The following is a 144179-nucleotide window of genomic DNA, read 5'->3' as shown; positions in this document are numbered from 1 at the left end:
CTTCTTAGAATCATGTCTCTTTTACACTTGTAGGCTTTTTGAGGTTAAGATAATGCCTCTGTGTAGATAAGCTTATTTTTGTTTTACAGTGAATAGCCTGTAATGGGCTCCTTAAGTTACACTGAAAACTGTTATTAATGTTATTAAAACATGCAATTGCATTTAAAGTAAACTTTGCAGTACATAATACAATGGGAAACCATATGTTAAGCCCAAACCAATACAGTTTTGCACTCTTCATATGTGAGTCTGAACATTGTCATTGGCATTGGAACTGGCTTCACTTGAGTTGTTGCATCTTTTCCCTGTGCATCAAATCTTGTATTTGTCATTTCTGAACAGTGCCAGAAATGAAACAATATCAAACTGAATATGCTTTAACATTACCTTAGAGAATAATGCTTCTTTCTTAGCAGTGAAAATGCTGTAAACATGCAAATGATGATGTCAGTCCTATAGACTGTACATAAAAAGTGGACACAGAAATTAAAAACAGGATTTTGTGTGTGTCATATAATACAAACAATGTTGGTCAAGTTACTTGAAAAAAGTAATTAGTAACTAATTACTGATTACTTCTCCAAAAAAGTAATCCCATTACTTTACTGATTACATATTTTCAAAAGTAATTGGTTACTTAGTTACTTTTTAAAAACATGATACACCACCTGAATACAGCGGTCATGTCAGTGGGGGGATCCGGTGGTTTCTCTGTGAATTTCACACTCCCGTGGCAGTGTGCTCGGTGCTCGCTCAGATTTGAAGTTTAATTTTTCACTGTAGAAAGAAGTTTTCTTCCCACGCACGTACAGCGGACGCTAATGTTTTTGTGACTTTTTACAGACTAAAACTTCGCTGCATGGTCGTACTCTCTCCCACGCTCCATATTATCCATTGTTGATCTGCACGTCTGTTGCTGCCACGGGCGTCACACGTGCTTACGTTATTGTCATGAGACACTCTCACAAATAAAATCACGACGGTTTAGTAACGCAGTAACGCAGTGTGCTTACGGGAAAGTAACAGTAATCTAATTATTTTTTTGCAATACTAATCCCTTACATCACCTGTTACTTGAACAAAGTAATCGGATTACAGTAACGCGTTACTGCCCATCTCTGAATACAAATACTGAATAAGCTTAGCAAAGTGTTAAAGACATTTAACCACGTGAAGGGTTCATTTTCATAGTGTTTCACCATCCCAATAAATATAAACTGTGTGAGTTGAAAGAAAGAACACACACTGAGCGTCACGTTTTCTTTGTCAGTAGCTTATAAAGGCAACTTTTATTGTTACAGCACCCACATCACAGTCTGAGCGCAACAAGAACTCATGCAATATGATTTATTTACAGATGTGGACATGGCACACTCACACAGGGGGAACAGCATAAGTAGCTATAATGTGCTAAATCCTTGATCCCTGATCTCTGGTGAAAAATCTTTAAATTGCCCTTTGAACATATCACACGCTCAAGTAAGTCATTTATGCTCTAAGCTGTATATTTTCAGGATTTTTAAGTGCATGTTCTCTAGTTGGGCCTCAGGCTGTGTTGAAGAATAACTACTCCAACTGGGATTACAGGGTGGTCTCCGGGATGCATCTTGGACCAACTGCCACTGTACAGCACCACGAAAAAACACCTTCCCCCAAAGTGAAACTCCACACTTTGCTCACCCATGTGAAACAATACTTTCACAATACCACAGGAGTTTGATTGTTGGCGACAAGTTATATAATGCTAGGAATTACAGACTAGCATGCAAATGCTAAATCCTCCTCTCTTTCTCCTGAGAAGTGGATGAGACGGACTGTATCTGCAGGCTTCACTCTGGCTCCCAAGCTTTGTGCTACAGAGACGCTCTCCTTTCTCCCCCTGACTTGGGTGATAATCCTGACACGCACTGTCTGCATTTTTTACTGTACGCATTTAAGCGCATTTGCAGAGCATTTATCTCTCCAATGTAAACCAATTTGGCTATAAGGGCCTTGGGCCAAGCAAGGCGCTGGAGGGAAGAAAGGAAAACCCAAACCTAGCAGATGTGCAGAGAAAGGAGGATGGGAGAGTTGGCAAAGATGCGGGGGTTGATGAACACGTGAATGCAGCAAAAAAGGAAAAGCGGAACCATGGGAGAAAAAGAGCATTCGTTGTCCGAAGGGTAAGCTTTTGAAACTTGGGATAGGGGCCTTTAAAGCCGATAGAACGTGGATCACTGAATTGTTGAGTCACAGAATCTGAGAAAATCATATGAAGCTCCCAGTTAATCCTGTCATAGTGAAATCAGTGGGCATACTTTAGGGATCCCAGCCCCATCTGAAGAATTTTGAAGCCTGCAGTATTGACAGAGCTGCTGTTTGATACCGCCTATACACCTGTATCAGCTGTCTGTTAATCTGCCTTCCCCTCCTCCCACTAGTCCTCCACAGCATGCCGCCACTGCTGGTAGTAATGGCTGATGAAATGGACCAAGGACCTAAAAGCTGCCAATCTTGCTGCTTCTTGATGTCGCCTGTAAGTGGCTCTGGTTGCAGGATGAACTTGTCACTTTGATCATCTGAAAGGCAGGACTCCTGCTGTGTCAAACATTACTTCCTGCAATTCTGTGGAGCCATAAAGACTATGGGCTCCTTGGTCCCTGAAATGGGACATTAAGACAGAATCATCCTAGTTTAGTTGTGGTGATATCAAGGTGTTTTATTTGCTGGCTCACAGGCAGGGTCTGAATGTGTTTGGATGGCTTTTAAAGTACCTGATCTTATAGCCTAAGGTTCCTGTAAATGAGGTGTTTGCTGCTCTTATCAATGAGACGTTACATGAGAATAACACCTGGCACTGTCTTGACTGTGAAGACCGCTGGATGCTTTCACTAGGTGATTACAACAGGTTCCTTCTCTTTCACTTATTTTCTTTTTCAAGTTTTGGTGCTATATTCAGTAGCTTTTATGAAAACATTATAGTATTAATCCTTAAGACTATGATTAGCAAATGCACAGGGTTTTGTTAATTACTTTAAAAAGTGTAAAAAACTAGTTGCTGTGTTGGCGATGCGGATGTATATACGTTTTTTGGACAGTTGCAATCACACACCTGTTCAAATTTAGAAAGAAGCTGTGCAGAATTCACACAGATTGTAGAACAGTAAGAACTAAGTTACAGTAAATGACAAAATTTACCAGGATTAAAATGTAATTTTACGGCATATGTGTATTACAAGCCTATGTATGCTACAACAAGATACAACAAGATATGAGCTTTATTGGAGTTTCCCCATCTGTGCACTACCCGGTATCAAAAACACTGATGTGATAGCTACACCTGCAGCCACAAACCTGTGAAGTCAGAAACACTATGCTCCATCTCTTTGCCCAACATATTTAATCTTATTTGCTATTAATTTCTTTCTCCTGTTTTATCAGTGCTGGCGGCTGGGGAAGGGGGTTCTTGCTAAAACCCGGCCTGGTTCTCAGCACAGTGAACACTTCAAACCACATGACACATCCAAAATAATAAAAGCATTGTACTGTATTGTATAATAAGCAGTTATTATACAACAACTGAAATAGCCATTGTATTACTTATAAACTCATAAGTCTTTGCATTCTCCAAAGAAAATAAATGTTTTTTATGTTCCCCAAAGGTATTCAACATTTATCCAGGAGAGCTTATATTAATTGGGACAAATTAAAATATTAATTTCATTGCATCAGCTGAAAACAACAAATTTTCATCTGCTGTGATTTCCAGAAAGCTGCCAATAACAGCAAAATTTAAGTTACTGCTAATGACTAAACACATAACACATTACCATTTACAAAAGAAAATTTTATCCATTTTGCAAAATATTAGTGCTAAAATTAAAAAATCAAAGGGAAAAGGTTTCGATAGTATTTAAAAAAAATAAAACAAAGAATATATGGCATAACGACTACACATTTTTGGCAGACTAACAAATATTGTTTTGAACTCTTCAATTGTATGTTTTATTTTTTCAAAATTCTGGACAAAAATAATATTTAAATATATTGTAATGTCTGCAGAATTGTATTTAATAGGCCAATTTGAAATCAGGCACTTGTATATGTGTGTGTGTGTGTGTGTGTGTGTGTGTGTGTGTGTGTGTGTGTGTGTGTGTGTGTGTGTGTGTGTGTGTGTGTGTACCATTACTTCTGTCTCAGATCCTGAGGGATTTATGAACAATGTCAAGTTCCCTCAGAAGACCTGAGACTCTTCACTGCCTCTTAAAGCTTAATGCTCCCTGACTGAGTAGCACAGCAAGAGCCACACACTCTCTCTCTATGTGCCTCAGATAATGCTAAGAACAACCTCTCAATTCCAGCTCTCCTCGCCTAATGTGCCCTCCTTCCTCTATTGCATGCGCATGGCCATTTCCATTCTGTGAAACAGCACTGAAAACGTGGGTGCCTGTAATGGAAAATGCTAACATTGTCCCTAATGGTTTCCCATCCCAGGAGAGTTTTAAAACATATGTAAATTTATGTAAGCCTAAGAGAAACACATATTTACAATAGCACAGGGTAATCACAATATGACGACATGGTGCGCTGGCCTTGGAGATGGAGGCGCCATGTGTCATTAGTCTCCTTTATCTCTTTTCTTTTTCCTGTTATCATCAGTGTAACAATCACTCACAATATGAATGAAAATGATCTGCGCTCATCTGTGGGACAGTGATGGAAAGGCTGAGGTGGAGGGGGGAGAAGGTAAAGGAAGACGTTTTGTGCCTTCACGCGCATCCTCGGGTGCCTCGAGGATGCACGTTTGTGTATATGAAGGTAGTTTATTAAATATTGGCACAGTTCAACAGAACAGTTTACTGAACAGGGGTAATTCAAAGTACACATAAATCTACCACAAGCTAAACATAATATATGTTAACAGTTGATGTTAGATGTACAGGAAAGAGAGAGAAAGAAGAGTCGTAGTTTAACTGTTTTTGCTGTGGTAAATAATAACATTTTTTTCCCATGCAAATCAGTTAAAAGAAAAGCTGTTGTTTTTTGTATCCTGATCTCAGAAGAGCAAGGCATTACTTTCGCTACAGTGTTTAACATTTTTGTCCCTCATGATTACATGATCTAATTTTTCTCTGAAGCATCTGTAGCACCTTTCCATGCTATCATTCATAAAATACGAAGGGCAACTAGAATCTGTCAGGATTGACTCAACTGAACATATCATCTTTTTAAAACCGAGAATGCTCCACTATTTATGACACATTGAACTCTTATTTACAGGATATACTCAAGTTAACATGTTTCCTCCGAAGTCAGCAGCCACTCCTGCGAGACTGAGGAAGAAAATAGGCTTTACTTCTTGCTTTGTTTGTTGTTCCGCTTTCTTGAGTTCATCCTGCCATAGTAGCGCAACACACTGAACCACCACAGACAGACTCACCTCCAGTCTCTGCCTGAACAAAATAACACAGCAGCTGGACTCACTACAGTCTTCTGCCTCCATCTACTGACAAACTATGGAACTACTGTATATATCTGTATGACCTCAAGGAGACTAACAAGTGACAAAAACTGTAACAGAATCAGCGGGAAAAAAGACATAAAACTTCTAAAATTATTGGAGTCACCTCATCTGGTTCAGTTCTCAGTTCTGTGCAGGATGGACCGGCCTTTTACATATTCAAGGGCCTGTTATTTCATTATCATACCCACGCTGGAAATCTGCCTGTGCATGAGTGCATTCATTCTGATGGGAAGTCATGTTAAAAAAAGAAAGTTGATATGATTGTTGAAGACTTATACATCATTTTTACTTATTTTTTTATTTGACAGAAAAACTGTTCATTTCAGCTTCAAGATCCAAGAGCCAAGACTCTTTATTGTCATTACATAAGCAATACTGCCACATGTGGTCCAGCAAACGAGATTTAGATAGCATAGATATACTGACATATTATAAATACAAATAGAATGCTTATACACAATTTACTGACATGATTTAAAAAGTAAAAAGTCTGAGTATACACACACATTAAGTCAAAGTGTGTGTGTGTGTGTGCGATTTATTTCTATAGCACATCTAAAATAACAGCTGTTGACCAAAGTCCTGTATATTGAAAATAATCAAATAACATAAAAACATAGTACAAGATAACAGAATTTAAGAAAGGAAACATAATATGAGAAAAACTAAGTAAGAAATAAGACAAGTAAATGTCACTGTGTGGCAGGCAGGATGTGGACCCAAATGCAGGACTCAAACTCAAAAAGTTAACTCAAAGAGGCAGCTTTATTGCTGTAGCAATAAAGAGCGCAAACTGAAACTCTGGAAACTAGAGACATGGCACTAAACTGGGGAAAACTAGAACCAGGACTAGGACTCTTCAAGGAACACAGAGGAAACACAGCATAGTGAAGGTGGTCGCGAACACAGCTGGTGCAAATTACACAGAATGAGACAGAGGACGCAAGGCTGAACATAACACATGAGACGAGGTACCTTCAAAGTAAGAGAAGAAAAACAAACATGGTGCACACAGACAGGAGACTACCAAAGTAAAACAGGAAGCAACAGGAACATGCGTACAGAGACACAGACAGACACACAGAGTAGGGAAACTGGGGAAACATGGATAAACATGACAGTCAGCGGGGAAAAGAATGAAACACAAAGAGGGAAGCAAGACACAAGAACTCACAAATATAAACACAGACATACAGAAAGAGACACAGAGGGCAAACACAAGAGGGAATCGAATAATCAAAAGCTAAACAGAACAACCATGGTACTATAGAATAAACTCAAGACTAACAAAGTGGACTTAAAGTGGACATAAATCATAATACAAAATGACAAGCATTTTGTAGTTGCTGCTTGTTGGTGTCTAAAAGCCACCTGAAATTATTTCCAGGTGGCTCATTACAGCCATATTGCAGGTCATATGGGAGTCACTGCCCTGTGGTCTATATCAGCAGGAAGCGCGAATCTTGGTATAGCATTGTTGAGTGCCTGGCCATTCGGTGGGCAGTTGTCGCTCTTTGCTATTACCTCCTGGGCTCCCGATTCCCCCTCTGGAACATTTTTTTTTTTTTTAGATTATTTCACTTTAAAATGGTTCAGTCTGATCTGCAATATAACAGGGGGGTTAAACTGCTAAAGATTGACAGGTTGTTCTTGTCTGAGTAAACAAGTTGAACTATTTCTTTTAGATTATTAACTTAAATATGGGTCGGTTTGTCCTGCAATATAACATGAGGGCTGTACAGGTTGTTCTTGTGTGAACAAACAAGTGTGTGAAGTTATCACACAGATTTCATTCATTCCTAAACAGATCTGCACATACTGACTCCTACTCAGACGTGTAGTGCTATGTGATAAAGTGCCTGAGCACACCAGCTTTAACTCATCACACGAGTCATATCTGTACACTTTATAATCTCAATCTCTTCCTATTTTACCATCTTTATTTTCATCAGCACAGTTCTGCTTCCTGTCAAAGTCACTGTATAATTGTTCTCCTCCATCTTCTCTCGTTCATTTGTGGAATTTCTTGCCTTCTTAATGGGGTTTGGACCATCAGGTGTGTTCTGCAGAACAGGTTGGTACACAGCTGACAGCCCTATTTGACAACTCTTAGAATTCATCTTATGGCAAGAACAAATCAGCTAAGTAAAGAGAAACAACAGTTCATCATTACTTTATGAACTGAAAGTCAGTCAGTCTGCAAAATTACTATAACTTTGAATGTGTCCCCAAGTGCACTTGCAAAAACCATCAAGTGCTATGATGAAACTGGTACACATGAGGACCGCCCCAGGAAAGGAAGACCACGAGTCACCTCTGCTGCTGAAGATAAATTCATCCAAGTCACTAGCCTCAGAAATCACAAGTTAACAGCACCTCAGATTAGATAAGATAAATGCCACCCAGAATTCCAGTAGTAGACACGTCGCCACATCAACTGTTCAGAGGAGACTGTGTGAATCAGGTCAAATAGCTGCTAAGAAACAACTACTAAGGAAAAACAACAAGCAGAAGAGATTTATTTGGGCCAAGCCACGACGCCAGGTCAGGGGGGAGATATCATCATGATTGGATGGACCTGCAGCCACCAGACTAACAAGCTGATCTACAATACAGTAGCAGTGATCAGTGAGATGCTTGCCTACAAACTGCCTACAGTACCCTCCATGGCATGGAGGCTAAGATCAAGGTAGCACGGAGGGAGGTTAGCCAACTATCGGAGTTGCAGAAAGGTGCAACCTAAGAAGTACAGCAAGCTGTCCATACTTGAGGCCTTGGAAACTGCTAAGCAATGACTCACAGCCTTGGCCAGCTGCTTGAGGAGGTACACCAGAGAGATCGAAGGCAGGAGAATAAATCAGCTGTTCTCCACAGAACCAGCCAAGGTGTACTTTCAGTGGCAGGGGAACAATATGAGAACAGCAAGGCTGGAGATGGAACAATACTGGAAGAGCATATGGGAGAAGGACGCAACCCATAACGGCAATGCTCAGTGGCTAGTGGATCTAAGGGCAGACCACAGCAACCTCCCTGAACAGTAACCATCACAGTGGCAGACATCCAAGAAAAGGTCTCCAATATGAAGAGTTGGACAGCACCAGACATGTTTCACGCCTACTGCACTCCACGAGCGTCTGGCAGCAGAACTGAACCAGCTGCAAGTTGACGAGAGACACCCAGAATGGCTAACCGAAGGCCGGACAGTCCTGATCCTCAGTGATCCCCAGAAGGGACCGGTCCCCTCCAACTACAGACCAATAACCTGCCTCAGCACCACGTGGAAGCTCCTGTCAGGCATCATATCGGCTAAGATGAACAGGCACATGGGTCAATACATGAGTGGGGCACAGAAAGGGATGGGCAAGAATTCCAGAGGCGCAAAACACCAGCTACTGGTAGACAGAACAGTCAGCCGAGACTGCAAGACCAGACTGACCAACCTGTGCACTGTGTGTGTTGGAGTGAAGAAACATGGGTGTACTGCCCACACCAGTTTCCATACCTGTTATGAATTCTAATTTTCAACATTTTTTATTACATGACTTTACTTGACTTTACATGACTGCATTTTCTCTGAAGTCCGTAATTTAATTTCAAGCTTTATTACATTACATGAAATGGAGAGCACACGACAAAATAAAAAGACTGGTCTTAAAAAAACATAAAACCTTAATTTTTACAGTTAACATTTATTTAATCTTTAGCAAAGAGTCAAAAAATGAAAAGAAGGGAGGGAGCGTGTCATGATTTATGACACATTTAGCATATATCAATGCTAATGATAATCAAGTTAAGATCTTAACTGTATTTAGTATTAATACTAAAAATACTTTTGAATCATACTTGAGTCACACTTTTGTTGTTGCTGTTGTTTTTGGTTTTGCATGTGAATGAGCTGAGTTGAATCAATTAACATTTTAACTTTCTAAAGGGGGCAAATTAGCATGAAGATGCAACCTCAAAAATCAGTGGTAGTGTAAAGTTCTGTTGATTATCTAGCAATAAAGCACTAATATATTGTCACAAACACTTGGCCAGTTCATGTCAATAATGAACCGCATTCTTCACACAACAGCAAAAATTGCTGGGTCAAAAACAAGTACAGTAAGAATCTACTAACAAAATAAAATTTATAACCACAGGTTGAAAGCATGTTTGAAATGAATCTCAATATACTTTGATAAAAGGGTGAACTCTTCTGGTAGAAGTTTATGAGGGGGTGGGGGTCTTCCTGAAACAGCTATTCACAAGAAACGGGTGGACAGTAGCATTCATCCAGAAGGGTTGGTTTGTTAAATGTGCAGGCAGTCATTTTTTTGAGGTTATTTAATACAAACACTTAATATTGAATACATAAATATACATTAATTAGTGTGTAATTACATCTTCCAACAAACTTAAGCTTAATCCTATAAAAATAGGGTCACCACAGGGTGTGCAACATTTGTGGAAGCTGTCTTGTTCCCCTGACATCCTGACAATGGCTCATCGGGTGGTTGTAGTGTAGGAGGTAGAGCAGCTCATCTACTAATTGGAAGGTTGGTGGTTTGATCCCTGGATGCTCCAGTCTCCAGTCTGCCTAAGTATCCTTGGGCAAGAGACTGAATCCCAAGTTGCTGTCCAATGCATTCATCAGAGTATGAATATGTGTAAATGTCAGCTAGAATGCCCTTAGGTGTAGAAAAAAGTGCTTGTGTGACTGGGTTTGAATGGATGAATGAAGCATGTTATATAAAGCACTTTGGGTGCTTACAGTAGAAGAGTGCTATATAAGAACCAGTCCATTTACCATTTACCAGATGGCTCCATGTGCTAATTACACATCTATTTGCAAAATGTTAATTTTAAAGCTTTAAACAAGCATGTTGGTCTACTACTTCCATTCATGAAATTTGCAAGGAAAATTGAACTAGTCATGACTCAACTTAAAGATTTTACCACTCATTTGTTAAGATTAAAAGAAAAACTCCAAAATAGAAATCATCTGGTGAATGGCATGTTAAACAAAATGTATGTCTATTGTAAATCACTGAGCATTAACTGCACACACAGTAACTTTTCATAGGGAAGGAGTTGATAATCAGTAGAGCTCACCTAAGAATAGTAGTTTTTAGTTTCAAAGTAATTCAGTGAGAGCTGCCAGGAGACAGTTACATGTCAGAAGGGAGCTGTCAACAGACAATTAGTGGACTTAAACATCTAAAGAAAACAAAAGAGCATATATTACAGGGTAAATATCAAATTGGGCAGCAGAATCTACTTTGACCTCTCGAGTATGGCGAGGACGAATGGTCCCCTAAACTTTTCTCATAAAAATAGTATTAATATGTTTATCCTGACTGACAGCAGATGCTGATTTTTAACTTACTTCATTGCGTCCTCCAGCTTTCTGTGACCCAGATATTGTATCACGAATATCTCCATCATTGTGACTGAATAAGAAGACACACACACACACACACACACACACACACACACACACACACACACACACACACACACACACACACACACACACACACACACACACACTCCTATACATATAAATTATGTCTGTTTTAATATCTTAGTGATTTCAATTTTTTAAAATGTACTGTTCCATTCATTAATGGATGTATGTATTTATTTGTTCATTCCCTGTGAAGAACCTTTACATGTGATTTTGGCATAAAGAAATAAAACTGCCTTGACTTTAACCTGAATTTTAACTGTTAAAATTTATTTAAACTTTACCAAATAGTCAAGGCACAAAAATTGCCCAGATTAAATTTGTAAAAAAGAGAATGCTCTGCTATTTATGAAACATTTAGCTCTCATTTATAGGATCTACTCAAGTTAACACGTTGCCTCTGAAGTCTGCAGCCTCTCCTGTGAGACAGAAAGAAAGCAGCTTTACTTCTTGCTTTCTTTGACCAGTTGTTCCACTTCCTTCATGAAGCGCAGGCAGAGCTCATCCTGCCACGGCAGAGCAACACACTGAACCGCCACAGGTAGACCCTCGCCACCGGTCACTGCCTGAACACAAAAACACACTCCTGTCACTTAATGCTCAGCAGCTGGACTGCAGTCTTCTGCCTCGAGCTGACTAACAAATTGTGGAACATTTAATAAAGTTTATGTATAACTGAGAGTCAATAAATTACAGAACCACAAGAAAAAAATGTCACAACCGTCTGATCTGGTTTTGCTCTTGGTTCCATGTAAGATAGATGGGCCTACCCACCACCGCACCTGAAATCTTCTTGTGTGTAGTCAGTGTAGTCGAAAGTTGCATTCATTTGTTTAGAAATTTTGGAACTGCATGAAAAACTAGTCTCACAGTAAATGTGTTCAATCTGTCTTCCCTCACTGGTATGTGTTACCTCTTTGAGGGACTTGTCAAAACTGTCCTGATAACAGCCCTTATAGTGCTTGAGTTCCTCCTCATCCTCCGCAGTCACTGTGGAAACAGTGACTACACCCGCAGGAAATTTTAAGAGATTGTAGAGCATCGTGCAACTGACAGCAGCTGAAACAACAGAAAATACAAGTAGATTAGTGATGATGAAATATTTTAAGACAGATTCACTTTTCTTTAGCCCTTCAAAATTCTGTTGCTCTTTAATTAACATGTGATTTATTTAGTGTAACAGTGCCTTTATATTACTATTTGTCCAAATGTTCTAATCTACAGGTGACTTTCCTAATTGACTAACGTCTGGAGATAGTGTTTTTCTTCACTCTCTGCCTTTTTTAATCATGTGTGTTAGCACTAGAGAAAGGCAGCAATCCTAATTTTTCATGAGATAATTTTTATGTGATCCCAAAACCCAGGATATGCTGCCACCTAGGAGCATTTCATACATCCACAAACTTATCCTGAGATTACAATAATGAAAAAAAAGAGATAGATGGACAATAATGCTTTTTTTATACTCAGTATACCATACTTGCAACTTTGTCAGCATGCAATAAACTGCAGGCTGGCCCTATCATGGGGGACAACAGCACATCAATATTGCAGCTCCTCCAATGTGCTATTGTCTCTTGAATGTAGTCCTAAAGAAAACACAGGAAATTTTACTTGATCCTTTATACAACTGCGATTCCAAAACATTTGGGAGACTGTGTAAAATGTAAACAAAAACAAAATGCAGTGATTTACAAATTTTGAAATATTTAAACTGAGAAATTTTAATATCTATCCATTAATTTTCTTCCACTTATTCAGGGCCGGGTCACAGGGGTAGCAGCCTAAGAAGCAAAGCCCAGACCTCTCTCTCCCCAGCCACCTCCTCTAGTTTATCCGAGGGAACAACGAGGCCTTTCAAGGCTAGCCAAGAGAAATAACCTCTCCTGCATGTCCTGGTTCTACTCTGAGGTCTCCTCCTATGTTGATATGTGGAACCAGCACTCCAAAACAGGAACTCTAGATAAATAGTCTAGTCTCTGATCCTATGAGTGTTACTCAGCAGGCGCTGCAAAGCTTGGATGGAACCGATGGCTGAGGGGAACTGCCCAGTTCTAACTGCCTCTTTCCTCTGGATGTCTACTCTGCTTGATAAAACCTGGTGGCCCTGAATAGCTTTGCAGTATTTTACCAGCCACACCCATTGTGGAAGTTCCGCTGTACATCTGTGCTCTTGGAATATGACTGGGTTTGGTTTAGAGATCTATGAACTTTTAAAGGCTGAAGTAACCTGTACGAGCTATTTAAACAGATATGAAAAAGGAAATGTTCACAATTTAGACTTTTTGAATGCAGGATATTTTATTAAAGCAATTTAGCAGCAAAAGCAAAAGCAAAAGCCACATCATATAATATTAATAATAATGATCAAATATTAAATAAGTCCTTCTTGAGGACAGAGGTTGGAGACAATGGGAATGGGATAATGGGATAACCTTTTATAATTCAGACATACAAAACAAACAAACAAATATATATGCATACACATATAGACAGATAGCCGAATATATACATGCACACACACACACACACACACACACACACACATACACACACACACATACACACACATACACACACACACATATATGACATGAAATCACTTGATCATCATGTCCAAAATGGAGTAGGAAGAAGTATGTACATATGTACATAATCCCTAGCTCGTGCTCAGCAATCTATTGATTTACCATAATCATCATTTCTTCCCCCCAGCACATGTATACACTTGCTCTTTTCAAATTTAGTAATAACTAGTTTTTTATCAAACCATGTTTTTAACTGAATCATTTCTTGTGTGACAGTTTCCAAGATCTGCTCTGAATGCACCCTAATGCAGTAAGTAGTTGTATCATCTGCAAATAAAATAAAATGCAGTATATCAGATGCTTTACATATATCTTTGATGTACAGGATAAACAATTTTGATCCCAATACAGACCTCTGGTATCTATCTCCATTTTTGTACAATTGTATCACTTTTGTGATGGTAATGTACCAGTTTGTAGAGAGAATTTGCACATGTATGCTTAAAGCTTTAGAGATACCATCAATAGTTTATTTAACAATTTTTGTATCACTGCCATTAAAGTCTGTAGAAGTTTGATTTTGTGGTTTCCCAACAATGCCCATGATTTCCTTTTCTTCTACAGCTGATACAAACACTGAAGTTTGTCTGCTCTCGCTGCAAAACGACTATCAGCCAAGTCTGGTCCAACACTTACAAAGAATCTATTAAATTCATGAACTACTTCACCAACATCACTAATATTTGTATCCTTATTAATGAATTACAAAGGGTAATTTAAATGCCTAGACCTATTTTATAATGGTATTTAATGTTTTCCAAATCCCTGTTAATGTTTTTCTTCATGTCTAATAAATATGCACAATTTTTTGTTTTTACATAACCTCAAAATGCTATTTAATTTACATTTGTTATATTTATTTTCAGCCTCTCTGCTTCTATACACTTAAATTTCTCTACATATGGTATTTTTCTTTTTACACCCATTTTATAATCCTTTTGTGATCCATGGACAAACTGCATATTTTTCTTTGTTGCTGTATTGCTTTATTAGTCAATGCCTGTCATATAATAATTTAATTCTTCCTAAGAATGTCTCATAAGCTTTATCAATATCCCTTTCCTTATACACTACTTCCAAATTTACCCTCAAGTAGGTCACTTTTTTCATGCATTCATGGATTCCTCTGTTCTCACCTGTTGTATTCTAATTTATTTTCCTGTTTGTCGTTACTATGATTGTTGTCAAATACTGGAAAAACCGGTCAATAATCACTGATGTCACTAAGTAGAAGGCAATTTTGTTTTCTGATTCATTAGTTAAGATACAGTCTATTAATGTTTTTCTGGACTTATCACATCTGTGTTGAAATCCCCACAAATAAAAAGAACTTTTGGTTTGATTTTGTATCCACCCACTCCTTAAATGTTGGTTTTACCTTAAAACCTTAAATGGTTTTCTATATATGTTGTCGACCAACATAGTCATTTTTTCTACCACCTTGTAAATTTTCTGTTCACAAAAGGTATCTCATATCCATACCTACCATATCTTATGATTCTCTGTCTTTACTTTTCACCCACTTTTAACTAGAGCAGCGGTTACTTCATTACATCACTTCATTGCATTCTCTACTTTTCTATATTGCACTTCAACATGATTTATCAAAATTTCCATCACATATGAATATTAAATCACAATATGAATATACTTCCTAACACGTTTATTCAGTTTATGCTATTTTTCTTCACTAGGATTTATTAACAGCTCAATGACATATGACTATTAATTTCAACGCGATTTTCATCAACTTAGTCACATGGGAATGCCTTTCTTACTTTTTATTTATAACTCTGTCAATCACAATATACGCAATATAAGTGTTTGTTTGTTTGTTTGTTTTTTTAAATCACACATGTTAAAATCTGACATTCTCTTGTTTACTTAGTCAGTTTGACCGAGACAAGCTCTGGGCTGTGTGCCATGTTTGCATACCCCCTTGGTAGCAAAGACACACACACACACACACACGCACACACACACACACACACACACACACACACACACACGCACACGCACACGCACACACACGCACACACACACACACACACACACACACACACACACACACACACACACACACGCCCTTGTTCCCAAATATTTACTCTTCTTTGACCTTCAAGCTGCAGAATAATCACTCTTACCTCTGGGTGGTGGGTCTGGTATTCTTGGCCATTGCCTCAATTTCCACATGAACTCCTCTGCTCTTCTGCCTTTTTGTCCATCAGATGAGGGATTTTCTCCAGTGATGTGCAGACACTTCGCAGGGTGACCCATTCCTCCGGAGTCACTATCTCTTGGGTCCTCAGATGGAGGCAACATGCGGGCCATCGTGTTATTCTGCTCCAGCACCAGTTTCTGTGGGTCTATACACCAATTTCTTGGCTGGAGCCTCCCTCGATTTGGCTTCTGTGGACTGCTTCAGCCATCTTCTCCTTCAAAAAATTCCATTCTCACCCTGGATTGGTTCCCTGAAGGCCCTCTTCTATACTAATTTTCCCATTTGCATCCCCCATTCTCTTGTCCCCTCTTCCTCTGTGTACATTCACTCAGTGTTGTTGACCTTGAACCTTTCTCTCTCTGACTTTTCGCCAACTTTTATCTCTGAGGTATCTATGAGGTAGAGGTTACTTCATTAAAATCACTTTATTACATTTTCTTCTTTTCTATATGGATATTAAATCACACATGAAAATATTTCCCTTTATGTTTAACTCAGTTTATGCTATTTTACTTGACCAGGATTTAACATTAGCTCAGTCACATATGAATATTAATTTCAACATGACTTTCATCAACTAAATCAAACAGGGATACTTTTCTCACTGTATCTTCCACATGTTACAATTTGACATTATCTGAATGTTTGCTTCGTCATTCTGACCAAACATTATGACCTCAGACAACAGGGCTGTGTGCCATGTTTGCATTCCCCAAATAATCTCAGCACAGAAGCACATACACACACACCAAAGGGTCAGGAGGTGGGGTATTACAACCACTTCATTACTCAACTACATTTCTCATTCAGCATATTAAGTTTCACTTGCACCTGACTGCTACAATGCCTCCTGCACCTTTTTGAAATGTTTTAATTTTTTCATGAAAAACATTACCTTATTTTGATTTTGATGACAGCAAAAACAGACCTAAAAAAGGTGTAAGGGGGTCAACAAAAGCCAAAAAAGTAAGTGAAAAAAGAAAAATAAAGAGCTGGATGAAACTGATGCAGCTAATTAGGTCAGTATCATGACTCTGATGGAAAAATAAAGTATTTCAGAGAGGCAGAGTTTCTCAGAAGTAAAGAAAACTGCATCTACATATTACAGAACAATTTCAAAATAATATTTGTCAGTGTAAAATTGACAAACAAAAACTGTCTCATTATCTATGGTACATTATCATCAAATGGTTCAGAGACTCTGGTGAAATCTCTGTGTGCAAGGGACAAGGCCAAAAGTTTGTGTTTGATGTTTGTGAACTTTGGGCCCTTGGGCAGCAGTGCATTAAAAACAGGGATGATTTTGTCATGGAAATCATTGCTTTGGCTCAGCAACATTTCCAGATATCAGTCTGTGAACACAGTTCGCCATGCTATCCACAAATGAAGCTTATGTGTTGTCTCAATAAGATCACTCATTTGCCTGCTGTCCTGGATTTTTGGCTGCTAATCTTTGTTATATCACTTTTTCTTTCCACACTGCCAAACTCAGTGTCGACATCGTTCTAGTTCACTCATCTTCTAGCCTGTCCACTCAGAGCTCCATGCAAGCCTCCAGCTTCATCTTCACCACTACCATACTCTACTTCTAATTCCTATCACCTCTGAGATTCCGCTATGATGGGTCAATGACCAAACCAGCAGCTGAACTCTGTATCTCAGTAAATCATGTTCAATTCTTCCAAATGAGCTGTCGTTATTGAAATACAGCTTAAAGCTCTAAAGCTCATGCAAACGGGAATTCATATATGAACATAATCCATAAACACCACCACCACCTTCTTTGGGCCAAACCTCTTTAGAATAGACTGACACAAAGTAAAAGACTGTTTTGTGGCCAGACAAATCAAAATTTGAAATTAGTTTTGGAAAACATGGATGCGGCATCCTTTGGACCAAAGAGAAAATGAACCATCTGGCTTGTTATTAGTGCTCAGTTCAAAAGCCTGCATGTTTCAGCGCCATGGCATTGGCAGCTTGCATATCTGGAGGTTTAGTTTTAGAGGAACATAAAACTTCCATTAGAATGATATTTTCTTGCTGAAGATATTTGAGCAAGACAATGCTAAACTGTATATTGCAGCTATTACAACAGCATGGCTTTGTAGTAGAAGAATCTTTTTTTCTGAACATGGTATACATTATTTTTTTCAGTTTGAATATTAGATTTATTTTCTATGTGCTATTGTGGATAAATATAGGTCGGTAAGATTTGCCAATCATTGCATTCTGTTTTAATTTACATTATGCACAGTGTCCCACCTCTTTTGAAATTGTACTGTGATACTCAACCATGCATCATTAGTTGAAAGTTAAAGTTACCTCAACAGCAGCATGTTGCTTCCACAGATCGGAAACAGATCTAAAAAAATAAAGCAGTATGTTGTGACTTTGCCCATCACATGTATTATATGAAAAAAGAATCAAGTACAGATGATGAATTTCAACAATCCTTTCTCACCGAACTCCACAAACAGCACTCATGTTGGAAGAAAGACGAGGTGACTGTAAAAAAAAAGTGAACGTTATTGACTGGCCTGCACAAAGCCATGGCTTTAATCCCATTGAAAATCTGTGAGTTTAAACATCCTGGCACTTTACAACATAGGCTTTATCAGATAAAAGTTCCAAGATTATGTTCAGTCCTGTGCTTGAATTTACACATGTTTGTCACCAAATGAGAAAACTCACCACAGGTTTTAGTAGGAAGGAAAGGATTTTCTTAAACCACTTAGGGAGCGAGTGCGTAAAAACCTGCCGCTTCAGAGAAGGGTCTAGAAGTCCCCCTTTCCTAAAATGAAAGAAATCATTTACACACACAAAATAACTGTGTTGACACTTAATGACATTTAATGATTTTAGTATTCTATTTTAGTTTATCATGCTAGCACCTGTAACTTAGCACTGAAAAAAAATCATACATTTATTAGATGTTTTAAGTTCATGAGAAGTGATTAGATGAATTATTAAAAGGTACAACTCACAGTTTTTGTAGAAGGGTGGTAGTACCGTCTGCATATACACCCTTTATTAATAGCTCAGGAACAATTTGGCTGATTTTCAGTGGAGAGTAAGGAACCAACTAAAGGCATAAAAGAGAACATTAAAGATGTATGGCTCATATCAAATACTAGGCAGTGATTATTAGTATGTGTCTGTCTGTGTGTGTGTGTGTACATGTTTAGACATCTTTGTGAGGACAGAAAATTGGCATGCGACTATACTTGTGGGGACCATCGGTCACTTATGGGGACAAAATCCCCGTCCCCACGAGTTTGTGGGTGTTTTTGAGGCTCAAAATGCGTTTTTTTTATGTCAATTAGATGTCCTTGCTAAGATATGAAAATGAGTGTGTGTGTGTGTGTGAGTGTGTGTGTGTGTGTGTGTGTGTGTGTGTGTGTGTGTGTGTGTGTGTGTGTGTGTTACTGACGGGTCAAGTTGACCCCAACAGTATCTATGTAACATAAACATGCAGAGAGATTGCAAATATGTGAAATGAACCATTTTCATTTCATTTTTTCATTACACTCTTTAAGCCAAGCAGAAGAAGTTTTATATATAAAAGTACTTTTAACAATTTTTCAGATTTTTTAGATGGCTTAACTTTTAAAAGGGTCAGTTTGTCCTGTAACATAACAGGGGGTTCATAACAATTCAGGACAACAACGATTACATGTGTGTGGTGACATCTTACTGTGTGTCCCGCTTGCTCTAACAGAGCTTTGACCTCTCTGACGCTTCGGGCCATGCTTGGAGACGGTTGCAAGTAGCCATCATTTTCCAAATAACCAATCCTTAGAGGTCTGGAGCTTCTGTATATCTGTAGATGAGGACAGAATTATTAGCCCGCCAAAGAAAATTTCAGCTTTTTAAGTATTTCCCAAGTGCTGTTAAGAAGAGCAAGGGATTGTTAACACGGTTTTTTCCAAGCATCTTAATTTTATTTTGGATGGTTACATTATTTTACTTTGGTCTTTGTTTAAACTCACAGATTTTCAATGGGATTAAAGCCATAGCTTTGTGCAGGAGGGTCAGTAATGTTTACTTTGGTCTTCTGGAGGTAGTTCTTCACCAGGAGCATTGAATGTTTTGGGTCATTGTAGTGTTGGAAGACAAAGTGAAGACCCAGACCCAGTTTTGGGTCTGGGTGACTGTTTGAGGTTTTCTTTCAAAATCTTCACATATCCTTCTTTCTTCATAATTCCTTCCACTTTGAGGAGATTTCCAGTTCCAGGCACACTGAAGCATCCCGAAAGCATGATACTCCCACCCTGGGGTTCTTTGAGTTGTTCTCTTCTTTCTCCAAACATAGATAGCCTCACTGTGGCCAAAAAGCTATAGTCTGACCTTATCTGACCAAAGAACATGTGTCCAGTAAGCATAATCTTTTTCCCAGTTGTCTTTAGCATACTTCAGTCTGGCTTGAAGGTGTCTCTCTGCAGAAGTGGAGTTTTTTGTTGGTCTGCAACTATGCGGTCCATGCACCTACATTCAGGTCCATAAATATTGGGACATCGACACAATTCTAACATTTTTGGCTCTATACACTACCACAATGGATTTCAAATGAAACAAACAAGATGTGCTTTAACTGCAGACTGTCAGCTTTTATTTGAGAGTATTTACATCCAAATCAGGTGAATGGTGTAGGAATTACAGCAGTTTGTATATGTGCCTCCCACTTGTTGAGGGACCAAAAGTAATGGGACAATTGGCTTCTCAGCTGTTCCATGGCCAGGTGTGTGTTATTCCCTCATTATCCCAATTACAATGAACAAATAAAAGATCCAAACTGTTGCTGTCAACTGTCAAGATGAGATCCAAAGAGCTGTCACTATCAGTGAAGCAAGCCATCATTAGGCTGAAAAAACAAAACAAATGTTCCACGGGCAGCATGTATGGCTGCCAGTGGAACTGGTTCTCTGACAAAACCAGCCCGATGAATTCTGAAGGTTTTTGGGCAATATTATCTGCTCGTATTCAGCCAAATGCTTCAGAACTCATTGGACGGCGCTTCACAGTGCAGATGGACAATGACCCAAAGCAAACTGCAAAAGCAACCAAAGAGTTTTTGAAGGGAAAGAAGTGGACTGTTTTGCAATGGCCAAGTCAATCACCTGACCTGAATCTGATTGAGCATGTATTTCACTTGCTGAAGACAAAACTGAAGGGAAAATGCCCCAAGAACAAGCAGGAACTGAAGACGGTTCCAGTAGAGGCCTGCCAGAGCATCACCAGGGATGAAAACCAAGCGTCTGGTGATGTCTATGTGTTCCAGACTTCAGGCTGTAATTGACTGCAAAGGATTTGCAACCAAGTATTAAAAAGTGAAAGTTTGATTTATGGTTCTTATTCTGTCCCATTACTTTTGGTCCCTCAACAAGTGGGAGGCACATATGCAAACTGCTGTAATTCCTACACCGTTCACCTGATTTGGATGTAAATATCCTCAAATAAAAGCTGACACTCTGCAGTTAAAGCACATCTTGTTTGTTTCATTTGAAATCCATTGTGGCGGTGTATAGAGCCAAAAATGTTAGAATTGTGTCGATGTTCCAATATTTATGGACCTAACTGTATGCAGGGTTATAGCGAATGTTTTCTTTGAGATTACAATTCCAGGCTTGGTTAAGACATTCACTAGTGTCTTGGCTAAGGTCTTTAGACATATCTCTCGGTAGTTTTCTTCCCAGAGTCAATGAAATCTTTCAGTTCTTTCAGTACAGACTTGTTCTGTACTCTGTGGCTCTCTTTGAATTTCTTGATACTTCTGACTCCACATTGTGACACTTGGAAATGCTGTGATAACTTTGTATAACCATCTCATCCTTTGCAGGGATTAACAATTCCTTTTCTCAAGTCTAAAACTTTATTTATTTATTTATTTGCTTTTTCACATGATGCTTTCTCAACAGCTCAAACCCTTCCTGAGGTTTTTGTACTGTGTGTAAATTGGAAAATAGCCCTCAGTTTTAACTTGACTTGAAGAGCTTTGAACATTACAAATGCAATGACTTTTAAAAAGGTCAGCTTTTCTGGGGTTATTATATTATTGGCCCTGGTTAATTTTGTTGTATTTCTGCTACAGTTCAAAGATTGTGTGTAAACAGAAATAGTGTATGTGTTCAAAAGAAAACCGGTATATTTAGAAATGGTGAAAATGTTGAAAATCCTTTGCTCTCATAAAAAAAAGCACTTGGAAATGTTATAGGAAGACTATTAACTTTGTCCTTAAGAACTTCGTCTTTTAGCATAGAGAGATGTGTTAAGAAAATTAACTTGATTAATTTCTAGTTTCTAACATCTATGAATGACCTGAAAATATATAGAAAAGATGATCATCAACAGAGGACATGAATCCCACAGTACAGGACACACCTCCATGTTAAAAGGTAATGGTGGAACAGTGGGGTCCAAAGAAAACATGTGGTCACAAAGAAGCGCCTGCATGCACAGAGCCAGGCTGTCCACATCTCTTGCCATGGGTCCAGGAGATGACGCCACTAGTTTAGTAACAAGCATAAAGCAAATGTTTTAAACGAAATGTTCCAGAAAATTTGTGTAATATTATTAGACACTTATGTAACTCTGCATTTACTTTATGTGCTAGTTCCTTACCTGACTTTTGTCCTCGACAAATTGAACGAAAACCCTGTAAACTGTTCATTATTCAAAGGTGTTAACAAATAAAGAAACCTTAATTCATCAATTTACAATAATTTTCTATGACTAAAAAGGATCTACCTCAGTCGGTGAGCAGTTGGCTTGAAACCACAGATTCCACAGAATGAAGACGGAATACGGATACTGCCACCTAGATCAGTGCCTATACCAAGCAGGGAGCCCCCTCCCCCAATGAGAGCCCCCTCCCCACCAGATGAACCACCAGGAGTCTTCTGGGGGTTATGAGGGTTCACAGTCTGCCCGTAGATAGGATTACTGCAGTCATAGCTAAAGGTGGACACAGACAAACACAGACAGGTTATGAGTCTTTACATAAAATACACACATGGAAGATGCAAATGGTACATGTATTGGTTCTTATATAGTGTGTTTCTACTCTATCGGGGGACTTAAAGCACTCTCCTCATTCACCCATGAGTACACAGAGTTTTTAACTGTGTTATCATTTGTTTTAAATTTGAATTATTGATTAAAAAATGTACCTCATAAGGGCTTGGGCCAAGTTGGTTTTCACAAAGGGAATAGCTCCTTGTTTCTTCAGGACTTCAACAAGCACACTGTCCTTTTCAGCAGGCTGGTCCAGGTTAATGACCACACCACAAGAACAGTCATGATCCTTGTGGTGTAAATTAAAGAACATAAGAGTGCATCAAAGACTACACAAATGCCATACATTAATAATTTGAAAACCTGTAAGTGAAATTCAGAGATCATAAATAACATTATTATTAAGACCTTAATTTACACAGTATTCTCACTGAGATTGAGATCTCTTTCTAAAGAGAGACGTGCTTACAAAAAACGCCAAGAAATTGAGAAAGATAAAACAAGATAAAACAACACAGGTTGTTTTATCTTGTTTATCAATGCTCCTGGTGAAGAACTACCTCCATATCTTAGATCACAAATTAACAAAGACATGTGCCTAAAACCTTTTTAAATTATCAAATGAAATCAAAGATCATTGTAACATCATTGTTTTTGTGTAGTTCATTTAATTCATTGGCAGCAAACCATTTAAAACCAGCTTTTCCAAGTTCAGTGGAAATAAGAAGTAGAGTCAGTGTTTATGTGTTGCTCATGATTTATAAAATTAACTGTTTTAATTCTAATACTTAGTCAGTGAGCAAGCAGTTTCACATTTAGACCCATTCCTCCATGTCAGATTTAGCTTTTTGCAACCAACTTGGCAATGGTGGAAATGTTCATCTTGAGGTTGGACTTCAGAAACCAATGGTCGGTGTCCTAGCTGCATTCATCCATTATTATACTGCCTATAGCGTAACTGCCATTTGTTTGCACTAAAAATACATTAATTTATTAAATTATTCTTAATACCTTAAATGCAATATTTTCTTTGATGCTAACTGGAACTCCGTACAAGAGACCATCCTTGTTGGAGCCAACAGTTGTCAGCTGGTCCAAACTCTCCAGCAAAATTTCAGTGCAGCAGTTCAGCTTTTTGTTTACAGCCAGAGTCTGTTGGAAAGGAAACAAGCACAGAGAGATTCAGATGAACTTATTTACTTTAAAGGGATATTGATCTTTGTAAGCGCCCTGTAAAATATTAAACTCTCACTGGAAAATAAAATAGATTACTTAGTGTTTATGCTAGCTAAAATAAACTGGTGTATATGTTGTCTTTCCATCAACCTTTTGAAATATCTGTGTTATCTTAGGCAGTGAACTCTTGTGTCATGCTGGATATTGAACCTTTTCCATGTAAGAGTAAAGAACATCCTCAGGGCTCAGTGAGCCTTCCTTCAGCTGCTTTGTCAGCTCAGACAGGGAGAGCGTCAGGATGAAAGCAGAGTCAGTCGTGGGATGCTAGAAGACACAGACCCACACAGAATCATTATGTTATAAAAATATATAAAGCTGTAAGAAAGAAAGAAAACCATATCAGTATATAGATTCAGGACTCTTGCTTCCTGTACTTCTGCACAATCACCAGATTTCAATCGAACAGAGCAACTTTAGGGTGAGGTAGAACAGGAGATGTGCAGCTGACAAACCGCGTGTGTGAAGTTATGTGTCAACTTGGGCCAACAAAACAAATCTAGAAGAGCAGCATAATATTAATGTGTTTTTAACTTTTTGTAAGCATGTTGACTACAAAAAGTGTCAGTAATTTGGAAATTAATAACTGAACCTCCGCCAGGCTTAAACTAAAAGCACATAATTAGTTTTGATTTCTATCTAAAGAAAAAGTTAAACAGTTCAGTGTTTAAAGCTCTGAACTCTCACCGACTTTCTGTACCGGAGCACCGCCTGCTCTGCCCGCTGCAAGCTCTCATCTCTCCTGTTTCTGGCTCTCTTGATCTTTTCCTCCGCCCGTCGGAGGCTGTTGATCTTTTTCACCCGCACAACCAGGTATCCCACAATGCAGGCAACACCAGTGAGCAGAGCCGCTGTCCAGTTGTCCATCTTCACTCTCTTAATAAACAGTTCAGTGTTCTGCGTGGCTTTCGTCTTTGTCCTGCGGCTGCAAAATGCAAAAATCCAAGTGGACCTTACGCACAGCTGTTTAAACACGACAGGCTATCTTGTTTTAGCTGTGGGTGTGTTGTGCATGTACCGTGCCTTAATTTAGGGGTGGACAGTTAATTTACCCGCTGGCCCGACGCACCTCGGGGCCAATTGAAGCGCCGCTGCGCACTGTACCATACACGCACTGGCAGCCCATTCTAGCCCATTCGTTCATTTTCATTGCCGACACTGTAATACCCAATCAAATCTCTTAATGACACCGGGGCCTCTCCTACCTTCGCTGTGACTTGTTGAAGAGTTTAGTGTTGAAAACTTTCAGCTGAAAGGCTAAGACAGAAAAAGAAAATGAAAGTAAAAATGAATTCAGCACAATGTGTGACATTAAAAGACATATTAGCTGTAGCACCAGCCAATGCCTCACAGGCGTATATATACACGTGTGTGTGTGTGTGTGTGTGTGTTCCTGTCTAGCTATCTTTGTGAGGACCGAAATCTGCATTCTACTATACTTGTGAGAACCAGCAGTCACTTGTGAGGACACACAACCCGGTCCTCACATTTTTGAAGGCATTTAAAGGCATTTTTGAGGCTCAAAATGGGGTTTTAGTGTCAGGGTTACAATTAGGTTATGGTTAGGTTTAGGGTAAGGGTTAGGGTTAGGCATTCATTTTTAATGGTTAGGGTAAGGGGCTAGGGAAAGCATTATGTCAATGAGGGTCCTCACTAAGATAGCTGAACGGGGTTGTGTGTGTGTGTGTTTGTTTACATGTGTACATAACTCAAGCACTTCATACTGAACATTGCCAAAAAATGGAGGCAAATCCCAGACTGCCTTATGTGATGGGTGTTAAACAGTCTTGCATTCTAAACTCATTGCAGTACTTCAATACATGTGAAAATTTCTCTGTTGATATTATGCATGATATCTTGGAGGGAGTCACACAATATGAAATGAAACTGATTATGTTACATGCAATAGATCAGTATACAACATCAAAGGAAGTGGATATGAGAATTAAGAGCTTTAACTATGGCTAAATGGAACAAAACAACAAACCACCTACAGTGAAGTTGGGAGAGGACTCAAATGACTTGGGGTTAAATGCCATCCAGTCCTGGTGTTTACATCGGCATCTACCACTCATCTTTGGAGACTTAGTTTGTCCAAAGGATCAGCACTGGTATTTGCCACTGCTGTTGTTTCAAATAGTGAATATTGTATTTTCAGCAGTGTTATCAAAAGGTATCACTATTCTCTTGAAACACCTGATCGCCAAACACCACAGGTTATTCAAAAGTTTGTTTCCACACAAGAAGCTGCTACCAAAGCATCATTTCATGATGCATTATTGTACATGTATACTTAAAACAGGACCACTTTTGCATAGCTGGTGCATACGCAGTGAAGCAAAACACAGCTTCTTTAAAAAAAACAATTGAAAAGTTTCAAAAATGTAACTGAAACGTTGGCAACAAAACATCAAAGTCCTATTGCTTTCAGTTGGCAGACATTTGACCCCAAGAGACTGACCACTGGATCAGGTAACATACTTTCTTGAAATGCATTGGACTGGGGCTGTGAGATTGCAGAGACTCTTCAGCTACCAATCAACACCAAGGTGTTAAATGTTAGATGGGCAAAACACCATGGAAATATTCATCGTGCAGATGTAGTTGTTTGTATAAAACTCCATTGTGAAATGCCAGTTTTTCACAAGTTCTACCATGTTGTTGTGAAGGATGAGAGGTTATTGTTGATTACTTTTGCACTGCAAACAGTGTGCCTCCATGAGCATTTCAATGCTTTTCAAGTTTTGTGTAAAAGAGACGGACCTCATGTAATTTATGCCAAAGAGCTTTTCTGTTGTAAAGCATTTGATTTACAGGTGTCATACAGTCATGGTGATTCCAGTGTTTATATTGTACCATACTGTTTCCTCTGAACAATAAAGGTGGCTGTTAGAATAAAAATATATTTTTCTGATTTATTTATTGTACCTTTGCAGTGAATGATTGTAATACAGTTACATAGTGAGTGTAATAAAGTAATTTTTTCTTCTATTCATAATTCTATTCAGAGTAAAATTCTGTTCTATTTGGAATGAAATTAGGGTGGAGTTGTTTTTATTTTATACTAAACTGAGTAAATTATCATCATGTAGAGTAAAATATTTGCACTAAATAGAGTATATTTAACTCTGAAAGTATAACTCTGCCATAAGAGTAAATTTTACTCCATTTAGACTGGGACCAAATACTGTCTTTCTTAGAGTAAAATTTTATTCAATTTGAGTAAAATTTACTCAGTGAATTTTACTGTGTAGCACCAGCTACCTTCACCTCAAAAACCTACACTGTAAGAAATGTACGTAAAAATTACAGTAAATAACTGTAAAATGGCAACGGTAGATTACCATTAAATCAAAAAGAGTAAATGATTGTAATATGTATATTAAATTTCTGTAAACTGAGAAACGGTGATTCACTTTTATTTTTACACTGCTAATATGTTGAAAATATATTAATTTACAGTAATATGGCACATTGTCTTTGAAAACGACAGGAAAAATCTGTAACATTATTTACAATTAATCACCCTACAATGTACATAATAATTCTGTATGAATGACAATCTTTCCTGCTTTTTCATTTGAATTTACAATTTACAACTGTATATTAATTACTTAAAACATACCGTACTTTTAATTTTAACAAAATGTCAAAACATTGTTAGAATTATTGTGAAAATTACGGTGAATTGTTTTTAATATTAACAAGTTCAGACTGTTTGATAAAACAGTATATCTTAACATTCTTTGACTGCTCTTGACCTTGCAAACTACACCAATTGTTTTATTAACATTATTTCTTTTTTCTTTTTTTTTTTGCATTTCATTTTGATGAATTAATTTTAATTTCAGCAGGTGGTATCACACTCAAACAGATTGAACAGTGGTAAATCCATGATTTAAATCTCCTGTTCCACCACATCCCAAAGGTGCCCTTGGTCTGGGATCTGGTGAACGTGGAGGCTGATGGATTTCAGTGAAGTCATCATGATGTTTAAGATAAGATAAGATAAGATAAGATAACCTTTATTAGTCCCACACGTGGGAAATTTGTTAAGAACCCAGTTTGACATGATCACAGTTTCGTGATATGGGGCATCATCTTGCTGGAAGTAGTCATCAGAAAATGGGTACACAGTGGTCATAAACAGATGGACATGAATGGTGGAAGTTCAAGGAGAGGAGTAAGCAATTAACTAATAAGAAAAATTATGTTTAATGATCAAACCAAGTTAACTGATGAATCCCTGACATTCTAAATCTGAATGTATTTTTTTTTTTTTTTTGCAATGATAGGGAAGATTAAAACACAATCACTTGTGACTCATGATGTGCATTAAAGGGTTAAAAAACACTGTAAAAGCACACAGACGGTGTTATTTTTAGGGTAGTTGGTTGTACCATAGAAAATGGCTTTTTGCAATTTAATTATGCCACAAAATATTTTTGTTTTCGTTGTAAATAGCTGTGTTATACTTGGTGAGACTGTAGAACTTAAAGAAATATACTTTTTTTTAATTTTTAGTAATTGATCGTATTTACTGTATTATAAAAGCTGTAACAATCAGTTTCTTTAAAAAGTCTCATTTATATGCACGTTTTGGAGACAATGCATCGCGTGTCTAAACCTTTACCTCTCTCTCTCTCTCTCTCTATATATATATATATATATATTTTTTTTTTTTTTTTAAACTTAGACGAGGAGGGTGCTATGTTGTCAGAAATAGCTGTCTGACTGTGAGGTACTGCAACAGCAGAGGGCACCAATATTCCTTGGAAGCGTGTAGTCGTAGTCCGCCAAACCGACGAAGAAGAAGATAGCGCCACTTCTAACGGTCCAGACTGACTCAGCTCAGCAAGGGAGTGTCAGCAGCACCCTGCACTGAACCAACAACCTTCTATTTCAATGTGAGTATATCATTAGACATGAAACGTATATCAACTGTAACCATAGTTACCTTGGTCAGTTTTCCTGTTGTGTTGAAAGCGTTCCTCTGTCACAGGCTTTGCCTTCAGTTCAATTTAGTTTTCTGGAAAGTTCATGCTAATGCAGCTGGTTGAATATTTTAGCTAGCTTTACTGTAAAACAAATGCCAGTTTAATTTACCAGGAGCAGCTAAATGTTCCTTTTTGATTTCTGTGCCAAGTCAGTGAAGTCACTGAGGGGTTATGTATTTCATTGCGACCTGCTTGAAGTTGTTAATCCTTTAGGTTATGGAAATAAATAGATAAAACTGTAGTTAAAGGAACCTTGTTTTGCATGCTGGAGATAATTTGGGCTCACGTTGCACTGGTGGCTTCTGCTTTAGTCGTACACATCATTTCTGTAGATATTGTTTAATGACACAATCTGTTTTTCAGGGTGGTGATCCAAATCAGTGTGGAGCAGAATGCACCATAGAAATGCACAACTCTCCTGTTGAACACCTCAAGACTGAAAGTACGCTAGATATAGTAGGAGTAAAGTTTGGGTCCGCTTTTCAACTGTTTAAAAGATTTTCACATCTGTCAGCCAGGTTTGCCATTTTGATTAAGACACAACATTTTTAGGGCATTTTGTCATATGATGTTGCGCTGTTTCTTAAATTTTTTGTGAAAAAAAAGAATGGTTCGCCTACTCCATTCTGAATCAGAGCATTAAACAGTTTAAATACTCTGACACCTCTTCAAAGCCATGTGAGGTCAGTCCTCAAACAAACTCTCAGGACAGTTAATACAAAACTGGAACTTTTTAAGGCTGTTGCCTCTCATAATTGGTGACGTGGTGGAGTGGAAGATGGAACAGATGATTTTTACCCCACTGCATCCAGACTGCAAATGAATCGCGCATGTGCGACGCCACTGCTGGCATGTGATGCACAGCAGCAGAAGAAAAGGACCTGTGAGCCTCAATAACAGAGATTTTATTAGAAAAGTACAGAAATTTTGCACCGAAAAATATTATTATTTTTTGTATCAATACCTACTGAATGTTTTCAGTCAGTACTAAAAAGGTATCATGTTTTGGTACCCAGCCCTACTCGAATTTCAATTCAATTGCAATTATCGTGTCAACGATACAATTCAGTATCATCCAAGTGACTTCTTCAGTCTGAAGAAGTCACTTGGATGAGTGACGAAACGTTTCTCCCACAAAACGCTACGTCCAGATGAACAGATTCAACTTTTGGAAATATAAACAGAAAGTAAGCACTAAGAATATATATTTATTCCGTAACAACAGGTATAACACGCAGTGTTTCTTGCCTGTGTTTTCTCCCAGAGTCGCCAATTCAGATTGGTTTTGTTAGTCATTCCCAGCTTAGGTTATCGTTAGGTTCTGTTTTTGCTCGCCGTGTTTCTGTTTGTGCCACCAACGTTTAAATAAAGCTCGCTCACATCCAAGCCAGTGCCAGCGTTTGGGTCCTCTCTCACACACCACACATCTGCCACCGCAGCTGTGACAGATTCCAGTTCTTGTTAAACCTTTAAGTGCCTTTTCATGCTTTATTACATGATGGTGATAGAAAGACAATACAAAAGACCTGTCTTAAAAAAATAAGAACAAAACAAAACATAAATGTATAATTTTACCAACATTAATTTAACCTTTAGCAAAGAGCCAAAATGCAAAAAGTGCCTAGATTACGCTTGTAGTGCAGACAATATTTCACTATTTATGACTTGATTAGCTCATTATTACAGGATATATTCAAATTAACATGTCTCCTCTGAAGTCTGCAGCCTCTCCTGTGAGACAGAAAGAAAGCAGCTTTACTTCTTGCTTTCTTTGACCAGTTGTTCCACTTCCTTCATGAAGTGCAGGCAGAGCTCATCCTGCCACGGCAGAGCAACACACTGGACCGCCACAGGTAGACCCTCGCCACCGGTCACTGCCTGAACACAAAAATAATACAACTGCAGTGAAGGTTCAGAGTAATGATCATATTTTAATAACATTCCAGAGGGGAAAAAATGGCATTTTATTTAAAAAAAAAAAAAAAAAGACATGTCCTTGGTTCCTTAATGCAGCTACACCAATATAGATCTGATACTAAGGGAAAATTAGAAACAAGCAGTTGAAAGACACAGGGAATGTGGGGAATGACATGAAGTAAACATTCAGCTGGCTGAAGAACAACCTGGGCACGTCAGAAAAGTTGCAGCCTTTAATGGAAATTCTTTATATTTTTTTAATTTATTGAAACTGCAGTGCAGCAGATGAACAGCTATACTGTAGGTTCCCTGGTATCACATGACTATCATGGTTCACACATTTCTTAAGAAAAAACAGAAATGACTCCACTTTTCAAGGAAACATAAGAAGGCTAACATCCAACAACATGCACAGAGGAGTAATAGGAAACATCAAACGATGAGCTCTACATAGCCCAGGACAGATGTGCTACAGCAGCTGATTGAAACTACATTAAAGTACACTAGCACACATTTACAAGTATTCAAAACATAAATGTATCTATACTTTAGACTTTACATCGGGGTCTCCTGAAATGTTGTGGCTGCACGAAAAGCTACCGTGACAGTGAGTCCGAAATACCAGGATTACTAAACAGGTCAAAAAGGCGCAGTCCACAAATATTGCTGATAGGTGTTTCATGGGGAAGTTATGTAAGTTTGTGCATGTGTACATCTGCGATCTCACACATTGTCAAAGTGCAAAGTTTATCAGCGTAAATACATTTTTTTAGACTGATGTTGTTCAAAGGCCTGATTCTTTTGAGGATGGGGTCCAAAGTCAGTGTTTCTCTGCCTGTCTCTCAATTTTTTGGCCATTTCTCTTTGAACCCCATTGCACAGGCTGCAAAATTGAAGAGTTGGAAAAGGTTTTGTTGCTGCTGGCATTGTGTGACTCCTTTAGATTGGAGGCTGCAGGTCATCTCTGAGTTCATTGAGCAAGTTCAGCATTAAGTGTCTTTGTAATTCAGTTCCTTGGAAATGTTAAAGCTGAGTGATTGCTGAACTCAGCTGCCAGGCTCTTAACATCAGCAGGTACAAACTGATAATCACTGAGACTTCAGCCTCTGTTTCTAGTTGTTCAAGTTTCTAAAGTAGAATCACAGTGGCGATCAGTTAGAAGTCTATTTCTGCTGGTTTTTAACCTTTGCTATGTGCTGTCAGCTTTGTGTTCATAACCAGATTTACCTAAGTAGAATTTTCAGGTATCTGTACTCTACTTGAGTACCTACTTTTTTTTCTGACAACTTTTTACTTTTACTGACTACATCTTAACACAAATATCTGTACTTTCTACTTCTTACATTTGTTCGGCGGTATCATCCTGCTGTTTATGCTCGGGAGTTAAAGTTGGCTGGAAGGAGGTGTCCGTATGCTGGGTTTAAGATACTTCGGAAATCTTGTTAGAGCTACAGAAGAGGAGGAACCATGAGGGGAGTGCCGTTATTTTAAGTGGCCGTTAATTTCAAGTTCAAAGTTTCTCAGCTCAACAAATATAAGCAAACACACAAACTGTTTGTGTGCAGTTTGTCTCACAGTGTGTTGCTAGCTAAAGGTCCAGCAGCTGTATTTCACCAGAAGAGTAAAGAATGAGAGCAAACTTCACTCTGAGATGGAGAAAGATGTATTAAGACAAAACAAATAAACTACTAACTTTGTGTTATTCAAATTTTACATGAAAAAACTGAATAGTTTTGTCCGGGATAAACAGGTTAGCAAGAATTAATGTGGTAAATTCACAGTAAATCAGCCATGATAGCTGGTGAAACTGCTGACATCTTGTTGAATTCAGTTGTGTAAATCCGTAAAGAGCATCAGACCAGCGTATCACAGCATGTACACTAAGAAAAACTTATTGGAGCTCACATTAGAAATGATTCTAAGACTGTTTTCTCTATGCTGAGCCACTACACAGATCTTATTGTTCCTCAGCCTGCTGAAGCTCCCGTTAACCCTTGACTGTACTCTTTTTATAACATAAGAGTGTCCATAAGTGCACGTGGCACCAGAACACTCTAGGCCACAGGTCGATGATCAATTTTGTAATCGTATCACCAGACCTGAGGCCATATGTTTTGGACACTCGGGTAAAGAGAGGGGCAACTGACCACCAGCTGGTGGTGAGTTGGATCAGGTGGCGAGGGAGGACGCTGGACAGACCTGGCGTGCCCAAACGTACAGTGAGGGTGTGCTGGGAACGTCTAGCAGAGGTCCCGGTCTGGGAGATCTTCAACGCACACCTCCAGCAGAGCTTCAACAGCATTCCGAGGGAGACTGGGGACATTGAGTCCAAATGGACCATGTTCAGCACCTCCATTGCCGAAGCTGTTGCACGGAGCTGCGGCCGCAAGGTAGTTGGTGCCTGTCGTGGTGGTAATCCCCGAACCAAATGGTGGACACCAGAGGTGAGGGGAGCCACCAAGCTAAAGAAGGAGTCCTACCGGGCTTGGTTAGCCTGTGGGACTCCGGAGGCAGCTGACAGGTACCGACAGGCCAAACGGAATGCCGTGCGGGCGGTGGCGGAAGCAAAAACTTGGGTGTGGGAGGAGTTCGGAAAGGCCATGGAAAAAGACTTTTGGACTGCCTCGAAGAGATTCTGGCAAACAGTCAGGCGAATCAGGAGGGGAAAGCGGTGCTCTACCTGCACTGTGTATAGTGCGGGTGGAGTGCTGCTGACTTCGACTGAGAAAATTGTCGGGCGGTGGAAGGAATACTTCGAGGACCTCCTCAATCCCACTGGCACGTCTTCCATGGCGGAAGCAGAGTCTGGGGACGAAGGGGATGACCCGCCAATCTCTGGGGGCAAGGTCACTGAGGCAGTTAAACAACTCCTTGGTGGCAGAGCACCTGGTGTGGATGAGGTCCGCCCTGAGTTCCTGAAGGCTCTGGACATTTTAGGGCTGTCTTGGTTGACACGTCTCTGCAATGTTGCGTGGAGATCAGGGGCAGTACCCCTGGATTGGCAGACCGGGGTGGTGGTCCCATCTTTAAGAAAGGGGACCGGAGGGTGTGTTCCAACCACAGGGGAATCACACTCCTCAGCCTCCTTGGGAAAGTCTACACCAGGGTGCTGGAGAGGAGAGTCCGTCCGTTACTCGAACCTCAGATGCAGGAGGAACAATGCGGTTTTCGTCCTGGTCATGGAACACTGGACCAGCTCTTTATCCTCTCGAGGATACTCAAGGGTGCATGGGAGTTTGCCCAACCAGTCTACATGTGTTTTGTGGACATGGAGAAGGCATTCGACCGTGTCCCTCGGGGGGTCCTGTGGGGGATGCTCCGGGAGTATGGGGTGTCTGGCCTATTGTTACGGGCCACTCAGTCTTTATACGACCGTTGCAAGAGCTTGGTCTGCATAGCCGGCAATAAGTCGGACTTGTTCCTGGTGGGTGATGGGCTCTGCCAGGGCTGCCCTTAGTCACCGATTCTGTTCATAATTTTTATGGACAGAATTTCTAGGCGTAGCCAAGTGGTGGAAGGCTTTCAATTCGGTGGTCTCAGGATCTCATCTCTGCTTTTTGCAGACGATGTGGTCCTGTTGGCTTCATCAGGTGATGGCCTCCAGCTCGCCTTGGAACGGTTCGCAGCCGAGTGTAAAGCGGTGGGAATGAGAATCAGCACCTCCAAATCTGAGGCCATGGTCCTCAGCCGGGAAAGGGTGGAGTGCCCACTCCGGGTCAGGGACGAGACCCTGCCCCAAGTGGAGGAGTTTAAGTATCTCGGGGTCTTGTTCACAAGTAATGGGAGAAGGGAGCGGGAGATCGACAGACGGATTGCTGCAGCGGCTACAGTGATGTGGACGCTGTACCGGTCTGTTTTGGTGAAGCTGGTCGATCTACGCCCCTACCCTCACCTATGGTCACAAGCTGTGCGTAGTGGCCGAAAGAACGAGATCATGAATACAAGCGGCGGAAATGGGCTTCCTCCGAAGGGTGGCTGGCCTCTCCCTTAGAAATAGGGTGAGAAGTTCGGCCATTCGGGAGGGGCACAGAGTAGAGCCGTGGTTCCTCCACATTGAAAGAAGCCAGTTGAGGTGGTTCGGGCATCTGACAAGGATGCCCCCTGGGCGCCTCCCAGGCGAGGTTTTCCGGGCATGTCCCACTGGGAGGAGGCCCTGGGGCAGACCCAGGACACGCTGGAGAGATTATATCTCTCGGCTGGCCTGGGAATGCCTTAGTGTTCCCCCGGATAAGCTTGAGGAGGTGGCTGGGGAGAGGGAGGTCTGGGCTTCTCTGCTTGGGCTGCTGCCCCCGCGACCCGGCCTCAGATAAGCGGAAGAAGATGGATGGATGGATGGATGGGTGTACTCTTTTTATTGTTTAGGTGTGGAGGCAAAGTCACCGTCTACAATGTAGACCCCAGAAAATAGTGATTTTTATTTTATTTATTTACTTTTTAAAATTGTCTTTCACTGCATGTGCCCTTGGTTGGATTTTCCGTAGCAGCTGGGTTCAAATAGGAGGCTTGAGGCAGAGATGAGGTGCAGACCAACTGTGTGTTTATTCACCAACGGTAAAATACCAAATCATAACACAAAATAAAACAATGTAGTCCAGTGGTGGGACATGGTTGCAGCAACAGCCTTTGATGTTAACTGGCAGCCCTTTATAAACTGCTGCCAACTGGCCCTGAAGCCATACCATTATCTGGGGTTACATAATAAACGAAACTACACACACATTTTATCTAATAACCTTTATGAACATCAAATGAATACAGTAGACATGGAAAAATGCAAAAGTAATGTAATGAGTTGTGTAATGTATTGGTTTCACCTGGGAGTAATTACGTAATGTACTGCATTACTTTTAAGAAGTGTTCTGTGTAATATGTTTAATTTGTCATGGTCCCTGTGTCTCCCCGGCCAGCTCTGCTCGGCTACATGTGTTTTTGTTTTGTTTTCATTTCCCCTCCCTCCTGCTCCTGCAGCACTCGGCCGGGCGGAGCTCTCTTCGAACTCCTGCCCTTGGCATGCACACCTGTAGCTTATCACCACTCTCAGACCCTACTAAAGGCAGCAGCTCAGAGCCTCTCGTCGCTGGAATATTGTATCACCACGTTAGTGAGAATCCCAGCTTGTAGATTAGTGAATTGTGTCACGCATCGTTAGTGATTGCTTTTCTTCCTGTCTCCAGATCCCCGGTCCCTTCCTGTTTCCCCGCAATCTGAGAATTGAGCGTGAGTGAGCTGAGAGCGAGAGCAGAGTGTGAGGAGCGGCTGAGACCCCGTGTGTTTGGAGCATCCGTCCCTTTCCTCTTCTACCCGTGGACCCGTGGAAGCCCTTCCCCAATCCCTCACTTTTGTAAATAGCACCTGGTGTATAATAAAGCTACAAATCTGAACGCAACCTGCTGCCTGCGCTTGAGTCCAACCCGCTAGCCCTGACATAATTACTAATTCTTTGAGTAACGAATCCAAAATGTACAAACATTTGACCAAACAGCATGCAGTTAATTTGCATGACTGTAATGTCTTCCATATGCTATTCCAGTCCCTTCTTGGTAATATGTATGCTTTTAATCACATCTTAGTTTGGTATTACAAATAAAATGACCCGTGGAGAAAAGTTGCACTTCCAGACATACACATGCAAAATGATCAGTTCAGGCTCAGAGTTTCAACCTCTTAACCACAGTCTTCTTATTGCACTCTCTTTACAAAAATCTATTTTATTATTTTTTAATGCTAAAACCCAGTTTGTCCTGAGATAAAGTGTTAGTAAATCTGGCTCTATGTTTTCACTCAGTCTTATCTCACTGGTACATGTTGCCTACCTCTTTGAAGAGTTTGTCCCACATGTCCTGATAACAGCCCTTATAGTGCTTGAGTTCTTCCTCATCCTTTGCGGTCACTGTGGAAACAGTGACTACACCCGCAGGAAAGGTAAGGAGATTGTAGAGTATTGTGTAGCTGGCAGCAGCTGAGAGTGTAGAAAAGAAAAATAAATTATTGATAAAGAAACATATAAACACTGTTTTTAACCTTTACAAATGCAGTTGATGTTTAATTTAAATATAATTTAGTTAATGCAACAATGCCTTTGCATTGCTCGTTGTCCAGATGTTGTAATCCAAGTTACCTTTTTAAATTAAATCATGTCTTTTGCTTTTTATATTTTACAGCTCTCTCTAAGAAACTATTAAAGTAAAAGTATCTGTGATCTAATTTGTGACTGATGTTTCACACTTAAAGCATCTTTAAAGTCCTTAGATTACAGTGTTTTAAAAACAAAGTGATTTATACAAAAACTAAGTTGTCTGTCATACTGAGTGAATCATACTTATAATTTTGCCACAGTATAAGAAGTTGTAGGCTGGTCCAATCACAGGACACAGCAGCACATCAATTTTGCAGCTCCTCCAATGTGCTATTGTCTCATGAATGTAGTCCTAAAGAAAACACAGGAAATCTCAATTTCTCCTTCAGACTTTCATACGTGACCATGGATCATCAGCTGACAGTACCTCAACAGCAGCATGTTGCTTCCACAGATCTGGAACAGATCTAAAAATGAAGCAGAACGTTTGGATATAATTCCTAGCACATGGAAATGTAACAAAGAAACTGAGATTCAAGCACAAATGAACAATTTCAAGAATACTTTCTCACCCAACTCCACAAAGAGCACCAAAGGTGGCAGAAACACGAGGAAACTGCCCAAAAGAAGAAGACAAACTGAGGTGTAAAATTAATTTTCAAACCAATGTCTAAATTTATATGTTCCTGTCACAGAATTAGAGGACTCACCACGGGTTTGAGCAAGAATGAAATGGTTTTCTTCAACCACTTGGGAAAGCCGTAAGGAAAAACCTGAGGCTCCAGACAAGGGTCCACAGGTCCCCCTTTCCTAAAATGAAAGAGATCACACAAGAAAACAGTCTGTTCAGAGACACTGAACTGAGAATTACTGTAATGGTTTCAAAAAGAACCACAACCCCATGTTGTTCATAAAGACAATGGCAGCATGATGATGTTTAGTGGTTAGCACTAAAAAGAAACAAAATCTCTAAATGTTAGATGATTTAAGTTTAGAAAACAAATGATACTAACTGACTTATTAAATGGAACAACTCACAGTTTTTGTAGCAGGGTGGTAGCTCCATCTGCTAATACACCCTTTACCAGTAGTTCAGGGAAAATTTGATCCATCTTCAGTGGACAGTAAGGGACGAGCTAAAGACACAAATATCAACATTGAGGACCTATGACTCATATCACATACGTGGCTTGACAGTGATCATAGTGTGTGTGGTGACGTCTTACAGTGTGCCCTGCTTGCTCTAACAGAGCTTTAACCTCTCTGACGCCTCGGGCCATGCTTGGAGATGGATGCGTGTAGCCATCGCTCTCCAAATAACCAATCCTTAGAGGTCTGGAGCTTCTGTATATCTAAGGGTCAATCATTTTTACTTCCTGAGTCAATTAAACATAATCAGTTTGCAAAGCTTAAGATTACAGCCTGTAAAGTTAATTCTGTATCTCAGGACATTAATAACAGTTGAGGTAAGAGTAATATAAAGTGCAGCATTAGGACAACTATGTATCGGCTTAATTTGTAGTTTTTAACCAAAAGAATAATCATTAACAGATGATACGAGTCCCACAGTACAGGACACACCTCCATGTTAAAAGGTAATGGTGGAACAGTGGGGTCCAAAGAAAACATGTGGTCACAAAGAAGTGCCTGCATGCACAGAGCCAGGCTGTCCACATCTCTTGCCATGGGTCCAGGAGATGACGCCACTAGTTTCATACAAAATATAAAGCAGTGACTCAAATATTTGAGACAGTTTGTGTTGGTGAAATATTGCTATACAGTGGTTATGTAACTACATTTACTTTATATGTAAAGTAGATATGTTTCTTACCTGACTTTTGCCCTCGATAAATTGGACGAAGCCCCTGTAAACTAATCATTACCCAAAAGTGTTAACAAAGATAAAAGCTTAACTCAGCAATGTGTTATAAATTTCCAAAAACTGACTGAATGAGACCCACCTGAGCCGACCTGCAGTTGGTTTGAAACCACAGATTCCACAGAAGGACGCAGGAATACGGATACTGCCACCTATATCAGTGCCTATACCAAGCAGGGAGCCCCCTCCCCCGATGAGAGCCCCCTCCCCACCAGATGAACCTCCAGAGGTCTTCTGGGGGTTATGAGGGTTCACAGTCTGCCCGTAGATAGGATTACTGCAGTCATAGCTGTCAACAGACAGTTAATGAGTCTTTGCATATTATTTTCATTAATATTTTCATATTATACACATTTGGAATGGACAAAGGCAACTTAATACATGCGCACAGTTTTAAATGTGCTGTAGATTTTTATGTGAGTAAGTGATAAAAGATATACTTTAAAAGGGCTTGAGGCAAGTTGGTTCTCACAAAGGGAATAGCTCCTTGTTTCTTCAGGACTTGAACAAGCACACTGTCCTTTTTAACGGGCTGGTCCAGGTTTATGATCACACCACAAGAACAGTCATGATTCTTGTGTTGGGAAAAACAGAAGATGATAATGTTACATCAAATACCTGAGCTATGATGCTCAAGAATACCATACTTATACATAACATACTTACTAATACTGATGGGAAATACTTTAACTGTAACTGAGATTTGCATTGGATAACCTTTGTAATACCTTAAATGCAAGATTTTCTTTGATGCTAACTGGAACTCCGTACAAGAGACCATCCTTGTTGGAGCCAACAGTTGTCAGCTGGTCCAAACTCTCCAGCAAAATTTCAGTGCAGCAGTTCAGCTTTTTGTTTACAGCCAGAGTCTGTTGGAAAGGAAACATCATCATCATTACATCACCTTTGTAAAATATTAAACTCTTGTTGGAAACACAAACATTACTTGACACATTAGTCTGTGTTGCTTATATGAATATTATTATCCAGTGTGTCTAAACTTTAACTGTAATAAGACACAATTCTGTGTAAAAAGAACTGAAAAGCAGTGAATTATAAGTCGGAGTAATGCCAAAAATAAACAACATTAAGATAAGCCTGAGTAATTTAAATGATTACTTGTAAAAATTGGCTTTTGGTGTATTTTATCTTTTATGAAAGATTTGTGTCATGCTGGATATTGAACCTTTTCCATGTAAGAGTAAAGCACATCCTCGGGGTTCAGTAAACCTTTGTTCAGCTGCTGTGTCAGCTCAGACAGGGAGAGCGTCAGGATCAAAGCAGAGTCAGTTGTCGGATGCTAGGAGACACAGACCCACACAGAATCATTATGTTATTATTATTTCTTTTAAAGGCTGCAACAAAGAGACGGAACCACATCCATGTACACATTCAGGATTCTTCCTTGAACGACTTTCCACTTTTTTACAAACTTTCTCAAACACGACAGTGAGTTCACTGCACTTAAATGGTCTGCACAGTCATAACTTTCATTTTCATGCTCAAGCATAGACATTGCAAAGTGCCAGTAAATTGATATTCATGAACTAAAAGCACATAATTAGCTGAGATTTCTCTGTAAAGAGAAAGTTAAACAGCTCAAAGCTCACCGACTGTTTGTACCGGAGCACCGCCTGCTCTGCCCGCTGCAAGCTCTCATCTCTCCTGTTTCTGGCTCTCTTGATCTTTTCCTCCGCCTGTCGGAGGCTGTTGATCTTTTTCACCCGCACAACCAGGTATCCCACAATGCAGGCAACACCAGTGAGCAGAGCCGCTGTCCAGTTGTCCATCTTCACTCTCTTAATAAACTGTTCAGTGTTCAGCGTGGTTTTCGTCTTTGTCCTGCGGCTGCAAATTGGTTTAAATGCCACATGGACCTAACACACAGTGGTTTAAACGCGGCAGGCTTGCTTTGTTTTAGCTGTGAACTAAACAAGTGGGCGTGGTGAGCATGTAGGGTCGGTTATCTGCAGGGCTGGACTGGTAAAAAGTTAAGTCATGTTAACGTCTATGTTCACTGTTTAAGATGCTCTAGAATGCCTTTGTTATTTAATCATTAACCTGCAGCCACCAGAAACTAAAATGAGCACAGAAATTATGCAAACTCGGTGCCTTAAAAAAACAATAAGTACAGCTTAAGTTTGCTGAGTTAGAGCAACTTCATTGTGAGTAAATAAGTTGATTTTTCTGAGCGAGCAATACTAAACGATTATCCACTGACATAAACGCTTCAAGTTTAGCTAAATTAAAAAAACTGTTTGTGGTAACTTAACATTTTTAATTTTGTTGCATACAAATTAAATGCCGCTAAATCCCATTTAATTTATAATTGTTGGACTTTAGCGATTTCTAGTACAACAAAACTTAATCAATAAACAAAATAATAATTTAAAACTTGTTGTAATGCAGTTGAATCAGTCCAAAGTTTGCTTGTTTTTCAAATGCAACAAATTATGTCAGCGAACGTACTGGACATTGTTCTGCTAAACAATATAGAAATATATTGTCACTACCGTAGCTGGTGTAATGTAATAATGTGTTAAATGTTATCAAATTAAAATTAGATATTCATTTGCTACACAATTTAAAATATTAATAACTTTAAAATAAAACAAAGCCTCAGATTAAGTTTAAGCGTCACATAACTTTGTATTGTAAGTTACATTACTGAAAAGATCAATATAAAATGTATTTATTTATTTGCATTACTGTGTTTGGTTATTGTTTCTACCATGGACCGACCTCTGAGTAGAAACGCAATCAAATCCCTGAAACCCTGCAATTCCTTTTGGGTATCGTCTAAACATTTACTGTAGCGTGAGAACTCAGGCGTTTGTGTGTGTGGAGTTGGAACACAGAGACAGTCGAAACACCTAAATAAGCATCGGTACAACAAGTCGGAGCTCTTGTTTCTCTTCTGAACAGTGGCAGAGGCGGAGCCAGACATTTGAAACACCCGGGGCTTAGCCCTAAAGGGTAGTATGCATGTGGGGTTTTGTTTTTTTTTGTTTTTTTGTTGGTTTTTTTTTGGGGGGGGGGGGGGGGGGGGGGGGGTTTAGAAATGACTGAAAGATTAATCCGCTCTGTTTTGAGTTTTGTTCAAAAAAGAATGACTTCATATAGGGAAAAATATGTATCACATGTGCAGGACACCTTAAACGAGTTTTTTAATTAAGCAGCAAGGCAGAACAAAGTCGGGGCTGTATCAAGACACGAGGACTAAACCCCAATTCAACCAGACCCAGAACTGATCCGGAATTAAAACAGGACTACAACAGTTCAAAATCAGGACTACTTAGGACTTAACCAAGACAGAACCAGAATCAGAACTAGATGATAGTAGCACTAAAATCATCATAGACCTGCACTACACTTATTTTTTAATTCTACCAAAGTACACTATTTAGACTGAGAAAAGTTTATATAATTATTTAGCCTTGTTGTGCAAACAAGCTGCAAAACTTAATAAATGTAGAATTTGAAAAATAACAAACCTAAAAAGAAACACTAGGTACGAGATACATGAGTACCTCTGATACGGTGATACTTTTGGTAAACAAATATTTGACTAACATGTGTGTCTCACCTGCTCTTGTTCCATCTCTGTTCTGTCCTCATTCTCTCTCTCCCTCTCTGCTCCTCTCTCTCCCTCTCTGCTCCTCTCTCTCCCTCTCTGTTCCTCTCTCACCCCTCTGCTCCTCTCTCCCCCTCTCTGTTCCTCTCCCCCTCTCTGCTCCTCTCTCCCGCCTCTGCTCCTCTCTCCCGCCTCTGCTCCTCTCTCCCCCTCTCTGCTCCTCTCTCCCGCCTCTGCTCCTCTCTCCCGCCTCTGCTCCTCTCTCCCCCTCTCTGCTCCTCTCTCCCCCTCTCTGTTCCTCTCCCCCTCTCTGCTCCTCTCTCCCGCCTCTGCTCCTCTCTCCCCCTCTCTGCTCCTCTCTCCCCCTCTCTGCTCCTCTCTCCCGCCTCTGCTCCTCTCTCCCCCTCTCTGCTCCTCTCTCCCGCCTCTGCTCCTCTCTCCCCCTCTCTGCTCCTCTCTCCCCCTCTCTGTTCCTCTCTCTCCCTCTCTGCTCCTCTCTCCCGCCTCTGCTCCTCTCTCCCCCTCTCTGCTCCTCTCTCCCCCTCTCTGTTCCTCTCCCCCTCTCTGCTCCTCTCTCCCGCCTCTGCTCCTCTCTCCCCCTCTCTGCTCCTCTCTCCCCCTCTCTGCTCCTCTCTCCCGCCTCTGCTCCTCTCTCCCCCTCTCTGCTCCTCTCTCCCGCCTCTGCTCCTCTCTCCCCCTCTCTGCTCCTCTCTCCCCCTCTCTGTTCCTCTCTCTCCCTCTCTGCTCCTCTCTCCCTCTCTGCTCCTCTCTCCCCCTCTCTGCTCCTCTCTCCCCCTCTCTGTTCCTCTCTCTCCCTCTCTGCTCCTCTCTCCCCCTCTCTGCTCCTCTCTCCCCCTCTCTGTTCCTCTCTCTCCCTCTCTGCTCCTCTCTCTCCCTCTTTGTGCTGACAATCATCAAATATACAGTGGAAACCAGATATTTACAAACTCTTCAGATCAAAACACAAACACTTTTTTAATTGTAACATCAAATCAGACTAAATGTTTATTTTTTTAGATTGATAAATATAAAAAACATATTTGTTAACTTTAAGAGTAAAGAGAGAAACTATCTGTATTTCTTAATTGTAAATGGCACCAAATTGTATTCAAATTGAGCCACACTTATGGATCTCCAAAATTCTTTTCCTGGTGTTTTGGTTGACATCTCTTGATTTTCCCATTTCAAAGAAACAGGCTCTGTGTTTTGCCTTATATACATCCACAGGTGTGCCACCAATTTACTCACATGGACTCTACTAACCTATCAGAAGCTTCTTCAGCTCAGAATGGAATCGTCTGGAGTTTTCTTATTAATTAACAATAAACTTAGTGTATCTGTACTCCTAAATTTGATGAAAGTGATAAAAAATAGACAGCTCTGTCTCTCTTTATTCTGACATTTAACTAATTCAAAAGATATTTCCATATTTATTTATCCAAAACAAAACAAGTTTACTCTAAATTGATGTTGTACAGTAAAAAAAATGTTCTTGTGTTTTCCATAAAGTGTATGTAAATATCTGGTTTAAACTGTGAATATACTGCTGTGTATTGAAATTCCTCTTGTTTTGCATAGAAATATACTGAACAACATACAAAGCATAATATATAAAATAACATCTACCTGAGTTTTTTCTTTGAGAGAAGCTCCTTATGTCCATTCTTGTATATCAGTACATTACTGAAACCGATTTATTTAGCCGTGGAGGGTAACAACTGAAAATATGAAATAAACATGCATGTAAGCTAAGACTCTCTAAAAAAAAAAACAGCATTTGAACAGTGGCATTATGGGAAATTTGCATTTCCGATCCAAAGATATTGGCAAAGTTGATTTTTCAAAGGTGCAATTTTCACTTCACCATACCCATTGCACATTGAATAGCTCCTTGTGCCTGAACTTATCGATGTAATCTTCATTCTGTGCTGATAAGACTGACATATGTCGTCAAATATTGTCTTTCAAGGTTATTAGACAATCAAGAGAAATGTGCAGGGTGGACAGTGGGTCCAGTTGAGAGCAATTATCGAAATATATTTTTGTGATCTTTGAATTTAAACCAGATTAGCTGATTGTGAACTCACACATGTTACTATTTTACTTGGTATGAAAAAAAAAGAAGTGATGGAGCAGAGGAAGCAGAGGTCCATTGCTCTCACAGATAACACCTTTGCTCCTTTTTTCTTTTTCTTTTTTTTTTTTTAAAATAATGAGATTTGCGAGGTATATGGTGCCGGTCCTGAACCAACTCAATAACTTGATCACTTATGATAACAAAAGTGAAACAAACAAACAAAAGCAAATGTACCATGTACTAAATTCTGACTTATGTGACACCTACATGCATATGGTCACTGTGGTATTGTACTTTTCAGTTATTTATGTGTTTTCTGTATAAAACAGAACCCAAAGAGTAACCGCTCACGAGGAAGAAATTGAACATCATCATCCGTGAAAATATGTTGTTGTTTTTTTTCCAATGATTATTAAAATATTTTTTAGTTTCAAAGTAATTCAGTGAGTGCTGTTAGGGAACGCTACCTATCAGAAGGGAGCTGTCAACAGGCAATCAGTGCACTTTAAAGTCTAGAAAGAGTAAAAACAAATTTTCTTTAACGTAATTTCATATAAAATACTTTGTTGAAACATATACTGGGGGGTATATATCATAGTGTGTTAATTATATATAATTATAAAAAAAACAGCTATAGGGCAGACAAGTGACAGTTTAGTAGGGGAGGAGCGAGCAGATTATAACGTGGGCGATATGCTTGTAATGCTTGAGATCTGCAGACACTTAGCCCTGCACTTCTCCTTTACCGAAAATGAGTAAATAAAAGAATAATTGAAAAGCTTTGACCACACTGAGTCGCGTCTTCTCTGTCCAGTAAAAGAATAAAAAGAACGAGATTCAATACTTGTTTCCTCTGAAGTCTGCAGCCTCTCCTGTGAGACTCAGAAAGAAAGCAGCTTTACTTCTTGCTTTCTTTGGCCAGTTGTTCCACTTCCTTCATGAAGTGCAGGCAGAGCTCATCCTGCCACGGCAGAGCAACACACTGAACCGCCACAGGTAGACCCTCGCCACCGGTCACTGCCTGAACACAAAAATAATACAGCTGAAGTTAAGTTTCAGAGTAATGATCATATTTTAATAACATTCAAAATGACAAAACAAAATGGCATTTTATTAAAAAAAATATTCAATAATAATATCTATGAGCTGCGATTCTTTTTGATATCACCTTATGGTTTCTTAGTGCAACTAAAGAAACCACAATATATATCTGACACTAAAGAAATTTGGATACAAGCAGTTGAAAGACACGGGGAATGTGGGAATGACATGAAGTAAACATTCAGCTGGCTGAAGAACAAACTGAGCACGTCAGAGATGTTGCAGCCTTTATTTGACATTTTTTATATTTTTGAAAATTATTGAAACTGCAGTGCAGCAGACAGACGAACAGCTATACTGTAGGTGCTAGTAATTAGCCACTAGTTAACCGAGTAAGACTGTTATGGGTCATATTTCATTTTAAAGTATGTAACATGGCTTTTCCTGCCTTTCTGGAGGGCTTATATTTCACTGAAAACTATCTAAAATGCATATCCACATAATTATGGATTAAGATATGTAAAAAAACAAAAAAAACAAACAACACTGTGTTTTAAAGAAAATACATTAAGAAACAGATTATATTAGATTTATAGTTCAAATATGACAAAAATGCTGATTTTACAGCAGTAAAATGATTGTATCTCTACCGTTTAAACATTTAATAAGATTTCTGCCTGCACAGAGTGAATAGTCAAACAATTTGATTCATCATAAATACATTATTTCACATTTATTACTTTATTTTTGCATTCTCATTACTTTATTATTATAGCACAAGGAATTAATAATAATGGAAGGATTCTGGATCAACACCATGATGCAAACTTGTGGCCATAGTATATACAGTATTCTGGAAAGGGTATAAAATGCCACTGTATGTGTGTGTGTATGTGTGTGCGTGTTTTATGTGTATAGATTTTTTTAGATTATTACTCATAATTATAAACATTGTCCAGACATGCCCTGTGAGGACATGAGGAGGAAACGGTGACAAAATGAGCTGTGTGAGGCTGCTAAAGGCAGTGGATCCCTCACCAGCTGGATTAAAAAGAGCACAGGTAACATGAACACATGTACCAGTTGTTGCATTGCAGAGGTATTCAATTCAACAATAATAAACACACCTGCAATGTTTTGGTTCTATTACATTTTCTACCATTACTTTATTATGGATTAGGTGCAAGAGTTGTTCAGTATGGATATTTACATAATGGATTAATGCAATAGTAAATTGTGCCTTGTTCTCAGATGGACAGCAAGTGGAGAGTGATAGCTCAGAAGAGGAGATGGAAGGAGAAAGAGAGGCAAAGAGTGATTCACAGGCAGAGCCTAGTTTATTTCGCTCAGTTTTTTTTAATGTCTTATGATTTCAAGCACTGTCACCAATCTTTGCATTTTATTATTATCTCATAAAACTTGTTTAATCTGCTACCATCTCTCCTACAGACTTTTTAATGTCTACAGTGTCAGATCAACACGGCCCTGCCCTCCAGCACTATCAGCAGCAAGAGCACCAACAACCCCTCAACAGCAACACTGTACCATCAGGTCAAACATAGGCTACGTTTGCTTTGCATTGTCCCCACCTGATGACAGTGATATGATGAGATTCAATATTAGATTCTTGATGAATGTGCCCCTTTTTAACTTTGAGTCCCTGCCCCTTCACTGATGAATAGATTCGTTCACTGAATTCTAACTATCTAGTGTATAAACAGTATAGTGGCACTGAAGGAAATGGAAATCAGCCACGATAGCTGGTGAAACTGCTGACATCTTGTTGAATTCAGTTGTGTAAATCTGCAAAGAGGAGCAGGCCAGCGTATACAGCATTGGAGTTAATGCTGTATACGCTAAATTTATTGGAGCTCACATTAGAAATGATTATAAGACTGTTTTCTCTATGCTGAGCCACTACACAGATCTTATTGTTCCTCAACCCGCTGAAGTTCCCGTTGACCCTTGACTGTACTCTTTTTACTGTTTAGGTGTGGAGGCAAAGTCACCGTCTACAATGTAGGCACCAGAAAATAGTTATTTGTATTTTATTTATTTACTTTTTTAAATTGTCTTTCACTGTATGTGTCCTTGGTAGGATGGTCTGTAGCAGCTGGGTTCAAATAGGAGGCTTGAGGCAGAGATGAGGTGCAGACCAACCGCGTGTTTATTCACCAACAGTAAAATACCAAATCACAACACAAAATAAAACAATGTAGCCCAGTGGTGGGACATGGTTCCATCAGCAGTCTCTGATGTTAACTGGCAGCCCTTTATAAACTGCTGCCAACTGGCCCTGAAGCCATACCATTATCTGGGGTTACATAATAAACAAAACTACACACTGACATTCTCTTTGGCTCTCGGAGGAGGCGGACGCATCTTTCACCCTCTCCCTCCCTTATCTTCCCCACTGCTGCTTCTATGTCTTTGTCTAGTCTCGTCTAACTCTAACCCTCAAAGATGTTCTCAGTCTTGTTCTCTTTTATTTATTTTTTTTTTTGTCTGTCCCGTTTGGTTCTTTAGCCGTCAGAATTGTTGTCTGAAGACCAACAAGGATACCCAATGGATTTATTTTGCCAAATGGATCATCATGGCATTGCCGTATTGGTCCATTTGCTCGACCTTTGTTGTAATTATTTATTTTATTTTATTTTCAGTTGTTACAGATGGGACAGACATGACTGGGGGATAGGAAAGGGAGAAAGAAAGAGAGGAAGGAAAAGAAAAACAGAAGGGAAAAGGGACAGTGAGAAAGGGCACTTACAAAGACAAAGAGAAAAAATCTCCTGGATCACCTGTTGAGAGAGAAAGAAGAGAAAACAAGTAAAAAAAAACAACAAAGCAACATACTAAACACAACACCATCACGTTAATCTAGCTAAGTGTGAACAGCAGTAAATACTAAATATTGAATGTTGTTGTGCAGCACGCAGGACCGACAGCGCACAATGTGCTTTGAAGTAGCAGCTAAGAAAGGTGTAGTTTATGTCTACGAACAGTGAACACCCATGTGCACACCTGTGTGGATCAGCGCGCTTGTATTCAAAAGGTTTCCCCATGTAACGGTCTGCTAGAGGGTGTGGAGGGCCATAGCCCCGTCCCCCAGGGCATGAAGCAGGCATGGAGGAGATCCAGGCTCCAGACATCCAGAGGCCCCAGAGTGCGAGAGCCCAAGGAGGACCACCAGAGGGGCATCCGTGCCACCCTCCTGGGAAGGGCTGAGAAGATCCCCAGACGAGCGGTCACCCAGTAGCCACAGAGCAGAAGCAAGAGGGGGCTGCACTGGCGTGCCCGCCGGCTCTGCCGGCAGCCAGCTGTGCCAGAGTGAACCGAGTCGCAGGCCCCGAGGCCGGAGGCCCGAGGGCCCCCTTTGCCCCGGAAGAGGCCTGACCGAGCGACAGGCACCAGGCCCCGCCAAGTAGCCACCGGGAGTGAGCTGGTGCATACCTGAGCGCCCAGCCCCGGACACCAAGAACCACCAATGCACCAACCCCTGAGGGCATCAGTCACCAGCAGGGAGTGTGGTGAGGGGAGATAGGCCTCCGCACTTTGGAGGGCCTGGGAGTTCCCAGGGAGGTGGAGTGTAAGACCCGACCTGACATATAGACACAGACAAACAGGCACACACAGACACAAACATGCATTCCCACCCTCATGCACACATATTGCAGTCTTACACGCCTCTCTGCAGCTTCTCTCCTCCTGCTACCCCCCCAAAAACCCATCTCCATTGAGACTGTGTCAGCTCCCAAAAAGACAAAAAACAAACCAAAAACCAGCAATAAAAAACTTAAACATAAAAAATCACAAAGAAAGAACAATACAGAATCCACATCTGAACCAAAGAGTAAAACAGTGAAATGTGGATTATTAAATATTAGGTCTCTCTCCTCCAAGTCTCTGTTAGTACATGACTTAATAATTGATCAACAAATCGATTTACTCTGCCTTACAGAAACCTGGTTGCAGCAGGATGATTATGTTAGTTTAAATGAATCAACACCCCCGAGTCATTCTAACTACCAGAAACCTCGAAGCACAGGCCGAGGGGGCGGTGTGGCAGCAATTTTTCACACCAGTCTATTAATTAACGAAAGACCAAGACAGACTTTTAATTCATTTGAAAGCCTGATGCTTAGCCTTGTCCAACCCAGCTGTAAAACTCAGAAACCAGTCTTACTTGTTATCATCTATCGTCCACCTGGGTCTTACACAGAGTTTCTCTCTGATTTCTCAGACTTTTTATCTGATTTAGTGCTCAGCTCAGATAAAATAATTATTGTGGGTGATTTTAACATCCATGTAGATGCTAAAAATGACAGCCTCAACATTGCATTTAATCTGTTATTAGACTCAATTGGCTTCTCTCAAAATGTAAAAGAACCCACCCACCACTTTAATCACACTCTAGATCTTGTTTTAACATATGGCATAGAAACTGAACATTTAACAGTGTTTCCTGAAAACCCTCTGCTGTCTGATCATTTCCTGATAACATTTACATTTACAATGATTGATTACACAGCAATGGAGAGTAGACTTTATCAAAGTAGATGTCTTTCTGAAAGTGCTGTAACTAAGTTTAAGAATATAATCCACCCACTGTTATCATCTTCAATGCCCTGTACCAACATAGAGCAGAGCAGCTATCTGAACGCTACTCCAACAGAGGTCGATTATCTTGTTAATAATTTTACCTCCTCACTTCGTACGACTCTGGATACTGTAGCTCCTGTGAAAACTAAGGCCTCAAATCAGAAGTACCTGACTCCGTGGTATAATTCTCAAACACGTAGCCTAAAGCAGATAACTCGTAAACTGGAGAGGAAATGGCGTGTCACAAATTTAGAGGATCATCATTTAGCCTGGAGAAATAGTTTGCTGATTTATAAGAAAGCCCTCCGCAAAGCCAGAACATCTTACTATTCGTCACTGATTGAAGAAAATAAGAACAACCCCAGGTTTCTCTTCAGCACTGTAGCCAGGCTGACAAAAAGTTAGAGCTCTACTGAGCCAACCATCCCTTTAACGTTAACTAGTAATGACTTCATGAACTTCTTCAGAAATAAAATTTTTATCATTAGAGAAAAAATTACCAATAATCATCCCACAGATGTAATATTATCTACAGCTACTTTTAGTACCATTGATGTTAAGTTAGACTCTTTTTCTCCAATTGATCTTTCTGAGTTAACTTCAATAATTAATTCCTCCAAACCATCAACGTGTCTTTTAGACCCCATTCCTACAACACTGCTTAAAGAAGTCCTGCCATTAATTAATTCTTCAATCTTAAATATAATCAACCTATCTCTAATAATTGGCTATGTACCACAGGCCTTCAAGGTGGCTGTAGTTAAACCCTTACTTAAAAAGCATCTCTAGACCCAGCTGTCTTAGCTAATTATAGGCCAATCTCCAACCTTCCTTTCATATCAAAAATCCTTGAAAGAGTAGTTGTCAAACAGCTAACAGATCATCTGCAGAGGAATGGCTTATTTGAAGAGTTTCAGTCAGGTTTCAGAGCTCATCACAGCACAGAAACAGCTTTAGTGAAGGTTACAAATGATCTTCTTATGGCCTCTGACAGTGGACTCATCTCTGTGCTTGTCCTGCTAGACCTTAGTGCAGCGTTCGATACTGTTGATCATAATATCCTATTAGAGCGATTGGAACATGCTGTAGGTATTACAGGTACTGCGCTGCAGTGGTTTGTATCATATCTATCTAATAGACTCCAATTTGTTCAAGTAAATGAAGAGTCCTCTTCACACACTAAGGTCTATTATGGAGTTCCACAGGGTTCAGTGCTAGGACCAATTCTATTTACATTATACATGCTTCCCCTAGGTAGCATCATTAGAAGACATAGCATACATTTTCACTGCTATGCAGATGACACGCAGCTCTATCTATCCATGAAGCCAGGTAACACACACCAATTAGTTAAACTGCAGGAATGTCTTAAAGACATAAAGACCTGGATGGCCGCTAACTTTCTGCTTCTTAATTCAGATAAAACTGAGGTTATTGTACTCGGCCCTGAAAATCTTAGAAATATGGTATCTAACCAGATTCTTACTCTGGATGGCATTACCTTGGCCTCCAGTAATGCTGTGAGGAACCTTGGAGTCATTTTTGACCAGGACATGTCCTTCAAGGCACATATTAAACAAATATGTAAGACTGCTTTCTTCCATTTGCGCAACATCTCTAAAATTAGAAATATCCTGTCTCAGAGTGATGCTGAAAAACTAGTTCATGCCTTCATTACTTCCAGGCTGGACTACTGTAATTCTTTATTATCAGGATGTCCTAAAAACTCTCTGAAAAGCCTTCAGTTAATCCAAAATGCTGCAGCAAGAGTCCTGACAGGGACTAGGAAGAGAGAGCATATTTCTCCTGTTTTGGCTTCCCTTCATTGGCTTCCTGTTAAATCCAGAATTGAATTCAAAATCCTGCTCCTCACTTACAAGGTCTTAAATAATTAGGCCCCATCTTATCTTAATGACCTTGTAGTACCATATCACCCTATTAGAGCACTTCGCTCTCGCTCTGCAGGCCTACTTGTTGTCCCTAGGGTATTTAAAAGTAGAATGGGAGGGAGAGCCTTCAGTTTTCAGGCCCCTCTTCTGTGGAACCAGCTTCCAGTTTGGATTCGGGAGACAGACACTATCTCTACTTTCAAGATTAGGCTTAAAACTTTCCTTTTTGCTAAAGCATATAGTTAGGGCTGGACCAGGTGACCCTGAATCCTCCCTTAGTTATGCTGCAATAGACGTAGGCTGCCGGGGATTCCCATGATGCATCGAGTTTTTCCTTTCCAGTCACCTTCTCACTCACTATGTGTTAATAGACCTCTCTGCATCGAATCATATCTGTTATTAATCTCTGTCTCTCTTCCACAGCATGTCTTTATCCTGTTTTCCTTCTTTCACCCCAACCGGTCGCAGCAGATGGCCCCGCCCCTCCCTGAGCCTGGTTCTGCCGGAGGTTTCTTCCTGTTAAAAGGGAGTTTTTCCTTCCCACTGTCGCCAAAGTGCTTGCTCATAGGGGGTCATATGATATGATTGTTGGGTTTTTCTCTGTATTTAATATTGTGCTATCTACTGTACAATATAAAGCGCCTTGAGGCGACTTTTGTTGTGATTTGGCGCTATATAAATAAAATTGAATTGAATTGAATATACAAACACTCAGCACTCACCCAACGTAAGGATAGACATAAATAGACATGTACACACAATCACACTCCCCAAACATACTCTATACCCCGGGTCCAGGTACCCTCGCCCCCAGAGGGGGAAACGGCACCCAGACCCAAGAGATGTTACCCTTTCCCCCGGGGTGGAGGCAAGCAGACCGCCCCAGGCTCCGCAGCAGCAGGGAGGCTCAGTCTTGTTCTCTAAAACCTAAAGAACTATGGATTTAATCAACTGGTTCCGTAACGGAATTGACACCCTGCTGGGCTTGGGAGAGCCCAATTGTCCTGCAGAGACGTTTGGTGCTGGATACTCAATGGTCTGTTGCGTCATGTGTCTGGCGACACTCTCAATGGAGGATATTGAACGACATCTACCAATTTGGAACCACAATAACAGAGTTCTGGCTGATTGGAGCTGGCTCGGACCTGGCTTATCAAAGAACAAGAAGTGGCTACAGCTGTTCAAAATCCCATAAGGCTGGCCGACATGATAGACGATTGGCAGGGCTGTGAGTACTCAGACTGTGTTTTGAACGTAATATGGATAAGATCTTGGAGAAGCTCATGGCTCTGCAATATGGATAACATCTTGGAGAGGAACAACGGGAATTGACAGAATTGGTGACCAGTGACGGACATTAGACCAACTGTAAAAACTGGATACAGTTGTTCTAACTAAACCCAAACATTCACCATCTTCACTCATGCGGCTATCCCACTGGCGCCAGCTGAAGGCCTGCCAAGGTCGAAGCTGACTGGAACAACAAACATTCTCCGTGATTACAGGATGGTTGTCAGAACTCTTTATACCTCCTTCAAGGCCACCTTGGTCCACTGGAGACTGTTGACCTTCGCTTAACCGGGCATGGTGACATTTTCTCTCAGCTGAACACGGGATACACACACACACACAAAACATGTACACCGATACTGATACGCCCTCACTATCACCCTCCCTCCCCCAAATCCAACGCCTCCTCCCATGCTTTCCTCCCATCCGATGCGGACGACAGATCAGCTGGAGGTGCAATCAAAGATTGCAGCGGTCCCAGATCAGCTGTACACACTGGAATTTTCTCCCATGTTGCTTGTCTGTGTTTTATTGTGTTATGGTGTGTTGATATCTGTGCATTCCTGGATTATCCTTATGTGTTACACATTTCAATGTTTTTTTTCCCTTGCTACCTAACCTGACCTGTTTCCCCAATGTGATGTTTGTGTATGTACGGTCGGCAAGCTCTGTCATCCCAGTGTGGGCAACTGCAACTGACAAATAAAGGCTATCTCATTATCATCATCATCATCACATCTTATCTAATAACCTTTATGAACATCAAATGAATACAGTAGACATAATTACCATAATTACAATTATGACATAAAAATATTTCCTGCTTGGCCTATCGACTACAATCTATAATAAACTAATTTATTAACTAATTTATTAAGGCCACTCCAGATGCCTGTGGACTCCTTTGGCTGGCACACCATCAAGAGAAAACACAGGTAAGACAATCCTGTCATCACGATACTAACTTAGTCTCTCCTACCCATTAGGTTATACATCAGGTAAGTGTTAAAGTAACGTTTTCCACCAGCTTAACCAAACTTTTCATACTAATTGAAATTTCTTTTCCTAGACAGACATTAAACTGCATCAGCAAAACCCTTCTTTGTGCCCTTCTTTTAATATAAGTATTAAAATCACTTGTCTATGTTTACATGGTTAAGGAATGAAGAAGACCTTCATCACAGTCCAACATAACAGATTCAAGCTAAGTACATTCATTAGAATTGGAATTTAAATTTGAATAATTTTGTATTATGTGCTAATGTTTTATTATTATATTAATATGGCACAAGGTTCAGTTAAATTAGTACAAGAATTGTTAGTAGTATTGTCTTTAAGGAGCACTTCTTACATTGTTTGAGAAAATTTCAGAGACTGTACTTTTTCACTTGTACTTGAGTAAAAAATTGCTTCAGTACTTCAACTTTACTGGAGCATTTTTGTTTCTAACCCAGGTGTCTGTACTTCTACTTAAGTCAGTAAAGTCTTTACTGCTCATAACTAAATACAAAGACAAAGATTTCATGTGTCCTCATTAGCTTAGGGATTTTTGTTGGCGTGTGGGACTGTAGCACCAGGTTCATATTGTTAAATGGTGATTGTGAGACAATGTGTTTCAGGTCATTTCACGGAAAAATGCAGAAGTAATGTAATGAGTTGTGTAATGAATTGGTTTCACCTGGGAGTAATTAAGTAATGTACTGCATTACTTTTAAGAAGTGTTCTGTGTGATATGTTTAATTAATCATTCTTTGAGTAATGCCCCCGAAATGTACAAGCATTTGACCAAACAGCATGCAGTTAATTTGCATGAGTGTAATGTCTTTCGTATACTGCTTTGAGACGTTGGTGACTCTCAAAGCGGAGCCAATGAGATAAGAGAATTGATAATGGATTTGGAATAGCTACATTTTTATCTGTTCCCATCCATACTTGGTAATCTGTATGTTTTTAATCACATCTTCGTTTAGTTTTCCAAATAAACTGACCAGTGGACAAAAGTTTCACTTCCAGACATACACAGTTGCAAAAGGCTCAGAGTTTCCACCTCTTAACCACAGTCTTCTTACTGCACTCTCTTTGCAAAAATCTACTTTATGCCTTTTTAATGCTAAAACCCTGTCCTGAGACAAAGTGTTAGTAAATCTGGCTCTATGTTCTCACTCAGTCTTATCTCACTGGTACATGTTGCCTACCTCTTTGAAGAGTTTGTCCCACATGTCCTGATAACAGCCCTTATAGTGTTTGAGTTCTTCCTCATCTTTTGCGGTCACTGTGGAAACAGTGACTACACCCGCAGGAAAGGTAAGGAGATTGTAGAGTATCGTGTAGCTGGCAGCAGCTGAAAGTGTAGAAAACAAAAATAAATTATTGATAAAGAAACATAAACACCATTCTTAGCCTTTAAAAATGTTGTTGAATGTTAATGTTTAAAGTGTGAACACTTTAAACATCTTTAAAGTCCTTAGATTACAGTGTTTTAAAAACAAAGTGATAGATACAAAAACTAAGTTGTCTGTCATACACAGTTTGGCATACTTGAGGTTTTGCCACAGTATAAGAAGTTGTAGGCTGGTCCAATCACAGGACACAGCAGCACATCAATTTTGCAGCTCCTCCAATGTGCTATTGTCTCATGAATGTAGTCCTAAAGAAAACACAGGAAATCTCAATTTCTCCTTCAGACTTTCATACGTGACCATGCATCATCAGCTGACAGTACCTCAACAGCAGCATGTTGCTTCCACAGCTCTGGAACAGATCTAAAAATGAAGCAGAACGTTTGGATATAATTCCTAGCACATGGAAATGTAACAAAGAAACTGAGATTCAAGCACAAATGAACAATTTCAAGAATACTTTCTCACCCAACTCCACAAAGAGCACCAAAGGTGGCAGAAACACGAGGAAACTGCCCAAAAGAAGAAGACAAACTGAGGTGTAAAATTAATTTTCAAACCAATCTCTAAATTTATATGTTCCTGTCACAGAATTAGAGGACTCACCACGGGTTTGAGCAAGAATGAAATGGTTTTCTTCAACCACTTGGGAAAGCCGTAAGGAAAAACCTGAGGCTCCAGACAAGGGTCCACAGGTCCCCCTTTCCTAAAATGAAAGAGATCATTGGCACACAAGAAAACAGTCTGTTCAGAGACACTGAACTGAGAATTACTGTAATGGTTTCAAAAAGAACCACAACCCCATGTTGTTCATAAAGACAATGGCAGCATGATGATGTTTAGTGGTTAGCACTAAAAAGAAACAAAATCTCTAAATGTTAGATGATTTAAGTTTAGAAAACAAATGGTACTAACTGACTTATTTAATGGAACAACTCACAGTTTTTGTAGCAGGGTGGTAGCTCCATCTGCAAATAAGCCCTTTATCAAAAGCTCAGGGATAATTTGATCCATCTTCAATGGACAGTAAGGGACGAGCTAAAGACACAAATAACAACATTGAGGACCTATGACTCATATCACATACGTGGCTTGACAGTGATCATAGTGTGTGTGGTGACGTCTTACAGTGTGCCCTGCTTGCTCTAGCAGAGCTTTGACCTCTCTGACGCCTCGGGCCATGCTTGGAGATGGATGCGTGTAGCCATCGCTCTCCACATAACCAATCCTTAGAGGTCTGGAGCTTCTTTATATCTAAGGGTCAATCATTTTTACTTCCTGAGTCAATTAAACATAATCAGTTTGCAAAGCTTAAGATTACAGCCTGTAAAGTTAATTCTGTATCTCAGGACATTAATAACAGTTGAGGTAAGAGTAATATAAAGTGAAGCATTAGGACAACTATGTATCGGCTTAATTTGTAGTTTTTAACCAAAAGAATAATCATTAACAGATGATACGAGTCCCACAGTACAGGACACACCTCCATGTTAAAAGGTAATGGTGGAACAGTGGGGTCCAAAGAAAACATGTGGTCACAAAGAAGTGCCTGCATGCACAGAGCCAGGCTGTCCACATCTCTTGCCATGGGTCCAGCAGATGACGCCACTAGTTTCATACAAAATATAAAGCAGTGACTCAAATATTTGAGACAGTTTGTGTTGGTGAAATATTGCTATACAGTGGTTATGTAACTACATTTACTTTATATGTAAAGTAGATACGTTTCTTACCTGACTTTTGCCCTCGATAAATTGGACGAAGCCCCTGTAAACTAATCATTACCCAAAAGTGTTAACAAACATAAAAGTTTAACTCAGCAATGTGTTATAAATTTCCAAAAACTGACTGAATGAGACCCACCTGAGCCGACCTGCAGTTGGTTTGAAACCACAGATTCCACAGAAGGACGCAGGAATAAGGATACTGCCACCTATATCAGTGCCTATACCAAGCAGGGAGCCCCCTTGTGTTGGAAAAAACAGAAGATGATAATGTTACATCAAATACCTGAGCTATGATGCTCGAGAATACTCTACCATACTTACAAATACTGATGGGAAATACTTTAACTGTAACTGAGATTTGCATTGGATAACCTTTGTAATACCTTAAATGCAAGATTTTCTTTGATGCTGACTGGAACTCCGTACAAGAGACCATCCTTGTTGGAGCCAACAGTTGTCAGCTGGTCCAAACTCTCCAGCAAAATTTCAGTGCAGCAGTTCAGCTTTTTGTTTACAGCCAGAGTCTGTTGGAAAGGAAACATCATCATCATTACATCACCTTTGTAAAATATTAAACTCTTGTTGGAAACACAAACACTACTTGACACATCAGTCTGTGTTGCTTATATGAATATTATTATCCAATGTGTCTAAACTTTAACTGTAATAAGACACAATTCTGTGTAAAAAGAACTGAAAAGCAGTGAGTTATAAGTCGGAGTAATGCCAAAAATAAACAACGTTAAGATAAGCCTGAGTAATTTAAATGATTACTTGTAAAAATTGGCTTTTGGTGTATTTTATCTATTATAAAAGATCTGTGTCATGCTGGATATTGAACCTTTTCCATGTAAGAGTAAAACACATCCTCGGGGTTCAGTAAACCTTTGTTCAGCTGCTGTGTCAGCTCAGACAGGGAGAGCGTCAGGATCAAAGCAGAGTCAGTTGTCGGATGCTAGGAGACACAGACCCACACAGAATCATTATGTTATTATTATTTCTTTTAAAGGCTGCAACAAAGAGACGGAACCACATCCATGTACACATTCAGGATTCTTCCTTTGACAATTTTCCACGTATTTACACACTTTCTCAAACACAGCAATGAGTTCACTGCACTTAAATGGTCTGCACAGTCATAACTTTCATTTTCATGCTCAAGCATGTAGACATTGCAAAGTACCAGTAAATTGATATTCATGAACTAAAAGCACATAATTAGCTGAGATTTCTCTGTAAAGAGAAAGTTAAACAGCTCAAAGCTCACCGACTGTTTATACCGGAGCACCGCCTGCTCTGCCCGCTGCAAGCTCTCATCTCTCCTGTTTCTGGCTCTCTTGATCTTTTCCTCCGCCTGTCGGAGGCTGTTGATCTTTTTCACCCGCACAACCAGGTATCCCACAATGCAGGCAACACCAGTGAGCAGAGCCGCTGTCCAGTTGTCCATCTTCACTCTCTTAATAAACAGTTCAGTGTTCTGCGTGGTTTTCGTCTTTGTCCTGGGGCTACAAAATGCAAAAATCCAAGTGGACCTAACAGTCAGGTGTTTAAACACGACGACAGGCTTGTCTTTAGGTGTGGGCGTGTTGTGCATGTACCGTAGCTTCCCTAATCTACATGCACAGCAACATGGCCATTCATTTCAATAATAACAAACATTTTAAAATGTAAAATCTAATTAGTTCTCAGAATGTAAAGAAATTACGCAAAATCGTTGCCTTAAAGAAAAGTACAGCTTACTTAAGATTGCTGAGTTAGAGCCACTTTTTCATTGTGGGTACACAGCAGTAAGAATAGCTTGATTTTTCTGAGTGAGAAATACTAAATGGTTATCCACTGACATAAACATTTATTGTTCAGCTAAATTAAAATACAATTTGTGGTAACTTACGTTTTAACATTTTGCTTACAAACAAATTGAATGCAACTAAATCCCATTAAATTTTTATCACTGTTGACTTAAAAGATTTCTAGTCCAACAACACAATAAACAATATAAAAAGTGTATGTAAATATGAATACAAAATAATAATGAAAAACACTTCTTGTAAAGCGTTAAATCAGCGCAACGATTATTTTTAAACGCAAAAAATTGATCAGCCAACATACTGGAAACTGTTCTCCTGAACAACAAACCACCACTACTGTAGCTGGTGTTATTTAATGTTTTTAATGTTTTCAAATCAACATTTCATATTTTTTTATTTTATATATGTATCTGTTACACAATTTAAACTTTAATAACTTCACAATGAATCAAAGCCTCGGATGTAATCATTTTGAAACTACGTTTAAGCTTCCCATAACTTTGTATTGCAATTTACATTAATGATATCGGCTGTTGAAGCTAAAGGTTTCCCTAAGGAATTTTTCTGCTGTTTTCAGACCAGCGCACGCAGTGGTGGTCCTAGCCTGTTTGGCGCCCTGGGCGAACACCCCCCCCCCCCCCCCCTCCCCACCACCACCACCACACACTCACACACACACATTAAGGATTGTCCATTGACATTGTCGGAACCATACTGAATATCACCAGAGAAACATAGACACACACACACACACGAAGAGAGAGAGTATGCATAATATGCAAACGGCTACCAAACAGCCATCATAATTCATCATACAATGAGAACAGGACAAATCAACAATTGACAATGACTAATGAATATTAAAATCTGTAACATAATGTATTGTTTGGAGTTTAGTCTGTTACTGTTACTATTTTTACCATTTCTTCTTGGACCAAATGTAACCAACATAATTTCCTTAGGGATTAATAAAGTATTTTGATTCTGATTGTTTCAGGATACATGAGCTGCCATTATCCAATCACACATCTGCTTACCTGTATCTTTTGCTTGTTTCGCCTCCTCTTCTTTTCTATTTTTTCTAAACTGAGCACCTGATGGCTTTGAACTTTTCTTGTCCATCTTGGTTTTAATTTTGTACTCCAGTATGAACACCCATCCCCCAACTCGAAGATCACCACAACATAACCTAATAGACCAACACCTTAGTTCACAGATTCGCTTTGTCTAGGGTTTATTTCTGGGATTTCCCACAATCCAGGATTCAAATCATGGATACATAATGGGCTTGGATTTGCATCATTATGAATGAAATGTGCTCTATTTTGAAGTAGCCACCCCCTCCCCTTTCGATGGGTTGTGTGTGAGACTTTAAATCATCAAACTTTAAATTATAAATTTTAAATTGTTATTGATCCCTTTACCCCAGTCCTGAAGTGTATATTTATTTTCTTACTCTTCTTATATATATTATTTGTTTACTTGCACTGTTGTAACCAGTAGCGGTTTTAGATACGGGCGACACGGGCGGTTGCCCGGGGCGGCATCGTGGTGGGGGGCGGCATCACGGGCATCGGCAAAAAAAAAAAAAAAATTGCTCGTACTCCTGCTGCGCGACGTCATGCCAGCACATACTGGGGATGGCATGCCTATGCCATCCCCAGCACCGCCCATTTGCTGGGAGTAAGGGCGCCCTCCGTTTGCGAGGTGCGCCTGCTGCTTGCGGCAGTGAGGAGAGGGCGGGGCGGCGGGGGATTCTCTGGGTGGCTGGAGCAGCATCTAATAACCAACTCGCAAATAAAACAAAATAAAAACAAACCAACAAACACGAAAACAGCAGACATTATGATACAGACTTATAATTTGCACCAATGTTTTTCCTCGGTGCGCCTGCTCGCTGCTGAAGTCAAAGTAAACTTTATTGTCATCTCCGCTACATACAGTCCAGTATATAGAGAGACGAGACGACGAAGTTCCAGTTACATCAGTGCAAGTAAACAAACAATAAATATAAGAAGAGTAAGAAAATAAATATAGACTTTAGGACCAGGGGTAAAGGGATCAATAACAATTTAAAATTTATATTTTATATTTTGATGATTTAATGTCTCATACAGAACCAGTGGAAAGGGGAGGGAGACCTGCTGTTTCCAAATAGAGCACATTTCATTCATAATGTTGTAAATCCAAGCCCATTATGTATTCATGATTTGAATCCTGGGTTCAAAGCCATCAGGTCCTCAGTTTAGAAAAAAGAGAAAAAAAGAAGAGGAGAAATGAGCAAAAGATACAGGTAAGCAGATGTGTCATTGGATAATGGCAGGTCATATATCCTGAAACAATCAGAATACTTTATTAATCCCGAAGGAAATAATGTGGATTACAGTTGCTAAAAGAAGAAATGGTAAAAATAGTAACCGTAACAGCCTAAACTCCAAACAATACATTATGTTACAGATTTTAACATCAATTAGTCATTGTCAATTGTTGACTTGTCCTGTTCTCATTGTATGACGAATTATGATGGCTGTTTGGTAGCTGTTTGCATACCTTGCATGGCCTGCATTTGTATAGCGCTTTACTCAGTCCCGAAGGACCCCAAAGCGCTTCACACTACATTCAGTCATTCACCCATTCACACACAGGCAATGGCAAGCTACATTGTAGCCACAGCTGCCCTGGGGCGCACTGACAGAGGCGAGGCTGCCGGACACTGGCGCCACCGGGCCCTCTGACCACCACCAGTAGGCAAACAGGGATTAGTATCTTGCCCAAGGATTTGGCATGCAGCCAGGAGGCAGCCTGGGATCGAACCACCGACCTTCTGATTAGTGGCTGACCTGCTCTGCCATCTGAGCTACAGCCACCCCGCATACTCTCTCTCTCTTCATATCTGTGTGTGTATGTGTATGTTTCTCTTGTGAAATTCAGTATGGTTCCGACAAAATTTCTATGTTAATGTACAATCCTGTGTGTGTGTGTGTGTGTGTGTGTGTGTGGGCGGGGGGGGGGGCGCCAGAGGGAGTCTTCGCCCAGGGCGCCAAACAGGCTAGGACCGCCACTGGTTGTAACTGGAGCCTCGTCGTCTCGTCTCTCTATATACTGGACTCTATGTAGCGGAGATGACAATAAAGTTTACTTTGACTTCAGCAGCGAGCAGGCGCACCGAGGAAAAACATTGGTGCAAATTATAAGTCTGTATCATAATGTCTGCTGTTTTCGTGTTTGTTGGTTTGTTTTTATTTTGTTTTATTTTGCGAGTTGGTTATTAGACGCTGCTCCAACCAGCCAGAGAATCCCCCGCCGCCCCGCCCTCTCCTCCCGGTGCCGCAAGCAGCAGGCGCACCTCGCAACCAGAGGGCGCCCTTACTCCCAGCAAATGGGCGATAGAAAACCGATCGGTGCCTGTGCCATTCCCAATATTCGCTGGCATGACGTCGGGGCAGCATGAGTATGAGCAAATGTTTTTCTTTTTTTCTTTTGCCGATGCCCGTGATGCCGCCCCCCACCACGATGCCTCTCCCGGGCAACCGCCCTTGTCGCCCGTATTAAAAACCGCTACTGAGCGCACGGATTGTTCCCAAGATTGTTTGTGTCTCGGCGTTTCCTGGATCCTGTTGATGTCTGCTTAGTGCCCGTGGTCGGCTTTGATGACCTCCGCCGTGAAACCTGAGACCGCTGCGTCGGATTTCTCGACTTGCTGAAGCCCGTGCTCCAGCTCCAGCTCCTGTCAGGATTGGCCTGGTGAATGACAGATCGTTTTTGAGCGACACTTTTCATCTTCGGGACTTTTTCGGTTCCCGTGATCTGGATTTTCTGTGTGTGACTGAGACGTGGCTGAGTGTTGGTGAGTCCAGTGCTCTGTCTGAACTTCTACCAGTGGATTGCTGCTATTTTAACTCGCCACAGACGTCAGGCGGAGGTGGAAGCACAGCGGATATTTACAAAAAGGATGTATCTTTCTGCTGCTCTTAATCAGCCCTGTGGCCCTTCAGACTTTGTCTCCTCTGATACAGAAGACCTTCTTGCTGTCAAACCATCTTGGAATCTGTGGCTCTAGATGTCATTTCAAATTCTAAGACTGCTGGAATCGCTACTAGAACACTGCCAAAGAGGCAAAAAGGGAATACTTTGCAAATATTATTTCTTCCAACAGTCATAACCCACTTGTGTTATTTAAAACCATTGAGGCTGTTCTTAAAACTCCATTGAATGTCTGTTTGGAAGTTTCTCCTAATATGTGCAATAATTTTCTGAGCTTTTTTATAGTAAAGCATGTCACCAGCAGGGCTCTTATACAGCTTCTGACTGTGACCCCTCTGTCTCTGTTGTTTTTACTCAGTTTGAGCTTGTGACTCTCTCAATTTTAGGGGGTGTGGTTCATCATATTAAGCCTGCAGCCCCCCCAGGGCCCCCCAGGGCAATCTGTCCTTGACATTATTAACAGCAGTCTGTCCTCTAGTGTGGTTCCTGCACATTTCAAACATGCAGGAGTGCAGCCACTGCTTAAGAAACTTGGGCTTGATCACACAGTGCTAGCTAACTATTGGCCTATTTCCAAGCTGCCTTTTCTTTCCAAGGTTTTAGAGAAAATTGTTTTTCATGAACTGACATGTTTTCTAGATGATAATGGCATCCTTGAGGTTTTTCACTCAGGTTTTAAAACCCTTCATAGCACAGAATCTGCGTTATTAAGGGTCGTTAATGACATTCTTCTGGCATGTGATTCTGGTAACCACATTGTTCTGGCCTTGCTTGCCCTAACTAACGTTGACACGTCGGTCAAGTCTGCTAGCTTTGCTTTGGCTTTCGCTAGCCTTATCCTTTTCTATATTATCCCAAAATGCCCTTGCTCTGCGTGTGTACAATCGCCAGTTACTCTTAGAAATCAAAGCATCGTATGACCTGACTCTTAAACAAACGGAGACAGGAGATGATTATGGGCCTCCTCCACCACTTTTTGAACCCCGTATTCCGGCCTATCTGTGCCAACACTCCTACACCACTTCCTGGAAGAAGCGCCCGAGGAAACGAGGAAAGCAGGCTGGTACACTCATCAAAGTCCGAGCTCTTCTCCGTGCTTCTCGTGGAACTACTGGACCAGCAGAGTGCATCTTTAGATGGATCCTGCCTGTTGTCCCTGGAGCTCCCACGACACTTGATCCCCCGCTCTCAGCATTCTATTTCGCTAAGCGGCCTCGGACCCGTGGATGCGGTGTGGACCACAGAAATCTTCACACACTTAACCGAGCTGGAACATCTGATGTTAGGATCTACACACTTCAAATGGCTCTACTAAATGTAAGATCTCTAGCAAACAAGACGTTTGTATTAAACGACTTCCTAAAGTCACAACAGCTGGACTTTCTGTTTCTGACAAAAACATGGCTTCAACCCGGTGAGTCTGGTTCCTCCTGACTGCTCATTCTTCAGCCTCCCTCGGCCCTCTGGTAGGGGGGGAGGCTTAGCCACCGTGTTCAACGCTCGATTTCATTGCCATCAAACATTACAGCACGATTCATTTTCTAGTTTTGAACTCCAGCTGTTTGAGTTACACCTGCACTCTGCTGCGTCTTTGTTGTGTGCCCTCATATACCGTCCTCCCAAGTTTAATAAGGATTTTATCAAAGAGTTTTCAGGTTTTATGTCTGGAATTTTTCTTAATTTGGACAGTTTTTTAATCCTTGGTGATTTTAACATCCATTTAACATCCATGTCTTTTGGTCAAGGACTTTTTAAATATTATTGACCCACGCATGAAAAAGGTCACACACTGCACTTGGTGCTTTCCCACGGGCTGGATGTGTGCATCACGGAAATATCTGAGTTGCGCATCTCCGATCATTTTCCTGTGTTGTTCACTCTAACGCTGCGCTGCTCGGTAGATAAGCCGTACGCCCCAGCGCGCAAAAAGCGAGCGCTTAGTGCTCTAACAGCGCCCGCTTTTTCTGCTGCCTTTATGGATTCTGGAATAATGAACTCCAACTGTAAAAGTGTTGAGGACCTTTCGGACATTCTTCATTCTACCTGCACTTATATCTTGGACTCTATTGCTCCGCTCAGGACTGTGCGCGCTAAGCATTTATCAGAGCCGTGGTTGAATGAACATACGCGCTCCCTTAGACATGACTATAGACGCGCCGAAAGGAGATGGAAAAAGGACAGACTGCACGTTTCCCTACAGATTTTAAGGACTGGTCTTTCTGCTTACCAAGAAGCTGTAAAAACTGCAAAGACACAGTTTGTCTCAAACTTAGTGTCAGTAAACAGTCACAGGCCTCAGGTACTTTTTAATGTCCTTAATCGCTTTCTTAGTTCACGTGATAATGCTGGAGTCATTTCTTCACCAAGTATTTGCGATGATTTTTTAGCATTTTTTAATGACAAGATTCTATCGATTAGGACTCTTGTCTCGTCGTCTGCTGCCTCAGATCCGAGTCTTTCTCCTATGTGCTCAGCTGTCTTAGAGCAGTTTGATCCTGTCTCCCTTAATGACTTGACTGCGGTAGTTAGTAACCTAAGATCATCACACTGCCCCTCTGATTGTCTCCCCCCAAGCTTGCTTAAAAGCACTTTTAATACATGTAGGAGCCATATGAGTTGCTCTTTCTCTAAGTGGGTTGGTTTAAATGGACATACTTTATTGGTGCACCGGTGTGGGGCGTGTCTCATGGGTGTGGTAGAGGATAAATGTGGTTGCACTCACCTGTTCACCGCACCTGATGTTGATGATCAGAAAGGTAGGGTGAGCATGGGGCAAAACTTTCTGTTGACCGCAGCTTGAATGATTTGATAGATTTTGACTGTAACTTGATGGTTTTTGTATAGTAATGCACTAATTGATGCCATAGGCCAAGTCGTAGTTTGGCATAGTAGTTAGAGCCATTCTTTGTGAGTTGCAGCTATTTGTTTGTGCAGCCTGTGCATTGGTGTAATTGTTAATCCCCTGTGCTGATTTGTATATTGGACGGTGCATGTGGAATAAAGGAGCAAATGTTACAGAAGTGTATTTTATGCGTTTATTGTTGCGCGTCATCTGTGTCCTCATGTTTAGCCTGCCGCGGCCATAGGTTGGAGGAGCCGCAAATATTACTGTTGGGCCTTTTATCCTGAGATTAATTAATACGTTCCTTGCTACAGGCTGCGTCCCATCATGTTTTAAACAAGCTATAGTTCAGCCTCTTCTTAAAAAAATGACCTCGACCCAACTGTTCTGTCCAATTACAGGCCAATCTCAAAGCTTCCTTTTCTGTCTAAAGTTTTGGAGAAAGTGGTCCCACCTTGATTTTAATATGATCTCTGAAAAATTTCAATCTGGTTTTAAATCACTTCATAGCACTGAGGCGGCACTTTTAAGGATTTTTAACGATTTTCTTTTAACTCTGGACTCTGGCAGCCCTGCTGCCCTTTTCATGTTGGACCTGTCAGCAGCTTTTGACACGGTCGACCATGACATCCTGTTATCATAGAATTTCATGCTGGCCTAAAAGGATCTGCCCTACAGTGGTTTCGGTCCTACTTGTCAGAAAGGTCTTTGTAATATATGTTTGCACTGATTGCCGATCACGCTTCAACTGAGTCGTCCTCGGTCAGAAGGAATGGTACTACACAGTGATGTAGTTCAAATAACTTTAATAAGGAGGTGGCAGATGGCATCAACAGGATGAACATCGTTGGGAGGGATGTGATTGAATTACAATATTCACATGCAGGTAAAGGGAGTGTGAGTGTGTGTATGTGTGTGGTCATCTGTAAACAGAAAGAACAAATATTTGTATTAACCACTATGGATAGCAGTGTACCCTTTATACAGTACTGTGGGTTTCCAGCGTAATGTTATACAATCTGCCATAACCACATGGCCACTAGATGGCACCCTAAGACCATGAATGCATTTCCGGCTCGTGTGTGTATGTATATATATATATATATACACACACACACACACACACACACACGTGTGTGTGTGTATGAAAATGGTCAACTAACGGAGTTGCAGAAAGGCGCGACAAAGAAGGTGCATAAGAAATACAGCAAGCTGTCCATACCTGAGGCCTTGGAAACTGCCAAGCAAAGACTCACAGCCTTGGCCAGCCGCTTGAGAAGGTACACCAGAGAGATAGAAGGCAGGAGAATAAACCAGCTGTTCTCCACAGAACCAGCAAAGGTGTACTCTCAGTGGCAAGGGAACAATAAGAGAACAGCACCACCAAGGCTGGAGACGGAGCAATACTGGAAGAGCATATGGGACAAGGACGCAACCCATAACGGCAATGCTCAGTGGCTAGTGGATCTGAGGGCAGACCACAGCGACCTCCCTGAACAGGGTCCAGTAACCATCACAGTGGCAGACATCCAAGAAAGGGTCTCCAGTATGAAGAGTTGGACAGCACCAGGGCCCGACATGGTTCACGCCTACTGGCTGAAGAAGCTGACTGCACTCCACGAGCGTCTGGCAGCACAAATGAACCAGCTGCTAGTTAACGAGAGACACCCGGAATGGCTAACCGAAGGTCGGACGGTCCTGATCCCCAAGGACCCCAAGAAGGGACCGGTCCCATCCAACTACCGACCAATAACCTGCCTCAGTACTACATGGAAGCTCCTGTCAGGCATCATATCGGCTAAGATGAACAGGCACATGGGTCAATACATGAGCGGGGCACAGAAAGGGATTGGCAAGAATACCAGAGACGCAAAACACCAGCTACTGGTAGACAGGACAGTCAGCCGAGACTGCAAGACCAGACTGACCAACCTGTGCACAGCCTGGATTGATTACAAGAAGGCCTATGACTCAATGCCCCACAGCTGGATACTGGAATGCCTAGAATTGTACAAGATCAACAGGACCCTAAGAGCCTTCATCAGGAACTCAATGGGGATGTGGCGTACAACACTAGAGGCCAACTCCAAGCCCATAGCACAAGTCACCATCAAGTGCGGGATCTACCAAGGAGATGCTCTGTCCCCACTGCTGTTCTGCATAGGCCTGAACCCCCTCAGTGAGATCATTAACAAGACTGGCTACGGATACCGACTACGAAACGGAGCGGTTGTCAGCCACCTCCTGTATATGGATGACATCAAGCTGTATGCCAAGAGTGAACGAGACATCGATTCACTGATCCACACTACCAGGCTATACAGCAATGACATTGGAATGTCGTTCGGACTGGAGAAGTGTAGTCGGATGGTAACAAAGAGATGGAAGGTAGTCAGAACTGAGGGGATTGAACTACCAGAAGGCAACATTGCAGACATAGAGGACAGTTACAAGTACCTGGGGATCCCGCAGGCGAATGGGAACCATGAAGAGGCCGCTAGGAAAGCTGCAACCACCAAGTACCTGCAGAGGGTCAGGCAAGTCCTGAGGAGTCAGCTGAACGGTAAGAACAAGATCCGGGCCATCAACACCTACGCCCTGCCCGTGATCAGGTACCCTGCTGGGGTAATAGGCTGGCCAAAGGAGGAGATAGAAGCCACTGACATAAAGACAAGAAAGCGCCTGACCATGCATGGAGGGTTTCACCCCAAGTCCAGCACCATGAGGCTGTATGCTAAGCGGAAGGAAGGGGGCCGGGGACTGGTGAGTGTCAGCACCACAGTCCAGGATGAGACAAGAAACATCCACGAATACATCACGAAGATGGCCCCAACTGACAGCGTGCTCAGTGAATACCTCAGGCAGCAGAAACCCAAGAAAGAGGAGGAAGGCGAGGAACCATCATGGAAGGACAGGCAGATGTATGTACCACCGGCAGATAGAGGAGGTGGCTGATATCCAGAAATCCTACCAGTGGCTGGACAAAGCTGGACTGAAAGACAGCACAGAGGCACTAATCATGGCAGCACAAGAACAAGCTCTGAGTACAGAGGCTGGGGTCTATCACACCAGGCAAGACCCCAGGTGCAGGCTGTGTAAAGATGCCCCAGAGACAATCCAGCACATAACAGCAGGGTGCAAGATGCTAGCAGGCAAGGCATACATGGAACGCCATAACCAAGCGGCCGGCATAGTGTACAGGAACATCTGTGCCGAGTATAACCTGGAAGTCCCGAGGTCAAAATGGGAGATGCCCCCAAGGGTGATGGAGAATGACCGAGCTAAGATCCTGTGGGACTTCCAGATACAGACGGACAAAATGGTGGTGGCTAACCAACCGAACATAGTGGTGGTAGACAAACAGAAGAAGACGGCCGTAGTGATCGATGTAGCGGTTCCGAATGACAGCAATATCAGGAAGAAGGAACACGAGAAGCTGGAGAAATACCAAGGGCTCAGAGAAGAGCTCGAGAGGATGTGGAGGGTGAAGGCAACGGTGGTCCCCGTGGTAATCGGAGCACTAGGTGCGGTGACTCCCAAGCTAGGCGAGTGGCTCCAGCAGATCCCGGGAACAACATCGGAGATCTCTGTCCAGAAGAGCGCAGTCCTGGGAACAGCTAAGATACTGCGCAGGACCCTCAAGCTCCCAGGCCTCTGGTAAAGGACCCGAGCTTGAAGGATAAACCGCCCGCAGGGCCGAGATGGGTGTGTGTTGTTTTTTTTTTGTTTTTTTTTTATATGCAAACAGGACCTCTACAACTTACAACTATTCAGATAATAACCATAGTAAATGGTTGCATCCACCTACAACTACAATGCTTGACAGTGGGTCATATATGAAATGAAATATGGGCTGAACCCAAGGCTGCCTGTAGCAGGCCCAAAAAACGCATCTTAGCGATAGCAACGGGACTAGCTTCTTACTTAGCAAATAACACAGATAAAGTCAAACAAGCATCACTCTCACCTTACAATACTCACGTGATAAGTACGCACACAGTATAGCTAGGTTTCATTTGACGTAGACGTGACGTCGACGTAAAGCGCGAAATTTGACTGGCGGTCGGAAGTGAAAAAGATAAGCGCAAAATCACAGACAGACAGTACGCAAAATGCCTATGTCCTGTTGTGTTTACGGATGCTCCAGTAGGTCGACCAGAGAAACCGATAAACGGTATTTTAGGGTACCAAAAATAGCCCAACGAAGAGGAGAAAAATGGAAAATTCTAACCGAAAAACGTAGGAAAAAATGGATTTTAAATTTACGTTTACAGTCGGGAGGAGCAGAGTCTGCCAATGCCCGTGTCTGCAGCGACCACTTCGTCAGAGGTAATGTTATGTTTGCAAACGAACTTATTAGCATTAGGTTGTCGTTAAATTCTCGTTTACTTAGTGCTTTTAAGTTAGTAGTCTAATATTGACTTGATTGGGACTATAGGCTGCCCAAGTGCTTTGGATGACGAAGAGTCGGAGGACTGGGCTCATTATCTAGGTGATGACATGACTGAATAGTTCTACCCTCTATCTGAAAAATGCATCTGAGTGTCATGAGGGATCTAAGGCAATCACACAAATTCTTAGCTGATGAATTCTTAGCTAAAAGAAAACACTCTCTCCCCACTACTACTGAAGTACACCTGCAAAATGCTAGCAGTGCCCTATGCGTATATGTGTGTGTGTGTGTGTGTGTATGTGTGTGTTCTCATTGCAATAACATCCTACTTAATTAGGCTACTAACCCTGCCATACAATTGCAATGAGCTGCAATCACTTCTCCATCCTCCTTTGCAATTACCCAAGTCTTCAGAGGTGTCTCGTTAGACCTCTGGGAATGGTTTACCTTGAAACAAACAACTGTCACTCTAACGAAGTCCTAAGGATGTGGCATGTTTGTTGACGTTAAAGCCGCTACCGCTAACTGTTAGCGTGTTTAAGATAAAGCAATATAAGAACAAACACTCACCCTTGCAAACACCAAACTGTATCCATCACGGAGACGTTTTGTTCCAAGGTTGTGGACCCACCCGCTGACAAAAAAATTGTACGCCTCCAGACTCTTGAAAGCTTTCATTTGCTGCCTATGTAGTAAGAAGTCTGGAGGACCAAGTAGTTGGTGATATCCACAGCCTCGATAGTAGGCAAATCCTTTACTTCTGTGGTGTATTCGGACATTTTCAAAGAATACGGATCACGTCCGATATATTTTTTAACTATCTGTTTATATCTCTCCCGAGAAACGGGGTCTAAAGTTGCACAATAGCTGCTCTCCTGACTCTCCACAGTGTCCTCCATGTTTACTTCCGCCCTCCACTCAAAAATCGCGCTGCCTCCGCACGTCATCAGAACCACGTGACCGCAACCCAACTATTAACGCACACAGGAATGCAAGTAAATACGTTACTCCTCCGACACACCTCTCAGCTGTGCAGAACCGCACTGAACCCCCCCCCCCCCAGAGCACCGGAAGTACAGATACCGAGGTGCATCATGGGTAACGTAGTCTAAACAAGGCACCGTAAACAAGCGGACTTTTAACAGTCTTTTTATGTCAATATGGGCCCCCATATTGACAAATTTCCCACGTGTGGGACTAATAAAGGTTATCTTATCTTATCATAACTCCAAAATAGCCCCTCTTAAATACGGTGTACCTCAAGGCTCTATTTTGGGTCCTGCCCTGTTCGCGCTCTATTTGTTGCCATTGGGTTTCATCTTCTCGCGGTACAGCATTTCATTTCACTGTTTTGCTGATGATTTGCAGATTTATCTACTTTTAAAAGCAGGGTCAGACCATCCCCAGCTCTTATTACGCTGCCTTGACGACGTCAAACAATGGTTGTCATTAAATTTTTTAAAGCTAAATGAAAATAAAACTGAAGTTGTCAACTTTAATCACATCGATAGCACTCTGTGCCCCCTTTCCTCCTATTGTAAAACACATGTAAAAAACCTCGGTGTCTACATTGATGGTTCTTTTAAATTGAATAAGCAGGTGAGTGCAGTAGTTCAGTCCTGCTTCCTTCTTAAGACACCGGGTTGAAGCCAAGGTAAAGCCATACCTCTTTGAACGTGTTATTCACCTTTTCCTTACTTGCAGATTGGACTACTGCAATTCATTGTATTATGGTCTAGACCAGGCCATCATCCATCGTCTTCAGATGGTCCAAAATGCAGCTGCTCGCCTGCTAACGGGTACCAAACAGAGAGAGCATATAACCCCAGTTTTAGCTTCTTTACACTGGCTTCTTGTCTCCTACAGGATCCAATTTAAACTTTTATTTTTTGTTTTTAAGTCACTTAACGCCTGAGCCCCTCCTTACCTGTCTGAGCTCCTCTCTGCTTATCCTCCAGGAAAAACCATGTCTAGCTCAAAATTAATGCTGTCCATCCCACGGACTTATCTCAAATCTCGTGGTGATAGAGCCTTCTCTGTGGCAGGTCCCAGACTTTGGAATAGTCTCCCCCTAAATATTAGATCTGCACAAACACTTGAGCAATTTAAATCACTACTAAAGACACATTTTTATGCCCTGGCTTTTAACACACTATGATCCAAGCATTCTGGTCTTATTTTAAATAGTTTTAGTTATTGTTTTAATTCTTTTATTGTCCTATTATTGTTTTATGTTATTATTGTATTACATTGTTGCTTTTTAATGCCATTTTTATATTGTTAAGCACTTTGTGCAGCATCGGCTGTTTGAAATGTGCTATATAAATAAACTTGACCTTGACCTAACTGCTGCCTTTGACACAGTAGACCACAATATTCTATTATCTCGATTAAATGACATAGTGGGCATTGGTGGCACTACACTTAATTAGTTTAGGTCTTATTTGGCAAATAGAACTTTTTCTCTCTGCCTTCTCAGTTCTGAATCATCTTCTGCTCAGAATGCAATATTTTGATCATTTATTTATGATAAAATTAAAAAAATATTTTCCCAAAAATTTACATAATGAATGACATACTAAACAAAAGCAAATGTACTATGTACTAACTCATATCATCATCAATGAAAATAAGTTGGGGGTTTCTTATTATTCTTTTACAATAATTTTAGTTCAAAGTAATTCAGTGAGTGCTGTTAGGGAACATGTTAACTATCAGAAGCAGTAGCGGGTTTTGATACGGGCGACACGGGCTGTTGCCCGGGGAGGCATCTTGGTGGGGGGCGGCATCGGCAAAAATAAGTAAATAAATTAATTAATTAAAAAATTAAATTGCTCGTACTCATGCTGCCCCGACGTCATGCCAGCGCATATTGGGGATGGCATAGGCACCGATCGGTTTTCTATCGCCCATTTGCTGGGAGTAAGGGCGCCCTCCGTTTGCGAGGTGCGCCTGCTGCTTGCGGCACAGGGAGGAGAGGGCGGGGCGGTGAGGGATTCTCTGGCTGGCTGGAGCAGCATCTAATAACCAACTCGCTAAATAAAACAAAATAAAAACAAACCAACAAACAGGAAAACACCAGACATCATGATACAGACTTATAATTTGCACCGATGTTTTTTCGAAATTCTATACGCGAAAAGTGAGCGCGAGAGCCCTCGGTGCGACTGTTTTCAGCTCAAGTCAAAGTAAACTTTATTGTCATCTCCGCTACATACAGTCCAGTATATAGAGAGACGAGACGACGAGGCTCCAGTTACAACAGTGCAAGTAAACAAACAATATAATTACTATTATAATATAATTACTCTTCTTATATATAAGAAGAGTAAGAAAATAAATATACACTTTAGGACTAGGGGTAAAGGGATCAATAACAATTTAAAATTTATAATTTACAGTTTGATGATTTAAAGTCTCACACACAACCCATCGAAAGGGGAGGGGGCGGCTGCTTCCAAATAGAGCACATTTCATTCATAATGTTGTAAATCCAAGCCCATTATGTATTCATGATTTGAATCCTGGATTGTGGGAAATCCCAGAAATAAACCCTAGACATAGCGAATCTGTGAACTAAGGTGTTGGTCTATTAGGTTATGTTGTGGTGATCTTCGAGTTGGTGGATGGGTGTTCATACTGGAGTACAAAATTAAAACCAATGGAAGATGGACAAGAAAAGTTCAAAGCCATCAGATGATCAGTTTAGAAAAAATAGAAAAGAAGAGGAGGAGAAACAAGCAAAAGATACAGGTAAGCAGATGTGTCATTGGATAATGGCAGCTCATGTATCCTGAAACAATCAGAATCAAAATACTTTATTAATCCCTAAGGAAATTATGTTGGTTACATTTGGTCCAAGAAGAAATGGTAAAAATAGTAACAGTAACAGACTAAACTCCAAACAATACATTATGTTACAGATTTTAATATTCATTAGTCATTGTCAATTGTCGATTTGTCCTGTTCTCATTAGAAGAATATATATGACACCTTTTGGGGGGGGGGGGGGGGGGGGGTGTGTGTGGGGGGGGGGGGGGGTGAGGGGTGTGGGGCGGGGGGTGAGGGGTCAGGGGGTCAGGGGAGGGGGGTTTTTGCCTGGGGGCATTGCCCCCCACACCCCCTTTGCCGAGCTTAAAAACTGACATCTTGTGCACGTACGAGCACGCGCGCATGCACTCTCATGTACGCGCTTTCAGTCTTCCGAAAAGGGACACTTCCTGTGGTCCCACTGCGCATGCTCTGTCTCCTCCTAGCAGGGTGTTTTTTAATTAAAGGTTCATCAACCGCTGTAGGCATTTCGGGCTTTTCACGGTAAATTTACACAAACAGGAATGACTTTGTCTTTTATTCTATAGAAAGACTTTTGTTGTCAGAAAATCAAGCTGAAACGTCAGTGTGTTTTATAAGCAGATTTTCTACAGTTAGTAGCTAGTTAGTTGGCTGTTTCAGACTTTAAGTTGTTTATCTCAAGAAATGGTGAATAAGGATGTGGAGAGAGACCAAACTTTTATCCCTTTCATTAAATAACTGCATCCCCCCCCAAAAAACCTTTCACCTAAGAACAGCGCCGTTAGTTCGCATTCATTTTCAGTTAAAATTTAAAATAATTAAAACAAAAATAGGCGAGGGCTTTCCCAGACATTCTTTAAAACACAGATGTGCAACGCATTATTTAATTAGTGTTTATCAGCCGATGCGTTTTAGTTTTCAGTGTGAATATATACAAACAGGAGTTACTTTTGCAATAGTGTTTTACACACTCTAACCGAAATGGTAGATTTTGTGTGTTTTTTAACAACTGCACTTTGGGGAGGGGGATAGTTAAGGCGAATTTGAGGTCTGTGCTTTGGGGTGGGGGAAGAGGCATAAAGGTTTATAAAAGCCAGCAAACTCTATCCTTGAGCCTGACACCCGCACGTTAGTTTGTGTATTCGACCGTAAATTTTTAGAGAAAATACGCATTGAATTTTGATGCAATTTTTAAAACATAGATGTGCAATACATTATTTTAATGTCGTTTATCAAACGCTGTGTGCGTTTTGGTTTTCACTGTGAATGATTTACTTTTGTAAATGCAGGATCACATTTTTTTAATGGTGCTTTTGAGACACTGATCTGAAAGATAAATGCTTTCGGTAGAAGTAGCTTTGCTGGATTTTTTTTTTAACTTGGTGAAACATAGTGCGAAACTTGTAATTTAGTATTTTTACAGGTTTTAACTGCGTTGTCTTTCTGTCTTTCTGGAAAATGTTGGCAAACTTGTGACATGAGAGCATGCACCGTACTCTTCAGACCTGTCAGCTTTGCTCGTTTCATAGATCCTCTGTTGATAAAACTGATAAAACTCTAGATGTAAAATTTTAAGGCTACATATTATTTATCTCGCACTAAGTCTGCTTGGCATATGCTATGTATAAAGGCTCTTTCCAAAAAAGTGTAGAGGCGACTTTAGCGTGATTAATTTATTACAATGTCAGTTTTCCCTCCTTTGTCTAGCTGGTGCAAGTTTTTTGTTTATTTGTGAAACTGAGCGCGGTTGTGGACAATTCCGACTGTGCTGTTTGATTTGTGTTTCGTGCTGGATCACTTTCTTTAATTGTTACTTCTCTGCGAGCAGTGAAGAACCAAACTAGTACTTCAAAGTTTAGAATCAGTTTTGCCCCAGTGGCCAGTGCGAAGTTGTGCTGCAGATCCCAGTATGAAAGCTGAGGGTCCAGCCAGCCGGCAGAAAGGCCAGTTGATGCCTCGATGGGCATTGGAACCGGTTTTGCCCGCACAGAGCGTTTCTGACATGCTGGCGTTGCTTATGCATAAGAGAAAAGCAACAATACAGCGTGTTCTCTGCTCCAGGACATCCTTTCACACGGTATGTATGTCTGTCTGTCTGTCAGCGCTAATTATTCAAACCCTGTTTAAAAGGCGACTCATTTGTTGTCCAAAAACATTTCCTCTAAATTTGCAAAGTTACTGATTTAAAAATATATATTTTCGATTTTAGCTGGATGTCACACTCTAGACTCTTGAGCATATTTATATAGCAAAATTCACAATGGTATAACCATGTTAAATAAAAGATGCCCAAGTGTCCACCAATGCACTCTAATGCATGCCATTAATTACCTCTATAGCTGAAAAGAGTCTGTATCTATAATTTGTGGATCTGCTGAATTGTTTTTAATGTGGCACTTTTTTTTCCACGAAATGCAGATGATGAAATCCTCTTTATTTGAGAAAGTGTCCCTAAGCTATTGTTGTTCATACTTACTGAGTTCCCTAACCACTTCTTTGCTATGTCAGCAAACTTTCTGAACAGGAAAGGTATCGTAGATTTAAAGACACATCTTCATTGAAGCAAAGGCAAAAAATTGGAATGAATTTTATGTTCATATTAAAGAGTGAAAATCCAAAATCTGCTGCAATCTTTTGTATTAATGATCTCTCTCTCTCTCTCTCTCTCCCTGTGTGTGTGTGTGTGTGTGTGTGTGTGTGTGTGTGTGTGTGTGTGTGTGTGTGTGTGTGTGTGTGTGTGTGTGTGTGAGTGAGTGAGTGGGTGTGTATAATGCTGCGTGTGTGTGTGTGTGTGTGTGTGTGTGTGTGTGTGTGTGTACAGGAGAAAGGTGATGCCAGGAGCTTTTTTAATGCATTTCGAATCAACTTTTTTTTTTTTGTTTTACAAGAAGTGTATTTCATACATTGGAACAAATGTAATCTTTTCTATACTTTATAACTATGAAACTCTAAAGATTTTAAGTTCATGCACATTGTGAAACAAGAATCTAAATCTTTCTGTCACAATGATTTCTATAAACGCATGATGTTTATGGGGATAATGTGAAAAATCTTTTGTGGGCTCTAATAATGATCAGTGGTGATTGAAGAGGAAGCTTGAACCCTGGCTCTGGAGATTTTCATGACAAGTGACAGTGCAGACATTTGTTAATCAGAGAACATGTTTTATCATCATAACGACTGTGAATTTAAGCGTCGTTAAAGTGTCACTTCAGCAATGCTGCCAGGAGAAAGAAGTGTTGACTGATGTTTTTTTAATAGAAGACTTAAAACACTAAACTCTAATTTCTGGGGTTTATTTTAAGTTTACAGAATATAACGTCTGGTATGACAATGAGTTTTACTCCTCACTGTCTGTGTTATGTATATCCATTTATCATGTATGCTACTTTGCTCTGTGGACTAAAATGTTTCATTGTATTCATGAAATAAACCAGAATTTCAATGTCCGAATCTTTTTACTGTTTTTCTGCTTTTGTTCACTCCAAGTTTGACGAAACCCACAGCTCACTAACAATGTGGAGCAGTCTCAGTGTATTTAGCTGCTTTTTCCCTAAACACAATCAGTTGACTGGGAGAAATGCCTGTAGTCCTCACTTTGGTCATTGTGAATGTTGAAGGAGATTTGCTCCATAGACACCTTATACTAGTGTTTCCTACACTTAATCCAACACTACTATGTTCTATTTAAACCCAGATTCCTTTTATAGTTTGCAGTGAAATTTGTTAAACCGTTGCTTAATGGGACAGCAGTACAAGTCACTCTTTCCTAACACATTGTAGATAAGTTTATCGCTGGACAACACAGCTAGCAGTCTCACACACTCTTTAGGTTTTTGAAGTTTTGTGTGTAATGGTTTAGTCTATCACACCTTACCCTTTTCTCCCAGTATCACAACAGTATGACTCCCAAAGTACAGAGCAGTAAACAAGCAAGGACTCTGAAGTCAGAACAGAAAGATACAGTTGGAAGATGAATGATTGTGTTTTTATGATGCGTAGTAAACTACCCCGTCTTCTTTTTCTCTGTGTTGTTGTTCTTGTGTGTGTGTATGCTTTTAAAAGTCAAAGTACACATTAGCCACACTTACAAAAAACATTTTGAATTTCATTTAGAACTGAGATTCTACGTTGTAAGCAGAAATCTTATGCTCAGCCAGAAGCGTGTTTCCCCACTTTCACAATGCTGAGGTGTCAAATCCACAACCCCCAACAGATGGTTTGTCACACACTGGGTTCAAACACTCAAAAAGCAACACAACAGCAGGTTCATGAAGGACAAGCCCCCCTTTATTTGCACAGCCTCACACACTATAGATTTTTAAAGTTGTGGTGTACAATGGTATAGCCACAGATGTGACTTCTACTTTTGATAAAGATCACTCCACATGCATATTTCTTAAGAAATGAAGCGTCTTTATTAAGCTCTTATTTATACATGTCTACACAATAATAGACACCGTGTGCTCTGTGACATTATAGTCTTCTACTTCTGCGTCCATTGGTTTGCATTTTCAACTCCCAACCTTTCAGGTTGTTATGAACGGCTTATATTTCTAACATTTTGTGATGTAAAAGTGAATCATGCAGCTTTTTTATTTTCTGTCTGATGGAAGGACTTAAGACACGAGTTATTTAAACAATTCTAAATGACAGTGTGACGGCCATAGTACTTTATGCGGGTGAAATATGTTAAGGATAATGTTTCTCAATGTAACATGGCAAAGAACTTTTGGTTAGGATACAACATTTTGTAAACAGTTACCTCAGAAGCTGTACTGTCAGATCTATGCATGTAAGGTTAAACTTTCCACAGTACTTCCACTTAAGTAAGTAACCAAACACATAAAGTCACCCTCACCAATAATCAACTGTCCCTTGAAAAAGGTAGCACAAACAGACAACTGACTCAGCAATGATAAGTAGAGCTACCCTAGGCCGATACTCAAGCAGAAGAAAATTAAAAGTTGTTTTGGCTCGAAAGATTGAAGAAAAATATGTTTAATAATTCAACAAGACCCTGCACCTTCAACACATGTGCATTCAAATTTTGGAACAGGCTCAACATTGCTGTTGTTCAATAGTTTTTATCCACTTTCAAAAGTCATTTTATGGCTTTAATATTTCCAGCTGATAAGGAGACTTACAGCATTTCAAATGCCCGTCCAAATGCTTTAAACATCCGCTTTGTCTGTAACGACAGCATCAAACTGCAGAGCATTGTTTTTATTCAAATTCAGCATTTTCTGATGAAAATTTAGCTGCTTTTTTTTTTTTCACTGTAACACCCTCTCAGTGCCATTTTTTAGGATGATATTCTTGGAGATTCATTTTTTATATATATACACTTATGCTTTGGGAGTGAGGGTATCTAATACGCACGTTGTCACTGTGTTTTGTACTACCAACTGTGAGGGCTCTGCTTTTACTTTGAGCAGTCTGGTTTTATTTTGTCTCGTGAGTGTGTGTGTTTTTCAAAGGAGATCTTCATCAGTTTCATTTTGTTACCACAAACTTTGTGTAAAGTTCACAACAGAGGTAAAGAGATTTAAACACACCAGTTTAAGGAGGCATGCAGGGTTTTGGACCAGTTGCACAGGAGAGGTGAAGAAGAGAGTGTCAGCGGAGATGTGCAACAGAAGCAGAGGGAACATTTTACAAGATGATAAATGGCAGATTTAGATGATTACGGATTATGTTGACAAGATTAAAAGACACGTCCGTCAGAGTTCAGCAACATTTCAGTTTGATTAAATTAAAGTTGTTGTTTTTTTTTTTGTTTGTTTTTTTTAACTACACAGGGTTTATTTTCTCCTTTGATAGTAATCATATTGAACATGTCAGTGATGGAAACAAAAATATAAGGAAAAATGCTAAAGCGTGTCTAATTAAACTGTTCCTGTGAACCATAAATCATCCTTTAGTATGTTCGGTGTTACAAACTTGAAAAAGCACAGAAAAGATCATCGGACATTAATCTAATCAGTTTTCAGCCTTCATTCATATTGAAATGTTGAAATCTTTCCTGCTAGACCGAAGTGTAGCGTTTGATACCGTTGGCCATTACATTTTATTACATCTATTATTAAATGGAGAGTCCTCTTAACACACTGAAGTCAATTATGAAGCTCCACGGCTTCTGTGCAAAGACTAGTTCTGTTTACATTATACTTGCTTTAGAAGGCATAGCATATATTTTTACTGCTATGTAGATGACACCCGCTTTTATTGGTTAAACTGCTGGTATGTCTTAGATACATAATGAGCTTTAATTTTCTGCTTCTAAATTCAGATAAAACTGAGGTTATTGTAATATGGCATAAAAATCTTAGAAACACTGTGGCTAACAAGATCCTTTCTCTGGGTGGGATCGTCTGTTGTAGGGATTAGACACATTATAAGTAAAATTGAGGCACACAATCCCGTCGCACAACATCAACATTTATTTATATACAAAAATAAAAATGCTTTTTTTACATAAAAGAATTGTAACTTTACAATTCATCACCGATTACGTGGGTACATAGTCCTCATCCTTAACCCATAGTGGTTCGGGTAATTCCTCAGGGCCATATCAGGATACATGGTTGAAAACAGGATACATGTTTTTTTTGTTTGTTTGTTTGTTTTTGAATGTGCTAAAACGTAAGATACATGCTTGAAAAAGCGTACATGCTTTTAAAAGATGTGGCAAAATGCAGATTACATGTTTTAAGAAAGAAAAAAAGGGTAACTGTTTAAAGATACGGTACCATACGTGTTTTTTGGAAAGAATCAGTCTTTCAGAGAAAGCATTAGCGGCCTCCTTTGTAACATTCTGTGACCATCCACAGCTGTCCGATTTTCACCACATCCTCCCCCACTAGATTGTCGTAGGCCTCGGTAATGGCGTCAAAGACTTTCCTCACTGATTTGAGCTCATGCAAGAGAGTCTCCGCGACTGTGCCGACTTTGACATCGTCCGTTTTGATGTTCCGGGCAATCAGCAGGCGTTGAATGGAAGGAATGAAACGAGGGGTGAGGAGTCTTTTTCTGATGCTGTAATAATTTTCAGCGTAAAAGTCCTCCTCCAACACTTGCAGACACTCGTGCTGTCTCTGGCTGGGTTGATCGAACTTACAGCCGTTGCATTCTTCGGTGCGGTACTTGTTGATTACAAGGTTGACTAGATGATACACCGCTGTTTTCACGGTATCGATGAATAAAGAAGGTGCCCAACCGTCAAGCTCGTCGGCTTGCTGCAGTTTCTCCAAGGGGCGAGAGTAACCGGGCGTGTCGGGTACTATTGTGCTCTCGTCCGAAGAACTGGCCAAGGAACTGTCCTCCTCAGCGCGACGCAGGGGTGCAGAGTCCATCTTTCTTTCTGTTTTTGAGCTAAAAAAAAAGGCTTTTGAAGGAATGAGACGGCGGTCTTCTTTTTAAAGTAAAAGAAGGCGGGCGTGGTCTGGAAGTGGGATGTTCTTAGAGGAGCGGGTAGGAGTGGCAGCGATTTTTAAAACCGGAGAGCTGGCCGTCAACTTTAGAAAAGAACGATAATGTCCTTTCTTATCTTTTGGGGTTGAATATCTCCATGAAAAAATGACATCTTGCAGCCCTTCTGCTCAATCAACCATCAATGTGGCAGAACTTGGTACATACTTGGTACTTGGTACTATCAGGGATGCTGTGCAATCTTTACTCTCTGAAGATCCATCCACAAACCCTACATTTGAAGATTGGAGTGAAGACGCACCGTATTCACCAGTGTCAGAGTGGAGCGCACCCCCTTCACCGCCACAAGTGTGGACTATGGACACCGACGATGAGGAAGATTTTTTGTATTTTGGCGACTCTCCCGACATTGATGAGATAGACTGGGCATGGCCGCCCTTCCAAGGCCCTGAGGAATTACCCGAACCACTATGGGTTAAGGATGAGGACTATGTACCCACGTAATCGGTGATGAATTGTAAAGTTACAATTCTTTTATGTAAAAAAAGCATTTTTTATTTTTGTATATAAATAAATGTTGATGTTGTGCGACGGGATTGTGTGCCTCAATTTTACTTATAATGTGTCTAATCCCTACAACAGACGATCCCACCCAGAGAAAGGATCTTGTTAGCCACAGTGTTTCTAAGATTTTTATGCCATATTACAATAACCTCAGTTTTATCTGAATTTAGAAGCAGAAAATTAAAGCTCATTATGTATCTAAGACATACCAGCAGTTTAACCAATAAAAGCGGGTATCATCTACATAGCAGTAAAAATATATGCTATGCCTTCTAAAGCAAGTATAATGTAAACAGAACTAGTCTTTGCACAGAAGCCGTGGAGCTTCATAATTGACTTCAGTGTGTTAAGAGGACTCTCCATTTAATAATAGATGTAATAAAATGTAATGGCCAACGGTATCAAACGCTACACTTCGGTCTAGCAGGAAAGATTTCAACATTTCAATATGAATGAAGGCTGAAAACTGATTAGATTAATGTCCGATGATCTTTTCTGTGCTTTTTCAAGTTTGTAACACCGAACATACTAAAGGATGATTTATGGTTCACAGGAACAGTTTAATTAGACACGCTTTAGCATTTTTCCTTATATTTTTGTTTCCATCACTGACATGTTCAATATGATTACTATCAAAGGAGAAAATAAACCCTGTGTAGTTAAAAAAAACAAACAAAAAAAAAAACAACAACTTTAATTTAATCAAACTGAAATGTTGCTGAACTCTGACGGACGTGTCTTTTAATCTTGTCAACATAATCCGTAATCATCTAAATCTGCCATTTATCATCTTGTAAAATGTTCCCTCTGCTTCTGTTGCACATCTCCGCTGACACTCTCTTCTTCACCTCTCCTGTGCAACTGGTCCAAAACCCTGCATGCCTCCTTAAACTGGTGTGTTTAAATCTCTTTACCTCTGTTGTGAACTTTACACAAAGTTTGTGGTAACAAAATGAAACTGATGAAGATCTCCTTTGAAAAACACACACACTCACGAGACAAAATAAAACCAGACTGCTCAAAGTAAAAGCAGAGCCCTCACAGTTGGTAGTACAAAACACAGTGACAACGTGCGTATTAGATACCCTCACTCCCAAAGCATAAGTGTATATATATAAAAAATGAATCTCCAAGAATATCATCCTAAAAAATGGCACTGAGAGGGTGTTACAGTGAAAAAAAAAAAAGCAGCTAAATTTTCATCAGAAAATGCTGAATTTGAATAAAAACAATGCTCTGCAGTTTGATGCTGTCGTTACAGACAAAGCGGATGTTTAAAGCATTTGGACGGGCATTTGAAATGCTGTAAGTCTCCTTATCAGCTGGAAATATTAAAGCCATAAAATGACTTTTGAAAGTGGATAAAAACTATTGAACAACAGCAATGTTGAGCCTGTTCCAAAATTTGAATGCACATGTGTTGAAGGTGCAGGGTCTTGTTGAATTATTAAACATATTTTTCTTCAATCTTTCGAGCCAAAACAACTTTTAATTTTCTTCTGCTTGAGTATCGGCCTAGGGTAGCTCTACTTATCATTGCTGAGTCAGTTGTCTGTTTGTGCTACCTTTTTCAAGGGACAGTTGATTATTGGTGAGGGTGACTTTATGTGTTTGGTTACTTACTTAAGTGGAAGTACTGTGGAAAGTTTAACCTTACATGCATAGATCTGACAGTACAGCTTCTGAGGTAACTGTTTACAAAATGTTGTATCCTAACCAAAAGTTCTTTGCCATGTTACATTGAGAAACATTATCCTTAACATATTTCACCCGCATAAAGTACTATGGCCGTCACACTGTCATTTAGAATTGTTTAAATAACTCGTGTCTTAAGTCCTTCCATCAGACAGAAAATAAAAAAGCTGCATGATTCACTTTTACATCACAAAATGTTAGAAATATAAGCCGTTCATAACAACCTGAAAGGTTGGGAGTTGAAAATGCAAACCAATGGACGCAGAAGTAGAAGACTATAATGTCACAGAGCACACGGTGTCTATTATTGTGTAGACATGTATAAATAAGAGCTTAATAAAGACGCTTCATTTCTTAAGAAATATGCATGTGGAGTGATCTTTATCAAAAGTAGAAGTCACATCTGTGGCTATACCATTGTACACCACAACTTTAAAAATCTATAGTGTGTGAGGCTGTGCAAATAAAGGGGGGCTTGTCCTTCATGAACCTGCTGTTGTGTTGCTTTTTGAGTGTTTGAACCCAGTGTGTGACAAACCATCTGTTGGGGGTTGTGGATTTGACACCTCAGCATTGTGAAAGTGGGGAAACACGCTTCTGGCTGAGCATAAGATTTCTGCTTACAACGTAGAATCTCAGTTCTAAATGAAATTCAAAATGTTTTTTGTAAGTGTGGCTAATGTGTACTTTGACTTTTAAAAGCATACACACACACAAGAACAACAACACAGAGAAAAAGAAGACGGGGTAGTTTACTACGCATCATAAAAACACAATCATTCATCTTCCAACTGTATCTTTCTGTTCTGACTTCAGAGTCCTTGCTTGTTTACTGCTCTGTACTTTGGGAGTCATACTGTTGTGATACTGGGAGAAAAGGGTAAGGTGTGATAGACTAAACCATTACACACAAAACTTCAAAAACCTAAAGAGTGTGTGAGACTGCTAGCTGTGTTGTCCAGCGATAAACTTATCTACAATGTGTTAGGAAAGAGTGACTTGTACTGCTGTCCCATTAAGCAACGGTTTAACAAATTTCACTGCAAACTATAAAAGGAATCTGGGTTTAAATAGAACATAGTAGTGTTGGATTAAGTGTAGGAAACACTAGTATAAGGTGTCTATGGAGCAAATCTCCTTCAACATTCACAATGACCAAAGTGAGGACTACAGGCATTTCTCCCAGTCAACTGATTGTGTTTAGGGAAAAAGCAGCTAAATACACTGAGACTGCTCCACATTGTTAGTGAGCTGTGGGTTTCGTCAAACTTGGAGTGAACAAAAGCAGAAAAACAGTAAAAAGATTCGGACATTGAAATTCTGGTTTATTTCATGAATACAATGAAACATTTTAGTCCACAGAGCAAAGTAGCATACATGATAAATGGATATACATAACACAGACAGTGAGGAGTAAAACTCATTGTCATACCAGACGTTATATTCTGTAAACTTAAAATAAACCCCAGAAATTAGAGTTTAGTGTTTTAAGTCTTCTATTAAAAAAACATCAGTCAACACTTCTTTCTCCTGGCAGCATTGCTGAAGTGACACTTTAACGACGCTTAAATTCACAGTCGTTATGATGATAAAACATGTTCTCTGATTAACAAATGTCTGCACTGTCACTTGTCATGAAAATCTCCAGAGCCAGGGTTCAAGCTTCCTCTTCAATCACCACTGATCATTATTAGAGCCCACAAAAGATTTTTCACATTATCCCCATAAACATCATGCGTTTATAGAAATCATTGTGACAGAAAGATTTAGATTCTTGTTTCACAATGTGCATGAACTTAAAATCTTTAGAGTTTCATAGTTATAAAGTATAGAAAAGATTACATTTGTTCCAATGTATGAAATACACTTCTTGTAAAACAAAAAAAAAAAAGTTGATTCGAAATGCATTAAAAAAGCTCCTGGCATCACCTTTCTCCTGTACACACACACACACACACACACACACACACACACGCAGCATTATACACACCCACTCACTCACTCACACACACACACACACACACACACACACACACACACACACACACACACACACACAGGGAGAGAGAGAGAGAGAGATCATTAATACAAAAGATTGCAGCAGATTTTGGATTTTCACTCTTTAATATGAACATAAAATTCATTCCAATTTTTTGCCTTTGCTTCAATGAAGATGTGTCTTTAAATCTACGATACCTTTCCTGTTCAGAAAGTTTGCTGACATAGCAAAGAAGTGGTTAGGGAACTCAGTAAGTATGAACAACAATAGCTTAGGGACACTTTCTCAAATAAAGAGGATTTCATCATCTGCATTTCGTGGAAAAAAAAGTGCCACATTAAAAACAAATCAGCAGATCCACAAATTATAGATACAGACTCTTTTCAGCTATAGAGGTAATTAATGGCATGCATTAGAGTGCATTGGTGGACACTTGGGCATCTTTTATTTAACATGGTTATACCATTGTGAATTTTGCTATATAAATATGCTCAAGAGTCTAGAGTGTGACATCCAGCTAAAATCGAAAATATATATTTTTAAATCAGTAACTTTGCAAATTTAGAGGAAATGTTTTTGGACAACAAATGAGTCGCCTTTTAAACAGGGTTTGAATAATTAGCGCTGACAGACAGACAGACATACATACCGTGTGAAAGGATGTCCTGGAGCAGAGAACACGCTGTATTGTTGCTTTTCTCTTATGCATAAGCAACGCCAGCATGTCAGAAACGCTCTGTGCGGGCAAAACCGGTTCCAATGCCCATCGAGGCATCAACTGGCCTTTCTGCCGGCTGGCTGGACCCTCAGCTTTCATACTGGGATCTGCAGCACAACTTCGCACTGGCCACTGGGGCAAAACTGATTCTAAACTTTGAAGTACTAGTTTGGTTCTTCACTGCTCGCAGAGAAGTAACAATTAAAGAAAGTGATCCAGCACGAAACACAAATCAAACAGCACAGTCGGAATTGTCCACAACCGCGCTCAGTTTCACAAATAAACAAAAAACTTGCACCAGCTAGACAAAGGAGGGAAAACTGACATTGTAATAAATTAATCACGCTAAAGTCGCCTCTACACTTTTTTGGAAAGAGCCTTTATACATAGCATATGCCAAGCAGACTTAGTGCGAGATAAATAATATGTAGCCTTAAAATTTTACATCTAGAGTTTTATCAGTTTTATCAACAGAGGATCTATGAAACGAGCAAAGCTGACAGGTCTGAAGAGTACGGTGCATGCTCTCATGTCACAAGTTTGCCAACATTTTCCAGAAAGACAGAAAGACAACGCAGTTAAAACCTGTAAAAATACTAAATTACAAGTTTCGCACTATGTTTCACCAAGTTAAAAAAAAAATCCAGCAAAGCTACTTCTACCGAAAGCATTTATCTTTCAGATCAGTGTCTCAAAAGCACCATTAAAAAAATGTGATCCTGCATTTACAAAAGTAAATCATTCACAGTGAAAACCAAAACGCACACAGCGTTTGATAAACGACATTAAAATAATGTATTGCACATCTATGTTTTAAAAATTGCATCAAAATTCAATGCGTATTTTCTCTAAAAATTTACGGTCGAATACACAAACTAACGTGCGGGTGTCAGGCTCAAGGATAGAGTTTGCTGGCTTTTATAAACCTTTATGCCTCTTCCCCCACCCCAAAGCACAGACCTCAAATTCGCCTTAACTATCCCCCTCCCCAAAGTGCAGTTGTTAAAAAACACACAAAATCTACCATTTCGGTTAGAGTGTGTAAAACACTATTGCAAAAGTAACTCCTGTTTGTATATATTCACACTGAAAACTAAAACGCATCGGCTGATAAACACTAATTAAATAATGCGTTGCACATCTGTGTTTTAAAGAATGTCTGGGAAAGCCCTCGCCTATTTTTGTTTTAATTATTTTAAATTTTAACTGAAAATGAATGCGAACTAACGGCGCTGTTCTTAGGTGAAAGGTTTTTTGGGGGGGGATGCAGTTATTTAATGAAAGGGATAAAAGTTTGGTCTCTCTCCACATCCTTATTCACCATTTCTTGAGATAAACAACTTAAAGTCTGAAACAGCCAACTAACTAGCTACTAACTGTAGAAAATCTGCTTATAAAACACACTGACGTTTCAGCTTGATTTTCTGACAACAAAAGTCTTTCTATAGAATAAAAGACAAAGTCATTCCTGTTTGTGTAAATTTACCGTGAAAAGCCCGAAATGCCTACAGCGGTTGATGAACCTTTAATTAAAAAACACCCTGCTAGGAGGAGACAGAGCATGCGCAGTGGGACCACAGGAAGTGTCCCTTTTCGGAAGACTGAAAGCGCGTACATGAGAGTGCATGCGCGCGTGCTCGTACGTGCACAAGATGTCAGTTTTTAAGCTCGGCAAAGGGGGTGTGGGGGGCAATGCCCCCAGGCAAAAACCCCCCTCCCCTGACCCCCTGACCCCTCACCCCCCGCCCCACACCCCTCACCCCCCCCCCCCCCCCCCCCCCAAAAGGTGTCATATATATTCTTCTCTCATTGTATGATGAATTATGATGGCTGTTTGGTAGCCGTTTGCATACCATGCATACTCTCTCTCTTCGTGTGTGTGTGTGTGTGTGGATGGTGTTAGGGAGAAATATTTTCATGTATGGTTAAGATGTCCTTTTATACTTCTATATTTTTGTATTGCAGGGATAAAGGAAAGTGGAATCAGCCATTCCACAACTTGTTGCCAAAAGATGTATAAAGTTCAGGGCCTAATATATGTGTGTATATGAACAACACAGTTTCATACAGGAGAAACCTTCTTGGCTCCGGGTGTGATAACATAGTGTTCTCTGCAATAAGAAAGAGAGACTTTATTATGTCGGTTAAAGCTGATATCAGCATGACAATAAAACATCCCTGATAACAACTGAGGTAAGGTGTTTTCTCACACGGAGCACTCTGTCAAGTGAGATCTCTCACTGTAAGCTAATGACTGTTGCCACACAGCAAAATCTCCAGTGTTAAATTAACACTAGAGAGTGTCTATATGGGTCCACACCTCTGAGTGTTAAATGAACACTTTTGACAGTGTTATATTTTCAGAAGACCCCTAGTCACTTTTGGAGATTAACAATGACTAACACTGAGCAGTGCTTATTTTCTAACACTGGAAAATAACTCAAAATGTTAGAAATATTCCAGTGTTAGAAGATCAGCACTGCCCAGTGTTAGTCATTGTTAATCTCCAAAACTGACTAGGAGTCTTCTGAAAATATAACACTATCAAAAGTGTTCATTTAACACTCAGAGGTGTGGACCCATATAGACACTCTCTAGTGTTAATTTAACACTGGAGATTTTGCTGTGCACGTGGAAAGACTATCACGAGAACAAATCAGGGAGTGCCAAGTCTAAACCACGGCTCTTTCCCTGTGTCATTTTTTCAACCAATCAGACAGATGCACATTCTCATGGAAATCTTTCTATAACTGCTAAGATAGGTTACTATCTTTTGGGAAGTTGACTGCTTGCAGACTGTAGTTTTCTGAACAGAAGAGATCCATGTACGTGCTGATTTTTGATCATCCAATGCTTTAATAAATACACCAAAAGATGAAGCGTTTTGAGTGGTGGTTCCTAAAAGTGGACAAATGTTCATGCTAACAATGGTGATAGCAAGACAGTATAAAAGACCTGCCTTTAAAATATAAGAACAAAAAAAAAACAAATGCATAATTTTGCCAGTTAACTTTTATTTAACCTTTAGCAAACAGACAAAAAACAGAAAGTGCCTAGATTAAGCTTGTAGTGCAGAGAATATTCCATTTATGACTCGATTAGCTCATTATTACAGGAAATACTCAAGTTAACATGTTTCCTCTGAAGTCTGCAGCCTCTCCTGTGAGACTCAGAAAGAAAGCAGCTTTACTTCTTGCTTTCTTTGGCCAGTTGTTCCACTTCCTTCATGAAGCGCAGGCAGAGCTCATCCTGCCACGGCAGAGCAACACACTGAACCGCCACAGGTAGACCCTCGCCACCGGTCACTGCCTGAACACAAAAACACACTCCTGTCACTTAATGCTCAGCAGCTGAACACACCGCAGTCTCCTTCATCCATCTACTGTAATAAAAAAAAAAAACCTCTACAAATATTGGAGCTGCAATAGACTGATCTGGTTCAGTTCTTGGTTCTGTGTAAAGTCATGTTAAGTAAATAAAATTGAAGTGAATGTTCAGAGTAATACATCACATTTTTAAATAACCTTCCAGAGAAAAAATAATTGCATTAATTTAAAAAAAAAAAAATTAAAAATAATATCCAAAAGCTGAGATTCTTTTTGATTTGTCCTAGTGGTTTCTTAATTTAGCTATTACAAGATATAACTGATACTAAGGGAAAAATTAGATTCAAGCAAGTAATGTTTATTATTACTTCAACATGCACAGAGGAGTAATAGGAAACATCCAACGATGAGCTCTACATAGCCCGAGACAGATGTGCTACAGCAGCTGATTGAAACCACATTAAAGTACACTGACGCACATTTACAAGTATTCAAAAAATAAATGTATCTATGTTTTAGACTTTACATCGGAGTCTCCTGACTTGTTGTTGCTGCATGAAAAGCTAGCCTGACACTGAGTCTAAAACACCAGATTTACTAAACAGGGCAAAAGAGCACAATCCCCAAATAGTGCTGAGAGGTGTTTAGCTAGAAAAAAAATGGATTTGCAGAGTTCACGTGAAAGTTATGTATGTGCAAAAGCATTTGCTCACAAAACACGCGATAACCTTAAATGAATGTCGTGTTTTTAATTCCGCTCCGGACTCGTGAATCTCAACCCAGCAGCAGCTGTAATGTTTGCACGTCCTCTCCCGTTAATGCGGCAGGTAAATAATCAACTAACGGTGCATATTATGTTAGCGCGATCTGCCTTATTACAAAACCTGCCATTACTGTGCATTTAGGTGACCATGATGAGAGAGACAGAGTCTGGCTGGCTCAGATGCTGGCAGTTGTCGCTGCAGTCTACCGGTAGCGTCTCCTTTCAGGCCAGAATGTCACCGAGCAGTGACTAAGTTTGTGGTAAAAAGGCTTGCAGCCGTTTGCCACAGCAGATGCCCCCGATTTTCGGTAAGTGAATGTGTTTAATTGTAGGCAGGGACGTTACTGGATATTCTTGTGTAATTGCTACAGAATAATTTATGTTATACTTTGTTATTGCTACAGAAGAATATTTATTTTATTATTTTACATTTACAATTTTTTTTTCCTGGGGACCCTGTGACACCCCATTGAAGAGCCGTAGGCTGTGGATCTCTTAAGATCTCACTGTTGGGTTTGTAAAGCCATGTTAGTCCTAAATTTCTATCTTGTTCAAAGAGAAGATACAAAACAAAGTTCTAAGCTAGTCGACCTTAGTGTTCTCCTTTTTTAAAAAAGAATCGATAAGAGAATCGAATCGTAAAACAGAATCGAAAATGGAATCGGAATCGTGAAAATCTTATCAATACCCATCCCTAGTTGTGACACTTACTCCTCTAATAAAGTCTCACATGTGTCAGCTTTGTTTTTATACATAGATATAACAATAGGGATATGTACTGATAAATGATCAGAATTATAATATTTCTGGATGTCTGCGATAAAACTGAATCGACTCAAGTCAAAATCGATACCCAGCACTAATTTTACAGAGAAATATGAATGTAATGAGTTGTGTAATGAATTGGCTTCTCCTGGGAATAATTAAGTAATACTGGATGGCCTGGCCTGCCACAATGTGTTAGTAAATCTGGCTCTATGTTTTCACTCAGTCTTATCTCACTGGTACATGTTGTGCAGAGACCGTGCCAGCAGTGCGCAATTGCGAACGCACGCAGCTTAGAGGGAACATTGTTCCCATCCATACTTGGTAATCTGTATCTTTTTAATCACATCTTCGTTTAGTTTTCCAAATAAACTGACCAGTGGACAAAAGTTTCACTTGCAGACATACACAGTTGCAAAAGGCTCAGAGTTTCCACCTCTTAACCACAGTCTTCTTACTGCACTCTCTTTACAAAAATCTACTTTATGCCTTTTTAATGCTAAAACCCTGTCCTGAGACAAAGTGTTAGTAAATCTGGCTCTATGTTCTCACTCAGTCTTATCTCACTGGTACATGTTGCCTACCTCTTTGAAGAGTTTGTCCCACATGTCCTGATAACAGCCCTTATAGTGCTTGAGTTCTTCCTCATCCTTTGCGGTCACTGTGGAAACAGTGACTACACCCGCAGGAAAGGTAAGGAGATTGTAGAGTATTGTGTAACTGGCAGCAGCTGAAAGTGTAGAAAACAAAAATAAATTATTGATAAAGAAACATAAACACCATTCTTAGCCTTTAAAAATGTTGTTAAATGTTGATGTTTAAAGTGTGAACACTTTAAACATCTTTAAAGTCCTTAGATTACAGTGTTTTAAAAACAAAGTGATAGATACAAAAACTAAGTTGTCTGTCATACACAGTTTGGCATACTTGAGGTTTTGCCACAGTATAAGAAGTTGTAGGCTGGTCCAATCACAGGACACAGCAGCACATCAATTTTGCAGCTCCTCCAATGTGCTATTGTCTCATGAATGTAGTCCTAAAGAAAACACAGGAAATCTCAATTTCTCCTTCAGACTTTCATACGTGACCATGCATCATCAGCTGACAGTACCTCAACAGCAGCATGTTGCTTCCACAGATCTGGAACAGATCTAAAAATGAAGCAGAACGTTTGGATATAATTCCTAGCACATGGAAATGTAACAAAGAAACTGAGATTCAAGCACAAATGAACAATTTCAAGAATACTTTCTCACCCAACTCCACAAAGAGCACCAAAGGTGGCAGAAACACGAGGAAACTGCCCAAAAGAAGAAGACAAACTGAGGTGTAAAATTAATTTTCAAACCAATCTCTAAATTTATATGTTTTGGACACAGAATTAGAGGACTCACCACGGGTTTGAGCAAGAATGAAATGGTTTTCTTCAACCACTTGGGAAAGCCGTAAGGAAAAACCTGAGGCTCCAGACAAGGGTCCACAGGTCCCCCTTTCCTAAAATGAAAGAGATCATTGGCACACAAGAAAACAGTCTGTTCAGAGACACTGAACTGAGAATTACTGTAATGGTTTCAAAAAGAACCACAACCCCATGTTGTTCATAAAGACAACGGCAGCATGGTGATGTTTAGTGGTTGGCACTAAAAAGAAACAAAATCTCTAAATGTTAGATGATTTAAGTTTAGAAAACAAATGGTACTAACTGACTTACTTAATGGAACAACTCACAGTTTTTGTAGCAGGGTGGTAGCTCCATCTGCAAATAAGCCCTTTATCAAAAGCTCAGGGATAATTTGATCCATCTTCAATGGACAGTAAGGGACGAGCTAAAGACACAAATATCAACATTGAGGACCTATGACTCATATCACATACGTGGCTTGACAGTGATCATAGTGTGTGTGGTGACGTCTTACAGTGTGCCCTGCTTGCTCTAGCAGAGCTTTGACCTCTCTGACGCCTCGGGCCATGCTTGGAGATGGATGCGTGTAGCCATCGCTCTCCAAATAACCAATCCTTAGAGGTCTGGAGCTTCTGTATATCTAAGGGTCAATCATTTTTACTTCCTGAGTCAATTAAACATAATCAGTTTGCAAAGCTTAAGATTACAGCCTGTAAAGTTAATTCTGTATCTCAGGACATTAATAACAGTTGAGGTAAGAGTAATATAAAGTGAAGCATTAGGACAACTATGTATCGGCTTAATTTGTAGTTTTTAACCAAAAGAATAATCATTAACAGATGATACGAGTCCCACAGTACAGGACACACCTCCATGTTAAAAGGTAATGGTGGAACAGTGGGGTCCAAAGAAAACATGTGGTCACAAAGAAGTGCCTGCATGCACAGAGCCAGGCTGTCCACATCTCTTGCCATGGGTCCAGCAGATGACGGCACTAGTTTCATACAAAATATAAAGCAGTGACTCAAATATTTGAGACAGTTTGTGTTGGTGAAATATTGCTATACAGTGGTTATGTAACTACATTTACTTTATATGTAAAGTAGATACGTTTCTTACCTGACTTTTGCCCTCGATAAATTGGACGAAGCCCCTGTAAACTAATCATTACCCAAAAGTGTTAACAAAGATAAAAGCTTAACTCAGCAATGTGTTATAAATTTCCAAAAACTGACTGAATGAGACCCACCTGAGCCGACCTGCAGTTGGTTTGAAACCACAGATTCCACAGAAGGACGCAGGAATACGGATACTGCCACCTATATCAGTGCCTATACCAAGCAGGGAGCCCCCTCCCCCGATGAGAGCCCCCTCCCCACCAGATGAACCTCCAGAGGTCTTCTGGGGGTTATGAGGGTTCACAGTCTGCCCGTAGATAGGATTACTGCAGTCATAGCTGTCAACAGACAGTTAATGAGTCTTTGCATATTATTTTCATTAATATTTTCATTTTATACACATTTGGAATGGACAAAGGCAACTTAATACATGCGCATAGTTTTAAATGTGCTGTAGATTTTTATGTGAGTAAGTGATAAAAGATTTACTTTAAAAGAGCTTGAGGCAAGTTGGTTCTCACAAAGGGAATAGCTCCTTGTTTCTTCAGGACTTGAACAAGCACACTGTCCTTTTCAACGGGCTGGTCCAGGTTAATGATCACACCACAAGAACAGTCATGATTCTTGTGTTGGGAAAAACAGAAGATGATAATGTTACATCAAATACCTGAGCTATGATGCTCAAGAATACTCTACCATACTTACAAGTACTGATCGGAAATCGTTTAACTGTAACTGAAATTTGCATTGGATAACCTTTGTAATACCTTAAATGTAATATTTTCTTTGATGCTAACTGGAACTCCGTACAAGAGACCATCCTTGTTGGAGCCAACAGTTGTCAGCTGGTCCAAACTCTCCAGCAAAATTTCAGTGCAGCAGTTCAGCTTTTTGTTTACAGCCAGAGTCTGTTGGAAAGGAAACATCATCATCATTACATCACCTTTGTAAAATATTAAACTCTTGTTGGAAACACAAACATTACTTGACACATTAGTCTGTGTTGCTTATATGAATATTATTATCCAGTGTGTCTAAACTTTAACTGTAATAAGACACAATTCTGTGTAAAAAGAACTAAAAAGCAGTGAGATATAAGTCGGAGTAATGCCAAAAATAAACAACATTAAGATAAGCCTGAGTAATTTAAATGATTACTTGTAAAAATTGGCTTTTGCTGTATTTTATCTTTTATGAAAGATTTGTGTCATGCTGGATATTGAACCTTTTCCATGTAAGAGTAAAGCACATCCTCGGGGTTCAGTAAACCTTTGTTCAGCTGCTGTGTCAGCTCAGACAGGGAGAGCGTCAGGATCAAAGCAGAGTCAGTTGTCGGATGCTAGGAGACACAGACCCACACAGAATCATTATGTTATTATTATTTCTTTTAAAGGCTGCAACAAAGAGACGGAACCACATCCATGTACACATTCAGGCAGTGGCGGTCCTAGCCTGTTTGGCGCCCTGGGCGAAGACTCCCTCTGGCGCCCCCCTCCCCCCCCTCCCCCCGACACACACACACACACACAGGATTGTACATTAACATAGAACTTTTGTCGGAACCATACAGAATTTCACAAGAGAAACACACACACACACACACACACACACACACACACACACACACACACACACACACACACAAATATGAAGAGAGTGAGAGTATGCATAGTATGCAAACGGCTATCAAACAGCCATCATAATTCGTCATACAATGAGAACAGGAGAAATCAACAATTGACACTGACTAATTAATATTACAATCTGTAACATAATGTGTTGTTTTGGAGTTTAGTCTGTTACTGTTACTATTTTTACCATTTCTTCTTGGAGCAACTGTAACCCACATAACTTCCTTAGGGATTAGTAAAGTATTCTGATTCTGATTGTTTCAGGATGACCGCCATTATCCAATGACACATCTGCTTACCTGTATCTTTTGCTCGTTTCTCCTCCTCTTCTTTTCTCTTTTTTCTAAACTGAGGACCTGACGGCTTTGAACCCAGGATTCAAATCATGAATACATAATGGGCTTGGATTTACAACATTATGAATGAAATGTGTTCTATTTGGAAGCAGCCGCCCTCCTCCCCTTTCCACGGGTTGTGTGTAAGACTTTAAATCATCAAAATATAAAATATAAATTTTAAATTGTTATTGATCCCTTTACCCCGAGTTCTAAAGTGTATATTTATTTTCTTACTCTTCTTATATTTATTGTTTGTTTACTTGCACTGCTGTAACTGGAGCCTCTCGTCTCGTCTCTCTATATACTGGACTGTATGTAGGGGAGATGACAATAAAGTTTACTTTGAATGCAGCAGCGAGCAGGCGCACCGAGGAAAAACATTGGTGCAAATTATAAGTCTGTATCATAATGTCTGCTGTTTTCGTGTTTGTTGGTTTGTTTTTATTTTGTTTTATTTTGCGAGTTGGTTATTAGACGCTGCTCCAGCCAGCCAGAGAATCCCCCGCCGCCCCGCCCTCTCCTCACTGTGCCGCAAGCAGCAGGCGCACCTCGCAAACGGAGGGCGCCCTTACTCCCAGCAAATGGGCGATAGAAATCCGATCGGTGCCTGTGCCATCCCCAATACGCGCTGGCATGACGTCGCTCAGCATGAGTACGAGCAATTTTTTATTTATTTTTTTTGCCGATGCCCGTGATGCCGCCCCCCACCACGATGCCGCCCCGGGCAACCGCCCGTGTCGCCCGTATCTAAAACCGCTACTGCATTCAGGATTCTTCCTTTGACAATTTTCCACGTATTTACACACTTTCTCAAACACGACAGTGAGTTCACTGCACTTAAATGGTCTGCACAGTCATAACTTTCATTTTCATGCTCAAGCATGTAGACATTGCAAAGTACCAGTAAATTGATATTCATGAACTAAAAGCACATAATTAGCTGAGATTTCTCTGTAAAGAGAAAGTTAAACAGCTCAAAGCTCACCGACTGTTTGTACCGGAGCACCGCCTGCTCTGCCCGCTGCAAGCTCTCATCTCTCCTGTTTCTGGCTCTCTTGATCTTTTCCTCCGCCTGTCGGAGGCTGTTGATCTTTTTCACCCGCACAACCAGGTATCCCACAATGCAGGCAACACCAGTGAGCAGAGCCGCTGTCCAGTTGTCCATCTTCACTCTCTTAATAAACAGTTCAGTGTTCTGCGTGGTTTTCGTCTTTGTCCTGGGGCTACAAAATGCAAAAATCCAAGTGGACCTAACAGTCAGGTGTTTAAACACGACGACAGGCTTGTCTTTAGGTGTGGGCGTGTTGTGCATGTACCGTAGCTTCCCTAATCTACATGCAGCAACATGGCCATTCATTTCAATAATAACCCACATTCTAAAATGTAAAATCTAATTAGTTCTCAGAATGTAAAGAAATTACGCAAAATCGTTGCCTTAAAGAAAAGTACAGCTTACTTAAGATTGCTGAGTTAGAGCCACTTTTTCATTGTGGGTACACAGCAGTAAGAATAGCTTGATTTTTCTGAGTGAGAAATACTAAATGGTTATCCACTGACATAAACATTTATTGTTCAGCTAAATTAAAATACAATTTGTGGTAACTTACGTTTTAACATTTTGCTTACATACAAATTGAATGCAACTAAATCCCATTAAATTTTTATCACTGTTGACTTAAAAGATTTCTAGTCCAACAACACAATAAACAATATAAAAAGTGTATGTAAATATGAATACAAAATAATAATGAAAAACACTTCTTGTAAAGCGTTAAATCAGCGCAACGATTATTTTTAAACGCAAAAAATTGATCAGCCAACATACTGGAAACTGTTCTCCTGAACAACAAACCACCACTACTGTAGCTGGTGTTATTTAATGTTTTTAATGTTTTCAAATCAACATTTCATATTTTTTATTTTATATATGTATCTGTTACACAATTTAAACTTTAATAACTTCACAATGAATCAAAGCCTCGGATGTAATCATTTTGAAACTACGTTTAAGCTTCCCATAACTTTGTATTGCAATTTACATTAATGATATCGGCTGTTGAAGCTAAAGGTTTCCCTAAGGAATTTTTCTGCTGTTTTCTAACCAGCGCACGGATTGTTCCCAAGATTGTTTGTGTCTCGGCGTTTCCTGGATCCTGTTGATGTCTGCTTAGTGCCCGTGGTCGGCTTTGATGACCTCCGCCGTGAAACCTGAGACCGCTGCGTCGGATTTCTCGACTTGCTGAAGCCCGTGCTCCAGCTCCAGCTCCTGTCAGGATTGGCCTGGTGAATGACAGATCGTTTTTGAGCGACACTTTTCATCTTCGGGACTTTTTCGGTTCCCGTGATCTGGATTTTCTGTGTGTGACTGAGACGTGGCTGAGTGTTGGTGAGTCCAGTGCTCTGTCTGAACTTCTACCAGTGGATTGCTGCTATTTTAACTCGCCACAGACGTCAGGCGGAGGTGGAAGCACAGCGGATATTTACAAAAAGGATGTATCTTTCTGCTGCTCTTAATCAGCCCTGTGGCCCTTCAGACTTTGTCTCCTCTGATACAGAAGACCTTCTTGCTGTCAAACCATCTTGGAATCTGTGGCTCTAGATGTCATTTCAAATTCTAAGACTGCTGGAATCGCTACTAGAACACTGCCAAAGAGGCAAAAAGGGAATACTTTGCAAATATTATTTCTTCCAACAGTCATAACCCACTTGTGTTATTTAAAACCATTGAGGCTGTTCTTAATACTCCATTGAATGTCTGTTTGGAAGTTTCTCCTAATATGTGCAATAATTTTCTGAGCTTTTTTATAGTAAAGCATGTCACCACCAAGGCTCTTATACAGCTTCTGACTGTGACCCCTCTGTCTCTGTTGTTTTTACTCAGTTTGAGCTTGTGACTCTCTCGATTTTAGGGGATGTGGTTCATCATATTAAGCCCCCCCCCCCCGGCAATCTGTCCTTGACATTATTAACAGCAGTCTGTCCTCTAGTGTGGTTCCTGCACATTTCAAACATGCAGGAGTGCAGCCACTGCTTAAGAAACTTGGGCTTGATCACACAGTGCTAGCTAACTATTGGCCTATTTCCAAGCTGCCTTCACTGTAAAATGTAATATTGTGTTTAATTAAAACTATTAAATAGGCTGAACTCAATTTTTATCAATTTGTTATTAGAACTCAATTTAAATAAGTTACCAGTACTTTTTATGCAAAAATGCTGATAAACTCGATTTATTTGAGTTGTCCTAACTTAGAAAAAATAAGTAAGCTGGAAGTTTTGCTTCTCAGGGCGGAAGGATGAAAGATGTGTTTTGAAAATGCCACGTGACTACCGTCCTCCTCCCTCGCGGATCAGTCCGCATGTTCATGGCACCAGCATTTGTTATGGAATATATTGGGCAAACCTGGAGATATTATTGTTGTCATTGCTGTGGATCTTTACTGACTTGGTGAGTAAATGTTTACTCTTATTCAAACTGATTTTGTGGCTTCTCTTAGTTTAGCACCAGGTTTATAATCTTGCTAGCTAGTTAGTGTTAGCCTAGCGTTGCTGCTGCCGCTGTGCTCATGTTACTTAAAAATTAACACCACAGCCTTAAAAACCTTACATAAAACTATGTCGGTGATTTTTTTTGTTGATTGTTTGAAATAAATAAGTGAGATAAGAGCCCAGACAAAATTCTTTGGGAGGTGCAGCCGTTAGGGGTAGGGTGGGTGTGGGGGGTGGATAACGGAGCTCTCCGAAAACGTGAAAGCACTTTTGCAAATATGTGATATTTTGATAAATTAAGTAGATATTTGAGCATTACTCAGCTACATTCTCGCCTGAAAATATCTTTAAAGGTTATTTTGTGACCCAGAAAGGGTAGTCTGGGGAAAAAGAGGATCGCATTTGTCGGCTGCGGTTGTCGGAGCCTGTGCGCACTTGTAAGCGCGGCAATGGCGGAGGAGCGCGGCTGAAAAACTTATTACTTTTTCTGGGCCACAAAATAAACTTTTAAGATATTTTCAGGCGAGAATGTAGCTGTGTAAAGTTCAAATATCTGCTCGATCTATCAAGACATCACATATTTGCAAAATGCTCCGACGTTTTCATGCTTTGTGGCAGCTTTAGAACATCTGTGGCATCTATTAATGTCAAATCTAGCCTTTATTTAACAACATAAGCGAACTCTATGTTACAATGATTGCACAGCCATTAAGGATCAAATCAGTTTCTGAAAAATGTTCTGTTTTTTCTCCCTCTGCTTGCTTCTTACTGTCTTTGAGGCTCGGGACCAGCACTCCTGTTGTTGGACAGAAAGACATCAACTCAGTGGTAAGTATTTTGGTTTTCCAATATATTTGCAACTGTCAGTGACATTTATATTAATCAGGCTGAACTTTAATCATACTTTAGATCAGCCTGTTTTACTTATTGTTTTGTTTGTGCTTTGGTTTGGGGAAGTTGTTTCTTTACTGATCTTTTCCTGTCTTCTGTTATTAGACTTGAGATATGACTGCACTATGCTGTTGCTGTGACTCCAGTTAATTCTACAAGACATGCTGTGTAAGTAAACAAACAACAACAGTTTGGTCTGCATTTCTTGAAAGATCACATCCCCCAAACTTAGTTTAGAGGGTCTACACTGTATATAGTGAAGTCTGCAAGTTTTCTAACAGCAAAATTTGTTTTGTGCCCAAATCATTTTGCACATCATTAGAATGAAAGTTATTGCCCATGTTTGCATAGACCTTTTTAAAATGATGCTTTCATGACAATATTGTGTGTTGTGTGGTGGTCACGGCTATCCAGACTGACAATTTGGGACATTGAATGTCACCTCTCCGGTGGGGATGGAGCCTGAGATTGTCTAAATTGGAGTCTGTTTTATACCAAATGCAGGAAAAAATGTTTAAGAAAGCAATTAAGTTCATGTTCCAAAAAATATGATTGTTTGCTTGCAGGACACCAGGAGAGATGAGTCCTCCGTCACAGATGGTGTGGTCAGTGAAGATGGTCACCTGCAGGTTCAAGCTCATTGCATCTCCAACCCACATCCACTGCCACTGTACTTAAGGGAAGTTAAAGACTTTCTTCTGCACCTACATTTGAATCACCTCGATCCATGACAGTCATTCAGGCAGTAATGCCTGGACTGGAAACAAGCCATCCTTAAAATATTACAACATTCCAGCTCATGTGTTGGAATGAAAAACGAATGTGTTGTTTAAATTAGAGACTGCACTTGTGACAGAACAATAAATATTTTATGTTGATTATATAAATAATGTAAGTACAAAACAAACTTGTGGTAGACCTAAACTTATTTTCAGAATAATTACATCTGAGACTTTGTTTCGTTGTAACAGTGATGGCAATATAATTTTTATTCAGCAGAACAGTGTCCAGTATGTTGGCTGTTGTACTTTGTTGTGTTTGAAAGTAAAAGTTGTGCTCATTTTAACATCATTACAAAAATTGTTGTTAATTATTTTTAATCATATTCATGGTACCACAAATTGTTTTTTCATTTAGTTGAACTTGAAATGTTTGTCAGTAGGTAAACAATTAGTATTGTCAGAAAGTCAGAAATATCAAGTTATTCTTAATACTGCAGACTTGCAATGTATAAGTTGTCCTAACAGTCATCCTAAGTAAGCTTTACTTAGTTTTTTTGAGGCAACGAGTTTCCATAATTTTTTTGAGTTCTGGGAACTAACAAGGCTGTACAGTGTACTCAAAATGAGTAAGTTGCCCTAACTTGGTCATCTTACGTAAACTTGATCCAATTGTTTTGAGTTCTGGGAACAAATGAGCTTGTACAGAGTACTCAAAATAAATACGTTGTCCTAACTTAGTCATTTTTAGCTAAGCTTTACTCAATTTTTTTGAGGCAACGAGTTTCCATAATTTTTTTGAGTTCTGGGAACTAATTAGATTTTACAGTGTTTTCTTAACAAGGTTTTAGAGAAAATTGTTTTTCATGAACTGAAATGTTTTCTAGATGATAATGGCATCCTTGAGGTTTTTCACTCAGGTTTCATAGCACAGAATCATAGCACAGAATCTGCGTTATTAAGGGTCGTTAATGACATTCTTCTGGCATGTGATTCTGGTAACCACGTTGTTCTGACCTTGCTTGACCTAACTGCTGCCTTTGACACAGTAGACCACAATATTCTAATATCTAGATTAAATGACATAGTGGGTATTGGTGGCACTACACTTAATTAGTTTAGGTCTTATTTAGCAAATAGAACTTTTTCTGTCAGCCTTCTCAGTTCTGAATCATCTTCTGCTCAGAATGCAATATTTTGATCATTTATTTATGATAAAATTAAAAAATATTTTCCCAAAAATTTACATAATGAATGACATACTAAACAAAAGCAAATGTACTATGTACTAACTCATATCATCATCATCGAAAATAAGTTGGGGGTTTCTTATTATTATTTTACAATAATTTTAGTTCAAAGTAATTCAGTGAGTGCTGTTAGGGAACATGTTAACTATCAGAGGGGAGCGGTCAACAGGCAATTAGCCCACTTTAAAGTCCAGAAAGAGTAATTTATCATTTTTATACTATAATTCCATCCAGAATACTTTGAAACATATGCTGTTGGGTAAATATCATAGTATGCTAACTATATTTAAAAAATAAACTGGGTTGCACCAGCTACCTTGACCTCAAAACCTTTTTTCAGAAGATTAGTATCTATAACTTGCTGCACATTCAGGACACAGATATTGCAACACAGATTTCTCATTGCTATTGATTAACTAAAATACACATACGCACATACAAACACAGACATATAGTTTCTGTTTTATATGTTAGTGACCTTATTTTTTAAACATTACCTGTGAAGCCATTTAAACACACATGGCTTTAGCCTGTACAAATACAAGTGACTTGACTTTAGTAAAATACATAAAATTAATTTTACAGACAGCTTAGAGCAAAGAGATATGTGTGTTTTGTGCAGATTATTTTCTATACCTATTGTTTAATGTTAATTTTCGACACTTTTAAACATGTGCTAGCACTGTCTCTTTGCCTAATATTGACATGATTCCAGTTTTCAAGCTTTTAGTGCCTTTTCATGCTTTATTACATGAAATGGATGGTGTTAGGGAGAAATATTTTCATGTATGGTTAAGATGTCCTTTTATACTTCTATATTTTTTGTATTGCAGGGATAAAGGAAAGTGGAATCAGCCATTGACACATAAGACATTATGCATTCCACAACTTGTTGTTGCCAAAAGATGTATAAAGTTCAGGGCCTAATATGTGTGTGTATATGAACAACACAGTTTCATACAGGAGAAACCTTCTTGGCACTGGGTGTGATAACATAGTTTTCTCTGCAATAAGAAAGAGAGACTTTATTGTGTCGGTTAAAGCTGATATCAGCATGACAATAAAACATCCCTGATAACAACTGAGGTAAGGTGTTTTCTCACACAGAGCACTCTGTCAAGTGAGATCTCTCACTGTAAGCTAATGACTGTTGCCACGTGGAAAGACTATCACGAGAACAAATCAGGGAGTGCCAAGTCTAAACCACGGCTCTTTCCCTGTGTCATTTTTTCAACCAATCAGACAGATGCACATTCTCATGGAAATCTTTCTATAACTGCTAAGATAGGTTACTATCTTTTGGGAAGTTGACTGCTTGCAGACTGTAGTTTTCTGAACAGAAGAGATCTATGTACGTGCTGATTTTTGATCATCCAATGCTTTAATAAATACACCAAAAGATGAAGCGTTTTGAGTGGTGGTTCCTAAAAGTGGACAAATGTTCATGCTAACAATGGTGATAGCAAGACAGTATAAAAGACCTGCCTTTAAAATATAAGAACAAAAAAAAAAAACAAATGCATAATTTTGCCAGTTAACTTTTATTTAACCTTTAGCAAACAGACAAAAAACAGAAAGTGCCTAGATTAAGCTTGTAGTGCAGAGAATATTCCATTTATGACTCGATTAGCTCATTATTACAGGAAATACTCAAGTTAACATGTTTCCTCTGAAGTCTGCAGCCTCTCCTGTGAGACTCAGAAAGAAAGCAGCTTTACTTCTTGCTTTCTTTGGCCAGTTGTTCCACTTCCTTCATGAAGCGCAGGCAGAGCTCATCCTGCCACGGCAGAGCAACACACTGAACCGCCACAGGTAGACCCTCGCCACCGGTCACTGCCTGAACACAAAAACACACTCCTGTCACTTAATGCTCAGCACATTAAACCACATTAAAGTACGCTGACGCACATTTACAAGTATTCAAAAAATAAATGTATCTATGTTTTAGACTTTACATCGGGGTCTCCTGACTTGTTGTTGCTGCATGAAAAGCTAGCCTGACACTGAGTCTAAAACACCAGATTTACTAAACAGGGCAAAAGAGCACAATCCCCAAATAGTGCTGAGAGGTGTTTAGCTAGAAAAAAAATGGATTTGCAGAGTTCACGTGAAAGTTATGTATGTGTACGTGTGTACATCTGTGATCTCACGTATTGTCAAAGTGCTTGCAGCTGAATTTGTGTAGATCCATCAGTAATAAGTAATGGTGTTGGAGCACAGCTGATGTGCTGAAAACCGTGTGCTGTTTATGATCCTGGAATTATAACTGTTTAAGTGGAGCGTGACAAAACTTTAAAAACACACTTTTACTTAATAAATTTTATCAACATAAATACATTGTTTAGTATGATGCCCATCAAAGGTCTGATTCTTTTGAGGATGGGGTCTAAAATCAGTGTTGTCCTCCTGCCTGTCTCTCCATTTTTTGGCCGTTTCTCTTTCAACCCTATTGCACAGGCTGTGAAACTGAAGAGCTGGAAGCAGTTTTGTTGCCGCTGGCATTGTGTGACTCCTTTAGTTTGGAGGTTACAAGTCACCTCTGACTTCATTGAGTAAATTTAGCATTAAGTGGTTTGGTAGTCAGTTCCTTGGAATGGTTAGTCTGATTGCCTATAGATCTTGCTTATCGGTTGCACTTGCACATGAGATACAGTCGGCTGATTTCAATTCATATGCTGTAGGGCGAAAATAGTGACACAGTCTACAACGTGTATATAAACATTACTTTTATTTTAAATTGCAGAAAAGAACGAGCGTTAAGTTACAGTGAAAACATCCAGAACAGAAACAACTGTAACAGTTTTTAATCTACTGGACAATATTTTTAAGGCATTTATCTGCTATAAAAAACCAGGCCAGGAAAATCTCATTCACATTTTTCTGTATTTTATCCTCAGTTACTTTGACACAAAGGCATCTGCTGTGATGCTTACTCCTCTAATAAAGTCTCACATGTGTCAGCTTTGTTTTTATACATAGATATAACAATAGGATATGTAGTGATGAATGATCAGAATTATAATATTTCTGGATGTCTGCGATAAAACTGAATCGACTCGAGTCAAAATCGATACCCAGCACTAATTTTACTCTTACTGTACTTTCTTTACAAAAATCTACTTTATGCCTTTTTAATGCTAAAACCCAGTTTGTCCTGAGACAAAGTGTTAGTAAATCTGGCTCTATGTTCTCACTCAGTCTTAACTCACTGGTACATGTTGCCTACCTCTTTGAAGAGTTTGTCCCACATGTCCTGATAACAGCCCTTATAGTGTTTGAGTTCCTCCTCATCCTTTGTGGTCACTGTGGAAACAGTGACTACACCCGCAGGAAAGTTTAGGACATTGTAGAGCATCGTGTAACTAACAGCATCTTAAAGCGCAGAAAACAAAAATAGATTATTGATAAAGACACATAAACACTATTCTTAACCTTTACAAATGCAGTTAATGTTTAATTTAAATATAATTTAGTTAATGCAGTAATGCCTTTGCATTGCTCTTTATCCAGATGTTGTAATCCAGGTTACCTTTTAATCAAGTAATGTCTGGAGACAGTTTCATGACTCTTACTGTGCTGCACTCTGTCCTGTAACGCCCAGTTTTCTCAGCAGTAGACAAAAGCAGTCGTCCTCATGTTTGAAGAAATGTCTCTTTTTCTTCACTTTGTAAGTCCTGTGACACTCTTGTATTCTAACATGTAACTGTTTTGTACACTGCAATTCTGTTTTGTTTCTTATATGTATCCGGTTCCCCAGTGAGGAAACTCTCTGAATTCACTACAACATGAACTACACCTTTAGCTAAACTTCATTTACAAATAGAAGTACTAAACACAATAAAAATAAAGCGGTTATCATCATAATCAGTTTGCCATACTTAAAAGTTTGCCACAGTATAAGAAGTTGTAGGCTGGTCCAGTCATAGGACACAGCAGCACGTCGATGTTGCAGCTCCTCCAATGTGCTATTGTCTCATGAATGTAGTCCTAAAGAAAACACAGGAAATCTCAATTTCTCCTTCAGACTTTCATACGTGACCATGCATCATCAGCTGACAGTACCTCAACAGCAGCATGTTGCTTCCACAGATCTGGAACAGATCTAAAAATGAAGCAGAACGTTTGGATATAATTCCTAGCACATGGAAATGTAACAAAGAAACTGAGATTCAAGCACAAATGAACAATTTCAAGAATACTTTCTCACCCAACTCCACAAAGAGCACCAAAGGTGGCAGAAACACGAGGAAACTGCCCAAAAGAAGAAGACAAACTGAGGTGTAAAATTAATTTTCAAACCAATGTCTAAATTTATATGTTTTGGACACAGAATTAGAGGACTCACCACGGGTTTGAGCAAGAATGAAATGGTTTTCTTCAACCACTTGGGAAAGCCGTAAGGAAAAACCTGAGGCTCCAGACAAGGGTCCACAGGTCCCCCTTTCCTAAAATGAAAGAGATCATTGGCACACAAGAAAACAGTCTGTTCAGAGACACTGAACTGAGAATTACTGTAATGGTTTCAAAAAGAACCACAACCCCATGTTGTTCATAAAGACAATGGCAGCATGATGATGTTTAGTGGTTAGTACTAAAAAGAAACAAAATCTCTAAATGTTAGATGATTTAAGTTTAGAACACAAATGATACTAACTGACTTATTAAATGGAACAACTCACAGTTTTTGTAGCAGGGTGGTAGCTCCATCTGCTAATACACCCTTTAAAAATAGTTCAGGGATAATTTGATCCATCTTCAGTGGACAGTAAGGGACGAGCTAAAGACACAAATGACAGGATTAATGACCTATGACTCATAGGGCTATGCGATATGTCGAAATATATCAGATGACGATATGAAAACATCTATCATTTCAAATTATATGCTATCGTTTGTCATGGAGTCGCAAAATAAACCGTTTACAGCAACATTTTTTCATCGGGGCACAGAGAATACCAGCTTAGCCAGTGAAAATGAGGCAACACCAGGTAGCTCCAAATGGAAGGACCAGTCAAAACAAATCAAGGACCTTATTCCTAAATGAGGGGCTACCTCTGTAGCATGGACATGGTTTGGTTATGAAAAGCCTGACACGGACCAGAAAACTGTACTATGCAAATTACGCTGCAAACCGGTCCCCACCAAAGACTCAAACACGACAAACTTCTTCTACCACCTACACAAGAATCATGGGAAGCAAAAAAGAGCCGTCAGGTGCTCAAAATAAACTTTAGACTCAAACATTAGAACAGGCTTTTCCCTTCAGCACGCCATGTAATAAATACTCAAAGAAATTGGAGCCCCTGTTACAACTTATGTTTAAAAATGTATAGCTTCATGCATCGGACAAAGTGTTCGACTCCAGGTACACAACGCCCAGCTGAAAACACTTCACGCAAGTCGAGTTGCCCGAGATTTACAGAATTTACAGAAAATGCCCTATTTTGTGATATATATCGTTATCGGGATGAAAAATGTCCTATATTGGGATATGAGATTATGGTCATATCGCACAGCCCTAAATCACATACTTGGCTTGACAGTGATCATAGTGTGTGTGGTGACGTCTTACTGTGTGCCCTGCTTGCTCTAGCAGAGCTTTGACCTCTCTGACGCCTCGGGCCATGCTTGGAGATGGATGCATGTAGCCATCGCTCTCCAAATAACCAATCCTTAGAGGTCTGGAGCTTCTGTATATCTAAGGGTCAATCATTTTTACTTCCTGAGTCAGTTAAATATAATCAGATGTGTTTGCGAAGTTTAAGATTACAGCCTGTAAAGAGTAATATAAAGTGAAGCATTAGGACAACTATGTATCGGCTTAATTTGTAGTTTTTAACCAAAAAAATAATCATTAACAGATGATATGAATCCCACAGTACAGGACACACCTCCATGTTAAAAGGTAATGGTGGAACAGTGGGGTCCAAAGAAAACATGTGGTCACAAAGAAGTGCCTGCATGCACAGAGCCAGGCTGTCCACATCTCTTGCCATGGGTCCAGCAGATGACGGCACTAGTTTCATACAAAACATAAAGCAGTGACTCAAATATTTGAGACAGTTTGTGTTGGTGAAATATTGCTATACAGTGGTTATGTAACTACATTTACTTTATATGTAAAGTAGATACGTTTCTTACCTGACTTTTGCCCTCGATAAATTGGACGAAGCCCCTGTAAACTAATCATTACCCAAAAGTGTTAACAAAGATAAAAGCTTAACTCAGCAATGTGTTATAAATTTCCAAAAACTGACTGAATGAGACCCACCTGAGCCGACCTGCAGTTGGTTTGAAACCACAGATTCCACAGAAGGACGCAGGAATACGGATACTGCCACCTATATCAGTGCCTATACCAAGCAGGGAGCCCCCTCCCCCGATGAGAGCCCCCTCCCCACCAGATGAACCTCCAGAGGTCTTCTGGGGGTTATGAGGGTTCACAGTCTGCCCGTAGATAGGATTACTGCAGTCATAGCTGTCAACAGACAGTTAATGAGTCTTTGCATATTATTTTCATTAATATTTTCATATTATACACATTTGGAACGGACAGAGGCAACTTAATACATGCGCACAGTTTTACGTGTGCCGTAAATTTTTATGTGAGTAAGTGATAAAAGATTTACTTTAAAAGGGCTTGAGGCAAGTTGGTTCTCACAAAGGGAATAGCTCCTTGTTTCTTCAGGACTTGAACAAGCACACTGTCCTTTTTAACGGGCTGGTCCAGGTTTATGATCACACCACAAGAACAGTCATGAGTCTTGTGTTGGGAAAAACAGAAGATGATAATGTTACATCAAATACCTGAGCTATGATGCTCAAGAATACTCTACCATACTTACAAATACTGATCGGAAATCGTTTAACTGTAACTGAGATTTGCATTGGATAACCTTTGTAATACCTTAAATGCAAGATTTTCTTTGATGCTAACTGGAACTCCGTACAAGAGACCATCCTTGTTGGAGCCAACAGTTGTCAGCTGGTCCAAACTCTCCAGCAAAATTTCAGTGCAGCAGTTCAGCTTTTTGTTTACAGCCAGAGTCTGTTGGAAAGGAAACATCATCATCATTACATCACCTTTGTAAAATATTAAACTCTTGTTGGAAACACAAACATTACTTGACACATCAGTCTGTGTTGCTTATATGAATATTATTATCCAGTGTGTCTAAAAAGAACTAAAAAAAAAAGTGATTCATAAGTAGGACTAATTTCAAAAATAAATAACATTTGGATAAGCCTGACTAATTTAAATGACTACTTAGTGTTAAAATTAGCTTTGGTGTATTTTATCTACTAGGAATGAATTGTGTTATTATGTTACATTAGGTGAACCTTTGTGTCATGCTGGATATTGAACCTTTTCCATGTAAGAGTAAAGCACATCCTCGGGGTTCAGTAAACCTTTGTTCAGCTGCTGTGTCAGCTCAGACAGGGAGAGCGTCAGGATCAAAGCAGAGTCAGTTGTCGGATGCTAGGAGACACAGACCCACACAGAATCATTATGTTATTATTATTTCTTTTAAAGGCTGCAACAAAGAGACGGAACCACATCCATGTACACATTCAGGATTCTTCCTTTGACAATTTTCCACGTATTTACACACTTTCTCAAACACAGCAATGAGTTCACTGCACTTAAATGGTCTGCACAGTCATAACTTTCATTTTCATGCTCAAGTAGGCCCAAGCATGGAGACATTGAAAAGTCCCAGTATTTTGATATTTAGTGACTAATCCTCCACCAGGTTAAACTAAAAGCAGATCATTAGCTGAGATTTCTCGATAAAGAGAAAGTAGAAAAACCCCCAAAGCTCTGAACTCTCACCGACTGTTTGTACCGGAGCACCGCCTGCTCTGCCCGCTGCAAGCTCTCATCTCTCCTGTTTCTGGCTCTCTTGATCTTTTCTTCTGCCTGTCGGAGGCTGTTGATCTTTTTCACTCGCACAACCAGGTATCCCACAATGCAGGCAACACCAGTGAGCAGAGCCGCTGTCCAGTTGTCCATCTTTACTCTCTTAATAAACAGTTCAGTGTTCTGCGTGGTTTTCCTCTTTGTCCTGGGGCTGCAAATTGGTTTAAATGCCACATGGACCTAACACACAGTGGTTTAAACGCGACAGGCTTGCCTTGTTTTAGCTGTGAACTAAACAAGTGGGCGTGGTGAGCATGTAGGGTCGATTAACTTCAGGACAGGACTGGTAAAAAGTTAACTTAAGTTTTCTGTGTTCAAATGTTCACAGTTTGAGTAACTAAAATGCCTTTTTTAGTTACTCATTAACCAGTAGCCACCAACAACTAATATGAGCGCGAGAAAGAGTGATTAACCCACTAACAAAAATCAATATGCTATGTGATTAATAGCATAACACAGTACTAATTTAGCCTATATGCACAAGAACATAAATAATAAACTTCATTCTACACTGTAAAATTAATTAGCTCCAAGAAATTATGGAAACTCGTTGCTGAGTTAGAGCAGAGTCATTGTGAGTACACAGTACTAAAAATAATTCTAATTTTCTGAGTGAGCAATACTAAATAATTATCCACTGACATAAACATTTCCAGCGTAACTAAATTAAAAAATCAGGTTGTTGTAACTTCATATTTTTCATTTTGCATGCATAAAAATTGAATGGAAATAAATCACATTTAATTTTTATCATTATTGGACTTCTTGGAGATTTCTAGCACTACAACACTTAATCAGTATAAACACAACAACAATAATAATAATAATAAAACACTTGTTGTAATGCATTTAAACCGGCCCAATGTTTATTTTCAACTGCAAAAAAGATCAGCCAACTGGACTCTGTAAAATCAAGTAAAATTCCACTACTGTATCTGGTGTAATTTGATAATGTTTTAAATATTATCAAATTAAAATGTTTGTCTTTATTCGTTACACAATTTGTTAAACACTGCAAAGTCCAATTAAAAATTTAACTTGGCTATTTGATCATCCTTGGCTAATGATCATTTTACCTGTCTTGTATCAGCACTTCTTCCACCAATGCTCCACATTAGATTCAATTAAGCTCTCTGTTTAATTTTAACTCCAGTAACTGTCAAGACCAGGTGGCTTATGCGTGGTACGGACCCAAATGCACACTAACGAAGGCGAGAAACTGGATCTTAACAAAAAGCGAGCTGATTTATTGGCTGACAAAGGGTAACAAAACAAAAAGTAGAAAGACTCTTAAGCCTCTTTTCCATTAGTACCTACTCATTCGACTCGGCACGTTTCACCGATTGGCTGGTTAGTAGCGTCGCTTGATGAGCCACGAGAGCCTCTCATTCACAAAATCAAAACCGCCGTTTTTGAAACCCGGCAACGAGGGAAATGTACGGTGGCCCTTAGAGGCTAAACAGACTGCAACTTAAGAAAACACCAGCAATAAGAAAAACGCTGCAAAAGCACACAAAACACAAAGGAAATAGGAAAAACGACAACGGAAATAGGAAAAAACAAAATAGAAATAGGAAAAAAAACTAATTTCCAAAAGCACAAGGGAAGTGTTTCTGGGGAGACAATAACCCGACGGACCAGTTGCAGGAACCAAAATATGCTAAGAAATGCTCAGAAAGACACTTAAACGAAGTGGAGGATCTATCAGTTTTGTGAGGAAAGAAAACATGAGAGGTAAGTGTGTTAGCCTAACTATTAGCCTAAAACTCCGTCAACAGAATTATTAATTAATTGTTAATTCTTAACATTTTTACACATGTACTAGCACTGTCTCTTTGCCTACTGTTGACATGATTCCAGTTTTCGTTCTTTTAGTGCCTTTTCATACTTTATTACATGAAATGGATGGTAATAGGACAAAAGACCTACAACAATAAGAACAAAAAATGTGTCATTTTACCAATTACCTTTTATTTAACCTTCAACAAACAGCCAAAAAACAAAAAGTGCCTAGATTAAGCTTGTAGTGTAGAGAATATTCCATTTATGACACGATTAGCTCATTATTACAGGAAATACTCAAGTTAACATGTTTCCTCTGAAGTCTGCAGCCTCTCCTGTGAGACTCAGAAAGAAAGCAGCTTTACTTCTTGCTTTCTTTGGCCAGTTGTTCCACTTCCTTCATGAAGTGCAGGCAGAGCTCATCCTGCCACGGCAGAGCAACACACTGAACCGCCACAGGTAGACCCTCGCCACCGGTCACTGCCTGAACACAAAAACACACTCCTGTCACTTAATGCTCAGCAGCTGAACACACCACCTAAATGTGTAATTTACTAAACAGGGCAAAAGAGCACAATCCCCAAATAGTGCTGAAAGGTGTTTACCTAGAAAAAAATGGATTTGCTGATTTCATGGGGAAGTCATTTGTGTACATGTGTTTATCTGTGATCTCACGTATTGTCAAAGTGCTTGCAGCTGAATTTGTGTAGATCCACCAGTAATAAGTAATGGTGTTGTAGCACAGCTGATGTGCTGAAAACCGTGTGCTGTTTACACGCCTGGAATTATAACTGTTTAAGTGGAGTGTGATAAAACTTTATTAAGGAAAAATGTATTTTTAAAGTTTATCAACATAAATACATTGCTTTAATGTCCATCAAAGGTCTGATTCTTTTGAGGATGGGGTCTAAAATCAGTGTTGTCCTCCTGCCTGTCTCTCCATTTTTTGGCCGTTTCTCTTTCAACCCTATTGCACAGGCTGTGAAACTGAAGAGCTGGAAGCAGTTTTGTTGCCGCTGGCATTGTGTGACTCCTTTAGGTTGGAGGCTCCAGGTCATCTCTGAAGCTATTGAGCAAATTTAGCATTAAGTAGCTTGGTAGCTCTGTACCTTGGAATTGTTAGTCTGCTTGCCTATCGATCCTGCTCAATGGTTCCACTTGCACATGTGCTGCAATCAGCTGATTTCAGTTCATATGCCAGAAGAGGAAAATAGTGACGCAGTCTACAGCGTGGATATAAACATTAAACACATGCAAATGGATCATTTACATAAGTCTCTGAGCCCCCACTTCTTAACCGAAGTCTTCTTACTGCACTCGCTTTGGAAAAATCTATTTTTTTTATGCCAAAACCCAGTTTGTCCTGACCAGTGTTGGGGAGTAACGGAATACATGTACCGCCGTTACGTATTTAAAATACAAAATATGAGTAACTGTATTCGTTACAGTTACCGTTTAAAAAGGTGGTATTTAGAATACAGTTACTTTGTTGAAATAAATGGATTACACGGCGGTACTTTCCTGTTTCATATTGTGGCGGGTCAGGACTGTTTGGGTTTTGTTTGACAGCTATGTTCTGTTGTTCCAGGCGGCAGCGTTACGGTTGCCATGGTTACAGGGTGACGTCTCTCTCTGTGTGTTTCCTGGGGTCCGTTCTTCGTACCTTGCTTACTACATCCAAGATCAAATCATTGCGCCAACTTTGAGCTCGCTAATCCGGTTCTCCAAACACACCTGTTGTTGACGATTAGTATAGCTGGATGAAGTAATCTGAGATCACTGGGTGGCTTAAAAGGGGCTACGCATCGATAGTAGAAACATTGATCGGCAACCCTGTGATTGGTCGGCGAAGATGTCGAAGGAGCGCGCTCAGTATTTTACGGCAGCAGAGCAAGAACTCTTGATTGAGGGATTTCAGGAGTTTCAGAGTTTAATTAAAACGCAGGGGAACACTGCAAAGGCTGCAAAAGCAAGGAGAGAGGGCTGGCAGAAAGTTGCTGACAAATTAAACTCGTAAGTAATTTATTATATTATATTACATTATATCCTCTTTCACATTAGAGCCACAACAGGACCCACTAGAACATGGGAACAAGTAAAAGTGAAATATAAGAATATTCTACAGAATGGTAATATTTATCACTTATATTGCTTTTAGTCTCTTGAAAAGAGACCCTGAAATAATCTGTTTGTTTGTAAATAATACCCTCACGGAAAAATCAATATCTCTCTATGAGCACACTGTCGCGCTGAGCTAAAGGATCCTGTCTATCCCGCAATATACGCTGAATTCTGAAAACTCTCCTTATCAATCTTGCACCTTCCGCAATGGGTTGCTCGCGTACAAACGGACAGGACATGGCTGCGACAGACTTCCCAAATCCACCTTCGCTTTTATAGCCGTGGTCTCTCATCTTGATTACACGAAGTAATTTACTATTACTACTCTAAAATATGAATTACATCTGAAATAATCAAATACATGAAATAGAATGATTAATAGTACATTTTCCTTTTTTTAGGAAATGACCTGTATGTATCTGTATGAAATCAATAAAAGCATCAAATGCTGCATTATATTTAGTTACATTGATAATATTTATTTATGGAAAAACAGTGGAGAAATATCGCTGTTGCTTTCGTATAACTGAAGCGGACATACCTGAGTGGCCGCGATCTAATCCTGTTTACATAAAGTAAGCCTGCTCCCGAGCAGGTTTACGCTTGCGGATCTGTTGCTATGACAGCAAGTCCCGGATAAGCTTTGGAGAACCGAACGATCCAAGATTACGCGAAATCGTCAACAATCAAATCCAGCTAACTTACTTAGCGAGGTACGAAGAACGGACCTCGGGGTGAGAGAGCGCCTTTTTGTTGTTGTTGTTGTGCTAAGCTAACTGGCAGAATGCTACAGCTATAGCTCTAAAGAATGTAGCATCATGGGCAGTGTAGTCCGTGTTGCAGGGAGAATGGACTGCCATACTCGTTATGTGTCTGTGAGAGCGAGGAGGGAGAAAAAGGCGAGTGGAAAAGTACGAGTTGTCACCGAGCAAAAACGGGAGCTGGAAGCATGTAAATATAATAATAACCACGGCAGCCAAGAAGAGTGCCTGACGAGCCCAGTTCTAAGTAAGATATTAAGACTCGACTGTACACTGTGTTCCTGTTTTCCTCTGAAAACAATAAGTTCCTTTGGAGCAGCCTTTCAACGCCTCTCTCTGTCTCTCGCTAGCAAAGTTGACCCAGACAACAAAGTAAAGCTAGTTTTCGGCTACGAGCCCGACACGAACCCGACGTATTAGCCAGATGTCCCTTTACTACGGTTCGGAGCGGCGGACCTTCAGTAACAGTAATAAATCACAGCAATAGTACATTCATGTAGTTGTAAAAAGCATGATAATATATTAAGTAATCCAAAGTATTCAGAATACGTTACTCTCATTGAGTAACGTAACGGAATACGTTACAGAATACATTTTGGGGCATGTATTCGGTATTCTGTAATGGAATACATTTTAAAAGTAACCTTCCCAACACTGGTCCTGACACAACGTGTTAGTAAATCTGGCTCTATGTTCTCACTCAGTCTTATCTCACTGGTACATGTTGCCTACCTCTTTGAAGAGTTTGTCCCACATGTCCTGATAACAGCCCTTATAGTGTTTGAGTTCCTCCTCATCCTTTGCGGTCACTGTGGAAACAGTGACTACACCCGCAGGAAAGTTTAGGAGATTGTAGAGCATCGTGTAACTAACAGCAGCTTAAAACGCAGAAAAGAAAAATCAATTACTTATAAAGAAACATAAACACTATTCTTAACCTTAACAAATGCAATTATTGTTTAATTTAAATATAATTTAGTTAATGCAGTAATGCCTTTGCATTGCTCTTTATCCAGAGCCAGGTTACTTCTTAAATCAAGTAATGTCTGGAGAGTTATATTGTAACGTGTAACTGTTTTGTACACAAAGGAGCTTGGAAATAAAAGCGTCTGGACTTCTTTAGGTTTCTTGAAGACGTTTCACCTCTCATCCGAGAAACTTCTTGAGCTCTAAGAGCAACTGGTGGACAGTCCCAGAATTTAAGCCCCATGGGAGTGTCCCCGAGAGGGTCATGGACCCCCCATTGATCCTATACCTAATCACACCATCCAAGGTGTGAAAACGGGTGTAAGTCACAATCTGCAATGACGCTTTTCTTTCCAAGCTCCTTAGACTACAATGACCTGGATGACTGAGAATGTTCACAGACATGTTTTGTACACTGTTATTCGTGTTTTCTTTTTTTTATCATGTGTATCCGGTTCCCCAGTGATGAAACCCTCTGAATCCACTACAACATGAATTACACCTTTAGCTAAACTTAATTTACAAATAGAAGTACAAACACAATTACAAATTAAACTGGAAAAATAAAGTGTTTTTTATTAGTTACTGTTATCTTTTGCCTTTTATATTTTACAGATCTTTGTAATTTTCAAACTATTAAAGTAACAATATCTGATCTAATTTGTGACTTTTGCTTCACACTTTAAACTTCTTTAAAGTCCGGCAATTACAATTTTTGAAAACAAAGGGATAAATACAGAAACTAAGTTGTCTGTCATACACAGTGTGCCATACCTGTAACTTTGCCACAGTATAAGAAGTTGTAGGCTGGTCCAATCACAGGACACAACAGCACATCAATTTTGCAGCTCCTCCAATGTGCTATTGTCTCATGAATGTAGTCCTAAAGAAAACACAGGAAATCTCAATTTCTCCTTCAGACTTTCATACGTGACCATGCATCATCAGCTGACAGTACCTCAACAGCAGCATGTTGCTTCCACAGATCTGGAACAGATCTAAAAATGAAGCAGAACGTTTGGATATAATTCCTAGCACATGGAAATGTAACAAAGAAACTGAGATTCAAGCACAAATGAACAATTTCAAGAATACTTTCTCACCCAACTCCACAAAGAGCACCAATGTTGGCAGAAACACGAGGAAACTGCCCCCAAAAAAAAAAAAATCTTAAATGTCAATTTAGATCTAAATGTCTACATCTCTGTCATAGAATTAGAGGACTCACCACGGGTTTGAGCAAGAATGAAATGGTTTTCTTCAACCACTTGGGAAAGCCGTAAGGAAAAACCTGAGGCTCCAGACAAGGGTCCACAGGTCCCCCTTTCCTAAAATGAAAGAGATCATTGGCACACAAGAAAACTGAGAATTACTGTAATGGTTTCAAAAAGAACCACAACCCCATGTTGTTCATAAAGACAATGGCAGCATGGTGATGTTTAGTGGTTAGCACTAAAAAGAAACAAAATCTCTACATGTTAGATGATTTAAGTTTAGAAAACAAATGGTACTAACTGACTTATTAAATGGAACAACTCACAGTTTTTGTAGCAGGGTGGTAGCTCCATCTGCTAATACACCCTTTATCAAAAGCTCAGGGATAATGTGATCCATCTTCAGTGGACAGTAAGGGACGAGCTAAAGACACAAATATCAACATTGAGGACCTATGACTCATATCACATACGTGGCTTGACAGTGATCATAGTGTGTGTGGTGACGTCTTACAGTGTGCCCTGCTTGCTCTAACAGAGCTTTAACCTCTCTGACGCCTCGGGCCATGCTTGGAGATGGATGCGTGTAGCCATCGCTCTCCAAATAACCAATCCTTAGAGGTCTGGAGCTTCTGTATATCTAAGGGTCAATCATTTTTACTTCCTGAGTCAATTAAACATAATCAGTTTGCAAAGGTTAAGATTACAGCCTGTAAAGTCAATTCTGTATCTCAGGACATTAATAACAGGTGAGGTAAGAATAATATAAAGTGCAGCATTAGGACAACTATGTATCGGCTTAATTTGTAGTTTTTAACCAAAAAAATAATCATTAACAGATGATATGAATCCCACAGTACAGGACACACCTCCATGTTAAAAGGTAATGGTGGAACAGTGGGGTCCAAAGAAAACATGTGGTCACAAAGAAGTGCCTGCATGCACAGAGCCAGGCTGTCCACATCTCTTGCCATGGGTCCAGGAGATGACGGCACTAGTTTCATACGAAACATAAAGCAGTGACTCAAATATTTGAGACAGTTTGTGTTGGTGAAATATTGCTATACAGTGGTTATGTAACTACATTTACTTTATATGTAAAGTAGATATGTTTCTTACCTGACTTTTGCCCTCGAGAGACTGAATGAAGCCCCTGTAAACTAATCATTACCCAAAAGTGTTAACAAACATAAAAGCTTAACTCAGCAATGTGTTATAAATTTCCAAAAACTGACTGAATGAGACCCACCTGAGCCGACCTGCAGTTGGTTTGAAACCACAGATTCCACAGAAGGACGCAGGAATACGGATACTGCCACCTATATCAGTGCCTATACCAAGCAGGGAGCCCCCTCCCCCGATGAGAGCCCCCTCCCCACCAGATGAACCTCCAGAGGTCTTCTGGGGGTTATGAGGGTTCACAGTCTGCCCGTAGATAGGATTACTGCAGTCATAGCTGTCAACAGACAGTTAATGAGTCTTTGCATATTATTTTCATTAATATTTTCATTTTATACACATTTGGAATGGACAAAGGCAACTTAATACATGCGCACAGTTTTAAATGTGCTGTAGATTTTTATGTGAGTAAGTGATAAAAGATATACTTTAAAAGGGCTTGAGGCAAGTTGGTTCTCACAAAGGGAATAGCTCCTTGTTTCTTCAGGACTTGAACAAGCACACTGTCCTTTTTAACGGGCTGGTCCAGGTTAATGATCACACCACAAGAACAGTCATGATTCTTGTGTTGGGAAAAACAGAAGATGATAATGTTACATCAAATACCTGAGCTATGATGCTCAAGAATACCATACTTATACATAACATACTTACTAATACTGATGGGAAATACTTTAACTGTAACTGAGATTTGCATTGGATAACCTTTGTAATACCTTAAATCCAATATTTTCTTTGATGCTAACTGGAACTCCGTACAAGAGACCATCCTTGTTGGAGCCAACAGTTGTCAGCTGGTCCAAACTCTCCAGCAAAATTTCAGTGCAGCAGTTCAGCTTTTTGTTTACAGCCAGAGTCTGTTGGAAAGGAAACAAGCACAGAGAGATTCAGAGAAACGTATTCCCCTGAAAGAAATTTTCATGCTTCAAGGGGATGATCATTCCTGTCAAAAATAAAATAACTCACACTGAGACAAGTCCGGAAAATTAAAATGATTGCTTGATTACTAATGATTACTTACTTCTAAAAATTAGCTTTTGGTGTATTTGAGCTATTATGAAAGATTTGTTTTGTTATATTAAGTGAACCTTTGTGTCATCCTGGATACTGAACCTTTTCCATGTAAGAGTAAAGCACATCCTCTGGGCTCAGTGAGCCTTCCTTCAGTTGCTGTGTCAGCTCAGACAGGGAGAGTGTCAGGATGAAAGCAGAGTCAGTTGTCGGATGCTAGAAGATACACACCCACACAGAATCATTACTTCAAAAAAACATTTAAAGCAAGAATTACACACATTAAAGCTCTCCCTGACAGAGTTCATAACTCTCAAAAAGACTTATGTAACCGAAGACTGTTATTGCCATCTATAAACTGGATCATGTATTTTTGTACTATTTTGTCTCTAACTACTTAAGTGTTTTGATGTTATATTTGAATTGTAACTTGTAACAATGTAAGGGTTTGCCTTCTTGACCAATTTATCCTTGAAAAACTGATGTTAATCTTAAGGGATTTTTCTGGTTCAAACATAAATAAAAAAAAATAAATTAAATGAAACAAAAAAAGCATTGATCCAGGATCTTTCCTTTGTCTGTGTTCCACCTCTGTATTACTTAATTACTTATGTAATTAAGTAATACCCTCACCCTGAGGCTCTCTTACGCCCTACACGTATAATTAATTCTGGAACTGTGGAGAATTTTTCTGTCTTTTCCGAAACTTGCCTCCTCCATTCCTGACTGTTCCCCATCTCCCATGGTTGATGACTTTGCTAGCACCTTTTTTTCCACATGCTCCTCCATCCTCAATACTGTTGCCCCTGTTAAAATGAAGTGCCCTAGATAATTTCCCGATGTTGGCTAAATGATTCTACACGTGCCTTGCAACGTGTGTGCCGCCGCGATGAGAGAAGATGGAAGAAAGATAAACTCCAGGTTTCTTATGATATCCTGCGTACCTGCCGGTTGCAATTTCAACTTGCTGCTAAAATGGCCAAAGCTGCCTTCCTATCTAAAATTATTCGTGCTAATGGTCACAACCCCGATCCCTGTTTAATATTTTCAATTCATTGGTTAACCCCTGTCCTGATATGCCACTGGCGTGCTCTCCTGCTCTCTGTGAACAATTTCTAACTCACTTTATTCATAAATTTCTATATCTTACAGTGGCTTGCAAAAGTATTCGGCCCCCTTGAACTTTTCCACATTTTGTCACATTACAGCCACAAACATGAATCAATTTTATTGGAATTCCACGTGAAAGACCAATACAAAGTGGTGTACACGTGAGAAGTGGAACGAAAATCATACATGATTCCAAACATTTTTTACAAATAAATAACTGAAAAGTGGGGTGTGCATAATTATTCAGCCCCCTGAGTCAATACTTTGTAGAACCACCTTTTGCTGCAATTACAGCTGCCAGTCTTTTAGGGTATGTCTCTACCAGCTTTGCACATCTACAGACTGAAATCCTTGCCCATTCTTCTTTGCAAAACAGCTCCAGCTCAGTCAGATTAGATGGACAGCGTTTGTGAACAGCAGTTTTCAGATCTTGCCACAGATTCTTGATTGGATTTAGACACCAGACAGGTCAGGGATAAAGTTATTGAGAAATTTAAAGCAGGCTTAGGCTACAAAAAGATTTCCCAAGCCTTGAACATCCCACGGAGCACTGTTCAAGCCATCATTCAGAAATGGAAGGAGTATGGCACAACTGTAAACCTACCAAGACAAGGCCGTCCACCTGAACTCACAGGCTGAACAAGGAGAGCGCCGATCAGAAATGCAGCCAAGAGGCCCATGGTGACTCTGGACGAGCTGCAGAGATCTACAGCTCAGGTGGGGGAATCTGTCCATAGGACAACTATTAGTCGTGCACTGCACAAAGTTGGCCTTTATGGAAGAGTGGCAAGAAGAAAGCCATTGTTAACAGAAAACCATAAGATGTCCCGTTTGCAGTTTGCCACAAGCCATGTTGGGGACACAGCAAACATGTGGAAGAAGGTGCTCTGGTCAGATGAGACCAAAATGGAACTTTTTGGCCAAAATGCAAAACGCTATGTGTGGCGGAAAACTAACACTGCACATCACTCTGAACACACCATCCCCACTGTCAAATATGATGGTGGCAGCATCATGCTCTGGGGGTGCTTCTCTTCAGCAGGGACAGGGAAGCTGGTCAGAGTTGATGGGAAGATGGATGGAGCCAAATACAGGGCAATCTTGGAAGAAAACCTCTTGGAGTCTGCCAAAGACTTGGGACTGGGGCGGAGTTTCACCTTCCAGCAGGACAACGACCCTAAACATAAAGCCAGGGCAACAATGGAATGGTTTAAAACAAAACATATCCATGTGTTAGAATGGCCCAGTCAGAGTCCAGATCTAAATCCAATCCAGAATCTGTGGCAAGATCTGAAAACTGCTGTTCACAAACGCTGTCCATCTAATCTGACTGAGCTGGAGCTGTTTTGCAAAGAAGAATGGGCAAAAGGATTTCAGTCTCTAGATGTGCAAAGCTGGTAGAGACATACCCTAAAAGACTGGCAGCTGTAATTGCAGAAAAAGGTGGTTCTACAAAGTATTGACTCAGGGGGCTGAATAATTACGCACACCCCACTTTTCAGTTATTTATTTGTAAAAGATGTTTGGAATCATGTATGATTTTCGTTCCACTTCTCACGTGTACACCACTTTGTATTGGTCTTTCATGTGGAATTCCAATAAAATTGATTCATGTTTGTGGCTGTAATGTGACAAAATGTGGAAAAGTTCAAGGGGGCCGAATACTTTTGCAAGCCACTGTAAGTCCTCGGTCCCTTTAGTGTCGAGTTTTATTCCCAGCCCTGGTTGTTCATCATCATTCCAAAGGTTTGAGCCGGTGTCACTCCATACTCTCAAGCGACTTATCGACCAATCAAAGAATACCTCTCCTGCCTACGATATCCTTCCATCTTGTATAGCTAAGGATTGCTTCAGCGTAATTGGACCCAGCATCCTATCTCTAATGAATTTATCCCTACTTGCAGGCTATTTCCTTTAGCCTTCAAACATGCTGTTGTCCAGCCTGTTCTTAAAAAAAGGAACCTTGATCATAACAATCTCGCGAACTATAGGCGGATTTCTAAGCTTCCATTCCTGTCCAAAATACTGGAGAGGATCGTTCTTTCACAACTCCAGTATTTTGGATGCGAATGCCATTAATGATTAAATTTCAGTCCACTTACAAACCCTGTTATAGTACTGAAACGGCCTTGCTCAGAGTCCTCAATGATCTCCTTCTGATTGCTGACTCTGGACGCTCTTCAGTCCTGGTCCTACTAGATCTATCCTCGGCCTTTGATATGGTAGATCATAACATCCTATTAGCGAGGCTTGAACATACAGTTGGCATTAGAGGTGCCGCCGTAGATTGGTTTAAGGCATATCTTTCTAATAGGTCTTTCTCGATCAATATCAGCCCTTATTTCTCCTCTGCTGCACCTCTCTCCTGCGGCATGCCTCAAGGATCTGTCCTTGGCCCCCTGCTCTTCTCACTGTATATCAGTGGTTCCCAAACTTTTTTTGCTGGGCCCCCCTTTGTTTTACAAGAAGATCTTCGCGCCCCCCCAACAGACACAACTTTCAATCACACACACCCATATTTTGTTTTCAAACTCCATTCCTGTTTATTTCCCACCTCAAAACCTTTTGTAAACAATTGAGGAAATGAATGTTAACAGTAATAAATTACAGGTTGAAATAAAATAAACTACTACCTCTTTGAAATAACAGAAAAACAAACCATCTTTATCGTATAATAATTTTTGTGTAGTTGTTTTTTTTTTCCAGTGCAAGAATATTGAAAACTGCCTCGTATTTTTTTAAATGCCTCTCTGTGCAAAATGGGTTTACAAATATGAACAACTCCCTGAGAGGAAAAACAAAAAAAATTAAAGGTTTGTTGCAAAAAAACCCCACATTTAATCCTCACATCTTTTCAGTGACTGGTGTGAGCCTGCCTGTTGCTGCAGATCGTCTCAAACCTGGGTTGCAGTTTTGAGACAGACACCCTGAGTTCATTTTCAATGTCCAGCTTTGATCTGTACTTCGTCTTGATTGAAGCCACAGCAGAAAAGCCTACCTCGCATAAGTAGGATGTGGCAAAAGGAAGAAGTATTGTCAGGGCTCTCTTACCCAGCAGTGGGTAATCTTTGTCCGCTCCAATCCAAAATGCAGCCAGGGTCTTTGAATTAAACTGCAGCCTCTTAGTTGAATCAGAGATAAGATCAATGAATTGTTCCTCCTCGGATGTGCTGAAGTCAGCAGGGGGTGTTGCACTGAAGAGGTCACGGATCCAGTCATATTCTTTGGAATCTTGCACCAGGAAATATCTCTGGAAATGTTTCTGAAGGGCAGACATGTGTTCTTTCATGCATGGGATCACTGTATTCTGCAGCTTGTTGTCTTCAATGAATGATTTCAAATTCTCAAATGAGTCCACGTTTCCATCTTTCACTCGCTGCTTCCACATTTCAAGTTTTCTGACAAATGATGTGACTTTATCTGTCAGATGTGGGAGGTGAGTGTTTGTGGCCTGCATCTGCAAATTTAGTTCATTGAGTTTCAGGAACATGTCACTGAGGTATGCCAGTTTCATGAGAAAGTTGTTACAGTTAAATTTGTTGGTAAGATCACTGCCCTCTTCCTTCAAAAAGATGCGGATCTCATCTCGCAGTTCAAAGACCCTGGATAGCACCTTCCCACGTGACAGCCATCGGGACTCGCTGTGAAACAAAACGACTGTGTGGTCGGTGCCCATTTCTTCACACAGTGCCGAAAAAATCCGGGCTTTCGCAGGTCGTGTTTTGATGTAGTTGACTGTGGTGATGACATCAGTCATTACGTTACTCAGCTCAGGACTGAGCTGTTTAGACGCCAGTGCTTCGCGGTGTATCATACAATGCGTCCACTGCACATTGGGGGAGACGCGCTTGATGAGCGCTTGCAGCCCTCCTCGTTTCCCAGCCATAGCCTGCGCCCCGTCTGTGCAAATCCCCACACAGTCCTCCCATTTCAGCTCGGCCTCTTTCAAGTAAGAGTCTATGATTTTAAACAGTTCTTCTGCAGTGGCTCTGGTAGAAACTTCTTTGCAGAAAAGTAATTCCTCCCTCATCTCATCTCCATCAATGAATCTGACATACGTTATCAGTAAGCAGTCTTTGTTACTATCAGTGGCTTCATCCATCTGCAGAGAAAAGCGGCTGTCACGCACCTTATCATTAAGTTGCTCCTCTATGTCCTTTGACATATCATAAATGCGCCTGCCGATGGTATTATTGGACAGAGGAATATCCCGTAGTTTGCTGGCTGCTGCGTCGTCAATCATAGTTGAAACCATATCCATAGCACAGGGAAGTATTCATTCCTCTGCAATTGTGTGCGGCTTTTTACACTGAGCCACTCGGTAGGCAACTTTATAGGAGCAGAGGAGAGCATTTGCCGAAACAGATGCAGCTTTAGTAAAGTGACGCTGTTGACCACGACAATTTAGAAGTTTTTGTCTGAAAAAGTCCACTGATTTGTCTTTGTGCTCTGGATGTTTTGTCTCCAAGTGGCGTCTTAGCTTGTTAGGCTTTAAACTGTCACTAGCTAGCACTTTAAGACAGACAACACACTGCGGCCTCTCCTCATTACCCACCGTTGCGCAAGTGAAGCCAAGCGCAAGATATGCTTCGTCATATTTTCTGCTTTTTGGTTTGGAAGGAAGTGGGTCTGTATGCATATTTGGTGATGCTTCATCTTCTGCTTTTCATTTGTGTGCGAGCCCCGTCAAAAACCTGTCCATTATGCTAGCTAGCAGAGTTCTTTTTTTTTTTTTTTTTTTGTGGTACTTCATACCGCGCCCCCCCTGCAATTGCTCTGAGCCCCCCCTAGGGGGCGGGCCCCACACTTTGGGAACCACTGCTGTATATGCTCCCCTTAGGCGCAATCTTTGAGAAGTACAACATTGCACATCATTGTTATGCTGACGACATACAGATCTATTTCGAATTAACTGATGATCCTGCTATGTCTTTGCACGGTTTTCGTGAGTGCATGCGCGAGGTCAAAAATTGGCTCGCAGGTAACTCTCTTATCCTAAATGACAGGAAAACAGAAATCATCGTGTTTGACAGTAGTATCCCCCGTGGCCAACTCCGTGATGCCTTCGGTTCCTTTGATAGTTTCCTCACCGACACTGTTAGTGACCTGGGTGTGTTTTTGGATAGCTCTTTTAAATTCGACAAACAAGTGTCTGCTCTTGTCAAATCTTGCTTCTATCAATTGCATCTTATTAGCAAAGCCAGACATTATGTCCCGCATAGAGACCTGGAAAAGCTTATCCACGCCTTTGTGACATCTAGGTTGGATTATTGCAACTCCCTTTACTTTGGTCTTAACTCTACTCTTCTCCATAGACTGCAAATTGTTCAGAACTTTTCTACTTGCTCTGGCAGATTACACCTTTGCTCCTAATTTTGTAAAACAATGAGATTTCCAAAGATGATAGTACTCAATAATAACTCAATAATGTGATAATGACTGCAGATGGTTCAGAATGCGGCTGCTCGTCTCCTTACTGGTAGTGGACGGCGTGTCTCTATTACCCCTGTCCTTGCCGATCTGCACAGGCTTCCCGTTAAGTATCGCGTTCAATTCAAAATCCTGCTGCTTACCTTCCGAATTATTAACAATATAGCTCCAAGCTACCTCATTGAGCTACTTAGATTATACACCCCTGCTAGAGTACTAAGATCATCTTCCCAGTCACTTTTGGTACAGCCGAGATCCCGGCTGAAGACTAGAGGTGACCGAGCGTTTGCCTCGGCTGCACCCGATCTATGGAATAACCTCCCCATCGCTGTCCATCTGGCCATGCTATCTTACATTGGTTGAGTACTGCAGAAATGGTTGTTCTTCTAGAACAGGGGTGGGCAACTCCAGGCCTCGAGGGCCGGTGTCCTGCAGGTTTTAGATGTGTCCTTGATCCAACACAGCTGATTCAAATGGCTAAATGACCTCTTCAACATGTCCTGAAGTTCTCCAGAGGCCTGGTAATGAACTAATCATGTGATTCATGTGTTGACCCAGGGTGATATCTAAAACCTGCAGGACACCGGCCCTCGAGGCCTGGAGTTGCCTACCCCTGGTCTAGGTGGTTCCAGACTTCTTCTAGTTATGGATGATGGAGACTACTGTACTCACTGAGACCTTCAGTTCTTCAAAAATGTTTCTGTACCACAATACAATCATATCTCAGAAGTCTACAGACAATTCCTTGGATTTCATCAGTTGGTTTGTGCTCTGACATGCAATGTCATCTATTGCACTTTATATAGACAAGTGTGTGATTTTCCAAATCATGTCCAATCAACTGAGTTTACCACAGGTATACTGCAATTAAGTGGTAAAAATATGTGACATTGAATCAGTGGAAACAGAAAGCACCTGAGCTCAATTTTGAGAGCCATGGCAAAGGCTGTGAATACTTAATATTTTTGTTTTTATTTGTAATAAATTTGCAAATAATACCAAATGCTTTTGACTTTGTCATTATGGGGCATTGTGTGTAGGAACAAGCAAAGTGCTGTGGCATCGTTAATTTAATGCTCAGCTCTTTTCACCACAATGGAACAGTAACTGCCGCATGTCACTCTCCTGCTCTACTCTGCTCTCACTTGTAAACAAGAATGAGGTTTATTTAAATACTGTGCCCAGTGCTGGTACCTCGGGCATTCCATCATTTCCGAAATAGCATCAGTTGCCTCAGAACTGAAGATGCCATTTGTCATCCTAGTGGCTTTACACTTGGCTGCAAACCACCCCAGTGCAAGGTTGAGGTAATGGCTTGATGAAGCTAACAGAAACACATCTGCATAAAGCAGAGATGAGATTCTGAGACCATCAAACCCACCACCTACAAATTCCAGATTTCTATTGTAAAAAATATATCATCTTCTTAAATGGTGCCTTTAACAAATAGCCCTAGTGTAATACTAAAAATTAAGCAATACTAAAACCCCCAAAATACAAATGTTTATACAATAAAAACTAACCTAAAACAATAAACAACTAATTACGACTGAATTTAAAATTAAAAAAATCCAAAGAAATAAAATAAATAATAAAATACTTATAATGTTCAGTGTGTTTCAGTGTAATAAGCTACATCTAAGCAAGTCAGCAACTTAACACCACGTTTTGCAATAGTAAATAAATCCAATAAAGCACCTCTGGAGAACTGATCATTGAATCTAGAAGAGCACCATGTCTAACTATTATTTTTAATGCACAAGTAAGCATGTTTCCAAAACGAGGTGTCAGCAATTTGGTAAATAATACATAATTATTTACCAAATTGTTTGTCCATAGTTCACCAGGTTTGAACTAATCTCTCCAAAGATTAACTTAAACAATTCAAAGTCCAAGGCTCTGGACTCTCACCGCCTCTTTGTACCGGAGCACCGCCTGCTCTGCCCGCTGCAAGCTCTCCTCTCTCCTGTTTCTGGCTCTCTTGATCTTTTCCTCCGTCTCTCGGTGGCTGCTGCTCTTTTTCACCAGCACAACCACGGATCCGACAACGCAGGTAGCACCAGTGAGCAGAGCCGCTGTCCAGTTGTCCATTTTCACTCCCTTAATAAACTGTTCAATATTCTGCAAGGCTTGCATTTTTGTCCTGTTGCTGCAAACTCGAGTAAATGACAAGTGGACCTTGCACACGGTTGTTTAAATGGGACAGGCTGACCTTTGAGCAAAATAAATCGGCGCGTTAAGCAAACAATAGCTCCTACTTTAATAAAACAATGACGCTCACTCACTGCGCGTGCGTACTTTCAAATAACACGGCACTGTGAATGACAGACTAAACAAAAACAACAAATATGTGTTGAAGTGCGTGTGCATCCAAATTAATTACAGAAAGTCCATTTAAGACTTCTCTTTAGTTTCAAAATATTTCAGTGAGAGTTAGTGGACTTCTGTTAGTGGATGATAACAGAAGGTGTGTTTGAACGGTCCAAACAATCCCATGCTGCAGTTCACGAGATGGATGGATTAATCACATTACACAGCGATGACGAACGATCACCTAAACATTTTAAGTTTTGGATCTTTATAGTGATTATTACAATTTTTATATTAGGATAAAGGAGAGCCAACCGCTTAATCGCTAACTTGCTATAGCCTCTTTTTCCCCTTTCTGCACCGCATCAGCCGTTAGCTTTCCGTGACCCGGAAATTGTTCTTCCTCCGGAACAACGGATATTAGTGTTTCGAGTTTAGTTACTTTTGATATTATTAAATATATAACTATATTAACAACAGTTTCAACTTTTATTATTGTTACGATGATCATGTCATAATTCCGTTTAATATATGAAACATTTTACAACAAAACAACAACAAAAAAAAAACCCAACAGCAACCCCAAAACAAAGGCAACCCCTCCCCCCCAATCAGAGATCTTCGGGGCAGGTTTGAAAGATCAAATCAAATGTAATACGGCTTATAAAACAGGAACTATTTATTTTTTTGTTTATAAATGTCAATGTCAAACCACTACATTAGAAAAATAAATGGTTTGTTTTAATGTCATTGTCACAAAATTAGCAGATGAACAATACACATATAGTGAATGTTATGGTCATTTTGGGCTAATAATTTCTTTGAAATGTCCTTTTTTTCCATGGTGGGCCGAATGCAAGTTGTACCTCAGAAAGTTTTGGTAGCCCTCAACAAGCTTCTGGCATAATTCTGTCTGGATATGTGACCGCTTTTCTTGTCTCATTCTTCTCCTGTCTGCATATATTGTATATGTACATATTTAAGTATTTCACATGGTTTGCTTGTTTGTTTACTTGTAACCATTTGAATACATTTTTTCTAATATTGTTTAGTATGCTTTTTGGTCTTTTTATTGTCTGTGAAATTATTTTGGTCTATACAAATAAAGTAGACTTGCCTAATGATTTCACATTTTTATTTCCTCAACAAGATCTAGCATGTTTGCTGTTATGGATATAAAGAAATATAAAGCATAGATGGTGATAGCAAGACAAAAAAAACCCCACATGGTTTATTAAATGAATGAATGAAAGAAAGATGAAAAATGAGTTAGAGTTCCTAAAGCCTTTAGGAAACAATCAAAGACCAAAATAAACACAAAATGAATAGACTGTACTTGTACTACTGAGATTCGTCCACCATTTATGACTCGATTAGCTCATTATTACAGGAAATACTCAAGTTAACATGTCTCCTCTGAAGTCTGCAGCCTCTCCTGTGAGACAGAAAGAAAGCAGCTTTACTTCTTGCTCTGTTTGACCAGTTGTTCCACTTCCTTCATGAAGCGCAGGCAGAGCTCATCCTGCCACGGCAGAGCAACACACTGAACCGCCACAGGTAGACCCTCGCCACCGGTCACTGCCTGAACACAAAAACACACTCCTGTCACTTAACGCTCGGCAGCTGGACACACCACAGTCTCCTTCATCCATCTACTGACAAACTCTGAAACTACTAATACATTGTGTGTATATCTGCATGGCAACAAGGAATGCGACAATATTTCTAGTTACAATAGTCTGATATGTTTCATTTCTTGGTTTTGTGTATAGATGGGCCTTTTACATGTTGGTGTTAAAGAGTCTGTTTTATCATTATACCCACCACCACCACACTGGACATCTCTAAGTACATAAATGCTCCCAGAACCATGATGTGAAGACATGTAAACGCAGTTGATTTGCCTATCTCTTATACAGCATTTTCTTTAATAAAATGCAAGAAAAAAAAATGCTGGTTTCAATGTTCCCAGTCTAAGGGTTTTTCAACTTTAAACATATTGTCAAAGTTTTAGTCATCTGTTTGTTAATTTGTTGGTTATTTAGTGGAGATGCTTTTGGGTGCCCATTGTGGTTTCTCAATCTAACTATTGGAATAAACATCCGACACTGTGAAAACACTTAAAAAAAATTCTCTTACCCAATCGGTAACATTCAGAATAAAATTACGTGCCTCACAAATGTTTCGCATGATGTTACTTTTCAGGGCTGTAATATAGAGCTGTTGTATTAATTTAATTGCCATTTTGAAATACACAGAGGATTTGGGGAATGACATTAAGTAAAGGTCCAGTGATCTCTGACACTATTGATTGGTCACCCATATTGGACATTTAACATTAGTGAAACAGGTTAACAGCTGTAAGTTCTATGGCATCATAACATTATCGTGCTTATCACAGTTCTATCCTGTTAAAGCTCAGAAATGACCTCACTTTTAGAAAACCTAAGAGCGCTAACTTCCACTAACAAGCCAGGCTGGTCCAGGACAGAAAGATGCAGGTGACTGAAACCCCCCCAGAATTTTATTCTATAATAAATTCATCTATAGTTTAGGCTTCACATCCGTGTCTCCTGAGAGATTATGCCTGCATGAAAACCTAGTCTTACAGTAGATCCAGCTCCATATATTTCATCAGTCTTCTCTCACTGGTATGTTTCACTTACCTCTTTAAAAACCTTGTTAAATTTGTCGGGATAGTGCTCGAATTCCTCCTCATCCTCTGCAGTCACTGTAGAAACAGTGACTACACCGGCAGGAAAGTTTAGGAGATTGTAGACAAATGTGTAATTGGTATTGACTGAAAAAAAAAACATTGAATGATGAAGAATATTGAAAGAGACTTCTTTCTTTAACCCTTACAAATTTTGTTGCCATTTCATCAACTCATGATTTGGAAATTTTAATAAAAATGCATTCACATTGCCATTTGTCTTAATGTTCTAATCTACATGTAATTCTCTTAACTGAGTAATCTCTATAGCAATGGTGGGCAATTAATTTTCCCAAGGGGCTACATGTGAAACTACAACTGCCTTGGAGGGCCGCACTAATAAGTGGAACTTTGTGAATCTTTAAACAAAACAGGTCTGGATGAATGTTGCTCTCCATCTGGCTTGAAAGAAATTGCAACTTTCCCATGAAAGCCTTCCTCAAGTTGTACAAATGCCTTCTATTCAGCATCGCAGGGCTTTGGAATGTCTTTGCCTTTCTTGTCACAACACCTCCCAGTGTATATTTCAATGCAAATGTAACAAAGTCAGCTCTGGTTCAAAATTGCAAACATTTGTCTGTGTCAGGTTTGAACCACAGCAGAATGCTCTCCACAAACTTAGTACACGGCTTTCCTCGGGACTTCACTGAATACTGAGAGGGAATGTCTTGTAAAAACAAAAAGATCCCAAAATCAACACTACCTTCTGCTTCATTTTTTTTGTATGTCAGGTGACATCCTTCAGGGGTAACAGACTAGCATCTCTCAGAAATGGCTCTTCCAAAATAAATGATAGGAAAGCTGTAATCTCTGGAACATGTACACTAACAGAACTATGGACAAACTAACAGTCACCTAAAATATTTCTGATCTTATTTGTGACTTATGTTTAAAACTAAACATCTTATAGTTTACCTTGAGATTACAATTTGTTGAAACCAAAGTGACACACAGACTATGCTGTTTTATTGTACTCAGTGTACCATACCTGAGGTTTTGCCACAGTATAAGAAGTTGTAGGCTGGTCCAATCACAGGGCACAACAGCACATCAATTTTGCAGCTCCTCCAATGTGCTATTGTCTCATGAATGTAGTCCTAAAGAAAACACAGGAAATCTCAATTTCATTTTCAGACTTTCATACGTGACCATGCATCATCAGCTGACAGTACCTCAACAGCAGCATGTTGCTTCCACAGCTCTGGAATAGATCTAAAAATGAAGCAGAACATTTGGATATAATTCCTAGCACATGGAAATGTAACAAAGAAACAAAGAATTGAGCACAAATGAACAATTTCAAGAATACTTTCTCACCCAACTCCACAAAGAGCATTGATTCTGGCAGAAGTGCGAGGAGACTGGGGTAAAAAAAAGTTTCATCAGATTAAACTGTCAAGATCAAACTGATGTATGAATTCATATACATCTGTCAGAAGATGAAACAACGCACCACAGGTTTGAGGAGGAATGAAATTATTTTCTTCAACCACTTAGGAAGCCTGTATTCAAAAACTTGTGGCTCCAGACAAGGGTCCACAGGTCCCCCCTTCCTAAAATTAAAAGAGGAAGCGTTGGCTCATGGGGAAGTAGTCTGTTCAGAGACACTGAAGTAAAAATTACTGTAATGGTTCCAAAAAGAAGCACAAGCCCATGTGCCCTATAGACAATGTCAGAATGACGATGTTCACTGGTTAGCACTGAAACAAAAATTACATTTCTAGCTATTAGATGATGTAAGTTAACAAGAACATATTAAGTAATTATTAAAAAAAAAAGGTCTAACTCACAGTTTTTGTAGCAGGCTGGTAGTTCCATCTGCCAATAAACCCCTCAACCACAGTTCAGGGACAATTTCATTCATCTTCAGTGGACAGTAAGGGACAAACTAAAGACATAAATAATATTAAAGACATATGGCTCACATAACACACTTGACCGCAATCAGTGTGTGTGGTGACGTCTTACTGTGTGTCCTGCTTGCTCTAACAGAGCTTTGACCTCTCTGACGCCTCGGGCCATGCTTGGAGATGGATGCGTGTAGCCATCGTTTTCCAAATAACCAATCCTTAGAGGTCTGGAGCTTCTGTATATCTAAGGGTCAATCATTTTGATTTTTTGAGTCAATTAAACATAAATAGATGGCCTTTAGTTAACTTGTTTTTAAATATAAATGTTAATGTATTGTTTATTCTAAGACATTAATACATTTAATAAGTGTGTTAAGAAAATAAGCCATTTCATTAATTTACAAGTTTGAACATTTAGTGACTATCTGGTCAAAGTCCAGTAAAATAATCCTGAACAGTCTTTATTTCACCTTTACCTTTCACCTTAACCTCCTAGCACCTGGCGTCCACATATGTGGACATCACATTTTGGGTTGTCTAGACCAAAATACTAAATTTTGCTCAATAAGGGCCTGATGTCCACTTACAAGGGTATTATTGTACTGCCACTGTTCTATCGAAATTTTAAATGAATATCCTCATATGTGGCTCTCATTTTTCTTAAAAACAAAAATCTGGTTAAAAAAAAAATAAAAATCTGGTAATTCTTTGTTTTTACATTCATCGGGTCCCAATATGCCCAAATATCAAAGAGAAATTAAAAATGCATGCCATGGAAGAGTTCGGGTCTTAGGAGGTTAAATAAGAAAATCCAACAAACCACCTATAAAAATATCCAAAGCAAACAAAAGCATGTTTATTTATGTAAACATTAAACAATATCTTATTGTTTAAGAGTGAAAAAAAGATCATACGCTAGCTTATCAGGCAATTACAAAAATTGTCATCAACAGACACACCTCCATATTAAAAGGTAATGGTGGAACAGTGGGGTCCAAAGAAAACATGTGGTCACAAAGAAGTGCCTGCATGCACAGAGCCAGGCTGTCCACATCTCTTGCCATGGGTCCAGCAGATGATGACACTAGTTTAATATACAACAAGAAGCAGTAAACCATATTCCCAGACTGTGGAATATTGCAAGACAGTGGTTATGTAACGTCACATTTTACATTGTTTAGTAAGTAGATATGTCACTTACCTGTCTTTTGCCCTCTATAAATTGGACGAACTCCCTTTAAACTAATCATTACACAAAAGGTGTTAACAAACATAAAAGCTTAACTCAGCAATGTATAATAAATTTCCAGGAAACTGACTGAATGAGACCCACCTGAGCCGACCTGCAGTTGGTTTGAAACCACAGATTCCACAGAAGGACGCAGGAATACGGATACTGCCACCTATATCAGTGCCTATACCAAGCAGGGAGCCCCCTCCCCCGATGAGAGCCCCCTCCCCACCAGATGAACCTCCAGAGGTCTTCTGGGGGTTATGAGGGTTCACAGTCTGCCCGTAGATAGGATTACTGCAGTCATAGCTGAATGTGGCCAAAGACATATGGGTAATGAGTCCTTGCATATTATGCACACTTGGAATGGGCAAAGACAACTAAATAAGTGCACATAGTATTTAAATGTACTCCAGATGTACAGTGGCTTGCAAAAGTATTCGGCCCCCTTGAACTTTTCCACATTTTGTCACATTACAGCCACAAACATGAATCAATTTTATTGGAATTCCACATGAAAGACCAATACAAAGTGGTGTACACGTGAGAAGTGGAACGAAAATCATACATGATTCCAAACATTTTTTATTAATAAATAACTGCAAAGTGGGGTGTGCGTAATTATTCAGCCCCCTGAGTCAATACTTTGTAGAACCACCTTTTGCTGCAATTCCAGCTGCCAGTCTTTTAGGGTATGTCTCTACCAGCTTTGCACATCTACAGACTGAAATCCTTGCCCATTCTTCTTTGCAAAACAGCTCCAGCTCAGTCAGATTAGATGGACAGCGTTTGTGAACAGCAGTTTTCAGATCTTGCCACAGATTCTGGATTGGATTTAGATCTGGACTCTGACTGGGCCATTCTAACACATGGATATGTTTTGTTTTAAACTATTCCATTGTTGCCCTGGCTTTATGTTTAGGGTCGTTGTCCTGCTGGAAGGTGAACCTCAGCCCCAGTCTCAAGTCTTTTGCAGACTCCAAGAGGTTTTCTTCCAAGATTGCCCTGTATTTGGCTCCATCCATCTTCCCATCAAGTCTGACCAGCTTCCCTGTCCCTGCTGAAGAGAAGCACCCCCAGAGCATGATGCTGCCACCACCATATTTGACAGTGGGGATGGTGTGTTCAGAGTGATGTGCAGTGTTAGTTTTCCGCCACACATAGCGTTTTGCATTTTGGCCAAAAAGTTCCATTTTGGTCTCATCTGACCAGAGCACCTTCTTCCACATGTTTGCTGTGTCCCCCACATGGCTTGTGGCAAACTGCAAACGGGACTTCTTATGGTTTTCTGTTAACAATGGCTTTCTTCTTGCCACTCTTCCATAAAGGCCAACTTTGTGCAGTGCACGACTAATAGCTGTCCTATGGACAGATTCCCCCACCTGAGCTGTAGATCTCTGCAGCTCGTCCAGAGTCACCATGGGCCTCTTGGCTGCATTTCTGATCAGCGCTCTCCTTGTTCGGCCTGTGAGTTTAGGTGGACGGCCTTGTCTTGGTAGGTTTACAGTTGTGCCATACTCCTTCCATTTCTGAATGATGGCTTGAACAGTGCTCCGTGGGATGTTCAAGGCTTGCGAAATCTTTTTGTAGCCTAAGCCTGCTTTAAATTGCTCAATAACTTTATCCCTGACCTGTCTGGTGTGTTCTTTGGACTTCATGGGTTTGTTGCTTCCAATAGTCTCTTAGACAACCTCTGAGGCCGTCACAGAGCAGCTGTATTTGTACTGACATTACATTACACACAGGTGCACTCTATTTAGTCATTAGCACTCATCAGGCAATGTCTATGGGCAACTGACTGCACTCAGACCAAAGGGGGCTGAATAATTACGCACACCCCACTTTGCAGTTATTTATTAATAAAAAATGTTTGGAATCATGTATGATTTTCATTCCACTTCTCACGTGTACACCACTTTGTATTAGGGCTGCCACAAACGATTATTTTGATAGTCGACTAGTCACCGATTATTTTTGCGATTAGTCGACTAATTAGATCATGCATCCATTGGACGTAAAACGTACAGCTTATTGCACCAGCATGCATCTGCTCTTATATAACTATCATTAGCTTACAGCTTTAAGTGTTTAAAGTATGTGCTAACTAAAAATAAAGACAAGATGATAGTTTATTAAATTTTAATGAAATTTGCAGATTGTTTCGGTGAAGTTTAATAAACTCCTTGCTATCTAAAATATAACGGGACACCGGAGTATATTCTCGAGCATCTCACACTTCTGATAATCAGTTGTCTGCTTGACATTTATTCAGCTGTGTAAAAACTATAACTTTAATCTCAGCCAAACCGATTTACTCAGGAACAAATAAAATACTAAAAAAAGCCAAACAATAACATTTTTAAGTTATCTAAGTGACTTAGGTATGTTTAACCTGAGTAGCGAAAGACGGCGGTGGGTTTGAAAACGATTTGCCGGGAGTCCGGTGTTCTCACGGGCTCAAGTGAGCCTTTCCCCCGGCTAGCTATCGAGCTAGTGGTTAACAGACGTCTCCGAAAACGTCGGAGCGCTTTTGAAAATATGTGGTGTCTTGATAAACTGAGCAGATATTTGAGGTTTACACAGCTACATTCTCGCCTGAAAATATGTTAAACGTTTATTTTGTGACCCAGAAAGAATAATAACAGTAATATTAAAACTAACTAGCTGCCGTCATTGTTGGAAACTGAGCTGGGCTGCGCTATGAATTCTGGGACAGAGCTACTTCTTCTTCGGGGTTTAACGGCAGCTGGCATCCTTGTACATGCAGTGCTGCCATCTTCTGTTTCAGTCTGTTATTACACTCTTAAATCCTGCTACTTATTTCTGCGTCTTTTGGGATCTTACAAAGCTTCAAACGACGCGTCGACTATTAAATCAGTCGTCGACGATTTTGATAGTCGACGTAATCGTGACTAGTCGACTAATCGTGGCAGCCCTACTTTGTATTGATCTTTCACGTGGAATTCCAATAAAATTGATTCATGTTTGTGGCTGTAATGTGACAAAATGTGGAAAAGTTCAAGGGGGCCGAATACTTTTGCAAGCCACTGTATGTCAATCTCTGATAAAAGATTTACCTCAAAAGGGCTTGAGGCAAGTTGGTTCTCACAAAGGGAATAGCTCCTTGTTTCTTCAGGACTTGAACAAGCACACTGTCCTTTTCAACGGGCTGGTCCAGGTTAATGACCACACCACAAGAGCAGTCATGATTCTTGTGTTGGAATAAAACAAAGACAATAATTGTACATCAAATACCTGAGCTATGATGCTCAAGAATACTCTACTCAGTACTGTTTACACTGAGTAGGAGACGCTCTGTATCTCATTGTACATCTGTATAGTGACAATAAAAGCATTCTGTTCTATTCTATAACATACTTACTAATACTGATGGGTACAGAAGAGGATTAGGGCCACTGAAAAAAAAAGTGGGCACGTCTTTTTTTTCTCTTCTTTTCCAGAATTCTGAGAAAAGTAGAAAAAAAAGACGTGCCCACTTTTTTTTTCGTTGGCCCTAATCCTCTTCTGTAGATGGGAAATACCTTAAATCCAATATTTTCTTTGATGCTGACTGGAACTCCGTACAAGAGACCATCCTTGTTGGAGCCAACAGTTGTCAGCTGGTCCAAACTCTCCAGCAAAATTTCAGTGCAGCAGTTCAGCTTTTTGTTTACAGCCAGAGTCTGTTGGAAAGGAAACAAGCACAGACAGATTCAGACAAACATATCAATCTTTGTACGCCCTCTGTGGAATATTAAACTCTTTTTGGAAACTTTTGAAAATTTCTTTGGCACATGAACCTGGTTTGCTTTCATAAATATTCAGAATCAGAATCAGAATCAGAATACTTTATTGATCCCAGGGTATTCTGATTACTATTATGACCAAATGTCTATAAACTTTAACCGTAGCAAAGACACAAGTGTAAGTAATAAGAAATACCTAGTTAGCTGAGAGTATACCAAAAGTAGAACACTGATACAAGACTGGAAAATGAAATTGATTATTTAGTGTAGACATTAGCTTTTGCTCTATTTTATCCATTATGTGTTATGTTAGGTCAGTGGTGGGCAACTCCAGGCCTCGAGGGCTGGTGTCCGGCAGGTTTTAGATATCACCCTGGGTCAACACACCTGAATCACATGATTAGTTCAATACCAGGCCTCTGGAGAACTTCAGGACATGTTGAGGAGGTCATTTAGCCATTTGAATCAGCTGTGTTGGATCAAGGACACATCTAAAACCTGCAGGTGTCACCCACTCCTGTGTTAGGCAGTGAACCTTTGCGTCATGCTGGACACTGAACCTTTTCCATGTAAGAGTAAAACACATCCTCAGGGGTAAGTGAGCCTTCCTTCAGTTGTTTTGTCACTTCAGATAAAGACAGGGCCAGGATGAAAGAAGAGTCAGTGGTTGGATGCTAGAAGACACACAAAGAACCATGTCAGAAAAAAGCTGCAACAAAGAACTGAAACTGTATGGATCTACAGAATCAAGATTCTTTATTTGCCAGTGTTGCATCTCCCTACCAAATTTAATAAAATACAGCTTGCTAATAATGAAATAAACAGCAATGAAGACATATAGAAGGAAAAGGTGTGTAGACAACAATGTGAATAGAACCAGAACAGGCTCAATAAAACTCAGCACTGACTTTTGTGTGGACCTATCAGAGGGATGAATTGCTCAAAAGCATTTTGAGTAACTCACTGCATTTAGGCATGGAAGCATGTTCAAGGTGACCTGCTTAGATTCAAAGTGGTCATCAAAATTGTGAAGAAACGTGATTTAGGTGACTAAACGTGGCATGACTGTCAGTGCCAGATGTTCCGATCTCAGTATTTTAAATGCTACTGATCTACTGGAGTTTTGAAAATGCCTTGTTGATGTTGATATACACATACTCAAAAGTTTAGTGGCTTCTCGACAAGAACATCTACAGATTCCTGTATTTCTTATGATGCTTATAAATCATTGCAGAAGCTACTTTTCTGCCCGTGATGTGATTTATAAGCATAATTATAAATCACATCACGGGCAGAAAAGTAGCTTCTGCAAGGGTTTCCTTAGAATAAAAGAAAAACATATTTACTTCTGAAGAAAAAAACAAATACCTGACTGTATTCATTTTCGGATGGCTGCTTTGCTACATTAGTGCAAGATAATGCACTAATGTAACAAAGTTCAAATCTTCTTCTTGGTGTTATTGAGTTCACTGTACTCTTCTTCTGATTCTGGTCTCTAAAGTCACCAGAATCTAATCCAATAGAGGACCTTTAGGGTGTGGTGGAACAGGAGATTTGCATGTACAGCCAACAACTCACCAACAACTGTGTTACGTTATTGTGTCACTTTGGACCAAAACTCTAAGGAAACAACTTGTTGAATCTCTGCCAGGAAGAATTTAGACGTTTTTGGGGTTTTTTGTTTGGTTGGTTTTTTTGGGGGGGGGGGGGGGGGGGGGGTTCAAAGAAAAGGCAATCCAACCCAGTAATAGCAAGGTGTTTCCAGTAACTTCTCCACTGAGTGTAAATGCAAAGGACAATCTAGAAATAGCAGTAGGTTATTATCGCTGTGTTTGTCCTGCTAAGTTTATTTTTTAATGCTCAAGGTAAGCCTGCTGACAACAAAAGCTGTCAGTGATCTGATAAATAATGTCGAAAACGCCATCAGGTTCGAACTAAAAGCAGAAAATTCAATGTTTAACTTTCCCCCAAAAAACCCTAAATTAAGGCTGAACTCTCACCAACTCTTTGTATCGGAGCACCGCCTGCTCTCCCCGCTGCAAGCTCTCCTCTCTCCTGTTTTTGGCTCTCCCGATCTTTTCCTCTGCCTTTCGGTGGCTGCTGATCTTTTTCACCAACACAACCACGGATCCCACTGCACAGGCAACACCAGTGAGCAGAGCCGCCGTCTGACTGTCCATCTTCACTCCCTTAAGAAAATGCTGAATGTTCTGCAAGGCTTGCATCTTTGTCCTGTCACCTCAACTCCAGTATTGCACGCGACAGGTCGGCCTTATTCAAGCTTAAGTATGCTAATCAAGAGGGCGCTGTTGGCATGATGGTAAATTACACTGTAGTGACGATGGTATGGAGGGCCTCAAATGCCAACATGAATTAATTACATACATCATTAAATGATTTATTAAATGTTTCATCAGTTAATCCAAATCGGAAAGAATTAATTAATTAAATGTGTCAGTAATTAATTGGATTTCAATTCATTTCATTTAAAACATATGTATTTCATCAATTCATATTGGTACTTAGGCACGTGTGCGCGGGGGGTTGGGCTTGAGCACCTGCCCCTTTCCTGCTGGGTGCCCAAAGTGGCCTTTTGTTGAGGCAATTTTTTTTTTTTAATTAGTGTGAACGCTGAAAAGCATTCACAGTATTGTTATTCAAATCTTTATTATTATTGTTCCATCTTCCGTACATTTTTGTACTCCTACTACTTCAACACCGTTCAACTTAGAAAAACCATTCAACCACCGTTAGATTCCTCTTCTTTTGGACATGACTGCTTCTATTTTTCTCATTTTTAAAATTTATATTTTTTAAATTATTCAACTTTATTCAACAAAAATTTACCATGTATTTCAGTGGGAGAATCTTCAAAATCCCATTCAACTTACCCATCTTTACTTCCACATACGTTGACCTAGAGCAACCATTCAAACTTTAAAATGAAGCTAAGACATTCAGCTATTCAACTTGTATTTATCTTTTCAATATCTATCATACTTTTTCTTCAGCCCCAGTTTAAGTTTCATGCTTTTCAGAGTTTATAATGGGTGTGTATGGGACGGAATGTTGGAGGTTAGAGTGAGAGGGCTCAACTGCTAGAGTGGTAGCAGGGGAGAAATTTATCTTAAAATGTTCTCTTTAAACTGCTGCTGTGTCCACAGGTTTCGGTCTACAGCGATCATTTTACCCTCAAAACATAGCCATCGTTGCCCTCTTTCATCAAATGTTATTATTATTGTAGTATATGGTTCTTTCATATATGTCACCAATGCACAGCCTCCTCCCTGAAAGTCCAATGTTAAAATGGTCACGCTCCTGCCCACACACCCGCTGGACATGACCGCAAACATGCCCCCCTACACTTTTTACGTAGCCCGGCTGCTCCATTTCTTTTGCTGATGGGTTTACCGCGTCTGACGACTCGTTCAATTAAGGTAAATACAACCACGTCACTGTCACTTCTACAATATCTAAAATCACTCTGTTGTTAATTCATTTGCTAGATTAGCCGCTAGCATACGCAATGTGTTGGGGGCTTGTTGCTAGCTAGTTAGCGATGCTACACACCTGTTACTCTAATAGTCTGTATTATTGAATGACTCAGCACTCCTTAGGTTTTGTTATACATTTTTAGACAGTGATGAGATCAGCTGCACACTCCACAGAGGCCCAGAGTTACTGTTAAAATCAAAAATGTAATGCTGTCTTTGAGATTTTAACATAAGACTGTGAGTGTAATGGATCTAAAACGGTTTAAATCTTCAGAACCGTCTACAGTCAGGTAACATGGAAACTTTTAAAACAGCAGCATGAGGTTTCAGTAGTGTAGTGTAATTTGTTCTTTTCATTTAATAATTGTCCATATTATATCAACAGCTACTGGGGAGAAACTAGTGAGGCAGACCATGAGGACTAAGCTGGGTTTGTGGGTCCAGAGGTTTGGAGAAACTTCTTTCCTTTCTTTCATCACAGCTGTCCTGTGCCAGATGTTCTGTTGACCCACTGAGAGAGGCATCATTTAAGAAACACCAGGAAGACCGAAGCTCATCGCATTGATCAAGCAGGACTCATCATCTTCACCAGCAGCTCCCTCACAGGGAAATCTTCAGCACTCCTCCGTAGGCCCGCCCCAGAAGATGGATACACCCAGCATTTCATGAACACTGTGATGGAGACCTTTGGTTTGTGTAATGTTATAAATACTCGGATACTCCCCAGAGGCTCCGGACTTTTACATAAAGATTTTATATTCAGTCCTGTAGAAAGTTGGTATGAATAACTCTGAATCACTTTATGGTAAATAACACACTATCTGCAAAAAACTGTGAAAGAATTCCAGATCACAAGTTTATAGTTAAACATACAAGTGACGACCTTTGACCTTCATCAGGTTTTATTTAATTGTGTCAGAGAAACTCAAACGTGCTCTTCGTGCAGCTGAGTGCATCAAGTGTTTAAAATGGAAGCTGTGCAGGTCTGAGATCTGCAGCTCTCTGAAACATCAAACAGGTCCTGTTAATGCTGATATATAGTGACACAGTTACATGGGTGATTAATCCTTTTGACTTTTTGTCTTTAACTTTATCAATAAAACAGCTGCAGCTTTCACTGACAGCACATTTAACCTTTGTACTGTTTTCATCAGTTAATTTTGCAGTTAACATGTGAACATGTTGGATGGTCTGTCTGCTGTCACTGGGTGGTGCTGAGGTCTGAATCTGAGGGCAGCTCCTGTAATCACAAAGAGAACAGAATCATCACAAACTGAAATATAAAGTTTATCTCTTAAGTCTGAAATAAAGCTGATCCTTCTCTGTCCCACACACTCAGGATCTGAAGGATTCTCTTACATTTTTTTCAGTTCTACAGTTTAATCCATAGTTACAGATTAATGAGGAGTTAGTGAAGTACAAGCTTAAAAAAAATAAAAAATTGGTGTTACTGTCTTTACACATGTGGAGACTGAAAACATGCTGTTGTTTGCACATATTTAATAATCAGCTCAGCACAGGAGCTGAAGCAGAGTGCAGCCTGTTGCCTTTACAGTATAATACTTGTAATAAAAGTACAGTAACGGTAATTAGTGACTTTTTTTGTTTTTGGTTTGTTTGTTTTTTTGTAACGGTATAAACAATGAAAGGTGGTGGATTGACCATATTGGTCATGATCGACTCTGGGCTGGACCAATTACAACTGAGGAGGTTGAACTTTAAAGCTGGGTTAGGGTTAGGTGGTGAAGAGGTGAAAAGGAACATGAATGGTCCCGTACTTCAGCTAGAATGAAAAAAAGACACAAAGCAGGAGTTATTCTGTGTCTTTAGAGAAACAGGTTTACCTTTTCTGTGACATGAATGAGTTGAAGGGAAGTTATGAACTGTTTCTGAGAGACAAATAACACCAGGATCCTTTTCTATGTAGCTGACAGCTGGTAACTGTGCAGGGGCGGGTCTAGCAAAGTTTTGCCAGGGGGCCAGGTAGGGCATTAACAGGGAAAAGGGGGCAAAGAAATACTTTTCTTTCTTATTCTCATTTCATTTCTGGTAAGTACTGTTTAGAATACCAGAATAGGGAGGATGGTGTAGGTTTAAGTTTATTAGATTGATACATATATACCAACAAGATAGTGTACATCACTGTGACAACAGTGTTTGTTTTCATTCAAACGCTTTAAGGCTTTTAATACCTGGTGGGTCGGTCTCTAGTCAAAATTCCCGGGCTGATTTTTTTGTCCCAGTCCAGCCTGGACTGTACAGCATACTATACAGTCTACAGCACACAGCAGTATTAGGTTATTATGTACACGTTGGTAAACTGTTTTGTGACAACGAATGAACTGAAACAAATGAGCCTGCTGTGTGAAGTAGTGCTGGTCATAGCTGCTAGCTAACTGGCTAAGGATGTCATGGGTCTGTAGCTCTGTCCACCGTTTTAGGGAACATATTTAGTTTCAAAGTAAGTTACAGGGCTTTTCCTGCCTTTCTGGAGGGCTTACATTTGACTTAAAATGATCTAATATGCATATCCACATAATTATGGATTATTGTAATTAAGATATTATGAAAAAACACTGTGTTTTAAAGAAAATACATTAAGAAACAGATTATATTAGATTTATATTTTAAATAGGAAAACATGCTGATTTTACAGCAGTAAAATGATTGTATCTCTACAGTTTAAACATTTAATAAGATTTCTGCCTGCACAGAGTGAATAGTCAAACAAATTGAATCATCATAAATACTTTATTTTATATTTATTACTTAATTATTTTAAATTACTTTATTATTATAGCACTAGGAATAAACAATAAGGGAAGGATTCTTGATCAGCACCATGATGCAAACTTGTGGCCATAGTAGGCTATATACGTGTGTGTGTGTGTGTGTGTGTGTGTGTGTGTGTGTGTGTGTGTGTGTGCGTATTTTATGTATATAGATTTTGAAAAA

The 144179-nt window shown here is 40.0% G+C and overlaps 7 protein-coding genes, 1 long non-coding RNA gene and 1 pseudogene across 9 annotated transcripts; 1 reads left to right on the top strand and 8 right to left on the bottom strand.

The window, feature by feature from the left end:
• Positions 1 to 11395: 11395 nt before the first annotated feature.
• Positions 11396 to 25131, bottom strand: LOC134621298 (vitamin D3 hydroxylase-associated protein-like). Its single transcript, XM_063467722.1, has 16 exons — positions 25058 to 25131; positions 24693 to 24930; positions 24159 to 24272; positions 23784 to 23924; positions 22928 to 23061; positions 22506 to 22712; positions 22380 to 22420; positions 22140 to 22264; positions 19456 to 19581; positions 18746 to 18843; positions 18453 to 18552; positions 18223 to 18266; positions 18084 to 18123; positions 12433 to 12541; positions 11866 to 12011; positions 11396 to 11518 (listed from the first exon to the last, which is right to left on the bottom strand). The coding sequence occupies exons 1-16, from the start codon at positions 25129 to 25131 to the stop codon at positions 11396 to 11398; spliced, it is 1860 nt and encodes a 619-aa protein (XP_063323792.1).
• Positions 25132 to 30757: 5626 nt separating this feature from the next.
• On the bottom strand, positions 30758 to 40664 carry LOC134621297 (vitamin D3 hydroxylase-associated protein-like). The gene is made up of 15 exons (XM_063467721.2): positions 40485 to 40664; positions 40061 to 40174; positions 39603 to 39743; positions 39315 to 39448; positions 38957 to 39163; positions 38827 to 38867; positions 38577 to 38701; positions 38222 to 38347; positions 38034 to 38131; positions 37706 to 37805; positions 37568 to 37611; positions 37423 to 37462; positions 37239 to 37347; positions 36733 to 36878; positions 30758 to 30880 (listed from the first exon to the last, which is right to left on the bottom strand). The coding sequence occupies exons 1-15, from the start codon at positions 40662 to 40664 to the stop codon at positions 30758 to 30760; spliced, it is 1728 nt and encodes a 575-aa protein (XP_063323791.2).
• A 4702-nt stretch (positions 40665 to 45366) lies between these two features.
• Positions 45367 to 59064, bottom strand: LOC134621296 (fatty-acid amide hydrolase 1-like; annotated as a pseudogene).
• A 30638-nt stretch (positions 59065 to 89702) lies between these two features.
• Positions 89703 to 98358, bottom strand: LOC134621295 (vitamin D3 hydroxylase-associated protein-like). The gene is made up of 16 exons (XM_063467720.1): positions 98150 to 98358; positions 97025 to 97262; positions 95296 to 95409; positions 94838 to 94978; positions 94560 to 94693; positions 94202 to 94408; positions 94072 to 94112; positions 93822 to 93946; positions 93467 to 93592; positions 93279 to 93376; positions 92945 to 93044; positions 92807 to 92850; positions 92662 to 92701; positions 92478 to 92586; positions 92135 to 92280; positions 89703 to 90005 (listed from the first exon to the last, which is right to left on the bottom strand). Exons 1-16 carry the CDS (start codon positions 98356 to 98358, stop codon positions 89883 to 89885), a joined length of 1995 nt encoding a protein of 664 aa, XP_063323790.1. The 3' UTR covers positions 89703 to 89882.
• Positions 98359 to 100132: 1774 nt separating this feature from the next.
• On the top strand, positions 100133 to 101315 carry LOC134621333 (uncharacterized). The gene is made up of 3 exons (XR_010092192.1): positions 100133 to 100353; positions 100522 to 100584; positions 100983 to 101315. It is a non-coding gene; the product is annotated as an uncharacterized LOC134621333 (long non-coding RNA).
• A 2556-nt stretch (positions 101316 to 103871) lies between these two features.
• On the bottom strand, positions 103872 to 110895 carry LOC134620283 (fatty-acid amide hydrolase 1-like). 2 transcript variants are annotated; one of them, XM_063466357.1, is made up of 15 exons: positions 110220 to 110895; positions 109752 to 109865; positions 109293 to 109433; positions 109015 to 109148; positions 108657 to 108863; positions 108527 to 108567; positions 108277 to 108401; positions 107958 to 108083; positions 107065 to 107162; positions 106731 to 106830; positions 106593 to 106636; positions 106448 to 106487; positions 106264 to 106372; positions 105612 to 105757; positions 103872 to 104222 (listed from the first exon to the last, which is right to left on the bottom strand). In XM_063466357.1, exons 1-15 carry the CDS (start codon positions 110397 to 110399, stop codon positions 104100 to 104102), a joined length of 1728 nt encoding a protein of 575 aa, XP_063322427.1. In that variant the 5' UTR covers positions 110400 to 110895; the 3' UTR covers positions 103872 to 104099. The 2 variants fall into 2 exon arrangements, with proteins under 2 accessions (XP_063322427.1, XP_063322428.1); XM_063466358.1 differs by lacking the exon at positions 110220 to 110895 and having other exon boundaries at positions 109727 to 110151.
• Positions 110896 to 112248: 1353 nt separating this feature from the next.
• On the bottom strand, positions 112249 to 128570 carry LOC134621046 (vitamin D3 hydroxylase-associated protein-like). Its single transcript, XM_063467451.1, has 15 exons — positions 127792 to 128570; positions 119443 to 119556; positions 119046 to 119186; positions 118758 to 118891; positions 118400 to 118606; positions 118270 to 118310; positions 118020 to 118144; positions 117665 to 117790; positions 117477 to 117574; positions 117165 to 117264; positions 117040 to 117083; positions 116895 to 116934; positions 116711 to 116819; positions 115703 to 115848; positions 112249 to 112572 (listed from the first exon to the last, which is right to left on the bottom strand). The coding sequence occupies exons 1-15, from the start codon at positions 128014 to 128016 to the stop codon at positions 112450 to 112452; spliced, it is 1773 nt and encodes a 590-aa protein (XP_063323521.1). The 5' UTR covers positions 128017 to 128570; the 3' UTR covers positions 112249 to 112449.
• On the bottom strand, positions 123114 to 126739 carry LOC134620703 (zinc finger BED domain-containing protein 5). The gene is made up of 2 exons (XM_063466973.1): positions 126515 to 126739; positions 123114 to 126293 (listed from the first exon to the last, which is right to left on the bottom strand). Exon 2 carries the CDS (start codon positions 124709 to 124711, stop codon positions 123305 to 123307), a length of 1407 nt encoding a protein of 468 aa, XP_063323043.1. The 5' UTR covers positions 124712 to 126293; positions 126515 to 126739; the 3' UTR covers positions 123114 to 123304.
• Positions 128571 to 129557: 987 nt separating the features above from the next.
• LOC134621294 (vitamin D3 hydroxylase-associated protein-like) lies at positions 129558 to 139955 on the bottom strand. Its single transcript, XM_063467718.1, has 15 exons — positions 139731 to 139955; positions 138291 to 138404; positions 137527 to 137667; positions 137062 to 137195; positions 134087 to 134293; positions 133955 to 133995; positions 133713 to 133837; positions 132872 to 132997; positions 132694 to 132791; positions 132357 to 132456; positions 132221 to 132264; positions 132076 to 132115; positions 131892 to 132000; positions 130857 to 130990; positions 129558 to 129772 (listed from the first exon to the last, which is right to left on the bottom strand). The coding sequence occupies exons 1-15, from the start codon at positions 139953 to 139955 to the stop codon at positions 129650 to 129652; spliced, it is 1761 nt and encodes a 586-aa protein (XP_063323788.1). The 3' UTR covers positions 129558 to 129649.
• Between the last annotated feature and the right edge of the window lie 4224 nt (positions 139956 to 144179).

This window comes from Pelmatolapia mariae, linkage group LG23 (assembly GCF_036321145.2).
Source record: "Pelmatolapia mariae isolate MD_Pm_ZW linkage group LG23, Pm_UMD_F_2, whole genome shotgun sequence".
In the NCBI taxonomy this organism is placed as follows: domain Eukaryota; kingdom Metazoa; phylum Chordata; class Actinopteri; order Cichliformes; family Cichlidae; genus Pelmatolapia; species Pelmatolapia mariae.
The sequence above is the reverse complement of the archived record's forward strand: the minus strand, read 5'-3'. Positions and strand labels throughout refer to the sequence as shown.

Coding starts and splice junctions, on each gene's coding strand:
- LOC134621298 (XM_063467722.1), bottom strand. CDS start 25,131: ATGGGCTGCCAGTGCGTGTATGGTACAGTGCGCAGCGGCGCTTCAATT. Junction 18,844..19,455: donor TAGAGCAAGCGGGACACACA/GTAAGATGTCAC, acceptor TTATGCCTTTAG/TTGGTTCCTTACTCTCCACT. Junction 18,124..18,222: donor AGTGCTGTTTGTGGAGTTCG/GTGAGAAAGGAT, acceptor TTATTTTTTTAG/ATCTGTTTCCGATCTGTGGA.
- LOC134621297 (XM_063467721.2), bottom strand. CDS start 40,664: ATGGACAACTGGACAGCGGCTCTGCTCACTGGTGTTGCCTGCATTGTG. Junction 39,164..39,314: donor TTGCCTCAAGCCCTTTTAAA/GTATATCTTTTA, acceptor GTCTGTTGACAG/CTATGACTGCAGTAATCCTA. Junction 30,881..36,732: donor GGGACAAACTCTTCAAAGAG/GTAGGCAACATG, acceptor TTTTGTGTTCAG/GCAGTGACCGGTGGCGAGGG.
- LOC134621295 (XM_063467720.1), bottom strand. CDS start 98,358: ATGAAAAGTGTCGCTCAAAAACGATCTGTCATTCACCAGGCCAATCCT. Junction 94,694..94,837: donor AAGAAAATATTACATTTAAG/GTATTACAAAGG, acceptor TCCCAACACAAG/AATCATGACTGTTCTTGTGG. Junction 94,409..94,559: donor TTGCCTCAAGCTCTTTTAAA/GTAAATCTTTTA, acceptor GTCTGTTGACAG/CTATGACTGCAGTAATCCTA.
- LOC134620283 (XM_063466357.1), bottom strand. CDS start 110,399: ATGGACAACTGGACAGCGGCTCTGCTCACTGGTGTTGCCTGCATTGTG. Junction 109,434..109,751: donor TTTACTCTTACATGGAAAAG/GTTCAATATCCA, acceptor CCTTTCCAACAG/ACTCTGGCTGTAAACAAAAA. Junction 106,373..106,447: donor AGCAACATGCTGCTGTTGAG/GTACTGTCAGCT, acceptor TGTTTTCTTTAG/GACTACATTCATGAGACAAT.
- LOC134620703 (XM_063466973.1), bottom strand. CDS start 124,711: ATGGATATGGTTTCAACTATGATTGACGACGCAGCAGCCAGCAAACTA.
- LOC134621046 (XM_063467451.1), bottom strand. CDS start 128,016: ATGCAAGCCTTGCAGAATATTGAACAGTTTATTAAGGGAGTGAAAATG. Junction 119,557..127,791: donor TGCTCCGGTACAAAGAGGCG/GTGAGAGTCCAG, acceptor TGTATCTTCTAG/CATCCGACAACTGACTCTGC. Junction 118,311..118,399: donor CCAACTGCAGGTCGGCTCAG/GTGGGTCTCATT, acceptor GGTAATGATTAG/TTTACAGGGGCTTCATTCAG.
- LOC134621294 (XM_063467718.1), bottom strand. CDS start 139,955: ATGCAAGCCTTGCAGAACATTCAGCATTTTCTTAAGGGAGTGAAGATG. Junction 132,998..133,712: donor CATTACCTTTTAATATGGAG/GTGTGTCTGTTG, acceptor ATTGACCCTTAG/ATATACAGAAGCTCCAGACC. Junction 132,457..132,693: donor ACCAGCCTGCTACAAAAACT/GTGAGTTAGACC, acceptor TTTTAATTTTAG/GAAGGGGGGACCTGTGGACC.